General features: G+C 41.8%; 1 protein-coding gene across 7 annotated transcripts; it reads right to left on the reverse strand.

Annotated features, from left to right (window-relative positions):
* Positions 1 to 54,020: 54,020 nt before the first annotated feature.
* LOC118376592 (cullin-2) lies at positions 54,021 to 96,573 on the reverse strand. 7 transcript variants are annotated; one of them, XM_035763314.2, is made up of 22 exons: positions 96,354 to 96,573; positions 94,918 to 95,056; positions 93,664 to 93,766; positions 93,371 to 93,465; positions 91,362 to 91,467; positions 81,615 to 81,697; positions 80,264 to 80,360; positions 73,471 to 73,581; positions 71,593 to 71,779; positions 64,088 to 64,212; positions 63,727 to 63,834; positions 63,398 to 63,457; positions 63,071 to 63,199; positions 62,711 to 62,797; positions 62,147 to 62,299; positions 60,037 to 60,114; positions 59,806 to 59,872; positions 59,045 to 59,139; positions 58,294 to 58,470; positions 58,104 to 58,205; positions 57,871 to 57,987; positions 54,021 to 54,730 (listed from the first exon to the last, which is right to left on the reverse strand). In XM_035763314.2, the coding sequence occupies exons 2-22, from the start codon at positions 95,034 to 95,036 to the stop codon at positions 54,599 to 54,601; spliced, it is 2,331 nt and encodes a 776-aa protein (XP_035619207.1). In that variant the 5' UTR covers positions 95,037 to 95,056; positions 96,354 to 96,573; the 3' UTR covers positions 54,021 to 54,598. The 7 variants fall into 7 exon arrangements, with proteins under 7 accessions (XP_035619207.1, XP_035619210.1, XP_035619212.1 ...); XM_035763317.2 differs by having other exon boundaries at positions 71,617 to 71,779; positions 96,262 to 96,573; XM_035763319.2 differs by having other exon boundaries at positions 58,363 to 58,470; positions 71,617 to 71,779; positions 96,262 to 96,572.
* Positions 96,574 to 144,179: the final 47,606 nt, after the last annotated feature.

Here is a 144,179-nt window from a genome sequence, read left to right on the forward strand (position 1 = left end):
TGATGATTGAGTTGGAGGCGTGCGTGGCCACACAGTCGTGGGTGAACAGGGAGTACAGGAGAGGGCTCAGAACGCACCCTTGTGGGGCCCCAGTGTTGAGGATCAGCGGGGTGGAGATGTTGTTGCCTACCCTCACCACCTGGGGGCGGCCCATCGGGAAGTCCAGTACCCAGTTGCACAGGGCGGGGTCGAGACCCAAGTGTATTCTTTTTGTAATCCGTGATTGACTGTAGACCCTGCCGTTGAATTGAGATTCTACTTTGTCTCTATACTGACGCTTAGCTTGTTTAGGCAGGTTACCTTCGCTTCCTTGGGCACAGGGACTATGGTGGTCTGGTTGAAACATGTACGTACTTTCACTGTGGGGATGACATTGTTGATGCACTTATTGATGAAGCTGGTGACTGAAGTGGTATACTCCTCAATGCCATTTGATGAATCCGGGAACATATTCCAGTCTGCGCTTGCAAAACAGTCTGGTACCGTAGCATCTGCTTCACCTGACCACTTCCGTATTGAGCGAGTCACTGGTACTTCCTGCTTTAGTTTTTTCCTGTAAGCAGGAACCGGTAGGATAGAATGATCAGATTTGCCAAATGGAGGGCGGTGGAGAGCTTTGTATGCATCTCTGTTTGTGGAGTAAAAGTGGTCTGGAGTTTTTTTTCTTGCACATGTGACATGCTGGTGGAAATGAGGTAAAAACCGATTTAAATATGCCTGCATTAAAGTCCCCGGACACTGGGAGCACCGCTTCTGGATGAGCATTTTCTTGTTTGCTTATGTCCTTATAGAGTTGGTTGTGTGCAGTGTAAGGGAAGAGGAAGAGTTATCCGTATGGCCAACAAGAGTACTCGCTCCTACCGGTGAGCCTGGTCTTTTAGGGGACAGGTGGATACGAAATGGGCAGTAGTACTACAATACAGGCAACACTTAGTGTGAATCCTATGTAGCCATTCGGCTGGAGACAGCCTAGCTCTGCCTAGTTGCATCGGCAGCCTTCGGAGACTTTCTGAGGAACTCGGGTAGCCTCGGGTTCTCTCGACAACGAAGCCATCGGGGACATCCCGGAGGCGAGGTTGGAATCCTTGGGCAGACGAGAGAAATCAAATCTCTTCTCCTTCCTTCGTTTCCGTAGTTGCCCATCAATCCGAATTGTCAAGGCAGTGAGCGAGTCGAGATCCATCGGTAGTTCCTAGGGCTGGAAGCTCTTCCTTTACTTCCTCCAATACTCTGTGCAGGAACATGCTGAACAGCGCTTCTGGGTTCCAGGCACTCTCAGCTGCCAACGTGCAGAAATCCACTGCATAGTCTGCCACACTGCTGGAGTCTTGTCGAAGCTGGAGTAACTTCTGGGCAGCCTCTCTCCCGGACAATGGAGCATCGAAAACTTTCTTTACACCACAAACTCCTCCAGACTGAAGCATACAGCCGACTGATGTTCCCATACTGCCGTAGCCCAGACGAGAGCACTCCTGGACATCAGCGTGATGAGGTACCCTATCTTAGAGAGGAAGGAGGGCTGCAGCTCGATGACCGAGAAACGCCCGACTGGTGCCCGACTCTCCATCGAAGCGGCGCCACCGGGTTACTGATGGGTTGGGATCTTACAGTCGTGGTAGGCTGCCTAACAGGCAACCTGCGGAATTGCTCCAGCAATGTGTTGAATGCTCGGTCATAGCGTTCGGCCAAGGTCTATAACCCTTCCATAAGACAATGAAGCAACTCCTCGTGCCTTCTGATGGTGGCTCCTTGGGAGGAGATGGCGTTGCAGAGCTGGTCCAGGTCTGCTGGGTCAGTCATGGCCAATTCGTACTATCACGTTTTAGGGAAGACCCAGATGCAGACAGTGTTTAAGTAACAAAAGTTTATTACTAGAACAGGGGCAGGTAAAACGTGTCATGTCAAGGGCAGGCAGAGGTCAGTAAATCCATATCAGAGTCCAAAGGTACCGAACGGCAGGCAGGCTCAGAGTCAGGGCAGGCAAAATGGTAAAAACTGAAAAACTAGAAAACAGGAACTAGAAACAGACAGGAGCAAAGGGGGAAATGCTGGTAGGCTTTGACAGACAAAACAAACTGGCAACGGACAAACAGAGAACACAGGTATAAGTACACTGGGGATATTGGGGAAGATGGGCGACACCTGGAGGGGGGTGGAGACAAGCACAAAGACAGGTGAAACAGAAACAGGGTGTGACAAGATTTGTATAATGCTAGTGGAATCACTCCACATCTTGAGCAAGTTACAAAAAACAGAAACACAGATTGTTCTCTTGGACCAGAAATAGTTTAACAGAGCCATTATAACAGACAACTGTGTATGTGTGTCTGTGTGTCTCTGTGTGCATTCCTATTGCTGCGCGTGGCTGGCAAGCCCACCTGGATATGATATTGGCCCCCATTATGGGGTCAGGAAGTGAGGCAGAGGCATTGTGTTTCAGTAGGCAATAAGCCTAGTGTCCCAGTCACTTCCATCAGCCACTCCCTCTCAGCGACCAGACGGCACAGACCAACAGCCCTGGAGGAGAGGGGGAGAAGGGAGGAAGCAGATGGAACATTCCACTGAGGAATGTGGGAGGGGGGGGACCAAGATCTGATTCTGCCTCCAGTTACAGTACGGGAGGGAGGAGGCTGGTACTGTAGCTTCAATATACATGCCCAAGGCACACCCTAGTCACTCAGTGTGAATAGTTGGTCTGGTTGTGAGTAAATGTGGTCCATTTAGCTCAGTTTGTAAAGCATGGTGCTTGTAATGCCAGGGTAGTGGATTTGATTCCTGGGACCACCCATACTCATGACTGTAAGTCACTTTGGATAAAAGCATCTGCTAAATGGCATATATTATTATATTATGAAGGTGAATAAGATCCAGCTCAGGTTGAGTGACTGATGCGTGCCTGGCTTGCTGCTCCAGAGTTTGGCCTGATTTGTAGTGGAGGGTGGCAAGGACTGTAAGTCAACTCCTTCCTCCGGTTAGAGTTTCACAGTCTCTCTTTTTTACTACATCCATCTATTTGACAAATTGAAATTACATTTACATTTGAGTCATTTAGCGGACACTCTTATTCAGAGCTACTTAGGAGTAATTAGGGTTAATTGCCTTGCTCAGGGGCACATCAACAGATATTTGCTCAAGGGCACAGACAGTTTCTTGTCGACTCTGGGATTCAAACCAGCAACCTTTTGGTTACGGTCCCAACGCTAGTCTTACCTGCCGCCCCATTACAAGGTAAACAAGGCAACAGTAAACATGTCTTCCCCCACGAATAATGCAGCTCCCCCTTGGGCAAATCAGTGTAATTTTGTAAATGCCGGATTTCTTTGGCAAGATGCATCATTCACCAAAGTTGCTTAAAAATTATGCCAGTGGTGTCTTAGATACCGTGTCCAAAATACCACCCTATTCCCTATAGAGCCCATAGGGTCCTGCTCAAAAGTAGCTCACTACATAGGGAATAGGGTGCCATTTGGAATGCACCCTCTGAGTATTTATAGCAGGACTAGAGGAAGATAATTCAGCCAGACTGCTCACTCTGTTGGAAAAAGCAAGATACACAGGACATTTATCAGGACTTTGTTGTGATGGTATTGATTGCTGTTTTTCGTGTGTGTGTCTGTGTTAGTTTGTGTATTACATTATATGTGTGTGTGGTGTGTGTATGTGAGTCATGCATGCATGTGTGTGTTTGTGTGTGCATTCTGAATTGAAGATTTGGGGGTGGGGGAAATGTGGGGCCTATCTTGGCAGTTCTTCATTTTTCACACACACACACGTTTAGCTGGGGACATGCTCAAGGTGAGGTGTTAATGCAAGAAGAGCCATGCTGTAATTTTTTTCCATCTGTCTATCTGTCAGGTGAGGAGCAAGAAGGGGGAACCCATCTGGGCCCAGGCATCTCACACACACACACACACACACACACACACACACACACACACACACACACACACACACACACACACACACACACACACACATACACACACACACATGGCACAGGGGGACTGATGTGCATGAATGGAACACTGACTCAAATCCCCGGACAGACACAAACAGCTCTGCTCTCTCATCACTGGAGTAAACAAGCTAAAGCTATTGCTCAAATACTACCCTGACTAATTTACATAAACACAGAATAGGAACAATGACTAAATAATAGATGAGGCTCTGTTTCAAAGGCCAGGTGTTATTAAGTAAAGATATTTAAAACAGAGTCTGAATACAGAGTCTGTCTTTTGTTGTGCCTCTCTCTCTCAAAGACACTGTCTCTCATTTTATGGCAGGCCGAAATCTAGGGTGTTGCCAACCAAAAGTTGTCTCTTCTCATCAGACAGGTCTTGGAACCCTTCAATGATAGCTTCAAATTTGGGGAAACTAAACTCTCTAATTACTTAATATTTTTTACATTTTGTCAGGATATGCAGCTCTACCTCAGGTTCTGCGGTGTTGCAGCGACTGCACAGCCTTTCCGCTACAGGAAGCGAAGTCAATGGCAAGGCTTTTCTAAGGTTTTTGATCAGTAACCATGGCTAAATAGTTGGTGTACAATTTAGGGCCAGATAGCATTGCATTTTGTTTTGTGCTTGTTTCCCAATAGCTGATGTATCTTTTTTGACTGTGCTTTAATTTGGTTTATTCTGATTGATTGGATGTTCTGGTCCTGAGGCTTCAGTGTTTTAGTAGAACAGGTTTGTGAACTCTGCATTAGGACCAGCTGGATGAGGGGGCTCTTTTCTTTGCTCAGCTCTTGGCATTGCAGGGCTTGGTAATGATATGCATGTATTTTTTTTATATGAATGGATATTGGCCTAATTCTGCCTTGCATGCATTGTTTGTAGTTTTCCTCTGGGCATGTAGGACAATCTTACAGAACTCTGCATGCATGGTTTTAGGGTGTTTGTCCCATTGTCTGAAATGTCATCTCCACCACTCTCTCTCTCACACACACAAATGACTTCACCACCTCTCATCTTCCTTTCATCCCAACCCCTCCAAGCCACTGGTTTAGTGGCAATCAATGCAGTGTACATTGACCTTTAAAAAAGTAAACAGTCTGCATAATTTCTGAGCCAAATACCCTGAGCCAAATAACCTGAGCCAAAATGTCTGAGGCAGAGATGGCACATCTATCACTCCAGTGTTTAATTGCTAAATTGTAATTATTTCGCCACTATGGCCTATTTTTTGCCTTACCTCCCTAATCTTACATTTGCACACACTGTATATAGACTTTTCTATTGTGTAATTGACGCTGTTTGATTATCCCATGTGTAACTCTGTGTTGTGTCGCACTGCTTTGCTCTATCTTGGCCAGGTCGCAGTTGTAAATGAGAACGTGTTCTCAACTAGCTTACCTGGTCAAATAACGGTAAAAAAAAGGGATTGAGATGGCGAGAGGGAGTGGGAGAGAGGCAGCTTTCGGTGGGGTATAATGAGGTCTTTGGTAGAGCGCAGCAGACAGTACAGTATGTTTAACCTAAACTAAACACAAGTTCAGTACTGGTCTATATGAGGGAAGGTAGCATTCTAACACTCAGGTGGAGATAAATAGATCCTACAAGAGATAAGACGACCCCACAATCATTACAGGCACCCTAGTTCCATAAACTAGCTGTAAATTGGAGGGCCGTGGAAAATAGTAGCTATGCAGATTATATGAATTGATAATTTTGTATCTCCGGTATGGTGTGGCTCTACAATGCACTTAAGCCCAAGCACCTGATACGAGTGGCTCTTATCACAGTTCTCTGTGCTGCTTCAACAGAACACTTCAGAGTTCCAAACCAAACCAATTGGCCCATCTAGAGATAACAGCTGGAGTATGCAAACAGCTGACACAGGTATTTAACGCATCATAATGGCCTCAGAGGGAGACCGAAAATGAGAGAGAGAAACACAACATTGGACACTTTATGGAACACAAAGCCTTCACTATCTCATCCTGGAATATGCAAGGCAGGAACCTGGACTTCACCAAAGAAATCAGAAATACAGGCAATGTCATCCTACAAGAAACCTGGTATAGAGGAGACGGACCCACTGGTTGCCCTCCAGGTTACAGAGGGCTGGTAGTCCCATCCACCAATCTACCAGGTGTGAAACAGGGAAGGGACACATGGGTATGCTAATGTGGTATAGAGCAGACCTAACTCACTATTAAATTAGTCAAAACAGGAACATTTGGCTGGAAATTAAAAAGAAAATGATCTCAACAGAGAACAATGTACTGCTTTTAACTACCTATATCCCCCCCACTAAACAGAGTACACAGTGGCCCTAAAAACCTGACCACTGTGACTGACCCAAATTTAAGGAAAGCTTTGACTATGTACAGACTCAGTGAGAATAAACTTGCAATTGAGAAAGGCCGCTGTAGGCAGACCTGGCTCTCAAGAGAAGACTGCTATCTGCACACTGCCCACAAAATGAGGTGGAAACTGAGCTGCACTTCCTAACCTCCTGCCAAATGTATGGCCATATTAGAGACACATATTTCCCTCAGATTACACAGATCCACAAACAAATTTGAAAACAGAAGAGGAAGTTAGAGACCACCTGCTCCTTTGTATGCTTCGGTTTTCTTGTGTTGAAGGAGAGGCAGACCAAAACGCAGCATGGTTATTACTCATGGTTCTTTAATAAAGAAACTACACATGAATAGAGTAACAAAACCAAGAAATGTGGAAAAACCAAACCAGCCCTATCTGGAGCAAACACAGAGACAGGAACAATCACCCACAAACCCCTACACCAAACCGGCTACCTAAATATGGTTCCCAATCAGAGACAATGACTAACACCTGCCTCTGATTGAGAACCATATCAGGCCAAACACAGAAACAGACAAACTAGACACACAACATAGAATGCCCACTCAGATCACACCCTGACCAAACAAAACATAGAAACATACAAAGCAAACTATGGTCAGGGTGTGACACAGTGACTCTGAGTTGCATTAGCAGCGCACATGCACCGCCCACATGAGGATCTGTCTTTTTCAGCAATCTATTTCCTTTGTTTGAGGGATGAAAAATCCACTTGTCACTTAAATCTTGCTGAATTGATTGCTTTAATTTTACTCCGGCGAGTCTTCAATACTCTTGCTTATACCTAAAAAACACCTATTTTTACCGTTAACTTTACGACCGTGGAAATGTTTGTAATGACCTGCCAAACACACGGCAGTAATGTCTGAAATAGACTCAATGGAATACATTATATTTTCATTGTATCTATAAGGACACAAAAAAATACCACAAAATATGTTGACTAAAAGGCAAAATATCTACTTAATTTCATATTGATAAAAAAAATCCTTGCACTAGGCTACCCAAGTGGCAAAGCTCTTTTGTTTGTCCTGTGTTGTTAGATGATAATCACTCCAACATTCACGACTTAAACAGAATATAAGGCTATGGAATAACACCTGTCCAAATCCAATTAAACAGTTAAGGATATACACTAAGTGTAAAAAACATTAGGAACACCTGCTCTTTCCATGACATAGACTGACCAGGTGAATTCAGGTGAAAGCTATGATCCCTCATTGACATCACATGTGTATATAAAGGTGAGGAGGCAGGTTAAAGAAGGATTTTTAAGCCTTGAGACAATTGAGACATGGATTGTGTACGTGTGCCATTCAAAGCAGTGGATTTAGGTATAGGCGACATGGGCAGCCGCCCAGGGTGGCATCTTGCTGGGAGAGGCATGGGGCGCCCGCACAAAAAAAAATTGGAATGGTGACATTTGCGCGATTGGTTTTCTATCGCTAATTTGCACTCATTTGCATGACACCCTGTGGGACTAGTTTGTAAGCTAGGCAGGCTACTACCTGGGAAGGTCTCCCACTCAGAAGTACGAGATGGGGAGGGGTGCGGGGATAGGTTGACCTCAGGTTTCCACACAAAGCCCGAGTTAGGGGGAGTGGTGCATTCAAATAGTGCACCCATAACGTTGTACAGTACTAATGCAATTAGTACAATCAATCACACTACAAAACGCTACCATATAACCACAAATCATTCAGAATAGGATATCCAGCCAACTTCAAATAAAAAAGAATTGGTCACATACACATACGGTTAGCAGATGTTATTATGAGTTCTAGCGTAATGCTTGTGCTTCTAGTTCCGACAGTCCAGCAATATCTAGCAAGTAATCTAACAATTCCACGACAACTACCTAATACACACAATCCTAGTAAAGGAATGGAATAAGAATATATACATATAAACATATGGATGAGTAATAACCGAGTGGCATAGGCAAGATGCAATAGATGGTATAAAATACAGTATTCAGTATTCAATACAGTATTTATCCCCCTTGGTGTTTTTCCTATTTTGTTGCATTACAACCTTATATTTATATGGACTTTAATTTGGATTTCATGTAATGGACATATACAAAATAGTCAAAATAAGTGAAATACAAAAATAAGTTAAATAAAAAAATTACTTGTTTCAAAAAATTTAAAAAATGTCAAAAAGAAAAGTTATTAGTACATATGTATTCACCCCATTTGCTATGAAGCCCCTAAATAAGATCTGGTGCAACCAATTACCTTCAGAAGTCACATAATTAGTTAAATAATGTCCACCTGTGTGTAATCTACTTGTCACGTGAACTCAGTATATCTCAGTATACACCTGTTCTGAAAGGCCCCAGAGTCTGTAACACCACTAAGAAAGGGGCACCACCAAGCAAGCGGCAAACAGGTCAGGGACAAACAGGTGAGGGACAAAGTTGTGGAGAAGTACACATCAGGGTTGGGTTATAAAAAAATATCAGAAACTTTGAAAATACCACAGAGTACCATTAAATCCAATTAATAAAACATAGAAAGAATATGGCACCACAACAAACCTGCCAAGAGAGGGCTGCCCACCAAAACTCATGGACCAGGCGAGGAGGGCATTAATCAGAGAGGCAACAAAGAGACCAAAGATAACACTGAAGGAACTGCAAAGCTCCAAAGAGCTGCAATGCTCCAAAGCGGAGATTGGAGTATTTGTCCATTGGACCACTTTAAGCGGTACACTCCACTTAGCTGGGTTTTACGGAAGAGTGGCAGAAAAAGCAATTGCATAAAGAAAGAAATTAGCAAACACAATTGTTGTTTGCCAAAAGCCATGTGGGAAACTCCCCAAAGAAATGGAAGAAGGTACTCTGGTCAGGTACTCTGGTCAGGTAAAATTGAGCTATTTGGCCATCAAGGAAAACACTATGTCTGGTGCGTACCCATCACCGGGACTGGGAAACTGGTCAGAATTGAAGGAATGATCGATGGCACTAAATACAGGAAAATTCTTGAGGGAAATATTTTGTCTTCCAGAGATTTGAGACTGGGACTGAGGTTCACCTTCCAGGAGGACAATGGCCCTAAGCATACTGCTAAAGCAACACTCGAGTGGTTTAAGGGGAAACATTTACATGTATTGGAATGGCCTAGTCAAATCCCAGACCTCAATCCAATTGACAATCTCTGGTATGACAAAGATTACTGTACACCAGCAGAACCCATCCAACTTGAAGGAGCTAGAGCAATTTTGCCTTGAAGAATGGGCAAAAAATCCCAGTCACTAGATGTGCCAAGCTTATAGAGACATACCCCAAGAGAGTTGCAGCTGTAATGGAAGCAAAAGCTGTATCTACAAAGTATTGACTTTGGGTGGTTGAATAGTTATGCATGCTCAAGTTTTGAGTTTTTTGTCTTCTTTTTTTGTTTGTTTTACAATAAAACAATATTTCAATCGTTAATGTGGTAGGCATGTTGTGTAAATCAAATAATACAACCCCCCCCAATACTTTCACAAGCAACTGTATGGGATGAGTAATGCAAGACATGTAGACATTGCGCAACTTTTTCAACGCCTTGTAGTCCACGCCCCAACGAATTGAGGCTGTTCTGAGGGAAAAAGGGGGTGCAAATCAATATTAGGAAGGTGTTCCTAATGTTTTTTACACTCAATGTATAATACTACTTGTTCTTTGGACCACTTTACAGCCATGTTTACGTCCCAATAATCTCTCTTTTCTCCCAAAGTGTGCTCTTTTTCACTTCCCTTAATTGTTTGAAAGGAAATGACTAGTATATGTACCCTCCCCCCAGCACAAGCCTACACCAATCCAATGTTTTTAGATGGTGAAATAGAGTAGCGAACTAATTCACACTAAAGAAGGAAGGGGATACTGCATTATTGGGACACAACACAATGATTCAGTAACGGGAGCTAGACCAACCTGTAAAAACATGATGAGTATGCATTTGGTGTCCTTCTTACATTCTCCACAGACAGGCCTTTTAAGAGGTGGGCTATGTTTCAAAGACCACAGTCCAGATATCCGCTACTAATTGAGCCTGACACGTGGCTCATATATCCTCCACACCTCCCTTCCTTCCCTCCTGAGTGGTACAAGCATTTGTTTCCTCTGTGGCCACACAGTGTGGACATGAGACACACAGAGGTTCAGGACCTATGATGGAACATCTTATATTGGTGCTTTTCTATTTATACATTTCTGTGTTCTCTGTTTGTGCTTTTCTAAAAACAAATGTCTGTGTTCATGCAAGTGAATGATTGAACAAATCCTCACTATCAGTGTCTGCAATTTGACAGTACACCCAGAACCTTGTTCAGAGAAAGGGATATCTCAGTTTCAAGGTCTCGGCTTAGAGACCCATTATTGGTTGGTCACAAGAACGAAGCATACATTAATGATTCATTAATTATGAATAAGCAAAATCATGCAAATACGACTTGTCTGCAGTATATATGAGAACTAAACAGGACTGCCCCGTTAGAGCTCCTGACAGACAGGGTGCATCAAATTTGTTTGAACCTCTTCCGCACGCTGACAATAAACAATTATTAATTTAAGATTGAGTGTCCTCTGTAAGAATTTCCACAATAATTTGGCTCCATTCAACCCCTCCCATCTATCTCTTAACACCATCCATTTTTTTCAACTGTGCTGTGATGCTTCACAAAACTACTGAACCTTTATATTCTCATAGTTTCTACAGATTGTAAATTAAAGAAAAACATTTTTACTAATCACACAGGATTGCTATCTGCACCATTAGTTCTAGGTAAATGTTACAATTCTTCAGCCATTCCTGGACCTGTGACCAAAAATGAGCTACTTACAGACAGTACCAAAATAAATCATATAATGACTCTACCTCCTTGCAGCAGAGCTGGGAAGATTGTATCCCCCATATATTTAAATATATATAAATGTATATATATTAAAACATTCTATTGTTTGCAAGAATTTTGTATAATAATTGAAATGGAAAAATTTGAAGTTTTGAATCTGGCGTGTAAATTCATACACCATGTGCCATGGAATCGGTACATAGAAAATCTCTTCCCAAGTCTTTTGCAATTTATATGGCACAGCTGTCAATTCTTTGGTCCTTAAATGAAACTGCTATATATATTTTTTTATCACAATGTTCTTTAACCATTTTTGGTCTTTAATGCAGGGTAGACAGACAAGTTCCTTACTTTTTCCCTCTTCCACTTCCCTCTTCCATTTTTGTGGTAATCCTGCAATTAGTTGGTTGTAATTTTCGCTAGAGCAGACATTTCCATATGCCTGTGTTAGCTGCATATGTGATATAACTCCACCAGTGTTATTTATGATACCATTTACATAGATTATACCTTTCTTTCAAAAATGTTATCCATTTTTTTTAGCAGTATATTAGTATATTTGAGTTTAACTACAATATTTATTGTATTATATGTTCTGTCTTTTCAGGTGGATTAAACTGAAATTGCAACGCAACTTTCTAAGGCTTGTTTAAAAAATATTACGATATTTTGGAGATTATTTTGTTTTCAAAAACCCGAAAGTGAGCAATTGTAATCTGAATAAAGGGAGAAAAGCCATTCGTGAACATGGGGTGAGACATTCTCACTAATTTACTAGAGAACCATTTCAGATTTAAGTATAACTTTTGTATGACTGATGCCTTTAGTGAGAGGTCTAATGCTCTAATCTTTAATATTTTCTGCCCTCCGAAATCATATTCATTCTGTGTCTGTGTCTGCGGGTATGCAGAGGAGGAGGCGTCAATTGGTATTGGTATGTTATGCGGCTCACATTTACCATCCTCCTCCCTTATCTCTTCAATTAATATCCCATAGGCCTCTACTTTATAGACAAGGTATGTGAATGAAAAACATTATCAAAACAGTTTTTTTCATTCACATTTATCACAAAAACCAAGGTATGAATACTGTTGTATGCGTGTTTTGTTAATCATCTGGATAATTAAAATGTTTTGGATTCACGGACTTCACCCTCCCTACACTTCTGATGAATATAACAGGAAACCTGTTTGATCACCATGCACTGCAAAATCCTTCTGCCTATGGATACGGAGAACATCAACAGGCCAGAGGATATATACATTGGACTTGGGGCTCTGCTGGGAGTTTAAAATCATAATAAACACTGACAACTAAAATATTGGGTTATTGTTATTATTGAAAACAAACACTCACTTAATAGGGCTGACTGACCTCTGACCTCTGTTCTGACTTCCTGGTGAGGCCTGATCACCCTCACTAGCAAGACTGGAGATATTGGGAGAAATTTAAAGGGGCTATGTAGACTCTAATAATTAGAATACGTTTATAATTTATCAATAATGCCATGTGTGATCCGGACCATGAGAAGGACAGAGAGAAAGCACTGCTCCTGAATAAAGGATACAATTCTTTCCGTATGGTGTTATCAAGCATCGTAATTCTAATTTGATTTGTTATTCTAATTTGTTTATTTTTTATTTAAAAGGCAGTGTTGTTTTTTGGATGCATGAATCACAATTTTATTTTAATTTAACCTTTTTTAACTAGGCAAGTCAGTTAACCTTTCGGAACCCCTCGACAACATTCCACTGAAAAGGTAGCGAGCGAAATTCCCAAATATTTTTTTGAAATATGTAACCTTCACACATAACAAGTCCAAAACAGAAAATGAAAGATAAACATCTTGTTAATCTACCCATCATGTCCAATTTAAAAAATGCTTTACAGCGAAAGCACAACATATGATTATGTTAGGTCATAGCCAAGTCAAAGAAAACACACAGACATTTTTCCAGCCAAAGATAGAAGTCACAAAAAAGATAGAAGTCACAAAAAGCATAAATATAGATCATATATGTATTTATATTTATAGATCATACTAACCTTTGATGATCTTAATCAGATGACACTCATAGGACATCATGTTACACAATCCATGTATGTTTTGTTCGATAATGTGCATATTTATTTCCAAGAATCTCAGTTTACATTGGCACGTTACGTGCAGTAATGTTGTGATTCCAAAACATCCGGTGATTTTGCAGAAATACTCATAATAAACATTGATAAAAGATACAACTGTTATTAACATAATTAAAGATAGACTTCTCCTTAATGCAACCGCTGTGTCAGATTTTTAAAAAACTTTAAGGAAATAGCATAATCTGAGAACGGCACTCAGAGCCAAATCCAGCCAGAGAAATATCCGCCATTTTGGAGTCAAAAGAAGTTAGAAATAACACCATAAATATTCACTTACCTTTGATTATCTTCATCAGAAGGCACTCCCAGGAATCCCAGTTCGACAATAAATTACTGATTTGTTTCATAAAGTTCCATAAAGTCCATCATTTATGTCCAAATAGCCACTTGTTGTTTGCGTGTTCAGCCCAGTAATCCATCTTCATGAGGCGCAGGCACTTCGTCCAGACACAAACTCGAAAAGTTCCATTACAGTCCTTTAGAAACATGTCAAACGTTGTATGGAATCAATCTTTTGGATGTTTTTAACATAAACATCAATAATGTTGCAACTGGAGAATTCCTATGTCTGAAGAAAAGCACTGGAACGAGAGGCAACTCTGTCGGGAACGCGCGTCACGAGCCTGAGACACTCTGCCAGACCACTGACTCAAACAGGTCTCATGAGCCCCTCCTTTATAGTAGAATTCTCATTCAAGTTTCTAAAGACGGTTGACATCTAGTGGAAGCCGTAGGAAGTGCAACTTCATACATATCCCACTATGTATTCGGTAGGCCAAGCTTTGAAAACCTACAAACCTCAGTTAACCCACTTCCTGGTTGGATATTTCTCAGGTTTTCGCCTGCCATATGAATTATGTTATACTCACAGACATCATTCAAACAGTTTTAGAAACTTCAGAGTGTTTTCTATCCAATCCTAATAATAATATGTATATATTAGCATCTGGGACAGAGTAGGAGGCAGTTCATATGCTATTCATCCAAAAGTGAAAATGCTGCCCCCTATCCCAAAAGAGTTAAGAACATTTTTTTTTCATTGACGGCCAAGGAACAGGGGTTTAACTGCCTTGTTCAGGGGCAGAATGACAGATTTTTACCTTGTCAGCTCGGGGATTTGATCCAATCCAAGTCCAATGCCCTGACCACTAGGCTCTTAAACAATGCCGAAATTATAATTATTTTTCTGACACTGGTCATAGACCCATACAAGATTACTTTGAATATAGCCAAAGGGAGCGTGATAATATCATTATTTCGGAGTCCCTTTTTGACATGCCGGGAGGTAATTCTGACCTCTCGAAAGAACTGTTACATTTATCTAAGCACCAGACGAGAACCCATCTACATATAGTCACTCTTAGTGATTATGTGCGTCAAGGCATTATTCCATGGGGACTCAGGTGGCAAAAAGAACCATCATTGGGACAGCGCACAGATGATTACTGTGAACGCTGGTGTGCCATCCTGAATAAATTCTCTATTGATTTAATGACATTAATTGTTGACCATTTGAAAAAGGATTTTATTGAAATGGATAACATGATTAAAGACAAACGCACAGCTCTACAAACAACTGTTAATGATGATGGCATATTCAATGAACTGATGAAAACTAACCAAGCGCTCCAGGACAAGTTGTCTACAGAAATAAAGGAACTTAAAATCAAGAAATTCAACCAAGACAAAAAAGACAAGGCCGATGGTAAAGTCTACTTCTGGAGAAACCCTGTCAGAAGAGGTCCTGCTCCCCCTCTCCATGATAGACGCAGGACGGATGCCGCTTACTTCTATCCACCCTTGTCTGATCAACGCTCAACAACCAGAGCCTCTTCGGCTTCCAGCGGTAGTTTTTTATTCAACGAGAGACTAGACGGACGGAAGGGCAGAGAAGGCGTGCATCGACGAGATGCCGCACCCGACGGGGTAAGAAGAAACGAATATCAGAGGCAGAGGAGACCGTTCACACGGTCCCAGAACCCACGGGACTGAGTGTCTTTAATTTATCAAGCAAGATATTGAGCCCTGCCCATGTCTCTTTGCTTAATAAAGGGTTCTCTTTTGTGCCTACAACTCAGTGTAACGATTTTGATGTTAAAGGTAGACATGTTTAAGTTTTTCAGAAGCATCCGTTTAAGGGAATACTTTAGCTCCCCTACTTCTGACACTTCTATTAAACCAGTAGGTTGCTCTCCTGCACATACTCCGACTCCTTTTAGAAGCAAGAGTTATTTTATACCTCCAGCCAATCGCAATCACTCTATCGAGACATATTGCAGACTTGTGGAAAATTATGTTGGACTTCTCCTTAAGAATAAACAGGGATCCAAATCTTTCCATAATTTACCCAAGAATGAAAAACAAGCTTTGCTTGATTTACAATCTGATACGTCAGTCCTTATTCGTCCTGCTGATAAGGGTGGGTCGGTTGTACTCATTTTTTTTTATTTTATTTCACCTTTATTTAACCAGGTAGGCTAGTTGAGAACAAGTTCTCATTTGCAACTGCGACCTGGCCAAGATAAAGCATAGCAGTGTGAACAGACAACACAGAGTTACACATGGAGTAAACAATTAACAAGTCAATAACACAGTAGAAAAAAAGGGGAGTCTATATACAATGTGTGCAAAAGGCATGAGGAGGTAGGCAAATAATTACAATTTTGCAGATTAACACTGGAGTGATAAATGATCAGATGGTCATGTACAGGTAGAGATATTGGTGTGCAAAAGAGCAGAAAAGTAAATAAATAAAAACAGTAGATAGGACAGCTCATAGATAGGACAGCTTATGTACATGAGTGTCATAGACAGCTGCTTGACAACACCTTTTACAAGAAACTCAGAAGTGACCCCACTTCCCAATTTCAGAATACTATCTTGTCTGTCCTAGATGGGTATTTAAGTTCTGGTCAGATAACCAAAAAAGAACATGCTTTTATGGCTATTCAACACCCTAAAATTGCCACTTTCTATACTTTGCCGAAATTACACAAGAATGTTACACAACCTCCAGGGCGCCCTATTGTAGCGGGCATTGATGCAGTAACGGCCCCTCTATCTACTTTTGTTGACTTTTTTATTAGACCACTCGCAGAACAGCTACCCTCCTTTGTAAAGGACACCAGCAGTATGATCTCTATCATTGAATCTCTTGATCCTCTCCCTGAGAATACCTTGTTAGTTACATTTGATGTTGAGTCATTATACACTAATATTCCACACGAGGGCGGTAATTGAAGCTATGGAACATTTTCTTCTGCAACGTGACCCTAATGAACTACCTTCCAGTGCATGCATTGTAACATTGTCTGAAATAGTACTCACGCATAACTATTTCATGTTTCTAAATTATTTCTTTATTCAGACTAAAGGGGCTGCTATGGGATCCCCCATGGCTCCTAACTATGCTAATTTGTATGTGGGTTACATGGAGAAACAGTCTATTTTCAATCCTCTCAAAAATGTTTTCTTGCCTCACATCATTATTTGGAAACGGTATATTGATGATATTTTTGTTCTATGGAGGGGTGATGCAAAACAGCTCCAGGCGTTCCATGCTTTTCTTAACTCCTGTTCTGAGCATCTGAGATTTACTATGCAATCTGATACACGTCAAATCAGTTTTCTTGATCTTCTGATCTTGTGTGAAGATAATGTTCTATACACTGATCTTTACAGGAAACCTACTGATCGTAACAGTTTGTTGAGGGCTGATAGTTGTCACCCACTTCCCTTAAAAAAATAGTTTGCCCTACAGCCAATTCTGTCGAATCAAAAGAATTTGCAAAAAACAGTCCGATTTTGACAGAAATATGGCTGAGACGCAAAGAAAGTTCAAGGAGAGGGGCTACAAGAATGATCAGATTAATAATGCCATTGAGAAAATTCAAAACAAAACAAGACATGACCTTTTTCAAGGTCAGTCTCGCAAAAAGACGAATTCTTGCGTTTTAACTACCCGCTATTCAAAGTGAAGGGAATTGTTCACAAACATTGGCACATCCTAAAATCCGATGATAGTCTCGGTAATGTGTTTTCGGACCTTCCCTTGGTCATATTCTCGCGGGGCAGAAATCTCAGAGACCAATTGGTAAACTCTGATTTACCACCCAAAGATATTCCTGAACAACGTCTATTTGCGCCCCTACTGGATGGAAATGACAAATGTAATGGCTGTGCTCAATGCAATGGCACTTATAAATGTAGATCCTTCAAACACCCACAAACAGGGAAATCGATCCCAATAAAAGGTGTTATTACGTGCTCCACTAAGGCAGTTATTTATCTTATAACTTGTCCTTGTGGTAAAAATGATGTAGGTTAAACAAAGCGCAAATTAAAAGTACGTATCTCAGAGCATCGTAGCACCATTAGGTGTAAAAACTTTACTTATCCAGTGGCGGCTCACGTCTTGGAGGCAGGCCACTCGATTTCGTCTCTGCGTTATATTGGCATCGAACATGTCACCCTCCCTAGGAGAGGGGGTGACCTTGATAATTTATTGTTAAAACGAGAGGCTGCCTGGATCTTTGATTTAAAGACCCTTGCGCCCTTCGGTCTCAACGTAGACTTTGATCTGAAGCCATTCTTGTGATTATTGTGACTTTGCCATTGTAATTGTGTGTAAACTTGTATAGTCAAATTAATCTATGATCGTATGCTATCCATTTGTTTGTATGCTGTTCTTTTTATGACATTTTAATATTTGATTATTAACCAATGATATTAGGCCACTCCTGGCCATGATTACAGACACCTGTGTCTTTTGACACTATATAAACGAGTCATCCCGTAGTGTTTGTGACTATACCCTGATGAAGACAGCTTGGCTGTCGAAAAGTTGGTATTAAATTTTTGCATCTGAGCTCCAAGTGTGTGAGGCTTTCTTTTATTTTCAACTGACCACTAGGCTACCTGCTGCACGATGTGAGTCATGTGTCCTAAGGGGGAATTCCCTCCTCCACATCCACCTCCTCACCCCCCAGTGGTCTGTCCTGTTGAAGACACCAACCCTCCTCCACCTCCTCCCCCTCCACCTCCTCACCCTCCAGTGGTCCCCTGGGGCCCTTTGGTAAATACAAAAATTTATTTTCTTCATATGCCCGCCTGTAAAAGGAAAAAATATATGTTGGTAATGGTTGACAGTTACTCCAAATGGATTGATGTTTTCCCCACATCAATTAATATACAGTATGTATATTGCTTTTGTTTTTTACCCCATTCATTTTTATCTTGCTTCAATAACAAATTTCACCACATTGGGTCTGCTGGATGGTTAGGATTTATCCCTAAGAATTAGCCCTCTAACTTCCTGACCTGTAACTCTGCAGTGAGATCGCCAAGATGATAGAAAAGTATAAGCCAATTTGCAGAAAAAATGGTTTCAACTGTGTGTTGTTATTTTCTTTGACATTTGCTTTAGACATCTGTATTAAGAATGTTGGCAGTCGTAATAATTTGTTAGGATTTCCTGAATAAGAAATGCCCTAAACTAAACTGCTGTTCTGGTCTGTCCTCGCTCGACGTTATGGCGAAGGTGACCACAGATGGTGTCTAGATGCATGGAAGGGATTAATTAACCAAGAACAGTGTGAACCTCAACATCCCCTTTAACTCGCCTAAGTAATGGTGACAATGGCATTCAGCATAGTCCTTCACCACTTTTACCGTGAGACCTGAGTCCGAGCCAGCAACCTGTACACAGCATCCAGTTGAAGCTATCAACTGCCTTTTCTCTCGTGCCTTTTCTCTCAGGAGTGCGACATGATTCCACATGGAGTGAGCATGGAGAGAGATCCAATCCAAGCTTCTCTCATGCTGCTGGTGTACTGGTAGGACATAATGGATTGTAAAGGACACTGGAGACTCAGGTGAGAGACAATGTCAAGGGCCATCCACTTTGAACATGTGCCATTGGGAGGACCAACTGAAACCCTATCTGAAGAAGAACAGGGAGGGAGTGGTCAACCGTGCGTGTAATTGATTTAGGCTTATCCAAAATTGTTTATTTGGGGTATCAGGTTGATTGTGGAGGTCTGCACACTCCACAATTTATAGTAATTTAGATTAAGTATGCATTGAGATACCAATCTGTCATTACCACAAGTGATGAGAATAGTTAACGCTAGAAATATAAAATGAAAATACTGCATGTCAATTTAAATGTACATTCTGCCAGTGTCGATGTGTGCTAAGTTGAGGGTCTTAAATTAACGTGGTAGAAACCAACGTGAAGCACAAAGGACTGTCATTCATTCGTCGCCCCAGACCCCCGGACTGTTGCCATGCCAAGCGACACCTGGTTAGGTCCCCGGCACAATGGCATCATGGTAGTGTAATTTAAGGTGGGAGCTTTGACAGGGGTCAGAGCACCCCACGGAACACAGAACACTAGATGTGTATGTGTGTGTGTGTCTGGATAGAGATTAAATGAGATGTAATTCAAGAACTCAGCAGTCTAACTAATGAGAATGAAAGAACATTTTATTATTATTTTTGAAATTTTATGACATGTAATAATGTTATTAGTCACTAGAATAACAAGGAGTAAAAAGTATTCCCAGAACTGAAAATGTTACTGTATCAGGTGTCCCGGGCCTTTATATTTCCATAAGTGGGCCGCGAGGAGAGCTTGAAATAACCAAGTTGATGTATGATTGTATTTTCATTGGAACAAAAGCTATCTCCTGGAAGACGCACATGTGCACACACACACACACACACACACACACACACACACACACACACACACACACACACACACACACACACACACACACACACACACACACACACACACACACACACACACACACACACACACACACACACACACACACTAAAGCGTAAGTATGCTATGATTAATTTAATTGTCATCATCCACCCATATAGCAAAATTTAGGAGTGATCTGCTCGTTCTGGGACTTTTCCTGTGGTCCTATTAGCACAGACAACATAATCCCCACTGTAATCATACAACGCTGTAAGTATGCATTAAAAACAACACCCCCTGAGTCTGAAAAGACACACTGGCTGATCGAGCTTTAGCCTAAAAGAAATACACACCAACACACTCTAGTATTGTATTGTATAATGTCGTTACGCACACAAACAAACACACTTGCACACACACACTAGTAATGTATAATGTCATATGCACTAATGTGACATTTCCCTCTCTATTGTAGCTCTCTAAATATACCTGTAAATAGCTAAGGCAACAATAGCTGACTGCAGAGAGCCGGTTAATGAATTAAATTAGTCAAGGCTTGGCGATTAAGAGAGGTGAAAATAACCATTGTCACATAAGAGATAGCAGGGCTGTCTATCTACAGGCTCGAATCAACTATCTGTATCAGTCAGCCAGTCAGGGTAGAGCAGGGCAGAGTTGTGTGTGGCTCTCTCTACCCATCACTCCAGCCAGGCCCAGCACAGTCAGTCAGACAGAGAGAGAGAGAGGAAGGAGCATGAGGTGCGTGTGAGGATAAAGGTTTGAGAATATCTATGTGTGTGGTAGTTATTGTGTTGGCTGTGAATGTGGATCTGGACAAAGCATCTTCACCATGTCTTCTCAACATGAACAATGAAAAGTGGGGAAACAAAAAGGCATTGATTCCTAATTGTCTTTATAGCACTTAAAACCTGTTAGAAATAGGGGGCAGTATTTCCCCTTTGGATGAATTGCGTGCCCATAGTGAACTGCATCAAAATCTGTCCTAAATTGCTAATATATGCATATTATTATTAATATTGGATAGAAAACACTCTGAAGTTTCTAAAACCGTTTGAATTATGTCTGTGAGTGCAACAGAACTCACAGGGCAGGCAATCTTCCAAACTAGTTTTGAAATCCTGAAAGTTGGGGCAACTTTGACATCATCACCCCCTCCCTTCCCAACAAGTTATGGATCTGGAAACACTTCCTATGTCTTCCACTAGATGTTCTCATTCAGTAGAAAGTGTAATGGAGCATTTGCTATGAACTTTGACCTAATGGGAAGGAAAGTAGTAAGTGTCGCAAAAGATTTCCATGTGCTTCGGCTGTTCCAATCAGCCCTAGATGAACATGAATGGCCCGGTTGGAATGCTATTCGATCTGTATGATCATAACATCCTGAAGATTGATTCTGCACTTAGTTTGACCAGTTTCGTCGACCTGTAATATGTTATTTGGAAGTTTTGATGCAAAGGTATCCTAGACCAGAAGTAATTTTTTGGGCATTTGAGCTGAAAGTGGTAGCAAATGCTGCTACTTGGACACTAGAATTTAACATTATGAAACAAAACGATTTATTGTTGAACTAGGACTCCTTGCACTACATTCTGATGGAAGATCATCAAAGGTAAGGGAATATTTATGTTGTAATTTTGTATTTCTGTTGACTCCAACATAGCGGAGAAATATTGTTACGTCTGAGCGCCGTCTCAGATTATTGCAATGTTAGGCTTTTTCCGTAACGTAAAAAAAAATGTGACACAGCGGTTGCATTAAGAACCAGTGTATATTTTTTATTATATGTAGAACATGTATCTTTAGTCATCTGGCGTAGCTTTCTATAATTCCTCCGGACATTTTGGAGAATTTTCTGAACATGTCGTCAATGTAAACCGAGATTTATGGATATAAAATGCATATTATCGAACAAAACATAAATGTACTGTGTAACATGTGATATGACTGTCATCTGATGAAGATTTTCAAGGTTAGTGAATTATTATTTTTTTAATCCTGCTTTTGTCAATTTATATTTTGCTGGCCTCGTTTTTTCTTTGTTTTGGTGGTGGTCTAACATAAATATATGCTGTGTTTTCGCCTTAAAACATTTAAAAAATCTGACACGCTGGGTAGATGAACAAGGTGTTTATCTTTCATTTGAGGTATTGGACTTGTTAATGTGTGGAGGTTAAATATTTCTAAGAATTTTTTTGCATTCCCTGCACCACCGTTTCAGCTGAACGGGGGGGGGGGGGTGGAGTTCCCGTGGGGGAACCCCTCGCCTCAACAGGTTCACTTAACCTATTTTAGTTTGTTAAAGCTAAACTTAAGAGCACTATGTTCTAATGATGACAGCAGGATCACAGTGTTCAATTACTAATCCCAGACCGAGGGCAGCAACATGGATTATTTCGGTAATTTCTGGGGATGGTTCTCTTCAGCCAGACAACTCTCCCAACTAATTACAACTGCCTGTAGCCCAGGCCCAGAGGCAAGGATATGCATATTCTTAGTATCATTTGAAAGGACACACTCTGAATTTTGTGGACATGTGAATTGAATGAAGGAGAATATAACACAACAGAACTGGTAGAAGAAAATACAAGGAAATAAACAAACATGTTCTGTTTTTTATTGTTGCTGCATCATCTTTCAAATGACCAAGAACAGCCAAACATACAGATAGGATGCTGGGGATGATTTGAATGAAGAACATAAGATGGCAACAATAGCTGAGCAAGTTTTGGACAGATAACTTCAAAAATGAGTGAGCTACATGACATTGAGCAAGAAGTCACCCAGGTGTCCCACACAAATGTACCCAAATGTACCCAAGTGGCCGAATTGGTACAGTGATACATTTTGAAGGAAAGAACTATAAACAAAATACATAAATGCTATTCTAACACACCCCCCCAAAAAAATATATATACAAAAATATATATAAAAAATTAATAATAATAATAAAACAAACAATTAACAAGGGTAACTATTTACATATTTTCTATTTACAATATTGTAAAGACCCTCAGTCCTCTACACAATATTGTGCTGCTGGTGCCACGGCCCATAGCAGTCTCTTTCTGCTGTAAAGCAAAGGCTTACTGAACAGGTGGTGCAGGTGATGGGGCATTTCCTGTGACAAAGGGCACAACAGCGTCACCCTACTGTGCACTTTTTGCCCTGAGGCAAATTCATGCCTGCAGAGATGAATCTCGGCAGGTGAACACCACTGGTTGAAGCAGAAGGGACAGAAGGTGCTGCAGTGGACTTGCTGTAGCTAGCACGCTCCTAGATGAGCAGCTCCCTGAAGGCTAGCTGTGAGATGGGGGGCTGTCCACAGCTCTTGACCATTTCCTTCTGGAGGATGAAGGAATTCACCACAGCAATGTCAATGAAATGATAGAAACATGTCTTGTACAATTTCATGGTCTTGTGGAGAACATTGTTGTATCCTATCAGCGCATCTGACAGGTCCACACTTCCCATGCTCTTGTTGTAGTCCTTCACACAGCTGGAATGGGGAAATTTGTGGTCCATGCCACGGCACCGTCCTTCACAAGCCTGATGACGTGATCTCCACTGAAGGACTTGTGGATACTGGAGCACATGACCACCTCTCTGGTATCTATCCACTTCACAAAGAGCAGGTCATCTTCACGGATCCAATGCATGGTACCCCGCGCAGCCCGCTTTGGCATGTCGTTCACCGTTGTCTTTGCCCACACATCCCGCTTCCTCAGCTCTGTTACCAGGGGAGGGCTTGAGTAGAAGTTGTCCACAAACAGTTTGTAGCCCTTCCCCAGCAGTTGAAAATCCAATAACTCCATAACGGAATCATAACTCAGTCCATTACCGGTAGCAAAACTGTTTTTCCCCTCATAAACAAATTAATTGCAAGTGTAGGCACACACAGAATCAGCCAAAACAAACAGTTTGTAAACCCCATTTAGTTGGTTTATTGCGCATGTATTGTTTGAGGCTGATTCTGCACTTTGAGGCTATCATCCTCTCATCGATGGACAGGTTCTGGGCGGGCTGAAAATAGGTCTTGCAGGCCTCAACGATGTTGGAGTAGAGAGGTTTGATTTCGCACAGCCTATCAAACCTTGGTGTGCCTCTCTTCTTGTCATTCTCCCCATCAACGTCTGGGTCACTGATGTGAAGCGCCCGTGAGATAGTCAGAAACCTTTTACAAGACATGGCAGTCATGGGGAAAGGCAGTTGATAGAGAGCTGACGTTTTCCAGTAGTCCCTTAGAGTTTTCAACTTCACCAGCCCCATGTAAATGACCATTGAAAAGTAGCAGAAAAGGTCTGACATGGAAATGGTCTTCCATGCCTCTATCTTTCCTGCCTGCTTCTTAGCTACGTACTTATTGGTGTTCAACACCAGGGAATCAACAACTGACGAGGTGAAAAACAGTTGAAAAAGTTGAAGGGGGCTGTACTTTGCAGTCATGTCTAGTTGAGGTCCTGGCTGCCGTTTGGGTCTAAAAACTGGTGGATTTGGTTGCACATCATCTTCTAACACAGAGTGCCAACGACCCTCTGTCACTCTGTCTGCAGGTTGCTCTCTTCCCCACCTCCACCTCTTTGTCACTGACTTCATATCTCTAGATGGCCAGGTAGGTGTGGAGCCAGAGACAGCGGGGGTCTGGCTGGATGAACCAGCTTCAGAGGGAGATGGACACCCAGACATTGGCGGCTCATAATCAGAATCACTGCCACTGTGATAGGTTTTAAAAAATCAGTAACAATACTTTCACGTATGAGCCCTGTATCAACACGTAAAATAAACAGATAAATATAGAGTATAGGGAACATAATCACTATGGTGAAGTGGTCAAGGGCCGTTCCATTCCATGTTTATGTAAAATAAATGTTAAAAATATATCACACACACACACAGTATAGCCGATGTGCACTTTACACATTTCATTACAGATTATATTTTTATATTATTGCAAATAAAATAAGAAAATCTTTCAAAAAATCTCAAATTAATAATATTTGATATTATTAATTTCAAACAATGACATTAGCATTTGGGTTAAATCTGTATACCTCGACTTTGTTTTAGCTTTTCCTGATTTATTTGCCATATTTTAAATATATAAACTTTTTGAAAATGCTATTGAATATTTATTGCTATGCGTAACACACGTCAAGTAAGATTTGCAATGGCGAATGAACCTCTTTTACGCAAGAGTTTATGACAACGTATCTTCAAACGTATAACCATTACATATTGGTGTTTACCTCTGCTCATTGGCTATCTTCCAAGCTAGATTTGAAGATGATCAGTGGTCATTGGTCCAAAATACAGTCAATCAACGATAGACCAGTCCTACCATTGGTGCGCAATGATGTCATTGATTGGTGTCTTCAAATCGGTTTGTTTCGGTCACTACGTCCCGGGAAAATAACCATCAAGTATGGTTGTGTTAGTAACAACCAGAGGATTGCAATGAAACCAACCATGACTGGATAAACTTTTGTTTAGTGTGTGTAATTACCACGAACGCATCATCCATAGTTGAATGAGACGGAAATCACGACGCAAGCGGTTTACAAATGTTTTGTGGTAGGCTATAAAAATGAATTTTATCAAACAAAACGAACATTCACTGTGTAGTTAGGACACTTGGCATTGCCACCAGAGGAAGATCTTCAATGGTAAGCAATTTATTTTATTGTTATTTCTGACTTTCATGACGCTAATGCTTGGTTGGAAAATGCTAGTAATACTTGTGTGTGCGTGGCGCCATCCTCAGAAAATAGCATGTTTGCTTTCGCAGTAATGGCTTTTTGAAATCTGACACAGCTGCAGGATTAATAAGACGTTCATCTTTTAAATGATATAAGATACATGTATTTACAAGAATGTTTACTATAACAAATGATGTATTTAGAATGTTAGCTCTCTGCAGTTTCACCGGATGTTGACCTGGTGGGACGTTAGCGTCTCACCTACCCTAGAGAGGTTAAGGATTAGCCCCTTTTTTTCAATTTCCGCCTAAAATGACATACCCAAATCTAACTGCCTGTAGCTCTGGCCCTGATGCAAGGATATACATATTATTGGTACCATTTCAAAGGAAACACTTTGAAGTTTATGGAAATGTGAAAGGAATGTAGTATAATATAACACAATAGATCTGGTAAAAGATAAAACAAAGAAAAAAACAACCTTTCATTTGTAATTTTTTTGTACCATCATCTTTGAAATGTATTATTCCAGCCCAGTTGCAATTTAGATTTTGGTCACTAGATGGCATCACTGTATGTGCAAAGTTTTAGACTGATCCAGTGAACCATTGCATTTCTATTCAAAATGTTGTATCAAGACTGCCCAAATGTGCCTAAATGTTTATTAATAACTTTTCATGTTCAAAATTGTGCACTCTTCTCAAACAATAGCATTGTATTAGTTCACTGTAATAGCTACTGTAAATTGGACAGTACAGTTAAGATTAACAAGAATTTAAGCTTTCTGCTACCAGATGTCTATGTCCTGGGTCTTGTTACTTACAACATCATGCTAATCGCATTAGCCTACGTTAGCTCAACCGTCCCGTGGAAGGGACACCGATCCCAAATAAGTTTTAAGAAGCAGGATGACCCAACTCTGCCCTTTCTTCTATGCCAAACTGACATTGTATACGTACAGACGTGTTAAGCTGGAACATTGGTACATTGTGGAGGGGAAACCTGTCTGTTCAATAGACTGTTCAATCTGATATGATCCAGTTGAAAAACTATAGGGACCAGTCGATGGATGTTTTCGTTACATATCCAATGGGAGCGACCTTTTCAATGAGACGCCTGAGTAAACAATAAGAATAGAACCAAACAAACAATTGACTGAGAGTAGGCCTACTGTAAGTGTCGGGAGAGAGTTAGGCCAAGATAATAAATGACTGCCTCTGAACATGAGCCACAGTTCAAAAACATTTGGGATGGACAGTAATAACTCATGTGGTTTGGGCTCCCCTAACACACACAGTATCTCTCTCGCTCTCCACCTCTCTTTTACTCTCTCACTCCCTCAGGTTACAGATGACCCTTCAAATGTATTACTGACAGACTGCAACATGGGAGTTCAGATGTTAAAACAGCCCATGAATCAGCTACATTACCAGGTAATGTATTGCTTCAGGTTTAAGTTACAGTGGTTAACCTTTACCATAGGCCCCTTTTACAGGGTGAGAAAAGTCCTTTCCACACACACCTGTTTAACATCTCTGCCATGTGTGTTCAAAGGCTCCTAATACTGCACAGGGACCATATACCTCAGGAGAGTGGATCAAGTACATTTCTGTGGTTAAGTTAACTTTTCCTTAACTGTAAACACACTTTAAGGTCCTATTTGTTCACAGTTAGTCTATAGAGTCCAATACTTTTTATTTTTTGTCCTAGGGTCAAATGTTATTGAATATTTTGAAGCCAATCACATGTCACTCTACTGATAAAAATCCTCAACCTAGTAATAACCAGTCTCCATCCACTATCCTTTGTCTCTATCCCGTTCCCTCCTTTCTCTATGTATTGAGCTGTTGATGGGCCAGAACCAGACAGACAAAGATTACTTGTATTGATAGTCCCATCAGCTGACCACTCCTGAGCCCTGCTCCTTACTTAAAAGTCCTCAGTGCTGATGAGGAGATTAATCAATCAATACTACCCCATACTAGTCATACATTGGCCAATCAGCACCACAGGCAGGAAAGAGGAAATGTAGCATAGTGCACTATGGGGCCAGCGGAGGCCAGGAGGGCCCATCCCCCAGTCTGTCTCCTCTCTACAGAAGGCCTCTCAGCGTCTCCACTCCTGTAGGCCTGGCCTCTCATGGCTGATTGCATCAGGGTTGTTATCAGTGGACTACTCATCTCCTCACCACCCACCCGCTGAGAGGGAGATGGCCACTGCCTCTCCTCTTATCTACTCCCCTCTCTCTTCGCCCCTTCTCTCCTTGCCTCCTCTAATCTCATCTCTGCCTAGTCCAAACAAATGTAATTTGGAGTTGCAGTTGGGACTGATAAAAACTGGACAAAGGGGTCATTTGATATTGTCCTCCTGCCCACCCCATGTCCCCCCCCCTCCTCCATCAAACCCAGACAGAGACATCCAATACATTTCTCTCTCGCCTTTCGTTAATCAGAGAGGAGAGGGAAGAGGGACAATGCCCCCGGAGAAGAAGGCTGATGTTTTACGTGTCTCCAACCGATTGTGTTTTTTGTTTGTTTATTTGCAACTTATTTTTTAACTCGTTTTGTACATAAGGTTAGTGCTCCCGTGTCTTATGACCAAAAATAACTTGTGCACATCAGGACTGCGATTACTCACCACGGACTGGCAGAATCCTGTTTTTGTTTGGGCTAGGGGGCAGCATTTTTACTTTTGGATGAAAAGCATGCCCAGAGTAAACTACCTCCTACTCAGTCCCAGATGCTAATATATGCATATTATTAGTAGTGTTCAATAGAAAACAATCTGAAGTTTCAAAAACTGTTTAAATTATGTCTGTTAGTATAACAGAACCCATATGGCAGGCAAAAACCTGAGAAAAAATCCAAACAGGAAGTGGGAAATCTGAGGTTTGTAGTTTTTCAACTCAGCTCCTATTGAAGATACAGTGGGATATTGGTTATGTTGCCTAAGGCTTCCATTAGATGTCGACCATCTTTAGAACGTTGTTTGATGCTTCTACTATGAAGGGGGGCTGAATGAGAGGGGAATGAGTCAGAGGTATGCCAGCAGTCACCAGCTCAGTCAACCGCATTCACGTGAGAGGTAGCTCCCGTTCCATTGCTTTTCTACAGACAATGGAATTCTCCGGTTGGAACATTATTGAACATTTATGATAAAAACATCCTAAAGATTGATTCTATACATCGTTTGATAGCTTTCTACAACCAGAAATACAACTTTTTGGAATTTTCGTCCGACCTTCCCGCTGGAAGTTGTACGCACGTTTCGATTTGTTTACCAAACGCCCTAACAAAAGGAGGTATATGGACATAAATTATGAACTTTATCAAACAAATCAAACATGTATTGTGGAACTGGGATTCCTGGGAGTGCATTCGGATGAAGATCATCAAAGGTAAGTGACTATTTATAATGCTATTTCTGACTAATGTTGACTGCGCAACATGGCGGATATTTATTTTGGCGGGTTTGGGCTCTGAGCTCCGTACTCAGATTATTGCATGGTATGCTTTTTCGGTAAAGTTGTTTTTTAAATCTGACAGAGCGGTTGCATTAAGGAGAAGTTTCTATGCATAACAGTAGTATTTTCATCAACATTTATAATGAGTATTTCTGTAAATTGCGCGAAGAGGAGGCGGAGACAAAGGGGCCAGAGGACGGCTGCCTTCTGACAATTGGTAGGCGATCAAATAAACCTACACTTCCTTCCATTCTGCTAGCAAACGTGCAATCTTTGAGGAATAAAATAGATAACCTACACGGAAGATTAAACTACCAACGGGAAATTCAAAACTGTAATATCTTCATGGAGTCGTGGCTGATCGGCGACACTATCAACATACTGGTTGTGGCTGGTTATACGCTGTACCGGCAGAATAGAACAGCGGCATCTGGTAAGACAAGGGGCGGCAGACTATGTATTTTTGTAAATAACAGCTGGTGCACGAAATCTAAGGACGTTTTGAGCTATTGCTCGCCTGAGGTAGAGTATCTCATGATAAGCTGCAGACCACACTATCTACCTAGCAAATTTTCATCTGTAGGCTGGCACTAAGACAGCATTGAATGAGCTGTATTCTGCCAAAAGCAAACAAGAAAACGTCACCCAAAGGCGGCGCTCCTAGTAGCCAGGGACTTTAATGCAGGGAAACTTAAATTGGTTTTACCAAATTTCAATCAGCATATTAAATGTGCAACCAGAGGGGAAAAAACTCCACATATACTCCACACACAGAGACGCATACAAAGCTCTCCCTCACCCTCCATTTGGCAAAGCTGACCATAATTATGTCCTCCTGTTTCCTGCTTACAAGCAAAAACTAAAGCAGGAAGCACCACTGACTAGATCAATAAAAAAAGTGTTCAGATGAAGCAGACGCTAAGCTACTGGAATATGTTCCGAGATTCCTAAGATGGCATTGAGGAGTACACCACATCAGTCATTGGCTTCATCAATAAGTGCATCAATGGCGTCATCCCAACAGTGATCGTACGTAAATACCCCACCAGAAGCCATGGATTACAGTCAACATCCGCACTGAGCAAAAGCTAGAGCTGACGCTTTTAAGAAGCGGGACTCTAACCCATAACTTTTAAGAAATCCTGCTATGCCCACTGACAAACCATCAAACAGGCAAAGCGTAAATACAGGACTAAGGTCGAATCGTACTGCACCGGCTCTTCCGCTCGTCGGATGTGGCAAGGCTTGCAAACCATTACAGACTACAAAGGACAGAACAGCCTAGAGCTGCCCAGTGACACAAGCTTACCAAACGAGCTAAACTACTTTACACTGAAACATGCATGAGAGCACCAGCTGTTCTGGAAGACTGTGTGATCACGCTCTCAACAGCCGATGTGAGTAAGACCTTTAAACAGGTCAACATTCACAAGGCCGCAGGGCCAGACGGATTACCAGGACGTGTACTGCGAGCATGTACTGACCAACTGGCAAGAGTCTTCACTGACATTTTCAACCTCTCCCTGTCCTAGTCAGTAATACCAACAGGTTTTAAGCAGACCACCATAGGGTCTGTGTCCAAGAACACTAAGGTAACCTGCCTAAATTATTACCTACTCTTAGCACTCACGTCTTCAGCCATGAAGTGCTTTGAAAGGCTGGTCAACATCAACATCATTATCCCAGAAACACTAGACACACTCCAATTTGCATACCGCCCCAGCAGATCCACAGATGATGCAATCTATATTGCACTCCACATTGTGAGTGTGTGAGTGTGTGTCTGTGTGTGTGTGTGTGTGTGTGTGTATGTGTGTGTGTGTGTGTGTGTGTGTGTGTGTGTGTGTGTGTGTGTGTGTGTGTGTGTGTGTGTGTGTGTGTGTGTGTGTGTGTGTGTGTGTGTGTGTGTGTGTGTGTGTGTGTGTGTGTGTGTGTGTGTGTGTGTGTGTGTGTGTGTGTGTGTACCCGCCCGCATGTGAGAGAGAGAGAGAGATGGAGAGTGGGAGAGGAGGATTAATTCAATAAAACCAGCTCCAAAATTAAAGGTGTTGAATTAGTCAGTGAGAGGTGCCCCCCTCTGGGCCGTCTCTTAATGATAAGATCATGGGTCCTGTGCCACAAGAGGGCCTGTCCGTATGGAGCGCTGCCAGCACAGAGCAGTCCAGGAGACACATGCCTGGCTCAGTCAGCACTATAACAATAAAGACTCAGTCAGCACTATAACAATAAACACACAAAGACTTAGCAGACACTCATAAACGCACACACCTTCCAGTACTGCATGATTAATGAAAGGAGTTAGAGATGGCGACTGGGGGGGTCTCACCTCTGTCTACTCCCCTGGCACTCGAGCTCATAATAAGCGAGTGAGTGAGTGAGTGAGTGAGTGAGTGAGTGAGTGAGTGAGTGAGTGAGTGAGTGAGTGAGTGAGTGAGTATGTTTACGAGTGCGTGTGTGTCCCGTGTGCGTGTGTGTGTATAAAGGGGATGACTCTTTCTCATCGGTCTTCAAGTAAACTTGAGGTATCAGCATATCCACTGATTACAGGTTAGGAGCATGGCAAGCATGACGGATGGTGTCTCATTGTTTAGATAATGTACTAGCTGTAACCAATGTATTACAGTATCTCATACCAACACATAATAGATCATTCAAATATTTACTATATTTACTAAATGACTTTTCCACTTATGAAATGTCAACAAATCTTAGCAACCTATTGAACCTAACAAATTGTGTATTAAAAAAGAGAGACCACAATGCATACCTGTCACACAGTCATGAATAATGTTGTTTAAAAATCACATCAGAGCAAAAACAATGGATCTGATCGTCCAGACAGAAGGCACATATGGGAGGATCGGGTTTGTATCAGGATTAAGATCCACATATGGACGTGGTATATATTGGAAATTAAAAGAGCAGATTCCAGGTGTTTTTTGTTGTTGCTGTTTACACAATAGAGAAAATATCAGATATTAGATATGCCAATAATTGGCAAAATATCTGAATTGAGCTACCTGTGTAAACTAGGTTTGGACGATGTCAACCTTTTCTGGAGTGGCCAGTGAAGAGTGAAGATCTGAATCACATCCAAATCTTATGGCGTGAGCTGAAAACAGCAGTTGTTGGCGGTCACCCCTCAAACATTTAAGAATTAGATCATTTTGCTGCTGAAAAGTGTGCCAAATAGTTAGTACAAAGGTGCAGCAAACTCATTGATGGTTACAAGAAGCATTTGTCTGTAGTTATCTTTGCCAAAGGCTGTGCAACCAAATACTAGCTCTGGGGTGCCAAAGATTTTGTCCATGCCATTTGTCTTAGTTTTATGAATGAAAATTGTAAACTCCACAAGGTGTGGAGATCTAACGTATTTTTCAATTTCAACTTATTTTAGAAGAAATGGGGTGCCAAAATATTTGGCCGCAACTGTATAACATAGGCTAGTTATTGAAATAGGCTATAGCAAATCGGAATAGGTAGATTACTTGGAATGACACTCGTGTGCTGCACTGTCGTGCGCTGCCCGACTCCGTTTACTGCGCAGCACCAGTCAAGTTCAAATAGGCTGATCCATCGTCACATCACAATGTCGTCACCATCGACGATGGCTGTCAATCAACGTCAATCGATGATACTATCGTAATATAGTCCAACCCTAGCGTAAACACAGACTTTGTGTGACTTATAACACCAGCTGACTGGCTGACTGCTGAGACCTGATAGAGAACATGAAGAGTCTGGGTCAGTCTGAACACGAGACAATCTACCATTCATCTTTACTCATCTACGAAACCATAGCTTACACATGCACGCACGCACGCACGCACGCACACACACACACACACAAAAACACTTCAAAACTAGAAGTATATAGTGATACTGCCCACAACATTCCACCAACATCCTCCCCACATAGGCCTAACTGCACCCTAGCCAAATAACCCAGATCTGATATCCATCCTACACTAGATAAATGACATGACAGTACTATAAGGCAGGAAGAACCCTTTCCCTCCCAGTGACCCAAAGTGAATTTCATTAGATTGCTCAATCTGCTATGTGTACAGAGGAAAACATTGGACCATGCAGAACTGTGGCTCAGTCTGCCTGGGGTGGGATGGTAATTACTGTTAATTGGTTTAACATGGGAGGAAGAGGTTGAGGGGGGAGGGAGCACATACAGCAGCACAGATACTCTCTCTCTCTTCTCTCTTCTCCCTCTTATTCTTCTCTTCCCTCTCTTCCACGGTTTGATCTGATAGAGAGCTGTGATAATCCTCTATCTGGGTTCTCACTGCAGAGTGGGAGAGGCATGCAGATTGGCTGTGTGTCCTAGTAAACACACACACACACACACACACACTCCAGCGACGGGGGGGAGTTACTCATCCAGATAACAATGCAGGACTGAGAGGACCCAGGCCATTTATGCACATTTGATGCGTAATGAGCTTCTTATCAGTGCGTGGGCAGAGAAATTAGGTGTAAAGTATACCCCATTCAGCACTGTGCTGCTAATGCCCGGACCATGAACTCATCTACCGGACTCATCTAATCTCATACCCAATACAACATACACTGCCCATAGCCAGAGACAGAGAGAGAGAGAGAAAGAGACAAAGAGAGAAAATAAGAGAGAGAGTTAAAAGGGAGAGAGGAGAAAGAAAACATAAAGTGGCATTTCACACCCCGATGGAGAGGAGGATAGATTCAGGAAGTTATCAACACAGAGGTCAGAGAAGACCTGACATTATTACCACTGTTTGGCTGGTGCACACACACACACAAACACATACACATACACACTTTTCTGATGCCTGTGAGAATAGCAATGCTGAGTAGAAGCACTTACGGGGCAGATCATAAAGACGTGTCCTATTTGACTTTATGACTACAGTCCTTCACTATGAGCAACCTCCTGTAAAATCTACCCTCACTAAAGCACCCTCCAATAAACCCTCCATTCTGTAACAAGACAAAGACTGAGTACCACAATATAGCACACTACGTTTAACCAAGGCCCATAGAGCTCTGGTCAAAAGTAGTAGTGCACTATAGGTAATATAGGGTGACATTTGGAACGAAAGCCAAAGTGGCAAAGCTCAACCACGCTGGGTATAAAACGTCTGCTTTCTCCTCTGTTGATTAGTATTTGGCCATTCATGTTACACGCAAGAGAAAAAAAACGTAAAAAGCCAATCCTTTCATTTAGGCGTTGAGGGGCGGTGAAGAGTGTTTGACGCTGCAGCCTGGAAGATGAAATCACAGCCATAAACCAACGCAGTAAATATCCTCACTTGTCAGTGGCCACTGCAGCCAGCCGGGTAGTATTATCATAGTGGGAACAGTGATGAATACTAGAGAGAGAAATGTTTTGCTACACTGGCTGAGTAACTGGAGACTACCAGAACACAGACACACAAATGCTCTCTCACACACACACACATACTGAACACACACGCACACCCCTTCCACAAGAACCAGAGATGGTGACTTATAGAGGGTTATGAACCCCTCTGGGCTGTGGTCAGTTAGAGAGCAGCTAGAATAAAGACAGGGACTGAGACTACAGTACAGTATTATTGTAAAAGATAAAGTTTAATATTATGTTAGAGACATTGCATCACCATCAGACCTGCAGGGTTCACAGGCATTAATGGGTGTTTAAGAGAGAGGAGAGAGGGAGAAAGAGAGAGGTGGAGGAAAAGAGTGGTAGAGAGAAGGAGAAAGAGAAGGAGAGAGCGAGAGAGAGAGAGAGAGAGAGAGAGAGAGAGAGAGAGAGAGAGAGAGAGAGAGAGAGAGAGAGAGAGAGAGAGAGAATATAGAGACACAGACCAACTAAGGTTACCAAAACATTTCCGCAGCATTAATGGTCCCCAAGAACACACTGGCCTCAATCATTCTTAAATGGAAGAAGTTTGGAAACACCAAGACTCTTCGTAGAGCTGGCTGCCTGACCAAACTGAGCAATCGGGGGACAAGGGCCTCACTCAAGGAGGTGACCAAGAACCAGATTGTCACTCTGAAAGAGCTCCAGGGTTCCTCTGTGGAGATGGGACTCTCCCACTCCACCAATCAGGCCTTTATTGTACAGTGGCCAGACGGAAGCCACTCCTCAGTAAAAGGCACATGAAAGCCCGCTTGGAGTTTGTCAAAAGACAATGAAACAAGATTATTTGGCCTGAATGCCAAGCATCACGTCTGGAGGAAACCTGGCCACATCTCTATGGTGAAGCATGGTGGTGACAGCATCATGTTGTGGGGACTTTTTTAGCGGCAGGGACTGGGAGACTAGTCAGGATCAAGGGAAAGATAAACTGAGCAAAGTACAGAGAGATCTTGATGAAAACCTGCTCCAGAGGGCACAGGACCTCAGACTGGGGCAAATGTTCACCTTCCAATAAAACAATTACCCTAAGCACACAGCCAAGACAACTCAATAGAGGCTTTGGGACAAGCCTCTGAATGTCCTTGTGTGGCCCAGCCAGAGCCCGGACTTGACCCCGATCGAACATCTCTGGAAGGACCTGAAAATAGCTGTGGAGCGACACTCATCATCCAAACTGACAGAACTTGAGAGGATCTGCAGAGAAGAATAGGAGAAACTTACCAAATACAAGCTTGTAGCGTCACACTCAAGAAGACACGAGGCTGTAATCGCTGCCAAAAGGTGCTTCAACAAAGTACTGCATAAAGGGTCTGAATACTTATGTAAATGTGATTTTTGTATTTTATTTGTACTTTCTGAGAACCTGTTTTTGCGTTGTCATTATAGGGTATTGTGTGGAGATTGATAAGGAAAAATATTTAATACATTTTAGAATAAGGCTTTAACGTAACAAAATATGGAAAAAGTCAAGGAGTCTGAATACTTTCCGAATGCATTGTATATCGGATCACCATTAATGGTTTAACATTAAATGCAGAGGGTGAATGGGCAAGGTGAAATATTTAAGTACCTTTGAACAGGGTATGGTAGTGGGTGCCATGCACACAGGTTTGTGTCAACAACTGCAACACTGCTGGGTTTTTCACACTCAACAGTTTCCCATGTGTATAAATACTGGTCCACCACCATTTGACACAACTGCCAACTTGACACAACTGTGGGAAGCATTGGAGTCAACATTGGCCAGCATCCCTGTGGAACACTTTCGACCCCTCGTAGAGTCCATTGCCCGACAAATTGAGGCTGTTTTGATGGCAAAGGGGTACTTCTTTATTAGTGCTGCGATTCTATTGCGATTATTGTGATTCTATATGTATTGCGATTTGATACTGCGTTTTTATTAAGATTTGAAGTTTCCAAACATATTGCTCACTACATGTCTACTGCAGAGAGACGAGAGGGCATGTTGGCTCACTATTTAAAAAGGACATGGAGAAGCCAGAGTTTGGAAGAAATATACAGAAGTTTTGTCTCAAATCGATACTTGGAGTCAAAGTATCGATCTGTGTGTGCTTTTGTGCTTGTTTGCGCGCGCGTGTGTGTGTGTGTGTGTGTGTGTGTGTGTGTGTGTGTGTGTGTGTGTGTGTGTGTGTGTGTGTGTGTGTGTGTGTGTGTGTGTGTGTGTGTGTGTGTGTGTGTGTGTGTGTGTGGTGATGTACACTATATACTCTGCTCTCTACTCCACTATACCCATCAGTATATTGGATGGACATTGGAACCAGATGGATCCACACATGCCAATGTACACAAGTGCATTAACATGATACACGATTGGGGGCAGGAATGTTAATATGAACAGACCACCACATTCACACACACACACACACACACTCTCTCAAAAACACCCCAGCATACAGGTAGGCATAATGCCCATCTGAGTTTGGTGTGTGTATGTTTGATCAGCGAGAGTTTGGTTTGGTGTTTGGATGAGTCATTGCCACGGCCTCTTACATTTTCACAGATCAATAGTAACACCACAGTGCCCCCTTCTGCTGCTGTAGAGTATAATCTCTGTAGGACAGTGTGGGGTCCAAAATTATTGACAGCCTTGATAAAGATGAGCAAAAATGACTGTATAAAATAAATAATTAAAATACTAAACTATATTGTATGCTACATTTTGGGGGGAAATTATACAATTTTATACTAATGCTTTTGCTCAGAGAAATGCTTTTTGTTTAACGAGTAATACTATTTGATTTGAAAATATATTTTCCTAAAATTATTGACACCCCTGTTTTCAATACCTTTCAATACATCTCTTTGCGAGGATAACAACACTGAACTTTATTTCAAAATGTTTTAAGAGTTGGAGAACACATTCGGAGGGATCTTACACCATTCCTCCATACAGAATCCTTCCAGATATTCTTTGTCTGCGATTATGGACTTCCCTCTTCAATTCAAACCACATATTTTCAATGGGTTTCAAGTCCAGAGACTGGGATGGCCATTGCAAAATGTTGATTTTGTGGCCAAAAAAACATTACGTTTTGGATTTTATGTGTGCTTGTGTTTAGTTATTGTCTTGTTGGAAGATCCACATTTCAGCCTTCTGGTAGAGGCAACCAGGTTTTTGCCTAAAATGGCTAAATGGTTCAAAATTGGTCAAATGTACTGGGTAAAGACCATGATGCCATTGACCTTAACAAGGGTCCCATCACCAGAGGAAGCAAAACAGCCCCATAACAACAAAGATTCACCACCATATTTTACAGTAGTTATGGGGTTCTTTTCTGCTCATGTATTCTCATTTCAATGCCAAACTCACCACTGGTGTGCGTGGCCAAAGAGCTCTATTTTCATGTCATCCAACAAATGTAAACACCTGGACTGGAACTGGTTCTTTGGTTAGATGAGATGAAAATAGAGCTCTTTGGCCACATACATCATTGCAGGGCTATAACTTAGGGTTAGAACCGACGTGAGCAACTATAAGCTTTCTCCTGGCTAGTAGCCATGAACAGAGAGACAGGCAGAGAGGGATTGAGAGAGAGACGCCACAAACCAACATGTAAGATAGTGAAAAGTGCCTCTCCAAAGCTCATGTAGTTCATTGCATGTGCTAATTTCACGCAGGAGGCAGCCATGATGATACTTTATTTTTGATAATAGTATAGAGTGGAGATTGATTCATTTCAGTTCGACCTTTCATGACTACTTATTTTTAATTAAAACAGCTTTTAAAGTTGCACTTTAAAGTTGCACTATGCAGAAATTGCAGAAATTGCTCTGACATTTCCTGGTTGCTAAAAATATAATAGTTTGCCAAGTTTCTGTTTATGTGACAAAACAAGGAAGTATAGTGTAGAGAGTCATTGTACATCCGTTGCTAACATGCTGTGAAATATATTTACCATAAATAATATTTTTTCTCCAGCTGTTTGAAGCTGGTGCACAAAACCGAAAGTGAAAGAAGCAAAAAGAAAACTTAAGAACAGGAAGCATAGAAATAGCATACATAGAACAGATCTACCGCCTCTTAGACTTTCTTTCAATGACAATTTTATAAATATAACACACATTTCTATGTGAATTTGGTCAGGTCTCCCAGAAAGTTTAATATTGCGGCTTTAACTGTGTATGTTGCTGGTTATTATAACAGTATAATATTACATTAAGTTTCAAACCATACAATATGTAGAGCAGCAGTAGTAACAACCTGACATAGGGGACGTGGGAAAATACTAGTAAATAGCATAGAAAGAGCACAAAATTGTTGTTTAGTTGAATATATCCACATTAACAGTCAAATTGGTATTCAGTACAGTATGAACGGCCATGGCCCTAAGACTGATTGTACTGTACCAGAGTAAAGCCATCTGCATGCTTTCCAGTCAAAACAGTTTTTGTGATATTTTTGTTTGTTTTGGTCATCGGCAAGCGTTTGTTCGGGAGTTTGTGCAAACACGTTTTTTTTCCTGGGGACTTTAGTGGCCGAAGTCTACACCTCCTCATCTGTGATTGGTCAACGCTAGGGATTCTGCAATAAAGTGTTTGTTGTCATTCAATGACAGACTACTAGTTTTTATGCATATTTTTAACGTGAGAAATATTGCACCAAACATCTTAGTTATTTATAAAATTGCATGACTAAGACCTCCTCGGCAAAAATGTCAGATATCTTGATTTATCTTGATTGATGACTATTTTGAGGAAGCGTTACTGTATGTTGTTTTGTACGGTGTCTCAAGAGGGACAAACAGTAATATTGCAGATTTTTTTTTATGTTCACTTCGACTAGCCACATTCTGCTAGGAGCAAACCTAGCCTATTCACGTAGACGCCTTAAGTGCCCCTCTGCAAGACCCCCAGCCTTGTAAATTAGGTTTGTCTTTATCCTTTTCAGTAGAACATGAACATTTAAAACCTTTCTTTTATATTATCCTGGGGCATGCACCCAGACCCCCCAGTAGCATCAATGTAGGCATCATTTGGCTAATTAAATGTAGTCATGAAACGTGTTAACTAAATCAGTGTAATTGACGTAGGCTACATTTCCAGTCTAATCATTTTTGATCTGTTGTAATATGTCAATTGAACATTCAGTTTCTGTTTCCTATTTTTATTAGTTGTTCCTAATAGTTTGTTACTTAATGTATCTTTTTTTCTTAGTTGTTCCTAATAGGTTGTTACCTAATTTATCTTTTTTCTTATTTGTATTATTTGTTCCTAATAGGTTGTTAATTCATTTATATTTTTTCTTATTTGTTTTAATTGATCCTAATAGGTTGTTACTTCATTTATCGTTTTTCTTATTTGTTTAAGTTGTTCCTAATAGGTTTCTACTTCAATTATCTTTTTTCTTATTTTTATTAGTTGTTCCTAATAGGTTGTTACTTCATTTATCTTTTTTCTTATTTGTGTCAGTGGTTCCTAATAGGTTGTTACTTCATTTATCTTTTTTCTTATTTGTGTCAGTGGTTCCTAATAGGTTGTTACTTCATTTATATTTTTTCTCATTTGTGTTAATTGTTCCTAATAGTTTGCCTCATCATTGGGGCAGGAGTAGTGAATGGAGACAATGATCATTTCCCATGTCATCAAGCCGGCTTCACACCGGAACAACGTCAGATCAGCTGGTCTGGTAGTTCATTCCACTGCCGTTTTCCATGCATCCACAGTGATTTTAACTCAGAGCTCCATGTAATCTCCCGCTAGTAGCAATAAACTCATTGACTCAACAAAGAACCTTTCACACCATGGCAGTTTCTATTGAAAAGCAGCCCATCTTTCCTCATGGGTAGCCAAGCCAATATCAGAGGTGAATGTGAGAATCACCCTCTACTTCCAGGTAGCCTGCAGCAGGTGTCCCTGTCGTTTCCTATCCTGTTTGTTCACTGCAGCCACACACACACTAGATGTTCCAGCGGGTAACGCTGTACACCCCTCCCCTGAATCACACCTCCACAACAGTTGTGATCAGAGACAACATACACCAGAGACTGAACTACTATATTACTGGGCCACAGTACTGCGCTGCAATTAATTTAATTTCTGGGCTGGTTGGTGTGTGTGTGTGTGTGTGTGTGTGTGTGTGTGTGTGTGTGTGTGTGTGTGTGTGTGTGTGTGTGTGTGTGTGTGTGTGTGTGTGTGTGTGTGTGTGTGTGTGTGTGTGTGTGTGTGTGTGTGTGTGTGTGTGTGTGTGTGTGTGTGTGTGTGTGTGTGTGTGTGTGTGTGTGTGTGTGTGTCTTTAATTGTGTATGTTTTTGTTGCATAATGACTTGTGCAATAACCCCTATATAATGACACCATTCAGAGAAGAGAAGTGCAACGGTCCGGGGAATGAGAATTCCCCATAGGACCTCCATTATGGACCTATTGTCTGTAAACAGGTTAGGAAACACAAGCACTTCTCTATGACCGACTCAGCATAGCTGCAGTCCAACTCTAACCCACAGGATGGATCATCATCACAGATGAAGGTCACTAGAGGTCAAAACATAGTTATTTCTGCTGATAGCTCAGTATAAACCTCCCTGCTGATTGGTGGGTAGACGGAAAAACACAGAAAACAAATACAAGAGGGGAGAAGTGCTCCCTGTCTGCATACTTCAATACTTCATACCTGCTTTATGCGTCACTGAGCCCACCAGCCGTTAATATGAATATAAACAGCCAAGCTTGGCACTCCTCTCTGTGCTAACAAAACTTCCCCACAGTGCTGTTCCGGGGGTTTAATGTATGTAACTTCACAAGCGTTAAATAAGGCTGGGAGGGGAGAGGGCGTCATAGCTCACAGACAGGAGCCATGTTTCTTCACAGAGACACACACATGTTCTCAAAGACACACAGCCTGCTCAGTCACACACACACATTCCCAGACCCTCGCCAGCAGAGGCCGCCTGTCAAAGACTGTTTAGCGCTGTGGGCGGCATCACTTGCTCAGAAGGGCGAGGGGCTTTGTTATTCAAATCAACCCTTAGCGCCAGAGATAGGAAAAAGAAGCATAAAAAATGGCTGTGCTTACAACGCAAACCTCCGTTTCTCTTTCACTCTGCTCTGTTATTCCTATATTCCAACACTGCACCTGTCTCTCTCAATTTTCTCGTTCTTGCATACTCTCTCTGTGAAATCCGAACACAAACTAATTACTGAACATAAAAGCAGTGCAAAACACGGTGACACAGACTGTTAGGTTTGATCTAAAGGAAGTGTGATATTGTGACAGAGGAGAGCAAACAAGTGAGCGAGAACTGAAATGGGGAAAACAAAGGAATTACTAACACTGGCTGTGCCATATATTTAAATTAAATAAACATATAAAATAAATATTCAATATACATATAATCATGAAATGGTACGAAATTGTAAAAGGTCACTCTGACATACTCATTCTAGAGGACACAGAGAACACACACGCACTCCATGGGGTATACAGAGAGGAAGTAAGAGACATCACCAGAGGATGTGAGGGGTGAAGTTAACGCATCTGTGTCAAGGCACCATCACCATCCCTCCAGAGAGTGGTAATGTCACAAATGATTCCCTGGTTCTGGGCCTCGCTTGTGGGTCACTGCCCTGCCAAATGCCCCTAGGGTCTAGAAGTGGACTGGCACCACTATGAAACATGATCCAGCTGGTACAGTACAAAGAGAGTGGGATGGGGGAAAGAGGAGGAGGAGGAGAGGGCAGCTGTGTGTTTTACTTCCTTCCTGACATGCTAGCTAGCTAGCTACAGTATCTCCCCCCCCCCCCTTGTATGGTGGTTAAGGAGTTAAGGATTGCTCAGTCTATTACCTGCTCAAAGTCAGAGGAAAGATGATGGCTGTCTAAAGTGTGGTACCACTAACTCAAGCATTCTATACCACTGTAAAGTAGCTTGTGTTGAACAGAGAAGGGCCTGCTGTGCTGTGCTGTACGTGTGTGATGGCTCTGGTACTGTGGCATTTTGGGACTCCCAGACCTAATAAAGGGGATGGAATAAAGGATAGGTGTGTCTGTCTCTCTGTATGAGGGTACACAGGAGAGAGTGAGACACAGAGAGAGACACACACACAAAGGGATAGAGAGAGAGAGAGAGAGAGAGAGAGAGAGAGAGAGAGAGAGAGAGAGAGAGAGAGAGAGAGAGAGAGAGAGAGAGAGAGAGAGAGAGAGAGAGAGAGAGAGAGAGAGAGACACACAAAGAGAGAGAGAGCGCGAGAGAGAGAGCGCGAGAGAGAGACAGACGGACGGACAGAGATGTATCCCCCCCGTGTCAGCTCAAAAGCTCTTAGATCAAATGACGGGACTGTAAGAAGTGAGCCGACTCTAAATCTTCCTCATAAGCCTTACAGCACCCTCCATGCTGTGTGGCAGTATAAAAAGAGAGAAGAGACTATGGGGAAATTGGGCCATTATAGCTGCATATGCAACTGTGTGTGATTACTGTGCAGCAGAGCCACCACACATGAACTGTGTGTCATTACAACAATAAGCTCATTTAGACATAAACCCCCAGAATGATGTACAGTCACAACAACATTCCCTCTGTAACAGTGGGGGTAATTAAACATTGAACTTCAAACAATAGCACAATAACACATACTCTCCCTGTGGGAGCTGGAGTAGACAATTCATGTGAATTACCATTCACATGAGGGATTTCAATATACAGAGTGCCCTGATGCAATGTTGTACTCACTTTCTGGTAGATTTCAAGTTGGAAGTTTACATACACTTAGGTTGGAGTCATTAAAACTTGTTTTTCAACCACACCACCAATTTCTTGTTAACAAACTATAGTTTTGGCAAGTGGGTTAGGGCATCTACTTTGAGCATGACACAAGTAATTTTTCCAACCATTATTTACAGACAGATTATTTCACTTATAATTCACTGTATCACAATCCCAAGAAGTTAACATACACTAAGTTGACTGTGCCTTTAAACAGCTTGGAAAATCCCAGAAAATTATGTCAATTGGTGGTGTACCTGTGGATATATGTCATGACCTACCTTCAAACTCAGTGTCTCTTTGCTTGACATCATGGGAAAATCAAAATAAATCAGCCAAGACCTCAGAAAAAAAATTGTAGACCTACACAAGTCTAGTTCATCCTTGGGAGCAATTTCCAAATGCCTGAAGGTACCATGTTCATCTGTACAAACAATAGTACGCAAGTATAAAAACCATGGGACTACGCAGCCATCATACTGCTCAGGAAGAACGCGTTCTGTCTACTAGAGAAATATTGATAATAGATCTTATTAGATCATAAACTCTTAATAGCAGTAATATCAATTGAATGTAAATTGGAATATCTATTTTAATGTTCAGATTTTAATATTCAAGTGTTTGCCAAGAGGATATGCTCTTATGTATGGCACTTCTGTTCAACAATGTTATATTATACCCTGATGAAGAAAGAATGACAAATTAATTAATTATTTTAATTTTATTGATCATTATTAAAGTAGGTGACAACACAAACTGGAAATTGTTACTTGACACCGTATTTATTTCTAACATTTGACGAGACAATTTTATTTGAGTTATTTCTCTAACTTCTCCCCCCTCTCTATCCTTTATCGTACATCACTGGTATCATGATGGAGAAATATGTCCCCCTGAGGGAGAAAGATGAGCACATTGATGCCTCTAACCTGGACAGTCTCCAAAGAATCACCACATTAAACTTGAAAGTGTCAATGGAGCGGAGTTTGTTTCACAAGAAAAAATATTTAGCATCTTCATAGTGGTAGGCATGTTGTGTAAATGATACAAGCCCCCCCAAAAAATCTATTTTAACAAAATAGGAAAAATGCCAAGGGGTGAATACTTTCGCAAGTCACTGTTTGAAAATAATGATGTAAAAACAAAATGGCTATAGATCCTTCATTTTAAATCCCCCATGTGTATGTGGCAATCACAGATTACACCTTTTAATAGAGATTAATACTCTATTTTCCATTGAGCAAAACAAACATTTCAACAGCAGCTTGGTTGACCTGTATGTGCCCACTACGTACACTGCTTGGCCATGGATAAGCAGTCTGGCAAGAACATAATCTTCTACTGCAGACACATCTCAACATCAACTGTTCAGAGTAGACTGTGTGAATCAGGCCTTCATGCTGAATTTCTGCAAAGAAACCACTACTAATAAACCACTACTAAAGGACACCAATAAGAAGAAGAATTTCCCACCATAAAGCATGGAGGAGGAGGTGTTATGCTGTGGGGGTGCTTTGCTGGTGACACTGTCTGTGATACATTTAGAATGCAAGGCACACTTAACCAGCATTCTGCAGCTATACACCATCCCATCTGGTTTGGGTTTAGTGGGACTGTCATTTTTCCACAGGACAATGACCCAACACACGTCCATGTTGTGTAAGGGCTATTTTACCAAGATGGAGAGTGATGGAGTGCTGCATTAGATGACCTGGCCTCCAAAATCACCTGACCTCAACCAAATTGAGTTTGGTTTGGGATGAGTTGGACCACAGAGTGAAGTGCTCAGCATATGTGGGAAATCAAGACTGTTGGAAAAGCATTCCCGGTGAAGCTGGTTGAGAAAATGCCAAGAGTGTGCAAATCTGTCATCAAGGCAAAGGGTGGCTATTTGAAGAATCTCAAATATAAAATATTTTGATTTAACACTTTTTTTTGTGTAAAAGTTGTGTAAAAATGTGTTAATTTCCACAGATTAGAAAACATGTGTATTATCAACATCAAATCGAATCAAATTGTATTTGTCACATGCGCTGAATACAACAGGTTACAGTGAAATGCTTACTTACAAGCCCTTAACCAAAAATGCAGTTTTAAGATAGAGTAAAAAAAAGAAAGTAATACAATAAAATAACAATAATGAGGCTATATACAGGTGGTACCAGTACTAAGTCAGTGTGCAGGGGTACAGGTTTCTCAAGGTAATTTGTACATGTAGGTTGGGGATAGGTGACTATGCATAGATAATAAACAGAGACTAGAAGCAGTGTCAAAACAAAGGGGGGATGCAAATTATACAGGTGGCCATTTAATTGTTCAGCGGTCTTATGGCTTAGGGATAGAAGCTGTTAAGGAGCACTTTGGACCTAGACTTGGTGCTCCGGTACCGCTTGCCATGCGGTAGCAGATTAAACAGTCTGACTTGGGTGACTGGAGTCTTTGACAATTTTTAGGGGCTTCCTCTGAAACCGCCTAGTATATAGGTCCTGGATGGCAGGAAGATTGGCCCCAGGAATGTACTAGGCTGTATGCTCTACCCTCTGTAGCGCCTTACAGTCGGGAGGCCGAGCAGTTACCATATCAGGCAGTGATGCAACCAGCTGTAGAACTTTTTGATGATCTGGTAACCCAGATCTAGGAAGCTAAAATTGTCTCTTTCCTAAATTAGTAATTGATGGAGATAGGGATTTGGACTTAATTCTCCTGTACTGGCCAATGACTATAACAGTGATTCTGATCCAACCATTAAGTCATAGATTGTTGTGCCCTGGGCTTAGAGGATGTACATTACTGAACAACATACTAGCTAATGTTTCCCAAATAAAATGTTATTTGTCAGATACACATGGTTAGCATATGTTAATGTGAGTGTAGCGAAATGCTTGTGCTTCTAGTTCCGACCATGCAGTAATATTTAACAAGTACTCTAACAATTGCACACCTACCGTATACACACACAAGTGGAAAGGAATGAATAAGAATATGTACATAAAAATATATGGATGAGCGATGGCCGAACGGCATAGGCAAGATGCCGTAGATGGTATAGGGTACAGTACATACATATGAGATGAGTAATGTAGAGTATGTAAACATTAAAGCGGCTAGTGATACATTTACTACATCCAATTTTTAATTATTGCATCCAATTTTGAATTATTAAAGTGGCTAGAGATGAGTCAGTATGTTGGCAGCAGCCACTCAACATTTGTGAGTGTTTTTGGTGACAATCCAAATTTCTTCAGCCTCCTGAGGTTGAAGAGGCACCGCTGCGCCTTCTTCACCACATTGTCTGTGTGGGTGGACCATTTCAGTTTGTCCGTGATGTGTATGCATAGGAACTTAAAACTTTCCACCTTCTCCACTACTGTCCCTTCGATGTGGATAGGGGGCTGCTCCCTCTGCTGTTTCCTGAAGTCCAGGATCATCTCTTTTGATTTGTTGACATTGAGTGTGAGGTTATTTTCCTGACACCACACTCTGAGGGCCCTCACCTCCTCCCTGTAGGCCGTCTCGTTGTTGTTGGTAATCAAGCTTACCACTGTAGTGTCGTCTGCAAACTTGATGATTGAGTTGGAGGCGTGCATGGCCACGCAGTCATGGGTGAACAGGAAGCACAGGAGAGGGTTGTGGGGCCCCAGTATTGAGGATCAGCGGGGTGGAGATGTTGTTTCCTACCCTCACCACCTGGGAGCGGCCTGTCAGGAAGTCCAGGACCCAGTTTCACAGGGCGGGGTCGAGACCCAGGGTCTCGAGCTTAATGACGAGTTCGGAGGGTACTATGGTGTTAAATACTGAGCTGTAGACAATGAACCGCATTCTTACATAGGTATTCCTCTTGTCCAGATGGGAAAGGGCAGTGTGCAGTGTGATTGCGTCGTCTGTGGACCTATTGGGGCGGTAAGCAAATTGGAGTGGGTCTAGGGTGTCAGGTAGGGTGGAGGTGATATGTCCAAAAAACAAACCAGCCAACTGGTCTGCTCTGAGGACGTGGCTAGGGATGCCGTATTGTCCTCAAAGCGAGCAAAGAAGTTGTTTAGTTTGTCTGGGAGCAAGACATCGTGGTCCGCGACGTGGCTGGTTTTCTTTTGTAGTCCGTGATTGACTGTAGACCCTGCCACATACCTCTCGTGTCTGAGCCGTTGTATTGCGACTCTACTTTGTCTCTATACTGACGCTTAGCTTGTTTGATTGCCTTGCGGAGGGAATAGCTACACTGTTTGTATTCGTCATGTTTCTGGGCGCCTTGCCCTGATTAAAAGCAGTGGTTTGCGCTTTCAGTTTTGCGTGAATCCTGCCATCAATCCACGGTTTCTGGTTGGGGAAGGTTTTAATAGTCACTGTGGGTACAACATCACCGATGCACTTGCTAATAAACTCCCTCACCGAATCAGCATATTCATCAATGTTATTGATGAAACGTGGAATCCGATTGGTCGGACCAGCGTTGAACAGACCTGAGCACGGGCGTTTCCTGTTTTAGTTTCTGTCTATAGGCTGGGAGCAACAAAATTGAGTCGTGGAATTGAAGTTAGGCTAGCTAGCAAGTATTTTAGCCCAGTAGCCTAGGACAACAACAAATAAAAGCGTGCACTTTATGATAGAGTGATAGTCCGTTTCATCAACATGAAAGAAAGGAGGGTGGCATTGGCGTTTCTCTACAAGTAGGGTGAGTCAACAGGTTTTCTACTTGCACGAACGCAAAAGCACAGGCGTACAAACAGAAATCAGAACCATGGACAGCCACATCATATTTAGCTTATGTTGATTGTACTAAATTGTTTTTGGTATCTTTTAGTTGTCACTGTATTAGAATAGGCAGAGGTGATTTGTTGATGTTGAAGTTGAAATGGTGCTGGAATAGTTGAGGCTGCTCCTGTTTTCTTTGTGACTTGTGGTAAATGTGGTTCTAAATCAATAGTTGTTTAGTGGTCTAAAAATGTCAGAAAAAATGTATTTGTCTGTTACATGCAACTGGCTTCCCAGTGATTTTACCCACGCACCGCTACTGCAGCACACGGGGCATGCATACCGGCTAGGCCTATATCATATTAGATCTAATATATTAACTTAGTTTAAGACCCAGGCTGAGGCTGTGGCAAGGCTCTTCTCATGAAGCAATTTGAGGCAATTTGAAGCACCAACCTTGGAGCGACTTTGAGGCAGAGGGAGGGGAGGAATTACACAGAGAAGGTTTCAGAGAACCATTGAAGTGGAAGATGAGACAGAGAGAGTGCTTCATGGTGTATGGCCACTTGAGACCTACCAGTAACTTAAATGCCTAATTGGCATGCAAAAATGGTTGCTCGCTGGTTGCTTTACACATGTGGAAAAAGGTCAGGTGTAGTAAAGAATAGTGACAAATCAATGGGCCTGTGGTATGTATCAGTCCAATATCTGTCCCATATGCCCATAGTAGGCGACGGGGCCTGTTATCTTAGCGGGTCCTGGAAAGCCCTGGGGCCCCCGGGAGTGGGGGGTAACGGAGGAGGGGAGGTAAACGGGGAGCCCCATCCCAGCAGGGGGCCTGGCTATGTCGCCTCTGTTTAGGTCCCCCTGGGCAGTGCCTGACCTAAATCAGCCTCTCGGTGTTGCAGGGCTGGCCCAGGGAGTCCACGCTGGCAGCTATTAGGGCCGTTTGGCAAAATGTTTAGACACTAGAGATAGACTAGCCCTGACAGCTGTCAACAAAGACAAACATCCTAGCATGACACAGAGAGAGAGCAGTGGGGGAGTGTGCACAGGGAAGTGTGTGGGGATGGGGCTATGCGTGTGTGTGTGCGTGTGAGTGTGAGTGTGTGTGCATGTAAATGTATGGGTGTGTGTTTTCATCAGTAGTGTCGAATTCCAGGTCTGGTTTAAAGCACTAGTTATACAGGCACGTTGTCAGGAATCATTTGGTGAAATGGCAAAGTCGACGCAGGCTGTCATGCTAGGCACATCATAAACACCTATGTGCCCAAATCTACTGAGTGCCCCTTGAAAGGAAAGCCCAGTAACTTGGCCTGATTTTAAAACAACCAACTCTCCTGGCAGAACAGTGTATTTTAGCTGAAAGAAGAATGGATATCACATAGTCCCTCAGAGGGGAAGTTTTGTCCATGTCTGAAGACACCATTGAATGGGGGCTAGTTAGTGTATTCTAAATAGATGTGTGTGTGTGTACAAATCAAACTAACAGCCTAAGTATGACACCCATGAGTTTTACCAGTCAATTTGCCAGGGTTAGAGGTTCCAAGCCTGTTCTATTCATTATATGTCTATTTGTGCTGCTGCAGGGAGGGGAGAGTTGCCAAGGCAACCAAAGACTTGTTTACTTGTTTCAGCAAGGAGCAACAAAGTTTAACCACTTAAGAGTCCGTTACCACAAAAAGAGACTCAACCACAAGAATGCCCGGCTGTCCCGTCTTCAATCAGCTGTTCAGTATTCATCCATAACTTTTGGTCACTGTTTCACGGTAATAGTGTAATCCTTAGCAGACACACACACTCTCCCTCAGTGTCCCAGTGCTCCATATTCTTCTTCCTCCGGCTTCTATTCATCCCTCTTTCTGTCTCAGGATCTGTCAATCCCAGTGGATTTTCTCCCCGGATAAAGAGGAGCTTTTGCATGATGGTGAACAAGACAGTTGTCTACCCCTCCTTCTCTCACCCTCTCTCCCCCCCTCCACACATGAAGGGAGGGATGGAGCAAGGGAGGCAGGCATGGGGATTGGAGACTTAGACAGCAAGAGAGAGAAAATAGCCCCTTCTACTTTCTCTCAGTGAGTCTCCAATCCCCCCATCTTTTCTTCCTTTGGCTCTGTTGGAACTTTACTTTCATTAATCTGATGTCTGTTATTTATTGAATCAACTAACCATGTTTAATTGTTACCCGATTAAATTAATCATGTAACAATAAACTCATTAGGAATTTGGGGCACCACGAGAGTGGGTGTTTAAAGAGTTACCAACTCCCGAATTAAACTTTGCCTATCACATCCACCAAACAGGCAATGTATAAATCATAACCTCGTATCATATCATCACTCCGAACAGTCGTAACCTCCTGCATCTGCAAAACCCCAGCCTTACTTCAGTACTACATTCAGTACTACACAAATTTATTTAATTATTGATTTACTAGCTAACTAAATGATAACACAGGATAAACATACACACTTAATACATTAGGAAAAGGTCCCTTTCACAGTAATCATATACTTTGCACATGAACGACCAACCGTTTTGAAAAACAAATCAATAAAATATTTACCTTAAAAATGCCTTTGTTCGCTGTGGATCTCTTTTGGAAATAGCCCTCCTTAGGAAGGGTGTTCCGACTTTTCAGCAGCACGCTTGTAAGGCCCTTGTAAGGCCCAAAAGTTGTTTCTCTGTTGTTCTCCTCTCATCTGCTCCTGAAGCTTCTTGGAAGATAGGCTAACCAGTCGTGTCGATGGTTCCAGTGGGGTGATGAGAGTAGCGTACTACGGTGATTTGACAGAGCAGTAGAATGATCCCACTTAAATTCACTTTCGAAGAGATTTTACTTTGGGCAGCTAATCAGCCGTAAATTATTGATTGACATTATTCTCTCAACCTCGTGTTGAGATTCAGAGTTCAAACCACATTAGAAGTGAGCTGCAGCTCCCCATCTTTCCTGGTCTAAATGTTCATTTCTTTACCAATCCTTTCATGCACTCTGGTCGAAAGGGCCGGTTCCATCAGGCTGACGCTCTCTCTGACCTCACTCGGGGCGTGGCTACTTACTGTTCAAAGTTTATAGGAGACAATGATCCTCTTATGGCTCCTAAAATCCATTCATATTTTAACAAAAAAACTTTCATAATTCATCCACAATGTAAAGGATGGGGACTTCTTACATGTAGTGTACAGTTGAAGTCGGAGGTTTACATACACTTAGGTTGGAGTCATTAAAACTAGTTTTTCTACCACTCAACAAATTTCTTGATAACAAACTATAGTTTTGGCAAGTCGGTTAGGACATCTACTTTGTGTATGACACAAGTCTTTATTCCAACAATTGTTTACAGACAGATTATTTCACTTAAAATTCACTGAATCACAATTCCAGTGGGTCAAGTTCACATACACTAAGTTGACTGTGCCTTTAAACAGCTTGGAAACGTTCATAAAATTATGTCATGGCTTTAGAAGCTTCCGATAAGCAGACCTACACAAGTCTGGTTCATCCTTGGGAACAATTTCCAAACGCCTGAAGATACCACGTTCATCTGTACAAACAATAGTACGCAAGTATAAACACCATGGGACCACGCAGCCGTCATACCGCTCAGGAAGGAGACGCGTTCTGTCTTCTAGAGATTAACGTACTTTGGTGCGAAAAGTGCAAATCAATCCCAGAACAGCAGCAAAGGACCTTGTGAAGATGCTGGAGGAAACAGCTACAAAAGTATCTATATCCACAGTAAAACGAGTCCTATATCAACATAACCTGAAAGGCCGCTCAGCTAGGAAGAAGCCACTGCTCCAAAACCTCCATAAAAAAGCCAGACCTCTGGTCTGATGAAACAAAAATAGAACTGTTTGGCCATAATTACCTCGTTATGTTTGGAGGAAAAAGGGGGAGGTTTACAAGCCAAAGAACACCATCCCAACCGGAAAGCACGGGGATGGCAGCACCATGTTGTGGGGGTGCTTTGCTGCAGGAGGGACTGGTGCACTTCACAAAATAGATGGCAGCATGAGGGAGCAAAATTACGTGAATATATTGAAGCAACATCTCAAGACATCAGTCAGGAAGTTAAAGCTTGGTCGCAAATGGGTCTTCCAAATGGACAATGACCCCAAGCATACATCCAAAGTTGTGGCAAAATGGCTTAAGGACAAAGTCAAGGTATTAGAGTGGCCATCACAAACCCTGACCTCAATTCTATAGAATGTTTGTGGGCAGAACTGAAAAAGTGTGTGCGAGCAAAGAGGCCTTTACAAACCTGACTCAGTTACACCATCTCTGTCAGAAGGAACGGGCCAAAATTCTTATTGTGGGAAGCTTGTGGAAGGCTACCCAAAATGTTTGACCCAAGTGAAACAATTTAAAGGCAATGCTACCAAATACTAATGGAGTGTATGTAAACTTCTGACCCACTGGGAATGGGATGAAAGAAATAAAAGCTGAAATAAATAATTCTCTCTACTATTATTCTGACGTTTCAAATTCTTAAAATAAAGTGGTGATCCTAACTGACCTAAAACTGGGAATTTTCACAAGGATCAAATGTCAGGAATTGTGAAAACTAAGTTTAAATGTATTTGGCTAAGGTGTGTATAAACTTCTGACTTCAACTGTATGTGTCATGACAGTGTTATAACCATTTTATGACAGGTTGTCAGCTATTATGACATATGAACGTGTCACACTAGGTGTCAAATAAAGTGTTACCTAAATTGTTTAAGCTCCTGTAAATAGTTCACCTCTCCTGCAGTATGCAGTATTCAGTGAGCTCCAAAAGTATTGGGACAGAGAAACTGTTGTTGTTGTTTTGGCTCTGTACTCCTTCACTTTGGATGAACAACAGAGAGGTATGGCAAAATGACAATATACTGTACATTATTTACCATTGATATATATTCGGCACACAATTATCTGAAACGCAACCAAAATAAACAGCAAATGCATCCAACAAATGTTCAGAGTCACAAGCTTGATGTAGTTACTACTCTAATACACACTGTTATTTCATTTGTGTGCTTACTTGCTTATGGGATGTCATGCAATAGATCTGTTGTTCTCAGACCAGTGTATCGGCAGATGTTATCCACACATGTTTCATGTGGTCTCCCAGGTCTTGCCTCATTATAAGTTTTTATTTTATTTAACTAGGCAAGTCAGTTAAGAACAAATTCTTATTTACAATGACGGCCTACCATGGCCAAACCAGGACGACGCTGGGCCAATTGTGTGCCGCCCTATGGGACTCCTAATCAAAGCCGGACATGATAGGGCCTGGATTCGAACCAGGGAATTTAGTGATGCCTCTTGCACTGACATGCAGTGCCTTAGACAGCTGCACCACTCTGGAGCCCATTAGAAGGTACCCAAAGTATGACTGCTTGTGCCTTGCTCAGGATGGTTGAAACAGTGACCAGCAAATCTCAGCCTCCTGGCCCTATGTGTATCAAGCATCTCACAGTAGGAGTGCTCAACTAGGATCAGTTTAGTATTTTAGATCATAATGAGTAGGATTTAATGGACAGGAGTTACCTGATCCTAGCATTCCTTCTACAAGGAAGGTGAATGCACCAATTTGTAAGTCGCTCTGGATAAGAGCGTCTGCTAAATGACTTAAATGTAAATGTAAATGTACAATATGCTTGACACATTACGCCCGTTGATCTTCTCACTGATCCTGGGCAGTTTTGTACAGCTCCTGGTTGGTATAAGGTGTTGTAACCAGTGGACCCTGGCCTTGTCTTATGCATGAACAAACAGGCAGTCAACATCATTGGAATACAAGAATGCAGCATTGTAAGTTACATAACAACATGTAACTCCATAATTATTCATAACAATGGGTCCTCTTGCACCCCACCTAGAGGTAGGCTTTTGTAATGAAAATAGACATTACAATCATCCCCTAAGTTTCTCATCACACTGACACTAGCGAGCAACATGAGCGAGGCCTGGAAGCAGAGGCTACACTAACACATACACAATCCTTTAAAATATTTCCCAAAATCCCTCAGTGTTTTTATTTATTTATTTGACAAGCAGCAGGACCATGTTTGTCACCTCAATTTGTTTGTTCTTTACATTTGAAAGTAGATACAATTATCAGTATACCGGTTTTATTACAATATTGTTTTCTAACTTCGATACATAAAAAAAGAAAACTGTAAATGTGAGAAAAGAAAGCATGGTTTTCCACGTCTAGTCTCCAACATTTCCGTCAATGTCACAGCTCACTCGCTCTTTTTCCATTCTTCTTTGTTTTCGGTTAAGTCAACAAAAAATGTATTATCAGCTTTGCACACGGATAGCAAAAGGCATTTTCATTGACGCAACGGTGCGTGGCACTGGTGATGTAAACAGCAGAAAATCAGAAGGGGGGTCAGAAGGTGTCGTGTTTCGGTGGCTGTCTGGGGTGACTTGTTATGTTTGTTTCCAAGATGGAGGCACATAGTCCTGCTTCATCCCTCCCTCCCTACGGGAGCACGTGAGACAGCAACAGCCCAAAAATATATGAAAAAGAATGGTCTCTGTCGTTCTTTGCTTAACCTGCGGTTGGTTGGGGTAGGGGGCCTTATACGCCATTATTCCTCCATTATGCCACATAGCTGTACTCGTCTGCAGAGCTCTGGCTCCGCTCAATGTACTGCTTGTCAATGAGCACCTCAATGCACTTCTTGATCATGCTGATACTGGGGTTAAATCTGGCTTTGGACTGGTTGATGACCTGAGGGAAGAAATGGACAGACAGAAAGAGAGAAATTAACTGCCCGTGCTACTCCGTTGTTGGTAGAATCGCGAATAATGATGATTAAGAGGTATAAATATCATACCCCCTCAAAAATGCTAACCTCCCGTTATTGGTAATGGTGAGAAGTTAGCATGTCTTGGGGGTATGATCTTTGTGCCACTGTAACTTTCTCACAATTCCTGATTATCCGTAATCATGGTAGCATCCACATTACTGTATAAGTGTCCAGAAACATTTTCTTTTTATATTTACAAAAAGTGACTTTATATTTATTAAGGATCCCCATTAGCTGATATCAAAGCAGGAGCTACTCTTCCTGGGTTCAGCTACATTTAGGAAAGTACATACAATAGAGAAAGAAAAGAAAGTGTTATTACATGACATTTCATAACGCTTTTCACAACACATTGTGTGCCCTCAGGCCACTAATCTACTACCACATACACTACATGACCAAAGGTATGTGGACACCTGCTCATCGAACATCTCATTGCAAAATACTTGGCATTAATATGGAGTTGGTCTCCCCTTTGCCGCTATAACAGCCTCCACTCTTCTAGGAAGGCTTTCCACTAGATGTTGAAACATTGCTGCGGGAACTTTCTTCCATTCAGCCACAAGAGATCTTAGGCTTGTGTGAGGCAGCTAAGCCATGGAAACCTATTTCATGAAGCTCCCGACGAACAGTTGACGTTGCTTCCAGAGGCAGTTTGAAACGCGGTAGTGAGTGTTGCAACCGAGGACAGACGATTTTTACGGGCTTCAGGACTCGCCGGTCCAGTTTTGTGAGCTACCACGTAGCGAGTGAGCTGTTGTTGCTCCTAGACATTTCCACTTCACAATAACAGCACTTACAGTTGACCAGGGCAGCTCTAGCAGGGCAGAAATTAGTTTAACTGACTTGTTGGAAAGGTGGCATCCTATGACGGTGTCACTTTGAAAGTCACTGAACTCTTCTGTAAGGCCATTCTACTGACAATATTTGTCTATGGTGATTGCATGTCTGTGTGCTCGATTCTATACTCCTATCAGCAACATGTGTGGCTGAAATAGCCGAATCCACTAACTTGAAGGTGTGTCCACATACTTTTGTATATACAGTGTATCTACAATACAAAATCCATGTGTACGTGCATGTGTATGTGCCTGTGTGTGTGTCTTTTCACCTTCCCCCTGTTCCATGAGGTGAATATTTATCTATTTTTTAAAAATCTGATTATACTGCTTGCACCTGAGGTGGAATAGAGTTCCATGTATCCATGGCTCTATGCAGTACTGTGTGCCTCCCATAGTCTGTTCTGGACTTGGGGATTGTGAAGAGACCTCTGGTGGCATTTCTTGTGAGATATGCATGGGTGTCTGAGCTGTGTGCTAGTAGTTTAAACAGACAGCGCGGTGCATTCAGCATGTCAACACTTTATTACAAAAACAAGTAATGATGAAGTCAATCTCTCCTCTACTTTGAGCCGTGAGAGATTGACATATTCATGTTAGCTCTCTGTGTACATTTAAGGGTCAGCCGTGCTGCCCTGTTTCTGTGCCAATTGCAATTTTCGTAAGTCCCTCTTTGTGGCACCTGACCACATAACTGGACAGTAGTCTATGTGTGGAAAAAACTAGGGCATGTAGGACCTGCCTTGTTGATAGTGTTGTTAAGGCAGCAGAGCTGTGCTTTATTATCTCCCCATCTTAGCTACTGTTGGGTCAACATGTTTTGAGCATGACAATTTACAATTCAGGGTTACTCCAAGCAGTTTAGTCACCACAACTTGCTCAATTTCCACATTATTCATTAGAAGGTTTAGTGAATGATTTGTCCAAAAATACAATGCTTTTAGTTTTTGAAATATTTAGGACTAACCTATTTCTTGTCACCCATTCTGAAACTGCAGCTCTTTGTTAACTGTTGCAATGATTTCACTTGCTGTAGTAGCTGACGTGTATAGTGTTGAGTCATCCACATACATAGAGACACTGGCTTTACTCAAAGCATGTCATTAGTAAAGATTGCAAGAAGTAAAGGAGCCTTGACAGCTGCCCTGTGGAATGCCTGATTCTACCTGGATTATGTTGGAGAGGCTTCCATTAAAGAACCCTCTGTGTTCTGTTAGACAGGAAGCTCTCCTCATTTCTATTGGGCACAACATAATCCGAAACACAACCAAAACAAAACAAACTGCAAATACATCCAACAAGTTTGTACAGTCACAAGCTTGATGTAGCTATTGTGTGCTAGGAATATGGGACCAAACACTACACTTTTGACTACTTTAATACACAAGTGAATTTGTCCAAATACTTATGACACCTTCAAAATGGGGGGACTAGATATATAGTGCTTTAATTTCTAAACGATAAAACAGATATGAACGGAAATACCCTTAAATACAAGGTGACATTCTGTACCGTCACCTCATATGAAACATTTGATCTCAAATCCAAAATGTTGGAGTATATGTAGGGGAGTATATGTGGTGGGAGGGTTCGCCACTAATCTAGTCCTAATTTTCTGCATTAACAGAAATAACAAATATTGAACCATTAAAGTACAGAGTGGGAAAATGAAATAGTGGTTGGAGGTGTGTTGTGTTGTTGGGGAGACAGGATATATGTGAGTGAGTGAGATAGATGATGACAGCAGAAAGAAAGATGTTGCAGCCTTCTCCTAGTCCCCAGGCATGTTCGAAGATCATTCCAGAGGGGAGACACTCATTCCTGACATCACTCTGTTCTGTCCTGGCCTCGGAGATCTCCCCATCAAGGAAGGAATTTACCTCCCTGACACAACACACCAGAACATCAACACAGGAGGAAGAGAGCCAGGGGCTAGACTAGAGACCTGAACCAGGGAGGATGTAGTCCGATTGGTCAGGTGATAGCTCTGTCCTCAGGAAAACCCTTGGATCTCTCCATTCCCTTGTTTCAACCGGTCTCTCAGGACTAGCAGGTATTGTATCTGAACATTAACTTGCCTGTACCATTCACACACATTGCTTCAACCTGTAGCCTTGATATCTCTCCCTCTCAGCACCATGTATATGTATAGTACAGACCTGGGGTGAAATAGTTTGCTATTTCTACATGGGTTTGTGGAATATGACAGGAGTTGAACTCACCTCCTGTATGAGGGCGTTGTGTCTGAGCACTTTGCGTGCCTTCATGATTCTCACTATAGCAGCTTGTAAATACATTTTGCGGTCCTCGTCCACTGCACTCCTCGTCTGCTCCATCTCCTGCAAGGTCGAAGAAACACACACACGTTTAAACAGAGGCAGACACTTTCAGAGAATAGGTGTTTGCATTGTTGGATGGATACAGTCTGAGCTCTCAGTGTAGTAGGGTAATGTACCTGTGGTGTGTCTTTCTGCATTGACGTTGTGATCTTGAACTTTGTTCTTTTACTGGTGAAACTCATATTTAGTGAAAATGTGGACTCTGTGTCGATTTCCTCCTGAAGACAAGAAAATAGTTACATACATAGTATCCACCATGAGAAATAATAAAAATGCCAAGATGAGCTACTTTTAAATCCATCTAACCACTAAAGAAGACACTGCTGACTCTGGGTCTCCGGGTGATTCTGTGGCTGCTGATATCTGACCCCTGACCTTTTGAGAGTCGTGGTTAAGCATCTTGACGTCCAGCAGAGACTTGATGGTCTTCTGAAGCTCCTTCTCGTTCATCTGGGTGGAGTCTTGGAGCTCCTTGTAGCCCACCTGTTTGGATATGATACAGACCTTGTTCAGTGCTTAGGGCACAGTTATTGAACTAGTTCAGTGCTTAGGGCACAGTTATTGAACTAGTTCAGTGCTTGGGCACAGTTATTGAACTAGTTCAGTGATTAGGGCACAGTTATTGAACTAGTTCAGTGATTAGGGCACAGTTATTGAGCTAGTTCAGTGCTTAGGGCACAGTTATTGAGCTAGTTCAGTGCCTAGGGCACAGTTATTGAGCTAGTTCAGTGCTTAGGGCACAGTTATTGAGTTAGTTCAGTGCTTAGGGCAGTTATTGACAAGTTCAGTGCCTAGGGCACGGTTATTGAGCTAGTTCAGTGCTTATGGCACAGTTATTGAACTAGTTCAGTGCTTAGGGCACAGTTATTGAGTTAGTTCAGTGCTTAGGGCAGTTATTGACAAGTTTAGTGCCTAGGGCACGGTTATTGAGCTAGTTCAGTGCTTAGGGCAAAGTTAACACAGTCCTTTTCCACCTGTTAGGATATTGGGGTAGTTAGTGCTTAAGGTACAGTTAAGACAGTCCATTTCCACTAAACATGTTGGTTTCGTAACACACCGTCTCACTGTTGTTGAAGGCCAGCAGCACCGCCATCTGGTAGGTGGTCACCATGGCAACATAGGGCTTGGAGAGATAGTTCATCTTCACCTCACCTAAAGAGAGAAGGGAGCCAATCATCATCATCACCACAACACCAATGCTGTACCACCAATGCTGTATTCGCCACACCACCTATCGATAACAGGTTTGTATTTGTATATAAAACAAACTGCTCTCAAGTGTAAGCAAAACCATGAAGAAATCAGACTAAAGTAATCCCCAATCCTAATGTGTTCACTGGGTATTCTTGTAAACGCACACAGGGATTTAGTTCCAATGTGTTAACTGCAGTGTCAGTGTCAGGATTGCACCTGAAGTATGTATGCTGTTGTGAACTTTGGGGGAGTTATCACAGGGAGTTTGAGGGAGGTACCCCACGCTGTGGGATTTCATGGATTGTGCAGTAGTAGTGCCAGGTGCAGCTCAGTGTTAGTTAGAATCAGAGCCTCTCCACTAACATGTAATAGTGACACTATGATTTGGGATAAAACACTTCAGAGCATACAGACATAATCCATTTTAGACGATTTAATAATCATCCCGTTACTTCTGTCGAGTTATGGATGTGATTTCAGCTAGTAGCAAGTGGGCCTTCATATAGTAGCAGTTTCACTGAAAAATAAAGTACTGCTGCTGACAAAAAATTCCACATAATTTGCACTGGGTTTTCTATACTACGATCACCTGCCGTGTGTGTGTGTGCGAGCACGCATACATACCTGTGCAGAGATAGTGCAGCCAAGTCAACTTCCTCCCACTGAAGTGCTGATTATAGAACAACTCAAACTGTAGAGAAAAACATAATCATGTTAGAATTACATAAGATTAAGGTATGCAGTTTTGTTGAATAGCTATGTGTCATCTTGGGGCAATCACAGAAATAAGGTTTTATTTCTATGGGCATGCTCTCTCCAAACAACAACATCTAATTCTCCTGAACCACTACACACCATCTGTACACTCTTCTCCAGCTCCTGTGGGATGGCAAAGGTGGAGGAAGAGATGTGTGTGAGGGGCCAGGCTCCTGCCTGCAACGAGACAACACACACGGTGAGACATCTCCACCACCATTGTCATTGAGGTAATCACAGCAAACCTGCCTGAAGGTGCCTAACCTTCAAACTACCCAATTACCCGATTTCCTGCACATCAAGTAATGTCTATCTATTAATATGGCTGAGCTATCAACCTGCTTAACCTGCACATAAAGTAATGTCTATCTATTAATATGGCTGAGCTATCAACCTGCATAACCTGCACATAAAGTAATGTCTATCTATTAATATAGGTGAGCTATCAACCTGCACATAAAGTCATGTATATCTATTAATATGGCTGAGCTATCAACCTGCTTAACCTGCACATAAAGTAATGTCTATCTATTAATATGGCTGAGCTATCAACCTGCATAACCTGCACATAAAGTAATGTCTATCTATTAATATGGCTGAGCTATCAACCTGCACATAAAGTAATGTCTATCTATTAATATGGCTGAGCTATCAACCTGCATAACCTGCACATAAAGTAATGTCTATCTATTAATATGGCTGAGCTATCAACCTGCTTAACCTGCACATAAAGTAATGTCTATCTATTAATATGGCTGAGCTATCAACCTGTATAACCTGCACATAAAGTAATGTCTATCTATTAATATGGCTGAGCCATCAACCTGCTATCAATATTAATATGGGTGACGACTGCACATTTGCACATGATTGCTCCTATTTTATGAGTAACTGATATCTTTGCTGTCCATCATATACACTACCATTCAAAAGTTTGGGGTCACTTAGAAATGTCCTTGTTTCTGAAAGAAAAGTAAATTTGCTGTCCATTAAAATAACATCAAATTGATCAGAAATACAGTGTAGACATTGTTAATGTTGTAAATGACTATTGTAGTTGGAAACGGCTGATATTTAATGGAATATCTACAGAGGCCCGTTATCAGCAACCATCACTCCTGTGTTCCAATGGCACGCTGTGCTAGCTAATTCAAGTTTATTATTTTAAAAAGCTAATTGAACATTTGAAAACCCTTTTGCTATTATGTTAGCACAGCTGAAAACTGCCTCACAAGTCCTCAACTGGCAGCTTCATTAAATAGTACCCACTAAAAACCAGTCTCAATGTCAACAGTGAAGAGGTGACTCCAGGATGCTGGCCTTCTAGGCAGTTGCAAAGAAAAAGCCATATCTCAGACTGGCCAATAAAAATAAAAGATTAAAGATGGGGAACACAGACACTGGACAGAGGAACTCTGCCTAGAAGGCCAGCATCCCAGAGTCGCCTCTTCACTGTTGACGTTGAGACGGGTAATATTTAATGAAGTTGCCAGTTGAGGACTTCTGAGTTTTGAGGCATCTGTTTCTCAAACTAGACACCCTAATGTTACTTGTCCTCTTGCTCAGTTGTGCACCAGGGTCTCCCACTCCTCTTTCTATTCTGATTAGAGACAGTTGTTTGGTGAAGGGAGTAGTACACAGGGTTGTACGAGATCTTCAGTTTCTTGGCAATTTCTCGCATGGAATAGCCTTCATTTCTCAGAACAAGAATAGACTGACGAGTATCAGAAGAAAGGTCTTTGTTTCTGGCCATTTTGAGCCTGTAATCGAACCCACAGATGCTGATGTTCCAGATACTCAACTAGTCTAAAGAAGGACAGTTTTATTGCTTCTTTAATCAGCACTACAGTTGCATTTGGGTTTTCTAATGATCAATTATCCTTTTAAAATAATAAACTTGGATTAGCTAACACAACGTGTCATTGGAACACAGGAGTGATGGTTGTTGATAATGGGCCTCTGTATGCCTATGTAGATATTCCATTAAAAATCAGCCGTTTCCAGCTACAATAGTCATTTAAAACTTTAACATTGTCTACACTGTATTTCTGATCAATTTGATGTTATTTTAATGGACAAAAAATGTATATGTCTATGTCATGTTGTATGGTTGTTATTGTTTTAATGTTGTTTCTTACCCTAACTGCACTATACACATTTGAAGACAATAAATATATGAATTGATGTGAGACTTCTAAACTCCTCTCACCTGTAATACATAGATCTGGAAGCTGATTCCCAGGTCAACCGGTGATTCCTGGGTCTTGATGAAGTTGTTGAATTTGTTATTCAGGTCTGCGCTGACGCTCATGTCTGTGTACATTCTGTGGAGCTTGCTCGTGAACTCGTAGCCGCATGCTTGCTGTAGTGGGGGAGAGAATGTGTGTGTGTGTATGTATGTATGAATGAATGAATGAAAGACATGCACCAGTACAAACACTATAATAAACAAGTCCATCATTACGGCCAAATATCACACATGCATTAGAGTACAGTGGAGTCACACATTTAGAAGACATTTAGAAGCACATGCTGTAGGGCGTCGTTTGAAAGTTATGTGGAATACTAGATTAAAAGGAAAGACTGACAGTTTAGAGTGATGCTCAATTATGGCATAAATAAATGGCATTGATAGCGTCTTATCCAGAGGGTGTACCAAGAAACAAGAGATATGCTCCTGCCATATGGGCCATTCTGGTTTAGAAAATGCTTACTTTAGGCATAAGAGACCTTGAAATTGCACCTGCTAAAGTTGAAAGGAGTCTTACTTCACCTTTAGTTTGTTGATCATGGCTTCCTCTGAGTCCATGGACAAGGACAGCCCATGTATTAACCTCTTTGCTAACATTCTTGCATAAAACTGTACAAAAGAGAAAGAAGCGACAGAGTGGGAGAGAGAGTGAAAGAGAGAGGGGGGCAAGAGAGTGAGTCATCAACATGGTTAAGAAGAAAACATAAGACATCAATTCAACATCTCAGTCTCCAAAAACTTGTAATTTTTTTTTAGATAATGCTCTTTAGCGAATTCCAAATTCAGTCTGGAAGGAATAAAAAAGTGGCCATACTAGCTGTCAATATCGCTGGTCATTTGAGATAATGAGAGTAATAACGCAAATGCCGGTCAATCGGCTACCTTTTGAAAAACGTCCTTGTCGTCTATGTACTTGAACACGGTGATGAAGCTAGTCAGCTTGTCCTCCACCTCATTCTCTGTCATTCCCTTTGCAGACTTCTTCAGCAGATTGTCACAATACTTAGCGAGCTACATGGGTAAAGGGAAAAACAACACAAGGTCAGACACATGGTCCTCAAAACAAATGTTGAAAAAACCCACAGATAAAGTAGTAGATCTAGACGAACTGCTGTGTACAGGGTTTTTACTTAGTTTATCACTATGGCCTTATCTGATACCCTCACACATTTCCTAACCTCAGGTGTCATGAATAAGTCCCACACTCACCAGTTCAGGTGCTTTGCAGATGGATTTGGGCTCCCTGTAGTTAACCACTGAAGTCAAAGCCTGGGGAGGATCAAACAAACCAGTAATTTCTCCTCCCATCAGTTTCAGTACATCCACAGCTTAAGACATCAACTAATAAATACAGTTAAAAGTTATGTTTTAATTTATGAAAATCCTTAGGAACAATCTTGTGAGAAACAATATGGAGCCACATTCCATAGTGAACAAACACCAATCACTGGCGCCCCCTACTGGCTTGACCTGTCCCTAGTGTCCACATTCTGATTTCCCCTCTAAGCCTGCCAGCCAGGGAGTCACAACATTAATACCTTATCAAGTGCGCTCATGAAGTGCTGATCCCCATTCAGCACTGTGTTAATGAGCTGAACAAATTTACTGTGAACCTCTAACACGGACTCCACAAACAGGGTTGGCATCTGAGGAGGTAACAACACAACAGGAGAATTAGTAGTGAGTTGTGAATATTATCTTTGTGATAATGGTAATGTGATAACGCATAGGCCTACTGATAATACATACTAATAATGCACAGCGACAATGTAGTGTTTGAAGTCCAAAAACAATACATTTAGACAAAAGGATTACCAGGGTGCTGCTGTACATTTACAATGATGACAATCAGATAACGTACAATGACAACGTATAGTGATACACAAAGACGTGGCGTACGTTTTCCTGAGAGAGGTTACTGGTGGCCCGGAGGCCCTCGTCATGGATATGGATCTGGAGCTCTTGGATCATGTGGGGTAAGCCACTGGACACGGCTCTCAGCAGGGTGTACATGTTAGCCATGTCTGTAGGGGGTAGCAAGAGGGAGAAAGAGGGGAGGGGAGAGCGAGACCAGAAGGAAGGCAGAGACAGACGGCGCCAGGGGAGAGTCAGTCATAGAGACAGGGTTCGTACAGACAGACCAATTCGAGGACTTTCAAGTACATTTTCAAGCACTAATATTTATTTTCAAGGGCCATCAATTTGTAATACTTCCAAACATATAGGCGTTTTATTCATCACTACCTCAGTCATACCCAATAACACGTCTTTCAATACTTAATTACTACATACTTAAGTGGTACGTCAAGTAGTGATGACGTAATTTGAGAAGTGATGAGCAGTTTTGGGACGTGCCTACTGGTGAACACATTTCCTATTCGCATTACTACACAATTCCAGCTCAATGACCGTATTGTATTACTATAGGGAATTTGGGAATCTACTACTTAATAGCTACTAAATAGTGTAGTAACTATGCAATTGTGTTCATTTTAAGTAATTTTGTTTTATTAATATCACAATATGCTTAACTCTTTCTTGAACTACACTGTTGGTTAAGGGCTTGGAAGCAAGCATTTCATGGTAAGGTCTACCTACACATGTTGTATATGTGACAAATAAAGTTTGACTTGATTTTAAAAACTGTAGCCACAATAATCTTTGAAGTCACAACAACCTGTTTCTGGTGAATTCAAATTCATGAATGGAGCTATGGATCAGTCAGTGAGATCAACATGATTGTGTAAAACAAACTCAATGACAATAAAACAACCTTTAATTTTAGGTTACAGACCAAACTGTTTCATGTTGAACCATTTTCAACAACAATCTCAAAAATGTCCATGTCAATAAAGTTAATTTAATATGAGAGAGAGATGGATTTAGATGCATTATTGAAATGGTATATAACAGATGGCAGTCTGAACAATATATTAGAGGGATGAGAATACGGAATGTGTTTAGCTAATAGTGATAATGGTTGAAATAAAGACTTTGAAAGCAAATGATAGATGAAGGTGAGAAAACTAGCTACCTTTTGTCTAATTAAGCAATAAGGCTTGAGGAGGTCTGGTATATGGCCGATTTATCACTGCTAAGGGCTGTTCGGCACAACATATCGCGGCCCTTAGCCATATATCACAAACCATCGAGGCGCCTTATTGCTATTATAAACTGGTTACCCATGTAATTAGAGCAGTAAAAAATACATGCTTTGTCATATACCCGTGGTATACGATCTGATATACAACGGCTTTCAGCCCATCAGCATTCATGGCTCAAACCACCCAGTTAATAATAAAAAACACATCCATGGGCATAGCACACATGTAACATAGTGTGTACACCACAAAGATCAACATCACAGCTCACCTGATACATCATTCAGAGTGGTAGACAGGACCTTTGTCTCTCTGAAAACATTCCATTTAATTTCAACAACAATCTAAAACATTTCAATGTCAATAAAGTTAATTGAATTACACTGAACAACAAAAAAATGCAGCAATTTCAAAGATTTTACTGAGGTTCAGTTCATATAAGGAAATCAGTAAATTAATGAATGAGGCGCTAATCTATGGATATCACATGACTGGGAATACAGATATGCATATGTTGGTCACAGATACCTTTAAAAAAAAGTTAGGGGTGTGGATTAGAAAATCAGTCATTATCTGGTGTGACCACCATTTGCCTCATGCAGAACAGCACATCTCCTTCGCGTAGAGTTGATCAGGCTGTTGATTGTGGCCTGTGGAATGTTGTCCCACTCCTCTTCAACGGCTTCAAGTTGCTGGATATTGGCGGGAACTGGAACACGCAGTCGTACACGTCCAGAGCATCCCATACATCCTCAATGTCTGGCGAGTATGCAGGCCATGGAGGAAGTGGAACATTTTCAGCTTACGGGAAGTGTGTACCGATCCTTGCGACATAGGGCCGTGCATTATCATGCTGAAACGTAAGGTGATGGCGGCGGACGAATGGCACGACAATGGGCCTCAGGATCACGTCAAGGTATCGCTGTACATTGAAATTGCCATTGATAAAATGCAATTGTGTTCGTTGTCTGTAGCTTATGCCTGCCTATACCATAACCCCACCACCACCACGGGACACTCTGTTCACAACGTTGACATCAGAAAACTGCTCGCCCACACAACCTCATACATGTGATCTGAGGTTGTGAGGCCGGTTAGACATACTGCCAAATTCTCTATAACGACGGAGGTGGCTTAAGGTAGAGAAATTAATATTACTTTCTCTGGCAACAGCTCTGGTGGGCATTCCTGCAGTCAGCATGCCAAATGCAAGCTCCCTCAAAACTTGAGACATCTGTGGCATTATCTTGTGTGATAAAACTGCACATTTTAGCAGCCTTTTATTGCCCCCAGCACAAGGTACACCTGTGTAATGATCATGTTGTTTAATCAGCTTCTTGATATGCCACACCTGTCAGGTCGATGGATTATTTTAGCAAAGGAGAAATGCTCACTCACAGGGATGTAAACAAATTTGTGCACAACATTTGAGAGAAATACTTTTTTTGTGCGTATGGAAATGTTCTTGAATCTTTTATTTCATCTCATGAAACATGGGACCAACACTTTACATTGCGTTTATATTTTTGTTCAGTGTATATTGAAGAGAGTGAGTGAGTGAGTTAGTGTGAGTGATGTGCTCACAACAGTCCAAGCTCAGCCTTTTTATCTTCTATTGATCTTCTGAAGCTGTTGAACGTGATACTGCATTCTCTGGACATTGAGGTCTGCCTCTGCAAGATTTCCATGTACTTTTCCAGGAATCTGTTTTTATTTGAGGTCCTCACTGTCTACCAATTGTATTTTCTCTGCCCTCCTGTGGTCATGCTGTGCATCCAGGTAGTCTTGATATTTCTGCCTTGCAGACTTGCAGGAGGATATCCTTGGTGCGTTATGTTGACTTTCTTCATTCCTACTGCATTCTCTACAGCATCATTCACCGGTCTCTGTGCTGTGTAGGGCTGCTCCTTTTTGTTTACAACAGTGAGAGCGGAGTTGACTGAATACGCCCTGTCTAATGAGGCCTGTCAGTGGGAGAGCAGAAGGACAATTTGAATTGCTTGCCACAGGTCTCTATAGTTCTCCTTACCCTTCAGACGCTCTAAAAAGGTGCTCAGAGCAGTCCTCGGCGGATCCTATTCACTAATCGGAGTGATGTTTCAAAACTTCCTGCGATATGAAGCACTCCAACTGCCACTGGGCATGCTTCAATTTAATTACATTGCTTGAGAAGACTTTTGAATTTGTACTCACAAGCTGCAGGATTCCTTGCCATCTGTTGTGGGTCAAGACAAACAGCCTGTCTCACAAAACTGGAGTGATGGGGTTTTGAGCATCAACTTCCTCAAGGAGGTACTTCTTTTTGTCACTCAAACTCAGAAATCCTCCTCTCACTCACTTTGCTAGCCGCTTTTTTTTTTTAGCACCTTACATTTTGAAAACCAAATGTCATCTTTGGAAGGGACCCACAGCATCATCCTCTGTCAGTGTATTTTGAGAGTTTCAGGGGGGTTGTAAATGTGTCTGTCACCTCTTTTCAGGACTCTGCTCATGACATTAGTCAATAGGTCTGCCCAGTCTGCTGCCAGGAATGGGAATGTATGTACCCTTGAATGCGTTTGGCTACAAATATGAAAAGAATATGTTTTGCTGGGTGAAGTTTACCTGCTATTGCTTGCTTTACAGTTGTGAATGTAATGCATGTCGGTGTTCTGTAGGATTTTATTAGGTTTGGCAAACCCTCTAAGGCTTTAGTTACAACCTCTGTTTTTTTGTACCTATAGGTGTCCACAAAACTTTTTAGGGAAAACTGAGGAGCCTGTGGTTGTCACAAAATCATCTCGTCTTGCAGGGACGTCGTGCGTCAGTCTATAGAAAGTACTTAAAGTGCCCTCTATGTCCCTATCTATGGAGCCAAATACATTCTGAAACGCATTGTGGATACTGTGCAAGGAACATGTTCCAATGTCAATTAGCTCTCGGTTTGTGGCTTGTGCAAGGACATCAGAAGTGAATTCTCTGTAAAAACTTGTGGTTAACATTTGGTCCATCCATCGACATTTGTAGGAAGCGAGACATGTTAGGTTTATCTGTCAACTCTGTAGTGAGAGAGACAGTCCTTAGCTGTACCATGTCCCATGAATGATGAGTCCAGGTAGTGTATGGTAACCTTGTTGGTTATGGGGTCTAAAAACCTTACGTGGACATAAATTTGCTTGAGCTTCAGTTATTTGTCAAAAAGCAGCACATAACCATTATTCTTCTGCAACTTGTCCAGGAGATGGTGTCAAAAGTAAGGTGTAAGACCATGATTGATCATGTAGGCTATCTTCTCCCAACAGACATATGACTTGGCTATAGCATTGTCTGGAAAAACATCAAGGGGAAATTGTTGCATTTTCCTCTGCACTTTGGCAGGATAAAACAGTTAGAGTTTAATAGCAGTGACAGGAGAAAACTGAGGCCTCGCATGGTGTACAAGTTTAATAAATGTCAACAACTTCAGAGGAATTCCAGACTAACTCGTCATTAGCAGCGGATAAGATCCACAAAGGTGGGAATTACCCCAGAGCATCCGTAAATTGCTCTGACCCTGGAGCTAGCAAGTGAAGGCTCCCCTGAGCCATCCCGAGTACAGTTTGCAAGACCAATACATCATGACTACAGTTTTTCACAGGAGGCATGGCTGGAGTGGAGGGTGTTCAAAGAATTAAAGAAGCTACTCACCACCGCACCCGTCTTGGGCTATCCACTCGAATAGCGGTGACCTCCTCCTTGATACAGACGTACTGAAACTTCGGCATTCGAGCAATCTTGTCCCAAATGCAGGACGGCGAGGAACCCGTACTAGTGTATGGGAGCTGGAGGCAGTCCTCCACAGAGCAAAACTATTGTACCACACAGAGGGAGCTACTAGCAGCAGTGGAGTTCATTACACACTTCCGTCAATACCTGCTCGGAAGACCCTTCATTGTGCGCACCGACCACAGCAGCCTTCAGTGGCTCATAAGGATGAAGGAACCAGAAGGTCAACTGGCGAGGTAGCTCGAGAAGCTTGGGGAGTATAACTTCAAGGTCATTTTTCATCCAGGACGGTCTTGGCATGCCCATGATTGAGTGGCAAGCAAGCCACCAGGTCGATGGCTCTGTTACTTCTCTTCCAAGGAGCTCGGAACATATTAATTTCCAGGCCTCCAGAGCGCGAAACACGTGAGGGGGGATTATGTAGGTAGTCTGCCTAAAAATTCATTTTCAAGACCAATACATTTTTCAAATATTTTTCATATTAACACTTCATTTTCTGTTCTCCTCTCATTTTAACTTTGGAATACAAGATATTTTCTCGAGTGCCAAATTCAAGTACTTCAAGCACCTTGCGCGAAACCTGTGGAGATCTTTAGTCAGTCACAGATGGAGGTTCTCTGTTCACTTTGAAATCTGATAGCTACAGTGCATTCAGGAAGTACTCAGACCCCTTGACTTTTTCCACATTTTGTTACCTTAAAGCCTTATTCTAAAATGTGTTTTTTCCCCTCAAATCTACACACAATACCCCATAATGACAAAGAATAAACAGGTTTTGGGATTTTTTTTGCAGATTTATAAAAACAAATATAAAAAAATACATGAAATATCACATATAAGTATTCAGACCCTTTAGTCAGTAAATTGTTGAAGCACCTTTGGCAGCGATCACAGCCTCGAGTAATCTTGGGTAGGACGCTACAAGCACACCCGAATTTGGGGAGTTTCTTCCATTCTTTGCAGATCCTGTCAAGCTCTGTTGGGTTGGATGGGGAGTGTCGCTGCACAGATATTTTCAGGTCTTTCAAAAGATATTTGATCGGGTTCAAGTCCGGGCTCTGGCTGGACCACTCAATGACAGTCAGAGACTTGTTCCAAAGCCTCTCCTTTGTTGTCTTGGCTGCGTGCTTAGGATGGTTGTCTTGTTGGAAGGCGAACCTTAGCCCCAGTCTGAGGTCCTGAGCGCACTGGAGCAGATTTTCATAATTGATCTCTCTGTACTTTGCTCTATTCATCTTTCCCTCGATCCTGACTAGACTTCCAGTCCCTGCCTCTGAAAAACATCCCCACAGCATGATGCTGCACCGTAGGGATGGTGCCAGGTTTCCTCCAGTCGTGACGCATGGCTTTCAGGCCAAAGAGTTCAATCTTTATTTCATCAGACCAGAGAATCTTGTTTCTTATGGTCTGAGAGTCTTTTAGGTGCAAACTCCAAGCAAGCTGTCATGTGCCTTTTACTCAGGAGTGGCCTCCGTCTGGCCACTCCACCATAAAGGCCTGTGCTGCAGAGAAGGTTGTTCTTCTGGAAGGTTCTCCCATCTCAACAGAGGAACTCTGGAGCTCTGTCAGACAGACCTTTGGGTTCTTGGTCACCTCCCTGACCAAGGCCCTTCTCCACCGATTACTCATAAACATGATGCACCTGAGCTGAATTTCGAGGCTCATAGCAAAGGGTCTGAATACCATTATTTATTTTGAATACATTTGCAAAAATGTCTAAAAACCTGTTTTCGCTTTGTCATTAAGGGGTATTGTGTGTAGACTGATGAGGAAAAACACATATTTCAACAATTTTAGAATAAGACGTAACAAAATGTGTAAAAAGTCAATGGGTCTGAATACTTTCCAAATGCACTGTATATCCAATGGCCAGTAACATATGGGAGTCAGTCAATGAACCATATGGGATTCAGCCAGCTCAAGTTATATTTGATTTAACCTTTATTTAACTAGGCAACTAGTCAGTTAAGAACAAATTCTTATTTACAATGACGGCTTACCCCAGCCAAACCCTCCCCTAACCCGGATGACGTTGGACTAGTAACCGGAAGGTTGCAAGTTCAAACCCCTGAGCTAACAAGGTACAAATCTGTCGTTCTGCCCCTGAACAGGCAGTTAACCCACTGTTCCTAGGCCGTCATTGAAAATAAGAATTTGTTCTTAACTGACTTGCCTAGTTAAATAAAGGTAAAATAAACGTAAAAAAATACAAAAATGACATTGGGCCAATTGTGCGCAACCCTATGGGACTCCCGATCACAGCCAGTTGAGATACAGCCCGGGATCAAACCCAGGTCTGTAGTGACGCCTCAGGCAAAATGCAGTGCCTTAAACGGCTGCGCCACTCAGGATCCCACTCCACTCAGGATCTCAAATACAGCCTGCTTGATCGCCAATGTAAGGATGACCTGTGCTTAATTAAGACCGCCTCTAAGCCAGCCCCTGGCACCCTGATCATCTAACTTACTGATTGAGCATCTAAATACAGAATTACCATCTAACTAGAGTAACAGATGTTCTAAGCCAGCCCCTGTATCTATTAGTAACAAACAAACTGACCGTCACTCCTGTAACCAGACTGACCGTCTCTCTTCTCCTGGCGGATGATATTCTGACACTCCCCGTGGAGAAACTGCAGGTGGTCTGCCACCATCCTCTGCTGGCATTCATGGATGACTTTGGCGTATGAGCTGGGGTGCAGGTACTTCCGACATCGCACCTCCTCATCTTTCAACCTTCCTAAAACCTAAGTGGAGCCAGGGAAGAAAGAGAACACATTGGATTCATTGATTTGTTTAACATGGTTAATTATGCAAATGTCAAAGTCGCTAAATGGCCTAACCCCAATAGGGCTGAAAGCCAATAACCCACTACAATCTACCCTGCAGCACTGTCTACTTAATGCAATGATAGGGAGGTGAACAGAAAGCACCAGGGTTGGGGTCAATTCCATTTCAATTCCAGTCATTTCAGGAGGTACACTGAAATTCCAATTCACTTCAATGCCTTTCAATGAGGAGAATGTGGAATTGAAATTTGGTTTACTTTCTGAATTAAATGAATTTGACCGCAAACCTGGAAAGATCTATACTGGGATAAGTGACTGTGTGGGGGGAAAAATACCACATCATAAAATCAGCGCTAATGCCGCCAGCAAGCATATCCCATATACAGAGATTTCAGTCACCACCACACAGCACAACAACAGATGGACAGATGCTCCTATACACTATAGACTGGCCACCCACCATGCCTTTTGAAGCCAGTGTTGTGGTTATACTTGTTAAATGGCGATCACTCTTATCAATCTTATCATTGTCAACGATTTACAGGTCCACTTGTGAACAGAGTCTGAGTCCCAAATGGAACCCTACTCCCTATATAGTGCACGACTTTTGACCAGACTACAGCCCATTAGGAAATAGGGTGCCATTGTAACGGATGTGAAACGGCTAGCTTAGTTAGCGGTGCGTGCTAAAAAGCGTTTCAATCAGTGACGTCACTTGCTCTGAGACCTTGAAGTAGTGGTTTCCCTTGCTCTGCTCTTTTGTGGAGCGATGGGTAACGATGCTTCGTGGGTGACTGTTGTTGATGTGTGCAGAGGGTCCCTGTTTCGCGCCCGGGTATGGGCGAGAGGACGGTCTAAAGTTATACTGTTACACCATCGCAGACGCACCTGAAGGCAACCATGATGTGAGCTAGCTAATGTAGGGGACTGTCTGTTACCTTTCTGCACTATAGTCAGTCAGACAGAAATACACAGACTCAACTCTTAAGTCAGCACATCCACAAGACCGCCCACACCATCTCAACACTGTCTGGCGTAAGGGCAGGGGTGGAGGGCTTCCACTCGGGCCCCGCAACTAAGGAGCCTTAAGATGGATGATTTAACCCCTTCATTGGAATTATAACACATTTTCATAAACACACACACCTGACGGTGCCACAGCTGGTAGCGAGTCTCCTCGGAGAGTCACTGAGGCCTCCAATAGTATAACACCAACAACACGATAAATGCACAGCAACAATACTCGAAACCAATTAGCAGCCATGGCAAATCACATGAACTAAATCAATATTTTCTAAAAGCCTCAACGGATTGCCTCGAGCATCTTTCTGATGTAACATATGCATTCCTTAGGGTCACAACAGGCTCTAAGGCCCTTGGATTATATGCACAAAAAGTCAAAGAAATAACATTAGGAGGGTTGAAACGGGAGTAATTTGATTTCTAAATGACCAGGGTGTAGCTTATTATGCTCAGCCCACAGAGAGCAGCAGGTAACAAGGGAGGGGAGTGAACAGCAATACATGTCCTGTCCAGCAGCCATCTTACCTTTTCCATAAAGGCTACTGTGAGCAGTTAGACCATAGAGATCCTGTATTTTATATAGCTATATGGATCTCTATGAGTTGGGCTACCTAAAGCCATCTTACCTTTTCCATATACTGTGAGCAGTTGGACTCTTGCAGTAAATTGGAAGCTTCCTGTTTGTAATACTCTCCCGTTTTCGTCAGAAATGGCCCTTCGAAGATTTCCTGATAAAACTGAAACACAATAAAAGAGTGTGAGCTGCATAGCGAGTTTAGAGAACACACAGAGTGCACAAACTGTACACACATGCATAGGCATGGACATGGCTACAGTAAACCAGGGGTCACCAACCAGTCGATCATGATCTACTGGTCAATCTCCAAACATTTCAATAAAAAAAAACACAGAAAAAGCCTTGTGCTCCTACTTTCTCAATTTGTCTTGCGCTGTTGGCAGTTGCGTGCGGGTAGGCAAAGTGTTCCCATTTTGAAAGATTTAATGTGTTAGGTACAAACTCCGCCTACCCGGATGGCACGGAGAGCATATCAAGTGCACCTATAGGCCTACCGCTGGCCAATCGGATAGTTTAGATTATCGTGTCTCCCTGCAGCTTCCTCAAATTCACACCAAAGTTGATTTTGTGAGATTTCAAAAGGTTCAAAACCATGACTAGAGAAAGACTGTCAACGAATACAGCAAAGAGATGCTGTTTTTACGAGTGAGTTTATGTTCAAGTTTTTATCCAACAATATGCCATGAAATGCGCTTTTCCTTTCTTCCATTCACACTACAACGAGAACTGCAGCTAATAGAGGAACATGAATTTGTGCATGAGGCAATGAGACTCCAGTTTTGCCATCAGCTGAAACTAGTGGTCTCCTTTTTGGTCAGTCTCAGCGGAGGGAGGGAGAACAGAGGAATGGTGAGAGACTGCTCTCCACATCCCTCCACTGAGACTGACCATCAGATGCAAACACCATCATCCCAGTAAAAACAAAACATGTATTTCAATGTATGCTCCCTCAGCTGTGCCTCACAAGCAATACAACAATTGATCAATTCATTACCGGCGAGATCAAAAACCTCAAGTGTTTTTTGTTTTTTTTCAATTGTCTGAGAAGAACATTGCCTGGGCAATTCAAGCATAGCCAACATGCGGTGATAATGTATTGGACCTATAGCCTAGGCTACTACACAAACCATCAAACACATCCTCTGACCAGGTATCTCCACTCAAGCCATGAACTGAGTCTCTCAGAATATCACTTTCATGGATACCATTTAACATCTGTGTCCAGTATGAAAGAAGTTAAAGGTAGTTTTGTGAGCTAACGTTAACTAGCGTGGAATGTTGTGCCACTCCTCTTCACTGGCTGTGCGAAGTTTCTGGAAATCAGCGGGAACTGGAACACACTGCTATATACGTTGATCCAGAGCATCTCAAACGTGCTCAATGGGTGACATGTCTGGCGAGTATGCAGGCAATGGAAGAACTGAGACGTTTTCATCTTCCAGGAATTGTGTCCAGATCCTTGTGAAATGGGACCATGCATTATAATGCTGAAACATGAGGTGATGGCGGCAGATGAATGGCAGGACAATGGGCCTCAGAATCTTGTCACGATATCTCTGTGCATTGAAATTGACATTGATTAAATGCAATTGTGGTCGTTGTCCGTAGCTTATACCTGCCCATACCATAAACCAACAGACACCATGGGGCACTCTGTTCACAACGTTGACATCAGAAAACCGCTCGCCCACACAGCGTCATACACGACTGCCCGGTACAGTTGAAACCAGAATTAATCTGTGAAGTGCAAACCTCTCCAGCGGCAATCGAAGGTCAGCATTCCCCAAATTAATTTGGTTACGACGCCAAACTGAAGTCAGGTCAAGATGCTGGTGAGGACCACGAGCACGCAGATTAGCTTCCCTGAGACGGTTTCTGAGTTTGTAGCGTAATTCTAAGATTGTGCAAACCCACAGTTTCATCAGCTGTCCGGGTGGCTGGTCTCAGACGATCCCTCAGATGAAGTCAGATGTGGAGGTCCTGGGCTGGTGTGACTACACACCGTCTGCGGTTTTGAGGCCGGCTTGATATACTGCCAAATTCTCTAAAACGACGTTGGAGGCGGTTTATGGTAGAGAAAGGAACATTAAATCCTATGGCAATCATTCTGGTGGACATTCCTGCTGTCAGCATGTTAATTGCACGCTCCCTCAAAACTTCCATGGCATCCATGGCATTGTGTTGTGTGACAAAACTGCACATTTGACAGTGGCCTTTTATTGTCCCCAGCACAAGGTGCACCTGTGTAATGGTCATGCTGCTTAATCAGCTTCTTGACATCCCACTAACAGCGATGTAAACACATTTCTGCAAAAACTTTTAGAAAATACACTTTTTGTGCTTATGGAGAATGTCTGGGATCTTTTATTTCAGCTCATGAAACCAAAACTTTACTTGTTGTGTTTATATATTTTTTAGTGTACATTACCATTGAAGTTATTGCATCACAATACCAGGCAGCCATTGCGAGAGCACCCAGGAGTTTACTAGCCTGGTTGCCATCTCTATTCAGCTATTACATTCCACTCGTCACTCCTGTCATTTGCCAAAGAAATAGGCCTTTCGGCAATCTTCAAATATGAACATTCTATCATTAATGAGCTCGAGATCAGAGGATTTGATCCTGATTCAATAACCCTCACAGCTATCATCCAATCACAATGTTTATGCAAATTAGACTGATCAGAAATCAACTTAATACATTTGATTGGAAAAATTAGGCATTCTGGAGCAATTCATTTCATTGTAAACAAACATTGGGTGCGGATGATTCACATTTATTGTTTTTTGAACACCAGCCAATGTGATCACATCACAACAGAGAAGCTTTCGCCATTCAAACTTCCCCGTCAGTTCATTATAAACACTGTAGCCTATTTTATATATAGACAAAAACAAACAATATAGACAAAAACAAATAACAATTAAATATATATTAATGATTATTTTCCCCATTAAAAACACTCTTACATATCTGCCTAGGTTGGAACTGTTGCTGTTAAAATACAATAAATCATCTTCATTCTGAACTGGAATAAACTGATTTATCACATCCCACAGATGTAGACTAGAAAACACACACACACAGTCCTAATGAGAGCATGTCTATATTCTGGGCTCTGTTTTTGACAGTGCAACACTGAGGTCATGAACAGCCTTGAAAATGTTTCAATACTTGTTTTTTAAGTATGTCAAAGTTGAGAACCCTGACTCGCATAGGTATGTGGTGCCAAATTGGACCAGAATATCTACTGCTTTCTCAGTCAGGCAGGAGACCGCTTCCTGCTGTAGATGAGCAACCCAGAACTTTGTGAGTGTGTTTGCCTCAAAAAGCATCTTGCTTCAATCAGGCTATACCAGTTCAGTTCAAACGTATTATACCAGTTCAACAAAACGTATTATTGTATTTTAACAGTTCCAACCTAGACTTGTTTTCAACAATCATTTCTACAGTAAGATGTACAGTAGGTCTGGTCATTTTTCATCTTCATCTGTACTGTTGCTAGGGTTGCACTATCAGTAGCTAGCTTGCTTTGGCGAATGTTAGCTATTAGCTGTGTACAAGGCCAGGGGATTGTTTGAAAGAGATACTGACATTTACTACTATGAGAGTTAGTTAGTACTTCCTTATTTCCGCTTATCATCAACTGTTATAAAATGACAACAATGCCTTGCTAGCTGACTAACTCACTGTCGAAGCACTGTTTCCTGAAGCATTCTGCCCTGTTCTGAAAGAACTCCCTGGGTTTACCATCATGCTGTGGATGTTTGGTCAGGACGTGTCATTTTATTAATTTGTTTGTTATGAGAGACTCATTACTTCCCCGTACAAAACACATTGTGGGCGCTCCTCGTTATAAGTTTATATGAAAGAGAGATAAACTCATCGCTGTATATGCGTTTCATGACAATTGAGCTCAGTCAGAACTTGTGGCTAGCATGAGTCCATTTCATGACAGCGGTGAGTGATGGCGAGTGGGAATAACAAGACAGTGGCTTGAATGACAGCGCTGCATTGTGTGTGTGTTGCGGAGCGATCTTCAAGAAAACTGCAGAAAAAAAGATCAGGTAAACCGCAAAGCAAACTAAGCAGAGACGGCTGCTAAGCAGAGACGGCTACTGAGAGCACTGAACAGAGAGAGCGCAGATGCACTTGGCCATATCAATTCCAGTAATTAATTAAATAATAATAAATATACTCTGACATGTTGTGACCCACTTTGGGTAGCGACCCGTACTTTAAGAAAGGCTGTATTAAAGTAACGATGGACTGTAATTTCTCTTTGCTTATTTGAGCTGTTCTTTCCATAATATGGACTTGATCTTTTACCAAATAGGGCATATACCACACCGACCTTGTCACAACACAACTGATTGGCTAAAACGCATTAAGAAGGAAAGAAACTCCACAAACTTTTAAGAAGGCACATTGAAATGTTAATTGAAATCCATTCCAGGTGACTACCTCATGAAGCTGGTTGATATAATGCCAAGTGTGTGCAAAGCTGTCATCAAGGCAAAGAGTGGCTACTTTGAAGAATCTCAAATATAAAATGATTTTGATTTGTCTAACACTTTTTTTGCTTACTACTACATGATTCCATGTGTTATTGTTATTTCATAGTTTTGATGTCTTCACCATTATTCTACAGTGTAGACAATAGTAAAAATAAAGAAAAACCCTTGAATGAGTAGGTGTGTCCAACATTTTTAACTGTTACTATATATATATATATATATATATATATATATATATATATATATATATATATACTGGCTAGGCCACTCCAGGACCTTGAAATGCTTCTTACGAAGCCACTCCTTCGTTGCCCGGGCGGTGTGTCCTTGCTGATGGAAGGAGGTTTTTCACTCAAAATCTCACGATACATGGCCCCATTCATTCTTTCCTTTACACGGATAAGTCATCCTGGTCCCTTTGCAGAAAAACAGCCCCAAAGCATGATGTTTCCACCCCCATGCTTCACAGTAGGTATGGTGTTCTTTGGATGCAACTCAGCATTCTTTGTCCTTCAAACATGACGAGTTGAGTTTTTACCATTCTCCCAATCTTCTTTTGGATCATCCAAATGCTCTCTAGCAAACTTCAGACGGGCCTGGTCATGTACTGGCTTAAGCAAGGATTTGAGTCCCTGGCGGCATAGTGTGTTACTGATGGTAGGCTTTGTTACTTTGGTCCCAGCTCTCTGCAGGTCATTCACTAGGTCCCCCCGTGTGGTTCTGGGATTTTTGCTCACCGTTCTTGTGATCATTTTTACCCCACGGGGTGAGATCTTGCGTGGAGCCCCAGATCGAGGGAGATTATCAGTGGTCTTGTATGTCTTCCATTTCCTAATAATTGCTCCCACAGTTGATTTCTTCAAACCAAGCTGCTTACCTATTGCAGATTCAGTCTTCCCAGCCTGTTGCAGGACAACAATTTTGTTTCTTGTGTTCTTTGACAGCTCTTTGGTCTTGGCCATAGTGGAGTTTGGAGTGTGACTGTTTGAGGACAGGTGTCTTTTATACTAATAACAAATTCAAACAGGTGCCAATAATACAGGTAACAAGTGGAGGACAGAGGAGCCTCAAAGAAGAAATCTTTCTTGTTTGTAGGTGACCAAATACTTATTTTCCACCATAATTTGCAAATAAATTCATTAAAAATCCTACAATGTAATTTTCCGGATTTTTTGGTCTGGTACAAGCAACTTCATAGTTGAAGTGTACCTATGATGAAAATTACAGGCCTCTCATCTTTTTAAGTGGGAGAACTTGCACAATTGGTGGCTGACTAAATACTTTTTTGCCCCACTGTATATACATACATACATTAGGCCTGGCTTGCAGTCGGCGTTCCAATTCATCCCAAAGGTGTTCGACGGGGTTAAGGTCAAAAACACCTGCTCTTTTAATGACAGACTGACCAGGTGAAAGCTAAGATCCCTTATTGATGTCACTTGTTAAATCCACTTCAATCACTGTAGATGAAGGGCAGAAGATAGGATAAAGAAGGATATTTAAACCTTGAGGCAATTGAGAATGTGTGGCATTCAGAGGGTGAATGGGCAGGACAAATTATTTAAGTGCCTTTGAACGGGGTATGATATTTGGTGCAAGGTGCAACAGTATGTGTGCTGCAGCGTTTTTCACGCTCAACAGTTTGGATTCAAATAATGCAGCTCAAGCTTTATTTTTTCATCTGTCAGGAAGAATTACAACAAGTACTGCAGAGATGGCAAAATAGCCTCAGGGACTGTTCTTAACCACTGCCTTTTCATACGCTTTTCAGCACCTGTGACCTCACCCAGGTGGGTGCTACATGTTCTGCAATGGAGGGCCAGTACCTACAGAGGAGCGGGTCCTATGGAGGAACTGACCGTCGGGGAAGCAGATGTGGTGCATTGGTGAAGCAACGTCTTTTTTTCTCTCTGCTTGTACCATCAACGATCAACTATAAAACTACACAGCGTATGAGATCAGAACTAGATGAAGCATACGACACAATTAAACAGACCAATAACAGCAATAAAACAAACATACCAAAACAAGAGAAACCTATATTCAGCAAGGTGAATCATTTTGATTCTGAACATTACATATAGAAATATAATGAAGAGGACTCGAATCACAACAGACAATCTGTTTTACCAACGCTCTGCAGAAGTTACCAATCTTAACTCCCAGCCTTTCATCTGAAGCCAAATGGAGACATTCAACCTCCATCTCTACCATCTCAATTTAAAAGGTGCTGTTTGTTTTGCTTCCTATGCACTTTTAGATTATTTTCTGAAAAAGTTAAATAAATTATTATTATTAGATTCCAACAGAGCACAGCTGCTTACCTTCAGAGGAAACTTTTTCTTGTACTGTTCAACATGAACAAAGGAGTTGATAACCCCATGGATTACTTTCTGATTTGGATCTTCGCCACACCGGTCACTGGAAGAGAAGAACACAAGCTCTATTAGTGATACTATTTCTGTTGAGCATTAACCTGTGCCTAGCTAGAGAATGTAAATAAAAAGAGTAAAAGGTGACTTGTGGTTTTAAATGACATATCAAAGCAGCCTAACAGTAACCCTGAACTGTATTAGCCTGCTATAACACAGTAATAGGTACTGTCAGAACAGAGCGAATGTTCATCCTTTACCTTCACAGAAACAAACCCAGAGACCAAGTCATTATGACAATCACAAGCCGCTAAATGGACATTTTAGACCTACAGTGCATTCAGTCCTGAGCGCTCTGGAGCAGGTTTTCATCAAGGATTTCTCTGTACTTTGCTCCATTCATCTTTTCCTCAAGCCTGACGAGTCTCCCAGTCCCTGCCGCTGAAAAACAACCCCACAGCATGATGATGCCACCACCATGCTTCACTGTAGGGATAGTGCCAGGTTTCCTCCAGGTGTGACTCTTCGCAATCAGGCTAGGTCTGAGAGTCTTTAGGCAAAGTCCAAGCAGGCTGTCATGTGCCTTTAACTAAGGAGTGGCTTCCGTCTGAACACTCTACCACAAAGGCCTGATTGGCAGGGATGGTTATCCTTCTGAAAGGTTCTCCCATCTCCACAGAGGAACTCTGGAGCTCGGGTTCTTGGTCACCTCCCTAACTAAAGCCCTTCTCCAATTGCTCCGTTTGGCCGGGCGGCCAGCTCTAGGAAGAGGCTTGGTGGTTCTTCCATTTAAGAATGATGGAGGGCACTGTTTTCTTAGGGACCTTGAATGCTGCAGACATTTTTTTGTACCCTTCCCCAGATCTGTGCTTCGACACAATCCTGTCTCGGAGCATTCTAAAAAAAACAGTTTTGGCTTTGTCATTATGGGGTACAGATTGATGCGGGATTTAAAAAAAAATCTATTTAGAATAAGGCTGCAACTATGATTGCAAAATTCCAGAAACTTTCAATAAATTCCTTTGTTTTTCCAGATATCCTGGTTAGAGGAATCCAGATTTCCTGCTCATTCGTACCTGATTCCGGGAATCCTCCAACCAGGGATTTCGGGAAAAGCAGGGAATTAATTGAAAGTTCCCGGAATTTTGCAAACCTAGCTGCAACGTAACAAAATTTGGAAAAATTCAAGGGCTCTGCATACTTATCGAATGCACTGTACTTCAAGCATGTCTTCTCCCAGGCTAGCCCTGCTGAATCCTACTGTACATAAACCATGAACCATGAATATAAACCATGAACCAACTTTTTGATTTCGTTCAGCAGCATCCGGATCAGGACAGCTTGCAGTGGCTCGATCATCAGCTTCCTCCACATGTCAAGTGCAAGCTGAAATGACAAAGTGGGGAGAATTGTATGAGCACATTGTCATGACTCTCCTGTGAGGATCCAAAGGATCAGGTTACAGTGTATCAGCTCTACAGAACTATCTCTCGCCCGCAGAGAGAGGAGGGATGGATGTGGGGATTTTATGGAGGGATCACACCTCACACCCATCAAATTGTAAGGCAGCAGATGATTTATTTCTTCTCTAGCATGGACAATTGGAATTTCTTTGTGTGCCTTATGAAGAATTTACAGCCCAAAACTAGAACATTAAACCATGGACACGGGGACACTATATTTCATCCTCCAAATGCTGGTAATAATGAGAGGTGGAATATGGAAAATGTATATATCTATTTTGTGATGTCATTAAAAGTTAAATGAAAATGTTATGGCAAACACTAAGTTGAAGCGTTTTCATAATGTGTATATGATGTTTACATTCTTTAAGTTGTGTAGAAAATATAAAATATCCAGATTAAAGAGAATGTTTTTGTGATGATTAGACAGTGATTGAAGATGTCTATCAATATCATAGTATATTGTGATACCTTGTCTCGTAACTACAGTGGTTGCTCCTTTAAAAGATGTGTCACCTGCTGCACATTCTGTGACACGTTATCAAATTGTCAGACAAGTTAGTGTTAGTTTGACCACCAGAGGGCATCTTTGAGAAGCATTTGATAGTCTTCCATATTGGCATTACCAGAGAATTTAAAACCTTTTTTGTAATAGCATAGTATATGGGATTGATTTTAAGAAATTTGGCTTAATTCATTTGATTAATATTATGGTGTTTCTATTCCGAGAAAAACAAAAAATGAAACCCTCAGGGTTTCCGTTAGGATGGAATGGAAAATATGGCATTGTACAATGTAACGGTCGGGAGTAGGCTACAGCATAAGAGGATTGGAGGATTTTAAATTGCTTGCCTTCATTAGACAACTTTGTTCCAATATTTCTGTAAATCAGTGACATTTATTCCCATAGTAATTTGTTATGGAACCATAACTAAATCAACATCTGCATTTTGAAAGAGTATTTTTGTCATTAATTTATTAACGAAAGCATAATGATGCTGATGAAGAAATACAGTACTGTACAGTACATTCTTTTACATTTGGATAATAAAGCATTTAAAGCATTTTGAAGATAAGCCACCTGCATTTGTTTATTAGGCTACTGTGCAGTCTGACAAGTAAACTTGGCCTACAGTACATACAGTATAATACATGGGAAAGTGCTTAAATCCTTACATAAGGGAGAGCAGGCCATGTTTGTACTACAAAATGCAGGGAGGCCGGGGTTCAATTCCCTGGCGGGAGGAAGGAGTAGGCTGTCCTTGTAAATAATAATTTGTTCTAAACCGATTCCATATGTGTTATTTCATTGCTGTGATGTCTTCACTATTATTCTACAATGTAGAAAATAGTAAAAATATAGAAAAATCCTGGAATGAGTATGTGTGTCCAAACATTTGACTGGTACTTGCTTAATGATTTTGATTAATATTATGATGTTTATATTCCATAAAAAATGAAAAACCCTCTGGGTTTCTGTTCGTATGGAACGGACAATATGACGCTGTACAACGTGACGGTGGCAGTACAGTACTGGGCTATTTAGCTAAAAAATCCCTGTGTTGTGCGGGCAGGGCACACAGGAGACCGGGGTTCAATTCCCCGACGTTGAGGAAGGAGTAGGCAGTCCTTGTAAATAAAAATTTGTTCTTAACTGACTTGCCTAGTTAAATTCAATCTGGAGTGCCTGGGTCATAAATTTAGAGCATTTGTAAATTCAGACCGCACACTGGACACTCGGGCCAAGGAGTATGGTTGATTTGAGCGCTCTGGCCTTACAACGGCAGTCAAGCACCTAAGCTAACGTTGGGTAGCTTGCTAGCTACTTCCAGACACAAATGAGACCAGTCTAACCATTTTACTAGCCCTAGCAGAGCTGGTTAGGCAGTTTTTGTGTTAACCTGAGAGTTGGTGACTAACTAACACAAAACAATTTTTGTGTCTTTTTGTGGTGAGCAAAACTTTTTTATTTTCAATCAAAAATAATTGTTTTGAAAGCAACTTTTTTACTTTGAATAAAAAAAAGATTTTCTGATTTAATTTTGGTATCAAACACCTTCCATTTTGTCCATTTTTTGAGTGTCAGTTTGGCTACAACCAATACTGTTCAACCTTACTTTCCAACACAAAGGAAGTCATAGCGGACACCTACGAAGGACTGTGTGATGATGGCATCTCAGGTAAGCAGCACTGGGCGTTCTTCTTGTCACGCCCTGGCCTTATCTTTGTTTTCTTTATTATTTTGGTTAGGTCAGGTTGTGACATGGGGGATTTATGTATTTTGTCTTGTCTATGGGTTTTTGAAGAATTATGGGGTTGTTCTAGGTGTTTATGTAAGTCTATGGTTGCCTGGATTGGTTCTCAATCAGAGGCAGGTGTTTATCGTTGTCTCTGATTGGGAACCATATTTAGGCAGCCATATTCTTTGGGTATTTTGTGGGTGATTATTTCCTGTGTCTGTGCCACACGGGACTGTTTCGTTGCCAGTTCACTTTGTTATTTTGTATACGCGTTCATGTTCAGTTTTTCACATTAAAAACCATGGACACATACCACGCTGCATATTGGTCCGATCCTTGTTTCACCTCTTCAGAGGAAGAGTAGGAAATCTGCCGAGACACTGTCCAACTTCTACATAGCTAGTAGTTAGCACCTACGATTCAGTGTCGGTCATTTGTTTCATAGTCGATATATATAATCATATTTCATGACAGTGTAACGGTTAGCTTTTTTTTTTACAGAAGGATGAAAGAACACAATAGAAGAACACAATGAAGAACACAATGACTGTCAGGGAATGCTATTCTGATATGTCAGATGAAGAGTTAGACCAGAAAGTCAGGGACATTAACTTCTTTGGGGTAGGGGGCAGTATTGGGAATTTTGGATGGAAAACGTGCCCAAATTAAGCTGCTTGCTATTCAGCCGTAAAAGCAAGAATATGCATATAATTAGTAGATTTGGATAGAAAACACTCTGAAGTTTCTAAAACTGTTTGAATGATGTCTGTGAGTATAATAGAACTCACTTGGCAGGCAGAAACCTGAGAAACAATCCAACCAAGAAGTGGGAAATTTGAGGTTTGTAGTTTCAACTCAGCCCCTATTGAAGATACAGTGGGATATTAGTTATGTTTATCTTCCTAAGGCTTCCACTAGATGTCAACAGTATTTAGAAACTGTTTTGAGGATTCTACTCTAAAGGAGGGGCTCATTAGAGCTCTTTGAGTGAGTGGTCTGGCAGAGTGCCACAGCCTCGGTCTGGCACGCTCACGTGAAAGGTAGCTACGTTCCACTTCATTTGTACAGACAAAGGAATTGTCCTGTTGGAACATTATTGAAGACATATGTTAAAAACACCCTAAAGATTGATTCTAAACATTGTTTGACAAGTTGCTACGGACTGTAACAGAACTTTTTAAAACTTTTCGTCTGAAACTAGTGAACGCGCTTGGTGAGTTTAGATTGTGTACTAAACGCGCCAACAAAAGGAGCTATTTTGACATAAATGATGGACATTATCGAACAGAACAAGCATTTATTGTGGACCAGGAATTCATGGGAGTGCATTCTGACGAAGACAACACTATTTACCAATAGCATTCATCTATATTTTTTTGTAGATGTCTATTTACCACCACAAACTGATACTGGCACTACGACCGCACTCAACGAGCTGTATAAGGCCATAAGCAAATAAGAAAATGCTCATCCAGGGGAGGCGCTCCTAGTGGACGGGGACTTTAATGCAGTTAAACTTACATCTCTACCAGCATGTTACATGTGCAAACAAATGAAGACAAACTCAAGCTCTCGATCGCCCTCCATTTGGCAAATCTGGGCATAACTCTAACCTCCTGATTCCTGCTACGCTACAGGACTGTTTTGCTAAAACAGACTGTAAAATGTTTCTGGATTCTTCCGATGGCATTGAAGAGTACACCACATCAGTCACAGGCTTCATCAATAAGTGCATCGATGACGTCATTGCAAATTGGGGGATTTTCACACCTACAGTAGCCGGGCTGTGAAGAGTCTATTGTCCTAATAGGAAACATTGTTTGCATGATGGGATATACACCAGATACAGTACTACAGTGAAAAACAAGAGTTTAAAAACCTGTTTTCAAAATGCCTCCAGCTGTCCATCACTACTGTAAATAAAAACACAGCATCTTTTTTACATTCTTTATTGGAACCACAATGTCACAAATAAGTTGTATCTACCTTTCCAATTACTTTTAGAGTTTGGGATTTACAAATGTGCGCTTTTCATGTCATTTTTAGTAAGTAATATGCTCCAGTCCAGTTACAGCTTGTTCTGATCAAGTATAAACAAAAAAATAAGTGTATTTTGGGGGATAAGTGTATTTTTGGGGTGTGTGTGTGTGCAGGACAAAGGAATAGCAATTCTTACACTATTGTTCAGGAGGAATGGAAAATTGCTTGTCTATTCACAAACCATGTGCCATTGCAAAATCTCTATATGGTTCTTCGCCAATAATTACATTTAGAGGATTGGAGGATTCTAAATTGTTTGTTTAAAAAAAAGAACGATATTTTGAGGATGATTACGTTTTCAAGGACATCCCGGCTGGACAATTCCTCCCCTAACCAGGACGACACTGGGCCAATTGTGCGTCGCCTCATGGGTCTCCTGGTCGCAGCCAGCACGGGTATTGAACCAGCATCTGTAGCAAAAATGCAGTGTCTTAGACCGCTGCGTCAATCGGGAGGCCCCATCCACAAAGTTTTTAACGCGGCTCAATTGATTTGCACAAAGTGTCAAAATACAGAGAGGTGCTGGCAAGAGTCTATTGTTCTGCTAATAGCCCATAATGTCTTGACATGAGCACGAGATGGTGGTAATCCAGATAATCCAGTTCAGGATAACCAAAACATTTCTTTATTAAAGACGATCAGGCCGCCATTGAAAATAAGAATGTGTTCTTAACTGACTTGCCTGGTTAAAAAAAGGTAAAAAAATTAAAAATAAAAATTTTAAAAAGGAATGTTGGTACTTATATATTTAGAGGCTATATGACTGCACCATCAACATGATTATTTAGCAGACATCACTTGCTTATATTCAGTCAAAACATATATTTTAAGAATATCATGGAATATAATTGAACATTTTAATTTATTTTCCTTCGTAAGTAATACTGATGAGTAGTAACAAAAAAAGTGCATTTTTCCAGGTGTGCACATGCAGTACAGAGGAATAGCAATTCTTACACTATTGTCATAAATTCAATGACCTTCTTCATCCTCATCATTCAGTTCATTGAAATTCAATTTTGAAGTTGTGCATAATTATCAGTTTCTATTTGGTTTATGTCGCCCATTCATTGTCAGGTAGAGACACAGTAGCGCCTTGGGACCCAAAAGCATGATCAGTGCTCTAACTCCCCCTTGCGCTGGTCTGGAGCAATGAAGCAGTGAAGCAGGGTACCGTACTAAACCACAAATTACCTCTAAATCCCACAGCATAATCTCAAAACTTTTAGTTGAGCAACCACTGTACACTGTTCTCTCTGCTAGTGCACGGCAAGCGGTACCGGAGCGCCAAGTCTAGGTCCAAAAGGTTTCTTAACAGCTTCTAGCCGCAAGCCATAATAAGAGTCCTGAACAGTTGATAAAATTGCATTGTCCCACTACTGCTACTCCTGTTTATTATCCATGCATAGTCACTTTACCTCTACCTACACGCACATATTACCTCAATTACCTCCACTAACTGGTGCCCCCGCACATTGACTCTGTACCGGTACCCCCTGTATATAGGCTCGCTACTGTCATTTTAATGTTGGGCTTTAATATATTTTTTTCATTTATACATTTTTTACTTGAGTTTATTTGAGTAAATACTTTAACACTTATATTTCTTAAAATTGCATTGTTGGTTAAGGGCTGTTGTATTTGGCGCATGTGACAAATACAATTTGATTTGAAACTGATATATTGTGACATTTGTACTGGATAACTGAGATTGTTTTTTATTTTATGTTTTTTATTTTATTTTTATTTCACCTTTATTTAACCAGGTAGGCAAGTTGAGAACAAGTTCTCATTTACAATTGCGACCTGGCCAAGATAAAGCAAAGCAGTTCGACAGATACAACGACACAGAGTTACACATGGAGTAAAACAAACATACAGTCAATAATACAGTATAAACAAGTCTATATACAATGTGAGCAAATGAGGTGAGAAGGGAGGTAAAGGCAAAAAAGGCCATGGTGGCAAAGTAAATACAATATAGCAAGTAAAACACTGGAATGGTAGTTTTGCAATGGAAGAATGTGCAAAGTAGAAATAAAAATAATGGGGTGCAAAGGAGAAAAATAAATAAATTAATTAAATACAGTTGGGAAAGAGGTAGTTGTTTGGGCTAAATTATAGGTGGGCTATGTACAGGTGCATAAATCTGTGAGCTGCTCTGACAGTTGGTGCTTAAAGCTAGTGAGAGAGATAAGTGTTTCCAGTTTCAGAGATTTTTGTAGTTCGTTCCAGTCATTGGCAGCAGAGAACTGGAAGGAGAGGCGGCCAAAGAAATAATTGGTTTTGGTGACTAGAGAGATATACCTGCTGGAGCGTGTGCTACAGGTGAGAGATGCTATGGTGACCAGCGAGCTGATATAAGGGGGGACTTTACCTAGCAGGGTCTTGTAGATGACATGGAGCCAGTGGGTTTGGCGACGAGTATGAGCCAGCCAACGAGAGCGTACAGGTCGCAATGGTGGGTAGTATATGGGGCTTTGGTGACTAAACGGATTGCACTGTGATAGACTGCATCCAATTTGTTGAGTAGGGTATTGGAGGCTATTTTGTAAATGACATCGCCAAAGTCGAGGATTGGTAGGATGGTCAGGTTTACAAGGGTATGTTTGGCAGCATGAGTGCTTTGTTGCGAAATAGGAAGCCAATTCTAGATTTAACTTTGGATTGGACGTGTTTGATATGGGTCTGGAAGGAGAGTTTACAGTCGAACCAGACACCTAAGTATTTGTAGTTGTCCACGTATTCTAAGTCAGAGCCGTCCAGAGCAGTGATGTTGGACAGGCGGGTAGGTGCAGGTAGCGATCGGTTGAAGAGTATGCATTTAGTTTTACTTGTATTTAAGAGCAATTGGAGGCCACGGAAGGAGAGTTGTATGGCATTGAAGCTTGCCTGGAGGGTTGTTAACATAGTGTCCAAAGACGGGCCAGAAGTATACAGAATGGTGTCGTCTGCGTAGAGGTGGATCAGAGACTCACCAGCAGCAAGAGCGACCTCATTGATGTATACAGAGAAGAGAGTCGGTCCAAGAATTGAACCCTGTGGCACTCCCATAGAGACTGCCAGAGGTCCGGACAGCAGATTTGACACACTGAACTCTATCAGAGAAGTAGTTGGTGAACCAGGCGAGGCAATCATTTGAGAAACCAAGGCTGTCGAGTCTGCCGATGAGGATGTGGTGATTGACAGAGTCGAAAGCCTTGGCCAGATCAATGAATACGGCTGCACAGTAATGTTTCTTATCGATGGCGGTTAAGATATCGTTTAGGACCTTGAGCGTGGCTGAGGTGCACCCATGACCAGCTCTGAAACCAGATTGCATAGCAGAGAAGGTATGGTGAGATTCGAAATGGTCAGTAATCTGTTTGTTGACTTGGCATTCGAAGACCTTAGAGAGGCATGGTAGGATAGATATAGGTCTGTAGCAGTTTGGGTCAAGAGTGTGTCCCCCTTTGAAGAGGGGGATGACCGCAGCTGCTTTCCAATCTTTGGGAATCTCAGATGACACGAAAGAGAGGTTGAACAGGCTAGTAATAGGGGTGGCAACAATTTTGGCAGATAATTTTAGAAAGAAAGGGTCCAGATTGTCTAGCCCGGCTGATTTGTAGGGGTCCAGATTTTGCAGCTCTTTCAGAACATCAGCTAAACGGATTTGGGAGAAGGAGAAATGGGGAAGGCTTGGGCGAGTTGCTGTTGGGGGTGCAGTGCTGTTGACCGGGGTAGGAGTAGCCAGGTGGAAAGCATGGCCAGCCGTAGAAAAATGCTTATTGAAATTCTCAATTATGGTGGATTTATCAGTGGTGACAGTGTTTCCTATCTTCAGCACAGTGGGCAGCTGGGAGGAGGTGTTCTTATTCTCCATGGACTTTACAGTGTCCCAGAACTTTTTTGAGTTAGTGTTGCATGAAGCAAATTTCTGCATGAAAAAGCTAGCCTTGGCTTTTCTAACTGCCTGTGTATAATGGTTTCTCGCTTCCCTGAACAGCTGCATATCACGGGGGCTGTTCGATGCTAATCCAGAACACCATAGGATGTTTTTGTGTTGGTTAAGGGCAGTCAGGTCTGGGGAGAACCAAGGGCTATATCTGTTCCTGGTTCTAAATTTCTTGAATGGGGCATGTTTATTTAAGATGGTTAGGAAGGCATTTTTTTACATATCCAGGCATCCTCTACTGACGGGATGAGATCAATATCCTTCCAGGATACCCCGGCCAGGTCGATTAGAAAGGCCTGCTCGCTGAAGTGTTTCAGGGAGCGTTTTACAGTGATGAGTGGAGGTCGTTTGACCGCTGACCCATTACGGATGCAGGCAATGAGGCAGTGATCGCTGAGATCTTGGTTGAAGACAGCAGAGGTGTATTTAGAGGGGAAGTTGGTTAGGATGGTATCTATGAGGGTGCCCGTGTTTAAGGCTTTGGGGAGGTACCTGGTAGGTTCATTGATAATTTGTGTGAGATTGAGGGCATCAAGTTTAGATTGTAGGATGGCTCGGGTGTAAGCATGTTCCAGTTTAGGTCGCTTAGCAGCACGAGCTCTGAAGATAGATGGGGGGCAATCAGTTCACATATGGTGTCCAGAGCACAGCTGGGGGCAGAGGGTGGTCTATAGCAGGCGGCAACGGTGAAAGACTTGTTTTTAGAGTGGTGGATTTTTAAAAGTAGAAGTTCAAATTGTTTGGGTACAGACCTGGATAGTAGGACAGAACTCTGCAGGCTATCTTTGCAGTAGATTGCAACACCGCCCCCTTTGGCAGTTCTATCTTGTCTGAAAATGTTGTAGTTTGAAATTAAAATGTCAGAATTTTTGGTGGTCTTCCTAAGCCAGGATTCAGACACAGCTAGAACATCCGGGTTGGCAGTGTGCTAAAGCAGTGAATAGAACAAACTTAGGGAGGAGGCTTCTAATGTTAACATGCATGAAACCAAGGCTATTACGGTTACAGAAGTTGTCAAAAGAGAGCGCCTGGGGAATAGGAGTGGAGCTAGGCACTGCAGGGCCTGGATTCACCTCTACATCGCCAGAGGAACATACGAGGAGAAGAATAAGGGTGCGGCTAAAAGCAATAAGAATTGGTCGTCTAGAACGTCTGGAACAGAGAGTAAAAGGAGGTTTCTGGGGGCGATAAAATAGCATCAAGGTATAATTTACAGACAAAGGTATGGTAGGATGTGAATACAGTGAAGGTAAACCTAGGTATTGAGTGATTACGAGAGAGATATTGTTTCTAGAAACATCATTGAAACCAGGAGATGTCATTGCATAATAGGTTGGATAAGGGTAAGTAATGAGATATGATTGGAGACTTACCTCTCCTATCTCCATAAGTGGTTCGTTCATGTCAACCCCTCCATAGCCATACTGCAAGTCTGCCTCTGTCAGTTTGTTCTTCTTGATGAACTGTGTGTTGAGGTACCTATATTAGAGAGAAGGGAGAGAAAGAGCATTACACAACATAATATTAAAATAACAACAGGTCTGTTATTAATCTAGCGTTGTCCCAAAGTATTGGTAAGACTAGCTAGCTATGGGCAACCCATAACACAATACAGATTCACTAGTGTGTGAATGGCCAAGATCCCAGGGCCAATCAGACCACAGAGAGAGAACGCAGACAGATACAGTCAGGCAGACAGACAGGCTAGCTCTGAAGGCTGTCATCAGACTGATCTGACCCGGGCTCTATCTACATTCTACATGACAAGTTGTTTTCACAGCTGTGCTGTCTATTTGGCATTAGCAGGACAGACAGTGATGAGAAGAGATATGAACTCAAGTTCATATATACAAAATCCTGGGACGACAACATGCCAAATTACTCTTAAAAAATGGTTGAAAGGAGCTTCTTGTAAGAAATGCTGATTATCCAAAGCTGTCACTGTGGTGTGAGTTAATTTCCCAAACCATCTGCCAATGTGACATATGAAATATCTGTAAATATCTAAAAGCGGCAGTGTTCTTTACACATGGTGCCAATCTCAGACTATATCAGAAATTAGAATTGGCTGAGGGATAAGCGCCAGCTACTCAATAGCAGTACATTTGGATCGGTTTGGGATCCCCTCATATATTAAACATTTGAACCGGGACCGATGCGTATCGGTGAATCGTTACATCCCTCTAAAACACCTCAACTTTTGACTACTGATGCATCCTCCAGTGTCGAACTGCATGTAACTGTGTTGACAGTCATTGATCTACAAGTCATTTTGTCTCATCAAACTGCCCGCTGTGCCCAGCTTCACGAGTTAGGCAGCTTGTTCCTGATCTTGCACATCTGTGCGGCACATTCAGCATTCAAATGCAGCGTAGCCTAGTGGTTAGAGCGTTGGACTAGTAACCGGAAGGTTGCGAGTTCAAACCCCCGAGCTGACAAGGTACAAATCTGTCGTTCTGCCCCTGAACAGGCAGTTAACCCACTGTTCCCAGGCCGTCATTGAAAATAAGAATATGTTCTTAACTGACTTGCCTGGTTAAATAAAGGTAAAATTAAAATGGCTTGCTAAAATTACACTGTATTAGTTGAGTGGCAACCTAAGTCATTTGCATATATGCGCTATTGAAAATGTTGTTTTACTGGAACAAAAGTAAGCTATTGGAGACAACTCTCCTCTGGCTATACTTGCTCAAAGGGGCTTGCAATAGATTTTTATTTGTTTGTTCTGGTTCACCATCAGCAATAGTTTTGGTAGTTTTGCTTTAAACAAACAGTGTATTTGGTATTTTTTTATATATATATAGGTAAAGTTGATAATTTCATATGGAGGACAGCAATAACTTTTGTGAGGCGCACTGCATGCCCAAAACAAGAGGAAAAGAAAAGACACTCAGGAAAAACTTAAAACCATTTGATTTTGAGATGGGGGTAAAATCCTAAATTGTGCTATGTATTCATTGGTTATGGCATAGTTAGATTGTAAATGATAAATATTGAAACATTACTAGCTCAAATACAATCTGCAAAAATGACAAGTTAATTAGTGGGTGATAGTGATTTCAGAACCAAAGTGGGGGGACAATACAATAAACAAAAGCTAGCTTGCCCCCCACCGCCCCAATCTGATAGTCGTGTGGTAGATGCCTCTCTCTTATGGCTAAGCTCAGGTGCCGACAAAGTGCGCGCACGGACGCACACACAAGTCAGCTCAGACAGATCCAGCTTGGAGAGGCCCAGCTCATGAGCTATATCAGCAGCAGACTTTTAGTTAGAATGGAAAATTCATGTATAAATGTTAGCGCATCGAATCTCTCTCTAATCAAACCAAATTAATACTTATCGAATCACCGAGACAGAAAAAGATGCACATCCCTAACATTACCTGTACAAGCAATCCATGTAATCTGCTCCCTTGCTGTACTCCTCCCAGTATCTGTGGTACATCACTAAAACCTTCTCCTCAGACTCCAGAACTTTCTGAAATTACAGATTAGAGACCCAATATCAGTTTATTACCTTGGCACTTCATTGACAAGCAGACAACAAATACAACTATTAGGCTATCCGAAGCTGAGCAATGGGAAATTAGTCAATTGTGTGAAAATGGCATTATGAACTAACATTCAGTAGATAACAGATCTAATATATTTTCCCCAAATGATGAAACGTATTTACCTTGTACAACTGTCTGACATGGTTCTCCAAGAATACCTTGGTCTCTGTGTACAATCTTTCACCCAAAGGCTCTGGGTATGCAACACACAAGGCATAGATGTCACTGATTTTAGAGTAAAGGAGTCCAACACATTCATCTGTAACACTGAGGGAAAAAATCATGCAGACAATTTATTTTCTACTGGAAAATCATTAAGTGAACTTGAGAATTTCCTAAAGTTAAACCTTAAAGGGATACTTTGGGATATGTACTTCCAGAGTCAGATTAACTTGTGGATACCATGTTTAGGTCTCTGTGTCCAGTATGAAGGAACTTGGAGGACATTTTGCAAGCCGATGCTAACTAATGTTAAAACTACCTCTAACATTCTTTATACTGTGCAATGGCTGGAAGTCTATGGGTATGTGCTTAATTATGCAGAAATAGGTTTGTGGTCCACCATATTAAAGCAAATTTGGAGTCTCCCTCCTCCTACAACTCTGGAAACCATGCAGTTTATTAGGCTACGGATTAAATCAATTATGGTGAACTTCACAGGGTAGTGAAAGTGCACGGTGATCTTGCTCCTTCTATCCAATAAATACCAAGGGTCTCATTCTGGTGACATGATTGATTATTGACTGCAGTTTGACAAATACTCTCGCTCTTATCCATAATAATCTAATGTAGACTAGAGACCCCGAACAGCCTACCGGCACTGTATCTGTGAGCTGTTGGTTAGAGTGCAGGTGCCAAGACCAGAGTAGGTACATTTGCTATTTAAGGCAAATGTTTGTGACAAAACTATCGGCTGAGTTTAAAATGCGATGGAAACACATTGAACTTTAGATTTTTATTTGGTATATGAAAATGTAACCGAAAAAGTACATTTTTGTGTGCACTACATCATCATGCAATGATTTTTTTCCGCAACAAGTCCATTTGGTGGAAACATACCACTGGTGGGAAAATGCACATATTTTATTTATGGGGATTCTAGAACATTCACATTAAAATCTGTCAGCAATTGGATGGAAACCTAGTTAAAGACATAAAAATGGTATCCACAAGTTAATCTGACTCTGGGGAAGATAAAGTAGATAAAGGGCCTCATTGCCCAAAACCTGAAGTATCCCTTTAATGGCTTGACTATGTAAGCACAGATCCGTGGCATTTTAGCCTATTAAATCAATGACAAACTAAACCACAAAACACAAAAAGTTCAGAAACTCATAAAAACTATTTTTCTAAAGAGCTGAAACAAGGTAGGATACGAAAATCTGTCGTTCCATGTGGCCCTCTCCACATAATCAAGCATCACCACAGCCTTGATTGTCGTCAGTAGCTTGTTCCATGTTTCATCAAAGTCCACCACCCGCGGCTTCAAGGACATCGTACGGCTTCTTCTTCAGGCTGATGTAAAAGAGGTAAAAACAGCATGGTTATTGGTGTAATTGGACAGTACTGGAATATTGGAGCAAAGTGTTTAGAATTATAAATGCAAATTATTCATGTATGGATGTTGAATCAAGTAACTGTTAATACACTATGCCAAATGTAATCAATCCAACTACAATTAGGAATGCTCTTTCCTTTTCAGGTTTGATAAACTGTTACATAATGTCTCAATAATTAAACAATACTTGGGCATACAGATTTAAAAATACAGATTATTAAAACAAATCATCATCATTTACTGATCTGCCTGTAGCATGACTCTAACTCTGATTATAAATTCGCAATTACAATCTCAAACACGATGTTGTGATAACAAGGTTATGACTTATTCATTTGTCAAGTGACAGTTTCAGATGGGTTCATAACCTAACTAAAAGACATCTCAAAATGTAAAAATGTGCAGGGGATGATAAATACTACTGTATCTCCTACTCAATATAGTGAAAGCACAAGTTATCACGATCATGTGAGATTGAACGTTACTCCTAAATTAAATACAATTACACCTCAACATACAAACAATCCTGTTAATAGCTAGCTAGAAGGTTATAAAATGGAATGTTCCACCCTTGTTCACGGGCGATTGTTAGCAACCTAACGTAGCTTAAGTTAGTTGACAGTGTAAACAATCCAATCGCCAAAATATTAGTCATGCTACCCAAATCAAATATAGCTAGTTAGCGATTTGCTAACAATATACAGTCATTCGTTACATTAACGTTAAGTTGAACTGTCACAGGTAACAGGGTGAGTCTAATGCCAACGTTAGATATCCTGCAAGATTTATACAAGAAGGCCTGGCTAGCTGTCTAGCTACTGTAGCTAGTTAGCAACTATCAATTTCATTCGTCATTCAAACAAGCAAGCTAAAGTTAGATAGCTTGTCAGTTTTGGAGAATATTGCAGCATGCTGCATACATATTTACCTTACTCACTGAAGTCACGAACAGTCATATTTTTCTCGAACAATGTTACACATTTACTAACTAACCATGCTAGGATGAGGAAGAAGCAACAACATAGCAAGGTAATAGTAGTAGCTAGCTTTGAGATCCAGTTAGCTAGAGCTAGGCACTTACTTCTAGCTAGTAGCGACCGATTTGGGGTAGCTAGGTAAACACGTTTACAACGTCAAATGGAGATTTTCTGTATATACATACCTCTAATAAATATATATACGTGTTATTAAAAAGTCAAGTTTCTCCGCTGTCACAAGCTTGATCTCTCACTTACAGCACTTCCATTTCCATACCTTATGGAATATACCATTGTATCAGCTGTAGGTGTACTGTAATGGAGTCGTTAAGGATGTAGTAGTCATGAGCATTCAGTATACTCATATTCGACAAATTACATTTGTACCGTGCACAATTAAAATATTAATAACCAACAAAAGTCACAATTACAGACGGCGTCGATTCAAAGACTTATCAGAACAACATTGTAAAGAAAGACCCCTATTTTGTAATGGTGTCGGCGAAAACTACGGGTACCCGTTTGGGAGCTATGGTAGAGCAAAGAGTCCTTTATGAAAACTAGAACGTAAACGTTTCCTTCGTCCATATAAATACAAAGTGTGATGTAGAAATACTAAGAGATATGCAGTATTATTCGTGTGATTGGAACGGTTAAGAAACAGTGTACTTAAAAAGTAGTGTATCATTCAAGTGGACTTGATTATTGACTGTTACATTTACATTTACATTTAAGTCATTTAGCAGGCGCTCTTATCCAGAGCGACTTACAAATTGGTGCATACACCTTGTGACATCCAGTGGAACAGCCACTTGCATCTAAATCTTTTTTTTGGGGGAGAAGGGGGGTGAGAAGGATTACTTACCCTTACTTACCCTATCCTAGGTACTCCTTGAAGAGGTGGGGTTTCAGGTGTCTCCGGAAGGTGGTGATTGACTCCGCTGTCCTGGCGTCGTGAGGAGTTTGTTCCACCATTGGGGGCCAGAGCAGCGAACAGTTTTGACTGGGCTGAGCGGGAACTGTACTTCCTCAGTGGTAGGGAGGCGAGCAGGCCAGAGGTGGATGAACGCAGTGCCCTTGTTTGGGTGTAGGGCCTGATCAGAGCCTGGAGGTACTGAGGTGCCGTTCCCCTCACAGCTCCGTAGGCAAGCACCATGGTCTTGTAGCGGATGCGAGCTTCAACTGGAAGCCAGTGGAGAGAGCGGAGGAGCGGGGTGACGTGAGAGAACTTGGGAAGGTTGAACACCAGACGGGCTGCGGCGTTCTGGATGAGTTGTAGGGGTTTAATGGCACAGGCAGGGAGCCCAGCCAACAGCGAGTTGCAGTAATCAAGACGGGAGATGACAAGTGCCTGGATTAGGACCTGCGCCGCTTCCTGTGTGAGGCAGGGTCGTACTCTGCGGATGTTGTAGAGCATGAACCTACAGGAACGGGACACCGCCTTGATGTTAGTTGAGAACGTCAGGGTGTTGTCCAGGATCACGCCAAGGTTCTTAGCGCTCTGGGAGGAGGACACAATGGAGTTGTCAACCGTGATGGCGAGATCATGGAACGGGCAGTCCTTCCCGGGAGGAAGAGGAGCTCCGTCTTGCTGAGGTTCAGCTTGAGGTGGTGATCCGTCATCCACACTGATATGTCTGCCAGACATGCAGAGATGCGATTCGCCACCTGGTCATCAGAAGGGGGAAAGGAGAAGATTAATTGTGTGTCGTCTGCATAGCAATGATAGGAGAGACCATGTGAGGTTATGACAGAGCCAAGTGACTTGGTGTATAGCGAGAATAAGAGAGGGCCTAGAACAGAGCCCTGGGGGACACCAGTGGTGAGAGCGCGTGGTGAGGAGACAGATTCTCGCCACGCCACCTGGTAGGAGCGACCTGTCAGGTAGGACGCAATCAAGCGTGGGCCGCGATGCCCAACTCGGAGAGGGTGGAGAGGAGGATCTGATGGTTCACAGTATCGAAGGCAGCCGATAGGTCTAGAAGGATGAGAGCAGAGGAGAGAGAGTTAGCTTTAGCAGTGCGGAGCGCCTCCGTGATACAGAGAAGAGCAGTCTCAGTTGAATGACTAGTCTTGAAACCTGACTGATTTGGATCAAGAAGGTCATTCTGAGAGAGATAGCGGTAGAGCTGGCCAAGGACGGCACGCTCAAGAGTTTTGGAGAGAAAATAGAGAAGGGATACTGGTCTGTAGTTGTTGACATCGGAGGGATCGAGTGTAGGTTTTTTCAGAAGGGTGCAACTCTCGCTCTCTTGAAGACGGGAGGGACGAGCCAGCGGTCAGGGATGAGTTGATGAGCGAGGTGAGGTAAGGGAGAAGGTCTCCGGAAATGGTCTGGAGAAGAGAGGAGGGGATAGGGTCAAGCGGGCAGGTTGTTGGGCGGCCGGCCGTCACAAGACGCGAGATTTCATCTGGAGAGAGAGGGAGAAAGAGGTCAGAGCATAGGGTAGGGCAGTGTGAGCAGAACCAGCGGTGTCGTTTGACTTAGCAAACGAGGATCGGATGTCGTCGACCTTCTTTTCAAAATGGTTGACGAAGTCATCTGCAGAGAGGGGGAGGGGGGAGGATTCAGGAGGGAGGAGAAGGTGGCAAAGAGCTTCCTAGGGTTAGAGGCAGATGCTTGGAATTTAGAATGGTAGAAAGTGGCTTTAGCAGCAGAGACAGAGGAGGAAAATGTAGAGAGGAGGGAGTGAAAGGATGCCAGGTCCGCAGGGAGGCGAGTTTTCCTCCATTTCCGCTCGGCTGCCCGGAGCCCTGTTCTGTTACACTGTAAATTTATTTACAATGCTATTAATATTACAGTACCAGTCAAAAGTTTGGACACACCTACTCATTTAAAGGTTTTTCTTTTTATTTACTATTTTCGAAATTGTAGAATAATAGTGAAGACACCAAATCGATGAAATAGCACATATGGAATCATGTAGTAAGCCATTTGAATGCACAGAGATACCGTGACAAGATCCTGAGGCCCATTGTAGTGCCGTTCATCCGCCGCCATCACCTCATGTTTCACCATGATAATGCACGGCCCCATGTCACAAGAATCTGTACACAATTCCTGGAAGCAGAAAACATACCAGTTCTTCCATGGCCTGCATACTCACCAGACATGTCACCCATTGAGCATGTTTGAGATGCTCTGGATTTATGTGTACGACAGCTTGTTCCAGTTCCCGCCAATATCCAGCAACATCGCAGAGCTATTGAAGAGGAGTGGGACAACATTCCACAGGCCACAATCAGGCAAAGGAGATGTGTCGTACTGCATGAGGCCAATGGTGGTCACACCAAATACTGACTGTTTTTTTATGCACTTAAATACTGTGATATGCAACCTGGAATAAAAATGTAAGAGGACCAGTGCTATATACAGTGGGGAGAACAAGTATTTGATAGGCTGACGATTCTGCAGGTTTTTCTACTTACAAAGCATGTAGAGGTCTGTAATGTTTTATCGTAGGTACACTTCAACTGTGAGAGACGGAATCTAAAACAAAAATCCAGAAAATCACATTGTATGATTTTTAAGTAATTAATTAGCATTTTATTGCATGACAAAAATATTTGATACATCAGAAAATCAGAACTTAATATTTGGTACAGAAACCTATGTTTGCAATTACAGAGATCATATGTTTCCTGTAATTCATGACCAGGTTTGCACACACTGCAGCAGGGATTTTGGCCCACTCCTCCATACAGACCTTCTCTAGATCCTTCAGGTTTCGGGGCTGTCGCTGGGCAATACGGACTTTCAGCTCCCTCCAAAGATTTTCTATTGGGTTCAGGTCTGGAGACCAGTACCTTGAGATGCTTCTTACGGAGCCACTCCTTAGTTGCCCTGTCTGTGTGTTTCGGGTCGATGTCATGCTGGAAGACCCAGCCAAGACCCATCTTCAATGCTCTTACTGAGGGAAGGAGGTTGTTGGCCAAGATCTCACAATACATGGCCCCATCCATCCTCCCCTCAATGCGGTGCAGTCGTCCTGTCCCCTTTGCAGAAAAGCATCCCCAAAGAATGATGTTTCCACCTCCATGCTTCACAGTTGGGATGGTGTTCTTGGGGTTGTACTCATCCTTCTTCTTCCTCCAAACACAGCGAGTGGAGTTTAGACCAAAAAGCTCTATTTTTGCCTGATCAGACCACATGACCTTCTCCCATTCCTCCTCTGGATCATCCAGATGGTCATTGACAAACTTCAGATGGGCCTGGACATGCGCTGTCTTGAGCAGGGGGACCTTGTGTGCGCTGCAGGATTTTAATCCATGACGGCGTTGTGTGTTACTAATGGTTTTCTTTCAGACTGTGGTTCCAGCTCTCTTCAGGTCATTGACTAGGTCCTGCCATGTAGTTCTGGGCTGATCCCTCACCTTCCTCATGATCATTGATGCCCCACGAGGTGAGATCTTGCATGGAGCCCCAGAACGAGGGTGATTGACCGTCATATTGAACTTCTTCCATTTTCTAATAATTGCACCAACAGTTGTTACCTTCTCACCAAGCTGCTTGCCTATTGTCCTGTAGCCCATCCCAGCCTTGTGCAGGTGTACAATTTAATCCCTGATGTCCTTACACAGCTCTCTGGTCTTGGCCATTGTGGAGAGGTTGGAGTCTGTTTGATTGAGTGTGTGGACAGGTGTCTTTTATACAGGTAACAAGTTCAAACAGGTGCAGTTAATACAGGTAATGAGTGGAGAACAGGAGGGCTTCTTAAAGAAAAACTAACAGGTCTGTGAGAGCCGGAATTCTACCTGGTTGGTAGGTGATCAAATACTTATGTCATGCAATAAAATGCAAATTATTTACTTAAAAATCATGCAATGTGATTTTCTGGATTTTAGTTTTAGATTCCGTCTCTCACAGTTGAAGTGTACCTATGATAAAAAAATTACAGACCTCTACCTCTACATGCTTTGTAAGTAGGAAACCCTGCTAAATCGGCAGTGTATCAAATACTTGTTCTCCCCACTGTAGGGAAATACACATCTCACATCTGTGCCTTTTGCAAGCTACATTTGGCTACATTGTATTTTTCTTCCTCTTCAACACGTACTGGTGAGCAACAATATAATTTTACTTCTCCAAGACAACCATGAACTCTTCAAGTTCAGTTCTAAGCCCCAGAGATATTTGAAGGATGATTGAATTTACATTTAACTAGGCAAGTCAGTTAATAGAACAAATTCTTATTTTACAATGACGGCCTACCGTTGAACAGTGGGTAAACTGCCTTGTTCAGGGGTAGAACGACAGATTTTTACCTTGTCAGCTCGGGGATTTGATCCAGCAACCTTTCCAACGATCCAACCACTAGGTTACCTGCCGCCCCACAATAGCCTATGCAATGGTGTTGGCGACTAGGTTTCACATCCAGCCAGTTTGTTCCTGAGCTTGTAGCTAGCTAGCTGGCAGGCTAAACAGAATTAGCCTATTATCAAATAGCCTATAGCTGCACAATTCAGAGTGGTACACAATGTAGACTACACAACACATTTAACACGTGGTTAGCGGGATAATTCATTAATTTACAATGTAATCATTTTGATCTGATTACAGTGGTAAAATTACCAATGTCTATGATAATAGACCTACCTACTCTTACATTTTATTGATATTTTCTATTCATTTTTTATTTGTATTTTACCTTTATTTAACCAGGCAAGTCAGTTAAGAACAAATTCTTATTTTCACCAGGGTCAGCATATCTAGGCTCCAAGTTAACTCTGATAGCAGTCTTGACTTCCCTTACTGCGGGTTCATCTTCATCAGATGTCACCATTGATTTCAGGACCATTGTTTTCATAGGCAGGACCATGGAAACTGATGGAATGCTCTCAGTGCATATCAGTGTTGTGACTGTTTTGGGAGATTTGCACACTTTGATAACTTCCTCTGCTAGTCTTGTGTCATTTTCAGACAAAGTCACGATATCTTTGACATTCTTCCTCACAGCTTGATCTCAGTGTAGAATACACCACAACTTTCAGCTCAAGGTCTCTCTCTCTCTCTCTCTCTCTCTCTTCTCTCTCTTTGCCAATAAAGGGCTTTATTGGCATGGGAAACATTTGTTAACATTGCCACAGCAAGTGAGGTAGATAATATCCAAAAGTGAAATAAAAAATCAAAATGAACAGTAAACATTACACATACAGAAGTTTCAAAACAATAAAGACATTACAAATGTCATACTATATATATATACAGTGTTGTAACAATGTACAAATGGTTAAAGTACACAAGGGAAAATAAATAAGTATAAATATGGGTTGTATTTACAATGGTGTTCTTCACTGGTTGCCCTTTTCTTGTGGCAACAGGTCACAAATCTTGCTGCTGTGATGGCACACTGTGGAATAGCACCCAGTAGATATGGGAGTTTATCAAAATTGAATTTTTTTTTCGAATTCCTTGTGGATCTGTGTAATCTGAGGGAAATATGTCTCTCTAATATGGTCATACATTGGGCAGGAGGTTAGGAAGTGCAGCTCAGTTTCCACCTCATTTTGTGTGCAGTGTGCACATAGGCAGACCTGGCTTTCAAGAGAAGACAGACTATGGCGGCCTTTCTCAATAGCAAGGCTATGCTCACTGAGTCTGTACATAGGTGATTGGTTTTTCTGTAGGTGATGGCTTTGTTATGGAAGGTTTGGGGATCGCTCCCTTTTAGGTGGTTGTAGAATTTAATGGCTCTTTTCTGGATTTGGATAATTAGTGGGTATCGGCCTTATTCTGCTCTGCATGCATTATTTGGTGTTCTACGTTGTACACGGAGGATATTTTTGCAGAATTCCGCATGCAGTCTCAATTTGGTGTTTGTCCCATTTTGTGAAGTCTTGGTTGATGAGTGGACCCCAGACCTCACAACCATAAAGTGTAATGGGCTCTATGACTGATTCAAGTATTGTTAGCCAGATCCTAATTGGTATGTTGAATTTTATGTTCCTTTTGATGCCATAGAATACCCTTCTTGCCTTGTCTCTCAGATCGTTCACAGCTTTGTGGAAGTTACCTGTGGCGCTGATGTTTAGGCCAAGGTATTTATAGTTTTTTGTGTATTCTATGGCAATGGTGTCTAGATGGAATTTGTATTCATGGTCCTGGCGACTGGCCCTTTTGTGGAACACCATTACTTTGGTCTTACTGAGATTTACTGTCAGGGCCCAGGTCTGGCAGAATCTGTGCAGAATATCTAGGTGCTGCTGTAGGCCCTCCTTGGTTGGTGACAATAAGCACCAGATCATCAGCAAACAGTAGACATTTGACTTCAGATTCTAGTAGGGTGTGGCCGGGTGCTGCAGACTTTTCTAGTGCCTGTGCCAATTCGTTGATATATATGTTGAAGAGGGTGGAGCTTAAGCTGCATCCCTGTCTCACCGGACGGCCCTGTGGGAAGAAATGTGTGTTTTTTGCCAACTTTAACCGCATACTTGTTGTTTGTGTACATGGATTTTATAATGTCGTATGTTTTACCCCCAACACCACTTTCCATCAATTTGTATAGCAGACTCTCATGCCATATTGAGTCGAAGGCTTTTTTGAAATCAACAAAGCATGAGAAGACTTTGACTTTGTTTTGGTTTGTTTGGTTGTTAATTAGGGTGTGCAGGGTGAATACATGGTCTGTTGTATGGTCATTTGGTAAAAAGCCAATTTGACATTTGCTCAGTACATTGTTTTCATTGAGGAAATGTACGAGTTTGCTGTTAATGATAATGCAGAGGATTTTCCCAAGGTTACTGTTGACGTATATCCCACGGTAGTTATTGGGGTCAAATTTGTCTCCACTTTCGTGGATTGGGGTGATCAGTCCTTGGTTCCAAATATTGGGGAAGATGCCCGAGCTAAGGATGATGTTAAAGAGTTTTAGTATAGCCAATTGGAATTTGTTGTATGTATATTTGATCATTTCATTAGGGATACCATCAACACCACATGCCTTTTTGGGTTGGAGGGTCTTTATTTTGTTCTGTAACTCATTCAAGGTAATTGGAGAATTCAGTGGGTTCTGGTAGTCTTTAATAGTTGATTCTAAGATTTGTATTTGATCATGTATATGTTTTTGCTCTTTATTCTTTGTTATAGAGTCCCAAAAAAATGGAGAAGTGGTTTACCCATACATCTTGATTTTGGATAGATAATTCTTCGTGTTGTTGTTTGTTTAGTGTTTTCCAATTTTCCCTGAAGTGGTTAGAGTCTATGGATTCTTCAATTACATTGAGCTGATTTCTGAATGTTCTTTTTTTTCCGTAGTGTATTTCTGTATTGTTTTAGTGATACATCATAGTGAAGGCGTAGACTCAGGTTTTCCGGGTCTCTATGTTTTTGGTTGGACAGGTTTCTCAATTTCTTTCTTATTTTTTTGCATTCTTCACCAAACCATTTGTCAATGTTGTCCATTTTCTTCGGTTTTCTATTTGAGATTTTTAGATTTGATAGGGAAGCTGAGAGGTCAAATATACTGTTAAGATTTTCTGGTGCCAAGTTTACACCTTCACTATTACAGTGGAACGTTTTACCCAGGAAATTTGTCTAAAAGGGATTGAATTTGTTGTTGCCTAATTGTTTTTGGTAGGTTTCCAAACTGCATTCCTTCCATCTGTAGCATTTCTTAATGTTGCTCAGTTCATTTGGCTTTGATGCATCATGATTGAGTATTGCTCTGTTCAAGTAGACTGTGATTTTGCTGTGATTTTGCTGTGGTCTGATAGGGGTGTCAGTGGGCTGACTGTGAAAAATCTGAGAGATTCTGGGTTGAGGTCAGTGATAAAGTAGTCTACAGTACTACTGCCAAGAGATGAGTTATAGGTGTACCTACCATAGGAGTCCCCTCGAAGCCTACCATTAACTACGTACATACCCAGCGTGCGACAGAGCTGCAGGAGTTGTGACCTGTTTTTGCTGATTATGTTGTTATAGTTGTGCCTAGGGGGCATATGGGGGAGGGAATGCTGTCCTGTGCAGGCAGGTGTTTGTCCCCCTGTTTGCTGAGGGTGTCAAGTTCTTGTCCGGTTCTGGTATTTAGGTCGCCACAGACTAGTACATGTCCCTGGGCCTGGAAATGATTGATTGCTCCCTCCAGGATGGAGAAGCTGTCATCGTTAAAGTATGGGGATTCTAGTGGGGGGGATATAGGTAGCACACAAGAGGACATTTTTCTCTGTTAAGATAATTTCCTTTTGAATTTCTAGCCAAATGTAAAATGTTCCTGTTTTGATTCATTTAATGGATCTTGGGTCTGCTCTATACCAAATTAGCATACCCCCTGAGTCCCTTCCCTGTTTCACACCTGGTAGTTTGGTGGATGGGACTACCAGCTCTCTGTAACCTAGAGGGTAACCAGTGGGTCCATCTCCTCTATACCAGGTTTCTTGCAGGATGACAATGTCTGTATTTACGATTTCTTTGATGAAGTCCAGGTTCCTGCTCTTTGGGCCAAAGGCAGATGACCTCAGGCCTTGGATATTCCAGGATGATATAGTGAAGGCTTTGTGTTCCATAAAGTGTCCAATGTTGTTGGTCGTGTGGTTTGGCCTCAGGCCAGTAAGTGTGAGCAGAGCCTGCTGAGCATCTGGTACATGCCATTGGCTTGGGCTAGTGTAAGAGTGGGGGTTGGGCCTGTTTGCCTGCTCACTGCCTGGGCGTATGTGTGACTTCCATGTTGAGGCCCCATTTGCGGGGGTGGGGTGCATGGGGTGGGCAGGAGGGGCATAGGTCTGATCTGAGGGGGCCTAAATGGGGTGTGGGGATGGTTGACGTGGGGGGGTGTTGATTGGTTGGGGTGGGGGTGTGGATGTGGTTGGGGGTGATGTGGTCTAGATGTAAGTCCTCTTGGGGTGGGTCCTCTATGTGTAGGTCCAGGGGGTGTCCCGCAGGTCTGCGAGGGTGTCTCGCTGGTCTGGGCGGGGTGCCTATTGATCTGTTGCTCCTGTGTGAAGTGTTGAGGACACATCTGAGAGCAATGTCCTTTAGAGTCCGGGCAAAGGTGGGCACTGCTGCCTTGTAGAGGTGGACCTGGTCATAGAGTGTTCAAGTCCAGGGTGGAGTGGTGGCCCAGGAAAACATTTGGTTTTGAGGCACAGTCACGGGAAATACTTGCGTTTACCTGCTGTATTGTGGCAGGGTGGAAATCTTTTCGGGGTAGCAGGGTGGAGATAACCACTTGTGCGTTGGGGAAAGTAGAAGAAGCTTTTTCAATCACTCCCTTCAGTGCTGTGGCAACCCTTTCCTGCTGTGCTCTCAGGTCATTTGTGCCTGTGTGTATTATTATGTACCTAGGTGAACCTAGTTCGTACTCAGACAGAAGGTCTAGGGCGGGCTGGGTGTTTGGACACCCTTTTCCCAAACACACTGTGTTTGGGAAAAGCTTTTATTCTTGTATATATTTCCCATTTGAGTCCATAAGGAGAACATTCCTCTCAACCTCTCCTCCAGCAGTCTGATCCTCTCCTCTAGTGCTCTGTTCTTCTCCGGCTCCTGCTCTTTCTCCTGTTGAAGTTGTCTCACCACTGTCCAGAGTGCAGATATGCATTCCGGGTCTGGTTAAGAGAGTGTTGTTGTGCTGGACTGTTGTCTGGGTCTGTGCTGACTGGAGTGTGCTGACCTGCTGTTCCAGCTCCACCTGCCTTACCTCCAGCTGGGTAAATGTATCCTTCATTTCAATGAGAGGGTAGTACTCTGTGCTGGGAGGTTGATTTTCTGCTGGGGGTGGCTCGTCTGTGGGGTTATATAATGAAGAGGTCTGGCCTGACCCGCTCGGGGTGTGGGTATCTTTCTCAAGGGAGAGCTTCTCCTGCTGGGCAAATTTTTTGATGAGGTGAAAGTCCAACTGAAACTGTTTGGGGTTGCCCTGTACCATTACTGTTCCAGACTTATAGAGATTTATATTAGCTGACTCAGAGTCCTCATTGTCTAATATCCTGAGTTTCCACCCCTCGTTAACACCCCTTTCTTAAAAAAGGGGTTGTATGCTAAGATAGCACTGTGCCATGCCAGGGGATGGTTTGTGTGGAAGATAAGGTTGCTGTTGTTCCCATTTTTGTAATAGTCAGCAAAAAGTGTCTCTTGATTTTCCATAAGGAGCTTTATTTTGTCATCTTTTCTTGCCTTATCATTCTTTACATACACAGTGTACTGTATTTGAATTACCTCTGAACAGCAGGAGGCAGCTTCTAAGGCCTCTCCATTTGGTTGGAGTAGACTGTTTGACCCTCCTGCCATTGTTGTGCTAAAATGTTTTGGCACCTCTCACTTGACACGTCAGTGCTAAATGAAGCTGTATCAAGCTTGCCGGAATTATGTTAGCAATCAGTCCTTATAAAGTAATGTTGTGTATTTCTCTTCTTGGCTTTTGGAAATAAAATATAGTTTTAGACTAAACATGACTCACTCAGTTCCAGGTTGGATGGTGTTTTCAGGTTTCTGTTGTTTTCCAGAGAATTTGCTGTATATAATAATAATCCTTGGTAGTTGTAAACCTTCCAGGTGATTCCGTAATTCCGTCCAAAATCAGGTTGTAGGTTTTGAGTTTTGATTTGCAGTGAAGGCTATATTGTAGAGGGTAGCATCCTGTATATGTTCCTGACACAAAATCTAAGTTTATCTAACTCTAAATCTATATTTTTTTAAGAAAATGCTGAAAAATGCAGGAGCTCATCTAGCCTGTTCTCTCTCTCGTCGTAAATTCCTGGCAGAGACTCTCTCCCCCTTGCCATGCAGAAAGAGAGACACAGGGAGAACAAAGTATTTCACAGGGCGAACTCCTAAATCCCCAAAATGTGAATTTGAAACAAAATGTCCACCTGTGAGAGGGTGGGAATGGTCCGTGGACGGGTATGACAAGTGTGTTTCATTTGGTGACCTCAGAGAGGACAGGAAACACATATAACTAACTATACAGTGGGGCAAAGAAGTATTTAGTCAGCCACCAATTGTGCAAGTTCTCCCACTTAAAAAGATGAGAGAGGCCTGCAATTTTCATCATAGGTACACTTCAACTATGACAGACAAAATGAGAAAGAAAAAAATCCAGAAAATCACATTGTAGGATTTTTAATTAATTTATTTGCAAATTATAGTTGAAAATAAGTATTTGGTCACCTACAAACAAGCAAGATTTCTGGCTCTCACAGACCTGTAACTTCTTCTTTAAGAGGCTCCTTTGTCCTCAACTCGTTATCTGTATTAATGGCACCTGTTTGCGTCTGCTAAATGACTTAAATGTAAATGTAAATAAAAGACACCTGTCCACAACCTCAAACAGTCACACTCCAAACTTCACTATGGCCAAGAACAAAGAGCTGTCAAAGGACACCAGAAACAAAATTGTAGACCTGCACTGAATCTGCAATAGATAAACAACTTGGTTTGAAGAAATCAACTGTGGGAGCAATTATTAGGAAATGGAAGACATACAAGACCACTGATAATCTCCCTCGATCTGGGGCTCCATGCAAGATCTCACCCCGTGGGGTCAAAATGATCACAAGAACGGTGAGCAAAAATCCCAGAACCACACGGGGGGGACCTAGTGAATGAACAGCAGAGAGCTGGGACCAAAGCAACCAAGCCTACCATCAGTAACATACTACACCGCCAGGGACTCAAATCATGCAGTGCCAGACGTGTCCCCCTGCTTAAGCCAGTACATGTCAAAGGCCCGTCTGAAGTTTGCTAGAGAGCATTTGGATGATCCAGAAGAAGATTGGGAGAATGTCATATGGTCAGATGAAACCAAAATATAACTTTTTGGTAAAAACTCAACTCATCGTGTTTGGAGGTCAAAGGATGCTGAGTTGCATCCAAAGAACACCATACCTACTGTGAAGCATGGGGGTGGAAACATCATGCTTTGGGGCTTTTTTTCTGCAAAGGGACCAGGACGACTGATCCGTGTAAAGGAAAGAATGAATGGGGCCATGTATCGTGAGATTTTGAGTGAAAACCTCCTTCCATCAGCAAGGGCATTGAAGATGAAATGTGGCTGGGTCTTTCAGCATGACAATGATCCCAAACACACCACCCGGGCAACGAATGAGTGGCTTCGTAAGAAGCATTTCAAGGTCCTGGAGTGGCCTAGCCAGTCTCCAGATCTCAACCCCATAGAAAATCTTTGGAGGGAGTTGAAAGTCTGTGTTGCCCAGCAACAGCCCCAAAACATCACTGCTCTAGAGGAGATCTGCATGGAGGAATGGGCCAAAATACCAGCAACAGTGTGTGAAAATTGTGAAGACTTACAGAAAACGTTTGACCTCTGTCATTGCCAACAAATGGTATGTAACAAAGTATTGAGATAAACTTTTGTTATTGACCAAATACTTATTTTACACCATAATTTGCAAATAAATTCATTAAAAATCCTACAATGTGATTTTCTGGAATTTTCCTTCTCATTTTGTCTGTCATAGTTGAAGTGTAATTATGATGAAAATCACAGGCCTCTCTCATATTTTTAAGTGGGAGAACTTGCACAATTGGTGGCTGACTAAATACTTGTTTTGCCCTACTGTATCTCTGAATGTGTACATTTCTCAATTAGGAGGTGTGTATCTAATTATTGTATAAAATGATTGAGTAAAGATGAAACTATTTGTGAAATGATGTAATGTGATGTTTAACCTTTATTGTGAGAGAACTGTATTCCTTTTAAAGTTTAACTAAACCATTGGCCCACCCCAGTGAGCACAGACATGATCTGGCATCATAGAACTGCATTTTCTATTGTTACAAATAAAATCCCCTCCTGAGGAAATCCACTTTAGACCACGCGTACCTCGGTGGACACAGAGGGCACAGGTTTGAGTTTAGACCAAGCAAACCCACAGCGTGAGCTGTGATTTCGAATAGTTATTGAATTCTTATCCGTACCACATGGACCATTGGCTATACGGCTGGAAATGGCTAAACTCTGAGACTATCAATCCCTACAGAAGAGCAACTCTTAGATACTAGTTACTAGTCTGCAGCTAGAAATTATGTCAACTTGGGATGCGAAGACTGACAACCGCCGAAACTTCTATTCTATAAGAACATTTCTGAATGGTACTCTGAAGTATCCATTCTAACCACGAAAGACTTTGATTTTCAGGGAAGCAGAGAGAGAGAGACGCCGATGAACTGACTCTCTGCAGACGGACCAGATTCCAACAGAAATCACGACGACACACTGGGCGTAAATATATATTGATTGCAATTATTCCCAAATGAGGGAGTGTTCATGTGCAAAGGATTAGCATTTCAGTTAATATAATTATCATCTGTGTAGTGATTCCTTTTGTCTTTCCCGCATGTTCTCAGTCCACACCCTTTGTCAACCAATCTGTCATATTGGCTTAGCCCACTAGGGAACCTCCCCACTCATTTCCTTGTAACCATATCAACTGTTTGTTTGTTTATGCATTTCTGTGATTATTTAGTTAGTTAGTAAATAAATGAGTAATCCAATTGGTGTATGGATGATTCATAGTAATGGATGATTCATAGTAATGGATGATTCATAATCTGTAGCTATCTGTTGTTAAAGCAACAGACCGCGTATCTGACAACTCACTCTGAAGTTGTTCTTTTGTTTTTTGTATAAGGCAGGTATTAATGTCTCGGCAAAATGTGTATGGAAAGAAATAGTGAAGCAAAAGAATTCAGCCAAGACCCCAGAATTTTTTTGTAGACCTCCACAAGTCTGGTTCATCCTTGGGAGCAATTTCCAAATACCTGAATGTACAACGTTCATCTGTAAAAACAATAGTACACAAGTACAAACACCGTGGGACCACCCAGGCGTCATTACCGCTCAGGAAGGAGACGCTTTCTGTCTCCTAGAGATGAACGTACTTTTATTGCGAAAAGTGCAAATCAATCCCAGAACAACAGCAAAGGACCTTGTGAAGATGCTGTAGGAAACAGGTACAAAACTATCTATATCCACAGTAAAACAAGCCCTATATCGACATAACCTGAAAGGCCGCTCAGCAAGGAAGAAGCCACTGCTCCAAAACCGCCATAAAAAAAGATAGACTACGGTTTGCTACTGTACATGGGGACAAAGATCGTACTTTTTGGAGAAATGTCCTCTGGTCTGATGAAACAAAAATAGAACTGTTTGGCCATAATTACCATCGTTATGTTTGGAGGAAAAAGGGGGAGGCTTGCAAGCCGAAGAGCACCATCCCAACCGTGAATCATGGGTGTGGCAGCATCATGTTGTGGGGCTGCTTTGCTGCAGGAGGGACTGGTGCACTTCACAAAATAGATGGCATCATGAGGGATATTGCAGCAACTTCTCAAGACATCAGGCAGGAAGTTAAAGCCTGGTCGCAAATGGGTCTTCCAAAGGGACAATGACCCCAAGCATACTTCCAAAGTTGTGGCTTAAGGACAACAAAGTCAAGGTATTGGAGTGGCCATCACAAAGCCCTGAACTCAACCCTATAGAAAATTTGTGGGCAGGTCTGAAAAAGCATGTGCGAACAAGGAGGCCTTCAAACCTGACTCGGTTACACCAACTCCGTCAGGAGGAGTGGGACAGAATTCACCCAACTTATTATGGGTAGCTTGTGAATGCTACCCTGAAACGTTTGACCCAAGTTAACCAATTTAAAGGCAGTTCTACTAAATACTAATTGAGTGTATGTAAACTTCTGACCCACTGGGAATGTGATGAAAGAAATAAAAGAATATCAACAAAATGACTTGTGCTGCACTGTCAGAACTAAAAGCACAAGCATTTCGCTACACTCACAATAACATCTGCTAACCATGTGTACTGTATGTGAACAATAAAATTTGATTTGATTTGTTATGTGTTGGTCCCATGTATCAAATCAAATATCCCAGAAATGTTCCATACGCACAAAGAGCTTATTTGTCTCAAATATTGCGCACAAATTTGCAGTGGTGTAAAGTACTTTTAATTGACTTACTTAAATTTTTTAGGGGGGTGATCTGTACTTTACTTTAATATTTATATTTTTGGCAGCTTTAACTTTTTCTTCATTACATTTCTAAAGACAATTATGTACTTTTTACTCGATACATTTTCCCTTACACCCAAAAGTACGTGTTACATTTTGAGAGGAAAATGGTCCAATTCACACACTCTTATCAAGAGAACATCCCCGGTCATCTCTACTGCCTCTGATCTGGCGGACTCACTAAACAATTTTTTTGTTTGTAAATTATGTCTGAGTGGTGGAGTGTCCCCATGGCTCTCTGTACATTTAAAAAAATGTAATTGTGCCTAATAATTGTGCTTAATTGTGCTTAATAATGTAAGGAACTTTAAATTATTTATACTTTTACTTTTGATACTTTAGTACATTTTAGCAAATCCATTTACTTTTGATACTTAAGTATATTTAAAACTTTTACTCAAGTAGTATTGTACTGGGTGACTTTCACTTCTACTTGAGTCATTTTATATCAAGGTATCTTGGGAAGGCAGGTGGCGCCCCGTAACTTTGCCATATACACAGGGTACCAGTACCAAGTCGATGTGCAGGGGTATGTCGTAGTTGAGGAAGATACAGTATGTACATATAACTAGGAATAAAGTAACAGATAAACTGCTGCTACTGTTTATTTGGTGATGAAACAAAAAGGGTCAATGCAGACAGTTCGGGTAGCTATTTGGTTAACTATTTAACTAACTATTTAGCGGTCTTATTGCATGGGGGTAGAAGCTGTTTAGGGTCCGATTGCTTCCAGACTTGGTGCATTGGTACCGCTTGCCGAGAGAACAGAGAGAACAATCTATGACTTGGGTGGCTGGAGTATGACAATTTTAGGGCCTTCCTCTGACACCGCCTGGTATAGTGGTCCTGGATCGCAGAGAGCTCCGCCCCAGTGATGCACTGGGCTGTACGAACTACCCTCTGTAGTGCCTTGCGGTCAGATGCCAAGCAGTTGCCAAAACAAGTGGTGATTCAGCTAGTAAAGATGCTCTCAATGGTGCAGCTGTATAACTATTTGAGCATCTGAGGACTCATGCCAAATATTTTCAGCCTCCTGAGGGGGAAGGGGGTTGTCGTACCCTCTTTATAACTGTGTCGGTGTGTGTGGACCATGATAGATCTTTACTGATGTGGACACCGAGGAACTTGAAGCTCTCGACACGCTCCACTATAGCCCCGTTAATGTGAATGGGGACATGCTTGGCCCTCCCGTCCATTTCCTGTAGTCCATGATCAGCTCCTTTGTCTTGCTGACGTTGAGGGAGAGGTTAAGGGAAATCGACCAGTTATATAGACACATAGATTTAGGTGGGATCTAATTTGGCTATGGGGATAATCTTTGTGTAAGGGGATAGCTCTTGATTTGCCATTGTCTCCTCTTATGGTCCCTTTGAAGGTGACAACAAAGTTAGCTCCTTCCCCCTGGATTTTCTAATAGCACTGTAATGTGAGTGAACTGAGCTGAGCGCCATAGGGCAATAAGTTCAACTCCCCTCTGGTGAGATGCTTTGTGTCATATGATCTGGTCTTCATCTCGGGTACATGTTGCAGATAACTGATTTCTGTGACAGACATTCAATTCCTTTAGTCTTCATATACTTATTGCTGAATTTTGTGAAATATGATGCACAACTATATATATCTTTTTTTGTATTAGCAAGAAACAGATTCAATTTCCTCTCTTTTATTGGTGTCCTGATATGCTGGGTTAGGTGAAATGTGCCTTTCAATGCAATAAGAAAAGACTGTGAAGTGACTACTGCAGATTATATTAGTTCACTACAAATTACTACTTATTACTGTGTTAGAACTACTTCATTGTACAGCCACATTCTTTCTACAATTTATTTGTCATATTTTTGTTTTATTTTCAGATCACAGCAATTTGATATCTAAAACGTCTCTTAATACTTTATTTATGATGATAAATAAAGTTTATATGAATGCTTTGTAATGATTTATTTCAACAAAGGTCATATTGATAAGGGGAAATCTAAATAAATCATCAACATTTGTTTGTAACTCCATTAAACTCAAATCCACAAAAAGTGTGCAATTTGTCAACAGTACTGCTCATACAGTGAATCTATGGTTCTGCTTCCCTCAATGAACATGTCCAGTTATATGAATCTGAATGCATGGATCACTAAAAGTAATTAACTTGTCTGTTGGCTGAGGACTAGAAATGAACCGTTTCTCTTCATGAACACTATTTTCCCACTGCAGGGTCATTGTTGTCATACTGACATATCATCTTTGTCACACAAACATAACAGTTCTGCCTCTGCTGACACCTGTCCTTTAGTTACAGAGGTACTGTATGGACAAACTGTTTCATTGAACTGACGGACCACTTGTCAAGTTTAAATGGCTTAATTGAATCAGAGAGGGTACTTTGAAGACATGGGTGTGGACGGTGGTAGAGTCAGGAGTGGGAGAAGCCTGTCATATAGTATTTTTACAAAGGACCATCTTCCTAAACCCTAAAACAACTTTAACCCCAGGCCCAACTGTTACAGTTTCTGTGACCTTTATATCCCCCCTAATTCTTAAATCTGACAGAAGGCAGATTCGCTGAGTTCTTTATTTCTCAACATCTGTGTTATTAAATGGCCTATTGGGAATATAAGCATAAAACCAGTATAGGGGTCCTTCCATTTACCTGAGTAGATCACAGAGCCTTAAAAGGGCAATCAGCAGTTGTACATCCATTTTTTGACTTAATAAATGAATGACATGTACCCATTGATTCTTGAGCTTAATTCATCTGTTGTAACCACATCCTAACCTAAAATATAAGCTTGTTTAACTCCAACAAAATACATGTAAACAAACATGGTTAAAACTATAATGTTGATATCATGGATGGCCAGTCATTGCATCCATCCATCTATGAATTTGAGAGTGGTTACATTTCTTAAGCCCCATCCCTCAGTTTTTTACCTAAACAGGGGGGTATGCTTTGTTATTATTTAAATTGCTGATTGCCACTGTCAGGCCATGCTTTATCACATGGATGTAGTCATACACTCATGAGACTGTGGAGTACTGCATTCAAAATCTGAATACTATACACAGCTGTGGGGTCTATGTATTATGTTGTCAATTCTGTAGTTTTCAGTGTAGATGTAAGAGATATCCAATTAAGTATTGAGAATTCAACAAAGCTGGGGTATAGTCACAGATAATTGTGTTTGGATATTAATCCAGTGCTTTATTACATTTGTGTCTCTTTACTCTTGTGATTTTCTCAATTCACAACATGTTGATTGAGGTTGGTGACATATAGGCCAATTATAGCAAAGAGACCGTAAGTGGCTTTAGATAAAAGCATCTTTTAAATGGGATATATTATTATTATATTAGAATGTTTAAAAACGGACAACAGGTGTTTGGTCTCCGCTTAGACCACTAGGAAACTAGCAAAGAGCGAGCAGATGACTATCAGCATCACTTAAACTGTGATAGGGTATATTACTGCTGAACATATTGATTTAAAGAGAGATAGGGTCTGTCTGTTTTCCCTCCACCAATTGGACCCTCAACTCGCTGGCCATTATAGAGCACTACTTTTGACCAGTGCCGCACAGGCCCTGGTCAAAAGTAGTGTACTATATATGGAATAGGGTGCCATTCGGGAAAGAACCCATATCCACAGACTAAATCTGGAGTTGGGGTACTCACAGATCCAGAATTCCAAGGCTGAAAGGGTAGAAATATGATTATTGCATCTGTTCAGAACTTTATTATTTTCAAATCACTATTGAGACCCTCTCGGTGGTGTGGTTGGGTTCCAAAGTGACACATGCTTCCCTTATGGCTTCATTTGTGCTCAGAGGCAGCAGAGCATAGCCCCTGTCTGAGGGGATACAGAAAGCATTTTGATACCCAGATACGCAAACACTGAAGACATTTTTATGTAGCCTACTTTTGGCTCTAAATGGTAATATGCATTAAACAATATTGAAGCAAGGTAACTCCTTCTCAAATTGCACATGTTGACCTACAACTAGACTTACATTCAATACAACGTTTATTTACATTACCTTGTGGTTGTTTTTGCTGTGTTATGTTGCGATGCAAGTCAATTATGTAAGAAACAGTGTATTTAACCCTCCCATTATCCAAGAAAAATGAATGATTTAAGCAGCAAATTGGTGGAGTTTAGATTGCGTGGTATTGTGTTTGTGTTGGAGCCAGGTCTTTGTCATGTGAAGGAGCTTTCACATTCAGCAGACACACTAATCTAATAACGATGCGAACAACAACACAGATTTACACATGGAATAAACAAGTGTACAGTCAATAGCACAATAGAAAAAAAGAAAGCCTATATACAGTGTGTGCAAATGGTGTAGGTAGGCAATAAAGGTAGGCAATAAATAGACCATAGTAGTGAAGTAATTACAATTTAGCAGATTAACACTGGAGTGATAAATGAGCAGATGATGCAAGTAGAGATCCTGGTGTGCAAAAGAGCAGAAAAGTAACTGTGTCGGGTCACAGATCTGGGGAAGGGTACCAACACATTCCGCAGCTTTGAAGGTCCCCAAGAACACATTCTTAAATAGAAGAAGTTTGAACCACCAATACGCTTCCTAGAGCTGGCCTCCTAGCCAAACTGAGCAATGGGGGAGAAGGGAGGTGACCAAGAACCTGATGGGTACTCTAACAAAGCTCCAGAGTTCCTCTGTGAAGATGGGAGAACCTTCCAGAAGGACAACCATCTCTGCAGCACTCCACCAATCAGGCTTTTATGGTAGACTGGTCAGACGGAAGCCACTAGTGAGTAAAAGGAACATGACAGCCCGCTTGGAGTTTGCCAAAAGGCCCCTAAAGTCTCTCAGACCATGAGAAATAAGATTCTCTGGTCTGATGAAACCAAGATTGAACTCTTTGGCCTGAATGCCAAGCATTTACATTTGGAGGAAACCTGGATGTTTTTCAGTGGCAGGGACTGGGAGACTAGTCAAGATCGAGGGAAAGATGATCGGAGCAAAGTACAGAGAGATCCTTGATGAAAACCTGCTTTAGAGTGCTCAGGACCTCAGACTGGGCGAAGGTTTTACCTTCCAACAGGACAATGACACTAAGCACACAGCGAAGACAGCCCAGTAGTGGCTTCGGGACAAGCCTCTGAAGTCCTTGAGTGGCCCAGCCAGAGCCCGGTCTTGAACCCGATCAAACATCTCTGGAGCGACCTGAAAATAGCTGTGCAGCGACGCTCCCTATGCAACCTGACAGAGCTTGAGAGGATCTTCAGAGAAGAATGGGAGAAACTCCCCAAATACAGTTGTGCCAATCTTGTAGCGTTATACACAAGAAGACTAGAGGCTGTAATCGCTGCCAAAGTTTCTTCAACAAAATACTGAGTAAAGGGTCTGAATAGTTATATAAATGTGGTAGTGTTTGATGTCACATGATCTGTAACGAATCCAATAATTCAACTCATGAATTATGGACAAACATAATATATAATAATAATAATAATAATAATAATATATATAATAATATGTTTTGATTCAACTCATAGACCTATTATATTGAATGTAGTCTACCTATTCTGTGTGTGTAAAATTTCCTCGGCTGAGAGAGTACAGTGGCTTGTGAAAAGTATTCACCCCCTTAGCATTTTTCCTATTTTGCTGCCTTACAACCTGGAATTAAAATGGATTTTGGGGGGGCTTGTATCAAAATATGTTTTCTTGTGAAACAAACAAGAAATACGACAACAAAACTGAAAACTTGAGCGTGCATAACTACTCCCCCCCAAGGTCTATAACTTCTAGAGCCAGAAATTACAGCTGCAAGACTCTTGGTGTTTGTCTCTATGAGCTTGGCACATCTAACCACAGGAACTTTTGCCCATTCTTCAAGTCATACCACAGATTCTCAATTGGATTGAGGTCTGGTCTTTGACTATGCCATTCCAAGACATTTAAATGTTTCCCCTTAAACCACTTGAGTGTTGCTTTAGCAGTATGCTTAGGCTCATTGTCCTGCTGGAAGGTGAACCTCCGTCCCATTCACCAAATCTCTAGAAAACTGAAAAAGGTTTCCCTCAATAATTTCCCAGCATTTAGCACCATCCATCATTGCTTCAATTCTGACCAGTTTCTCAGTCCCTGCCGGTGGTCTCGGGGTGATGAGAGGTGTTGGGTTTGCTCCAGACATAGTGTTTTCCTTGATGGCCAAGAAGCTACATTTTAGTCTCATCTGACCAGAGTACCTTCTTCCATATGTTTTAGGAGTCTCCCGCATGCCTTTTGGAGAACTGTTAAGGGATTTTTTATCAATAATGACTAATTATGTATACATTTCAATCAGGACTGACTAATCAGAATACTATTATGTTACTGTATAGATGTATGAATTTTATTTTAATCCGAGTACTGAATATAATGTGTGTAATTATAATCAAGAATTAGAACAATGACTGTCTGTTCCTTGGTAGAAACGAATGAACTTATCGTCAGACTGGCTAGAATGCTTATCTACACAGGGAGGCTTTGGCTTGGTCATAAATTATCTATACTGGTGGGGGTCGATGTAGGAAGGCTTGAGAACTATACTGCCATTGTACTGGAGTGGAGGAGGGACGGGACAGTTTGAAACCTAATGACGTCATTTTCAGTTTATAACCTGTTGTAAATTGTATCATGTTCAGTACTCTCGAGAATAAATGCTAGTGCTTGATTTTGAGACTGGTCTCCTCCCATTTTATGCAAATAAGTTTCTTAATTAAAAATCCTTAGAAATGGGCTGAGTGTATTAATTGAATTGGGTAATAAACATATAGGAATTTAATTCCTCTAACATGAACACCAAACGTTTTTTTCTGGCCACTCATCCATAAAGCCCAGCTCTGTGGAGTGTATGGCATAAAGTGATACTCGAATCTTCGCTTTGGAGCTTTGCAGCTCCTTCAGGGTTATCTTTGGTCTCTTTGTTGCCTTTCTGATTAATGCCCTCTTTGCCTGGTCTGAGAGTTTTGGTGGCTGGCGCTCTCTTGGCAGGTTTGTTGTGGTGCTATAGTCTTTCCATTTTTTAATAATGGATTTAATGGTGCTCCGTGGGATGTTCTAAGTTTCGTATATTTTTTTTAACCCAACCCTGATATGTACTTCTCCACAACTTTGTCCCTGACCTGTTTGGAGAGCTCCTTGGTCTTCATGGTGCCGCTTGCTTGGTGGTGCCCCTTGCTAAGTGGTGTTGCAGACTCTGGGACCTTTCAGAACAGGTGTATCATGAGATCATGTGACAGATCATGTGACACTTAGATTGCACACAGGTGTACTTTATTTAACAAATTATGTGACTTCTGAAGGTAATTGGTTGCACCAGATCTTATTTAGGGGCTTCATAGCAATGGGTGTGACTACATATGCACGCACCACTTTTCTGTGTTTCATTTTGTATGATTTTTTTAAACATGTTATGTTTTTAAATTTCACTTCACCAATTTGGACTATTTTGTGTATGTCCATTACATGAAATCCAAATAAAAATCTATTTAAGTTACAGGTTGTAATGCAACAAAATACGCCAAGGGGGATGAATACTTTTGCAAGGCACTGTGGAACTGGCATTCCTGGGAGTGCATTCTGATGAAGATCATCAAAGTTAAGTGAATATTTATAACACTGCCTGCCCTGCCGGCAGCTGGGCCCGCGGTTTGTGGAGCTATTCAAAGTCCTGAGGAGAGTGAACAAGGATTGTTACAGTTTACAGCTTCCCCAAGATTACCTTATTAGCTCCTCGTTTCATGTGTATCTCCTCAGGCCGGTGGTGGCTGGTCCACTCCAGGAGTCTGAGGTGCGGGAGGTTCCTCTGGACATCAAGAGGGCCCCGGTGTATGCAGTCCGATCCATTCTGGACTCGAGGCGTTGGGCGAGGGGCCTTCAGTACCTCGTGGAGTGGGAGGGGTACAGTCCAGAAGAGAGATGCTGGGGAGGACATGTTGGACCCTTCGATGCTGCGGGAGTTCCACCGTCTCCATCTGAATCGCCCTGCGCCTTGCCCTCCGGGTCGTCTCCGAGGCCAGTGTCGCACTGCTGGAGCTGCGCATCAAGGGGAGGTACTGTCACAACTTCCGCCGGAGTCGGTCCCTCTCCTTGTTCGGCGGTTGACATCACCGGCCTTTTAGCCATCGCCGTCGCCAGGCTGCAGGTTTATTTTGAGTACCTCAGCTAAAGTTGTAAAAATAGAATCCCAGTAATTCTGTAGTTTAGAGCATTGAATGAATGAGGTCAAATGGTGAGACATGACATCTATCACACTCATAATTTACATTTGAATATTTGTATGACAATTTTTATTTGCAAACCTTAAATTGTATGAGACCAAGATGAGCACAAGATGTAGTAGAGCGTACTCTATCAATCGCCCCATCCCACCACTCCGGTGTAAATTCAACACCCATTTTTCATTCCCAACCAGATTTAATTTTGTTGGTGTAGATCACCCTGTCGTCTCAGATTTAGAAATTATGCTTTACAGCGAAAACAATACAAGCGTTTGTGTGAGTCTATCGATATTATAGCAAAACATTATGTACACCTAGCGGCAGGTAACTTGGTCACGAAAATCAGAAAAGCAATCAAATAAATCGTTTACCTTTGATGAGCTTCGGATGTTTTCACTAACGAGATTCCCAGTTAGACAGCAAATGTTCCTTTTGTTCCATAAAGATATTTTTTAGATCCAAATACATCCGTTAGTTTGATGCGTTATGCCTAGGAATTCACCGGAAATAGCGGTCATGACAACGCAGACAAAAATTCCAAATGATATCCATAATATCGACAGAAAAATGGAAAATGTTTTTTATAAACCAGCCTCAAGTTTACTCGACTTTCAAATATCTATTCGATAATATATCAACCGAGACAGTTAGTTTTTCACTAGGACCTGGGAGGAAAAATGGCTACCTCTCTGTTTTGCGCAAAAATCACACTGAGAGCCAACACCAGACCACTTACGCAATGTGAACGTTTACACTCATTCTTCAAAATAAATGCCTGAAACTATGTCTAAAGGCTGTAGACACCTTAGGGAAGCCACTGAAAAAGGAATCTGGTTGATATCCCTTTTAATGGGCAATAGGGATGCATAGAAAGACAGAGGTTTCAAAATAAGAGTCACTTCCTGATTGTATTTTTCTCAGGATTTCGCCTGAGATATCAGTTCTGTTATACTCACAGACAATATTTTTACAGTTTTGGAAACCTTAGCGTGTTTTCTATCCTAAGCTGTCAATTATATGCATATTCTAGCATTTGGTCCTGAGAAATAGGCAGTTTACTTTGGGAACGTTATTTTTCCAAAAATAAAAATAGTGCCCCCTAGCTTCAAGAGGTTAATTCATTAAGGTTAGTGTTCTGATACTTCTAGCTTGGAGTTGTATTTTTATGATAACATAGCTACAGTATTTCACCTTTTAATGTGTATAGTATTGCTTACCAGGTGTGTCCAATCAATTGTGTAACCACTCCCTCTTCCAATTAAGGCTAATTGAAAAGCTGTTCAAAAGAGGACATTGTATTCCTTTTTTTTGTACTCCCTGACGAAGGCCATGCAGCCAAAACATGTCAATTTTAAAAACTTTGTTTCTATTGAACATGCCATACTAATAAAGGCATTTTAATCAATTATATGAAGAGTGCCTTGGTCCTCTTTTCCTTTTGATGACCAATTTACCCCTTTTACCAAAGAGCACCTTCTATCTACCAAAATGTACTATTGTGTACCTTAGTAGCGCTTCCCTTCCTCCTCTTTCTAGTAGTTAAAGACTGACTCTGGGTACTTTTCCTCCCCAGATAATTGTGGTAACAGCCTGATTGATTGACTTTTAAAAAACACTTTGGTAAAACCAATGGGAAAGATTAACCTGTTCAGGATACCACGGTTTACTGCCCCTTCTGGAGGATTTGGGTACCCATATAAAACATGATACATTTTTGTCAAAAGTTGCTAATATATGCAAATAAAAAATATTATCGAATAGAAAACACTCTAAAGCTTTTAAAACCGTTTAAATTATGTCTCTATGTATAGCAGAACTCTCAAAATCTGCATTTTCCCAAAATATCTCTTCTCATCTGAAAAGTTGGGTCACCTTTGACCTCATCGCAAACACCCTTTCCAAACAGTCACAGCACCCGGAACAGTCTCCACGTGTTCAGCGTGATCTCAGCTTTCAATGGGACTTCTCATTGTGAGAATCGCCCGCTCGCGAGAGTTTGAGCACACGGTAAGCTCTCAGTCACTCAAAAAAACCTGTGCGCAATGGTCAAGTCCTCTCTCTTTTCCAAGATCGATTGAACAGTGCTTGTGTTTCTGTTTGTTCTCAAAATTGCTGTACACCTTTATAACATGTTAAAGCTTGATTATGAAGTTAGTTTGACAAGTTTACTCGACATATTATATATTCTTTCGAAGTTTTGGTGCGCAACCACTTCAATTTTGACTACATTTTTACCAAAATCAGGCTATTTTGAGAACCGAAAGACGCAGACTTGAAAACTGAACGCTAATTTGGTGAGTATAATCCCTTACAGGTCGTTTGATGGAAGAATAACAAAGGTAAGGGAATATTTAATGTATTCATTTTGGGTTTCTGTCGACTCCAAGATAGAGGAGTCATTATGCTACTGTGGGAGCGCCGACTCCATATTATAGTCTAGTGAACGCAAAATGTAACGTTAAAATTAAATGTAACAATGCAATTGCATTTAGAAGAAGTGTATCTTGCTATACATATGTAAAACATGCATATTTAGTCAAAGTTTATGATGTGTATTCCTTGTTAGCTGACGTTATCTGCCGGGGCTATCGTCATTTCTCAGGACATTTGGGTAGCATTTTTTGAACGATGCATCATTGTAAACAGAGATTTATGGATATATATAGCATATTATTGAAAAAAATGAATGTACTGTGTAACATGTTATATTACTGTCATCTGATGAAGATTTCAAAAGGTTAGTGAAATGATTTTTCTTTTAATCCTGCGTTTGTTGATTGCATATTTTTTCCTACTTGGCTATGCTAATGAGCTATGTCTGCGGTGGTGGTTTGACATAAATATGTGCTATGTTTTCGCCGTAAAACATTTTAGAAATCTGACTTGCTGGCTAGATAAACAACTTGTTTATCTTTCATTTGAGCTATTTTACTTGTTAATGTGTGGAGGTTAAATATTTTTAGGAATATTTTTGCGCATTGTGCGTTATGGTAATGAGCTTGAGCTGTAGTCACGCTACCAGCAGAGGAATAAAACTCCCGAGCTGGTTAAAGGAATTTGGGTAAACTGTTCATCTTTACAGCATTAATCCTTCCTATAAGTGATAGTGGTAAGCTACCTCATCTCTGAAAATCAGTTTTCATTTGGGCAAGGAGGGGAGCAAAGTTTGCAGAGAAAAGAGCATGTAATGAATGAGTTACGTTCACTCCAAGGTATATGAAACCAGAGCGGCTAGGCTGAAAGGGCAAGTCTGTCTGCTGGACCTGTAGCGCTGCTGTATTGATTGGGAAGCACACCCTTTTCTGGAGATTCAGCTTGTAACTGGAGAAGGAGCCAAAGTTCTCTAGAATAGAAAGGATAGAAGGTAAACAGGTTACAGGGTTATTTACGTAGAGTAACAAATCATCTGCATATAATGATAACCTATGTTCAACTCCTTCCCGTGTTACACCTTGAAAAAGAGGAGGATGCCCGCAAAGCTACTTAAAGGGTCTCGAAGGCTACGGCAAATAGTAAAGGGGACAGTGGGCAGCCTTGGCGTGTCCCACATTCCAGGGCAAAATAATCAGAACGGGTGTCATTGGTACCGACACTGGCCTGGGGAGAAGTATACAAAGATGGATCCATGAGCTAAATTTGTCCCCAAATCCAATTTTTGTAAGAACAGCAAATAGGTACTCCCACTCAATTATTTCGAATGCATCTAGGCAGATTTACACCTCAGGAAAGTTGGAGAATTGTTTAGAATAAATCATGTTAAACAGCGTACGAATGTTAAAACATGAATATCTATCCTTTATAAAGCTGGTTTGTTCCTGTGATATGAGTCCTGGTAAGACTACTTCCAGACTCCTCGCTATCACCTTCACCAGGACCTTTACATCCACATTAAGGAGACTTAGGGGCCTAAATGAAGAACAGAAAGTGGGGTCTTTCCCCTTCTTCAGTAGAAGCGCTATTGAAGCCTGTGTTAGGGTAGGTGGCAACGAGCCACGTTCAAGTGATTCATTATACATTGATGAAAGTAAAAGGGCCAACTTGGTATAGAATTTGTTAAAGAACTCAGTTGGAAATGCATCAGGCCCTGGAGCCTTGCTGCTCTGCATTGACTTGATAGACTGAATAACTTCATCAAGGTTGAGAGGGGAATCAAGGTCATCTGCAGTTTCAACTGTGGGAGTCTCCAGTTCACCCAAAAATGTAGTCATATTGGCAGTATGTGGTGGAAATTCAGACAGGGAGGAAGAGAAAGATTTGAAGGTGCCATTGATCCCCGTAGTGTAAAAATCAAGCTATGAGTGGAATCTTTAATTTGGGGAATCAGATGGGTAGCAGCACTGCGTTTTAATTGATGTGCGAGCAGACGACTTGCCCTGTCACCATGCTCATAGTCCAGGGATCTGTACACCCATTCTAAACCATAAAATCTGAGAAGGACTTTGACATAGTTCTGGGGTTGAAGTTGTCTAAAGCCAGGCTAATAACACAATTCAGATCCCTGCCAAATTTTCAAAATATGAGTGTTCAGAGAAGGGATTTCCCCAGCAACCGATTGGCAAATTCAACATCATCAAAATTGGGAGCATATACATTGACCAATACTGCAGGTGTGTGCCAAATGGTGCCAGTTATGATTAAATATACCCCATTACTGTCTGAAATAACATTAGTAGTAGAGAAGTGTATTCTTTTACTAACCAAAATTGCAACCCCTCTGACTTTGGAGTTAAAGACTGAATGGACACCTGTTTTGTAGCCTTGAGTGATCTTTAATGCGTAAATGGGTTTCTTGTAAAAATACCACATCTGCTTTTAGCTTTTTCAAATGAGAGACACTAAACCTCTTGACAGGATTGTTCATTTCCTTAGTATTCCAATATAACAACTTTAAAGGATTAGGCCTACCTATAGTACTATTATTAGTGTTGTTAGCCATCTAAAATATTGAAATGAAAAAGGTTTATATTTTTGTTCAGTGTATATTGTGACATGTCCATAGAAGTGACTTTCCTGCCTAATATAGACCAAGCATTTGCAAAGCTTTCAGAGAAAACTAATGAAAAAAAGCAAAGAAAAAAATTATACAAAAATAGGACCGAAAAAGGTCACTCCCCCTCCCACCCAAACCCAAAGTCTCCTTCCCCAGCAAATGGAGACAGCAGGTTGAAGTTTGCGCAGCTTCAGTGCATACAAACAGAAAAACTTCCTTTCCTAACACGGAGAGGCTCCAAGGCACCAGTTGTGAAATATATTTGAAAACAGTAAAGTAGGTCAACAGATAACCAAAACAAACACCCCATAACAGTGAAAAGGAACTGTCGTGACTCAGGGAGTCTTCAATCAGTGCAATACGTACAATGTGTCTTAAAGATGGCCAAATAAGTGTCCCATAGTATGTTACCCTGTTACAAAAAAGAAAAGAGGCTGAGTGTCTGTACATGGACGAATGATCAATAGGGCGTAAAGTGGTGAAAAGTCCTTCAGTAAGTATCTAGAAGGAAAGAAAGAAAAAAATAAGAGGAAAGCTCTGCAAAAGCCTGGAATTGTAGCCATCTAGCCAATTAAAAAGGACCTCTCAAATATGTTGCTTAAATGACAACCTCACGTATTAGTCATTTTTATCAGAGTTCAATAACGTTAGTGTTTCTGCCGAGTAGAAAAGGAATAGCAACAGGGAGAGAAGAAAAAAATGCCCTGCAGTAAAAGTCAAACATACCTTCGACTTAGAGGCTAGGCTATGCATGCTACCTGACAAAATATTAGGTAATAGATCCAAGATATGGCTCAGAAGTGACTGTCAAACCAACGCTGGGCGTCCTCGTGGGAGTCGAATTGTAGATCCCTCCCCGGTGTGTTCATTGTGCAGAGGAGCAGGGAAGCGGAGTGAGAATTTCACTTTCTTCTCATGAAGTTTGCGTTTCACATCGAGGAATTTAGCTATTTTCTGGGCGACATTCGAGCTGAGGTCAGGAAAGATGAACACCTTGCGTCCGCAGAAGTGTAGCTGGTCCCTGCCCTGCCTCTGGAGGATGTGCTCCTTGTCACGGTAGTAGTCAAAACGGATGATAAACACTCTAGGCTTGGAGTTGTCATCTTTGCCTGCTGGGGAGGGGCAAATGTGGTGCGACCTATCCAGCTTCAGGGGTGATGGAAAGATGGCCGGACTCAGCACATCCGCAAAGAATTCTGACATGAACTTAACTGAGTTCCCTCCTTCACGTTTCTCTGGTATTCCAACAACACGAAGATTGCAACGGTGAGAACGGGATTCCAGGTCATCGGTATTGTCAATCAGCTTTTGGTTTTCGGAGCTCAGACGGGCGACAGTTTTCTCAAGTGCTACGATGCAGTCACTGTATTCACACAGGTCATGTTCAAAGCCGTCAATTCGGCGGCCTTGTTCATCCGCAGCGGCTCGTACACCATCTAGGACGGTGGAGAAGGGGGCCAGAGCAGCATCGATGGCAGTTTGAGCTGAGTGGCAATGGTAGCTGTAATTTCCGAGACCAGAACCGTACGGAGGTTCTGAAGATCTATGGGGAGTGTGACCGCATGAGGCTCTGGAACAGTTGGACTGGAGTCGGCACCATTATTACCATTCACGTTTGCCATCGCGGTTCAAACGTTACAGGTCTTCTGCTCCTCTGGTCATGTGACATTTTATTCAAAAAGGTAACTGACTAACTCATCAATCAAATATGATATGTAAGAATGTGGAATGAAAAGTATAATTTTGGAAAAATTAACTAATAGCCTCATCCACAAGCTTCTTCTCCATTCATATGCTAAACTGGAACTCCAGAGAACACTTTTAACACCTGTGAACACTGAAATAACATTAGTAGTAGAGAAGTGGAGAAGTGTATTGAAAAAACTGTGTTTATGTACCAAGGTTTGCCTAAAGCCCGGCCCACTCTGGGTACATGGGCTCCGGCGATAAGCAACGTACCCTGATTGGCCATGCCACTTGGGGGTACTGTTGTCACAATTAGCCTGTGATCGGCTAGCACCCAGCGTTGGACCGCACACATGAAAAATAGACCCAGGGAAAATACTTTATCCTGCCGACCAGTAATAGGTACTGGCGACAAAGTGCATTGTAACCTAGCTGGGAATGGGACAACTCTGAAAAACTGAACCCGTCTGTTGTAACAGACAGGTGCGATTCGTCTGATTCCCATGAATTAAAAGTGTTGAGTTCAGTCAAGGCTGCTAAGGGGAGAATTGAGCAATGGAATGGCATCAAACACATGAAAACAATGTGTTTGATGTATATGATACCATTCCACTTATTCCGCTCCAGCCATTACCACGAGCCCTCCCTCCCCAATTAAGGTGCCACCAACCTCCTGTGGTTGAGCTGGAGACAAGCAGCTCATCTGGGGCCTCATATGAACCACAGAGACTGTGTGTGGGATAAAAGGGTGGTCATATCCAACCCTGCTCGCTCCCTCGACTCCGCTACCAACAACTAATCACCTTGGAGCTCATAACCTGTATCACTAGATTAGACACTACATCGGGACTAGTGAGCTACAGGCAGAAATCAGCAATGTATCTCAGTAATGAGCCAGCTATGGGTAGGGAAGACCCCTTGTGAGCAGTGACCCAAATATACCCCTTGAACCTTATGAACACAGTGGAACACAGGGTAATAGAGGGGACCAAATTAAACATAGACAAGCTTCCAACATACGTTGTGCTTCCGTGAGACTGTAAAGCCTGCATGAAGCCTAGCCCCTTTACAGACACAGGGGGCTCTGGCAAAAAGCTGACATAGTACCCCGTTTGCCAAAGTAATGTTTTTGCGGAGAGGCACACTGGTCACTTAGACCTGTGCCAAGACCCTTCGCTCCGGGGGTTCCCCAGCCAAGTGCTCAGGGGGCTGTATCTTCATCGGCGATGCATGCAAACCCCGTTTCCTTCACTCTCTCCAACTCTAGCAACTGAAAATAGAATTACCAAGCAACTTATAGTCAACAAAGCTACCCCAGCAACTCCACCGTGGGGAGGCAGGAATAGCTAGTAATAGCTATGCAGCGCTCGTTTAGCTGGCCATCGTTTTCTCTATCGTTTACTTAGCCATCTTACTCATTGCAGCAGCAAATTGAAGAATAACTAATTATTTGTGATTAGAACACTTATGAGTACAACCTTCAGCACACAATGCACAGGGGGTGAGCATGCTCTACCACTATGGGACAGTTTAGTTGGAGCAAGACAAAACACTCTCATTTTCCAATTGTTTGTTTTAGTAGCGTGAATCGTTCACATTGAGATGAAGATAGAAATAATTGAAGGAATGAATACGGCTTTGTCAGGCGTGATTGAAAATTCTTCAACCGAAGTCGCAAGAATGCAACTCCCCATAGTATGTTGTACCAAAGTTGACTGACTGAAAGGAAACAGTTAGGGTTTAATGGCTGTGATAAGAGAAAACTGATGGACATTGTAGATATTGCACAATTACTAACCTGCATGAAAGAGTGAAAAGAAGGAAGCCTGTACAGCCTGTTGTGTTTTGGGGCAAATCCAACACAACACCTCACTGAGTACCACTCTTCATATTTTCAAGCATGGTGGTGGCCGCATCATGTTATGGGTATGCTTGTCACTGGACTAGTTAGTTTAAAAAATGTTTTTAAAAAAGAGCTAAGCACAGGCAAAATCCTAGAGGAAAACGTAGTTCAGTCTGTTTTCCAACAGACACTGGGAGACAAATTCACCTTTCAGCAGGGCAATAATCTAAAACACAAGGCCAATTCTACACTGGAGTTGCTTACCAAGACGACATTGAATGTTTCTTCAGTGGTCTAGTTACAGTTTTGACTTCAATGACATGAAAATGGATGTCTAGCAACAACCAACTTGACAGAGCTTGAAATAAATGTTAAAGAATAATGTGCAAATATTGTACAATCCAGGTATGCAAAGCTCTTAAAGACTTACACAGAAACTCACAGCTGTAATCGCTGCCAACATTGATTCTAACATTGTTGACTCAGGGGTTTGAATACTTAAAGGGTTTGAATACTTACTGTATGTAAATGAGAAATATCTCTTTATTTCATTTTCAAAAAATGTGTAAACATTTTTTTTTTTAAATGCACTTTGTCATTATGGGGTATTGTGTGTAGATGGGTGAGAGAAAACATATTTTTAATGAGTTTTGAATTCAGTCTCACACCAAAAAAATTGAATAAGTCAAGGGGTATGAATACTTTCTGAAGGCACTGTAGGGTAGTGTAAAAAGTAGTGCACTACATAGGGAATTGGGTGCCATTTGTAACGCACCGGTAGAGACATGGAGTTCAAAGTGGACCCACTTTCGTGGGTAAATGTTTTTTCTTTCAATTCAGAACCTTTCAATAGGTATCTACATTTACAACATCAGGTACAACATCAGGATGATAAAAAGAGGTTTGACCATTACGTTAGCTAGTAGTCTAGTTGCAGTAGAGCAGTATTCAGCTGGAGGAGTTGCTCAGTCTGTCACCAGCCAAGCAGCTATGTGAACAACAGACACCATATTTTACATGATCCAGCTGTAGTGACCATCAGTTGTGTTCCTAAAGGAAACACGCAAAGTAGTTGTTACACTTTGAATGCTTAGCAGGACAGGAAAAAGGTCCAATTCACACACTTATCGAGAGAACATCCCTGGTCATCCCTATTGCCTCTGATCTGGCGGACTCACTAAACACAAATGCTTTGTTTGTAAATGATGTCGGAGTGTTGGAGTGTGCCCCTGGCTATCTGTAAATTAAAAAACAAGAAAATGGTGCCCTCTGGTTTGCTTAATATAGTGAATTTAAAATGATTTATACTTTTACTTTCAATACTTAAGTACATTTTAGCAATTGCATGTCCTTTTGATACTTAAGCATATTTAAGACCAAATATTTTTAGACTGTTACTCGAGTAGTATTTTACTGGATTACTTTCACAATTACTTGAGCAATGTTCTATTAGGATGTCTTTACTTTTACGGAAATATGACATCTGGGTACGTTTTCCACCTTTGGTGACCATCTGAGTGACTATCTAAACCTTAGCTCTTATCAGCACTGCTAGAAAACATCTCCAAAACATAAAGAAGTATGAGAAAGTAAGACATTGTGAAGTGATAAACACACTGCTGCCAACTGTTGTTCATTTTCTAACAGTGCAGGCTACTGTCTTGCACCTTCTTCTTGCCATTCCTCAGTTGAACTTGTTGAAGAAGGTTATTCATGCATCTGTGTGATTATCCACATAAAAATACTATACTGTAGTAGTATTACTATATTTATATACTATAGTGATCACTGTAGTGTTTTCACACAGTGTTTATGCACTGTAGTGTTTTTGTGGATATAAATGTTGTATACTGTAGTATTTGCTATAGTGTTTTTTTAGAAATGGTAGTATACTGTAGTATTTACTGTAGTATTTTTGCTGACATTACTGCAGTATACTGTAGTATTTACTATAGTGTTTTTGTTTTATGATCTTTTGCTTTATGATCTTTTTGGAGCTTTCTCCTTGAGGAAACCTACTGGACAAATACTAAACCAGAAAATTGCCCATAACCTGCAAGTAGGACTGGGGTCTGAATGGCTAGTTTCAAACCTTCTGCTCTTTTCTATAACCTGTAGGGAACACAATACACACTGACATTACAAAACATTAAGCATCCTTCTTGAACCTGTCTCCTCCCATTCATCTACACTGATTGAAGTGGATTTAACAAGTGACATCAATAAGGGATTATAGCTTTCAACTGGATTCACCTTCTCATTCTGTCATTGAAAGAGGTGTTCCCACTGAGTGTACAAAACACGCTCTTTCCATGACATATATTGACCAGGTGAAAGCTATGATCTCTTATTGATATCACTTGTTAAATTCCCTTCAATCAGTGCAAATGAAAGGGAGAGACAGGACAAATAAGGATTTTTGAGACTTAATACAATTGAGACATGTATTGTTTATGTGTGCCATTCAAAGGGGTGGCAGGTAGCCAGGTGGTTAGAGCATTGGGCCCGTAACTGAAAGGTTGCTGGATCGAATTCCAGGGATGACAAGGTCAAATTCTCTCTTTCTTTCTGTCTCTCGGAGGACCTGAGCCCAAGGACCGTGCCCCAGGACGACTTGCTGTCCCCAGTCCACCTGACTGTGCTGCTCCTCCAGTTTCAACTGTTCTGCCTTATTATTCGACCATGCTGGTCATTTATGAACATTTGAACATCTTGGCCATGTTCTGTTATAATCTCCACCCGGCACAGCCAGAAGAGGACTGGCCACCCCACATAGCCTGGTTCCTCTCTAGGTTTCTTCCTAGGTTTTGGCCTTTCTAGGGAGTTTTTCCTAGCCACCGTGCTTCTACGCCTGCATTGCTTGCTGTTTGGGGTTTTAGGCTGGGTTTCTGTACAGCACTTTGAGATATCAGCTGATGTACGAAGGGCTATATAAATACATTTGATTTGATTTGATTTGATCTGTCATTCTGCCCCCTGAACAAGGCAGTTAACCCACTGTTCCTCTGTAGGCCGTCATTATAAAGAAGAATTTGTTCTTAACTGACTTGCCTAGTTAAAAAAATGTAAAGGGTGAACGGGCAAGACAAAATATTTAAGTGCCTTTGAACAGGGTATGGTAGTACCTGGCAGGCACATCGGTTTGTGTCAAGAACTGCAGTGCTGCAGGGTTTTTCATGCACAGCAGTTTCCCATGTGGATCAAGAGTGGTCCACCACTCAAAGGACATCCAGCCAACTTGACACAACTGTGGGAAGCATTGGAGTCAACAAAGGGCTTTCGACACCTTGTAGAGACCATGCCCTGACGAATTGAGGCTGTTTTGAGGGCAAAATGAGGAGTGTAATTCAATATTAGGAAGGTGCTCTTAATGTTTAGTACACTCACTATATAGTGTATACTTGGCATGTAGGTTTGCCACTCATGTATGGCACAAATCAGGGTATGGGGGAGGGGAATGGGCAGGCCATATGCAAATTATTTATTAGCATATCAATGCAATGTGTTAGCTACAGTTAGCACTACTACCACAATGCTATAGTTAGCACTACTCGATGAGGGATATTACAGTGTGGAGTAAAGTATTCTACAGTATACTACAACATTCTATAGTAAGCACTACACAATTGAGGGATACTACAGTATGTGGTATAGTATTCTACAGTATACTACAGTTTACCACAGTTTACTAAAGAAGAGTACTATAGTATTCTATAGTAAACTGTAGTTTTTTTTTATGTGGTTTAAGCTGTTTTTGATATATCGTTTCATGTAAATGCTCTCATACGCGGTGGTTTAGGAAAACATATGAGAAACATGCTTATACAGGTCTCCAGGGGGCACTGCTGACCAACTGCTAAATTTGTGTTGACTACCAGGGCTATTATTCCTTATTGCCTGCAAACCTGTCTTGTTTTGGTGATGAAGATCATTGTGGACTTGATAATGAATTGACAGATAAAAATATCATAGAACTTAATTATACCATTCATACTTTAGTGTAGATGTCATTCTACCTGTAGTGAATGTCATGCTATGTAAGATTTTACATTGCGTGAGACATATTTCACGTTCGGTAAGGTTCTTAAAATTAATTATTGTGGGCAGAATGGTTCATTTCAATGTCGCTGCTTAAGGAAACAATACGGAGAAATTGAGGAGGAAAGATCTAAACAACGTTCAATGGGCAGCAGCAGAGGCTGTTCCCCAGCTCTGCTCACCACACACACACACACACACACACACACACACACACACACACACACACACACACACAACACACACACACCAAATTTTATTGGTTACATGCACGTGTTTAGCAGATGTTATTGTGGGTGTAGCGAAATGCTTGTGTTTTTAGCTCCAACAGTGCAGTAGTATCTAACAAGTAATATCTAACAATTTCACAACAATACACAACAATACACACAATACACACCAATCTAAAGTAAGAAAATATAAATATTTGGACGAGCAATGTCAGAGAGGCCTAGACTAAGATACAGTAGAATAGAATACAGTATATACAGTACATATTGTATGAGATGAGTAATGCAAAATATATAAACATTATTAAAGTGACTAGTGTTCCATTATTAAAGTGGTCAGTGATTTCAAGTCTATGTATATAGGGAAGCAGCCTTTAATGGATGTTTGTGAGGCATGTCACTTCTCCCCTCTCTTTACATAGCCCACCACTGGATGGATCCAAAATGAATTACCATTGGAGAACATGTGACTCACCACCTGGATTCAGTCTTATGTAGCAAAATGTGAAATGGCTTTTTTTTTTACATAGGATAAAAGTAGAGATTCAGAGCAACAAAATTGTATATCATACACTGAATTTGAGGAACAATGGGAAAGTAATTCTGCTTTGAAAGTTGTTCAACATGTAAACTCACTTTTGAAAAAATCATCTTTGAATGTTTTGGTATCTAGTGAAGAGCTCTTCTTTGTCTACACCCATTCAGCATCGTTCACACCCTCCTAAGCTGTAACAACGTGTGTGTAGGTGGTAGGGAAGTCAGGCGCAGGATAATCGAACTTGGTATAAAATGGAGTCGTTTAATAAACTTAACAAAACTTCAAAACCAAAATACAACATAAATAAAAGTGGGTACAAGAACCCGAGCTAACAGTCATAGCTGATTCAGGAGGGGGTTTAGCTGATTCATTGCTGATTCAGGAGGGGGTTTAGCTAGCTAGGAAAACAATGAACCTATCTAGGTAAACAATGTTTAAAATCACACACACGTCACATAACGTTAGCTAATGAGCCAGCCAGCTAACATTAGCTAGTTAAGATCGGGTGGCTCTTCCTAATGTAAACACACTGTCACTTGAGCTGCAAGCAATGTAATATCTCACTTGTGCAGTGTAATATTAAAATACACCGCTGTTCGCAGGCAGAATAATGGTTGAACCCATTCACTTCAGAAAAGGGTGTGATGTTAATAAGGTTTCCTTTCATTATGTCTTGTCGAATTCATAAAAATATATATACACTGCCATATACACTGCCATTGTAGTAAGGGGATTTTGCAAATATGGGCCTTTTTGGGTCGCATGGTTAGATTTTTTTTTTTATATTTTTCATATCCATTAAGTGGAGACTAAAATAACCTTAAACTTTTTTTTTCAGCTTTCAAAATGTTTGTTTTTTTATTTTCTAAAGCATTCCATGTCTGGATTTCACTGTTTTTGTCCTGTCTCACACCCAAACTTTTTACATTCTTCTATGTATTACACTTACAAAAGTTTTGATAATGACAAAATATTTAATTTACCGGTTAACCTGTTAAGCTTACCCCCTACTAACATTCTGTTAAAAATCTCGCAACATTTCAGCGCCCTGCTACTCATGCCAGGAATATAGTATATGCATGTGATTAGTATGTGTGGATAGAAAACACTCAGACGTTTATAAAACTGGTTAAATCACGGCTGTGGCTTTAACGTAACGTGCGTTTCATTGAAAAGTGCAGGAAAATCTGATCACTGAAAGTGGAAAAATATATCCATCCGCCGCTTCAACCCATTGTTATGGGCGAAAGACATTAAATATGGCTGAGGTTGCAGTACCTACAGCTTCCACACGATGTCAACAGTCTTGTCATTTGCCTAGGATTTGTTTCTTGGTCAAACGAACAAGAGACAGCCCATTTCTTCCGGTCTCCGACCGGATATTTTGGTTGAGAAATAGACGGACAGTATTTCAAGATGGATCCCTATAGAAAACACTACGTCTCGTGATTAATTTGATCGCTTATTAACATTTACTAATACCTAAAGTTGCATTACAAAAGTATTTCGAAGTGTTTTGTGAAAGTTTATCGTCGACTTTTTGAATTTAAAAAAATGACGTTACGTTATGAAACGCTATTTTTTTTCATTTATCACACAGTCTACATAGAACGATATCTAGGCTATATATGGACCGATTTAATCGAAAAAAAGACCCAATAGTGATTATTGGACATCTAGGAGTGCCAACAAAGAAGATGCTCAAAGGTAATGAATGTTTTATATTTTATTGTGCGGTTTGTGTAGCGCCGAGAGAATATTTTTATTGTACGTCATTACCAAATAGGCTATAATTTCATACAATTATGTTTGATTTTTGAAATGATGTTTAATTATTTTTAGGATACATTGTATGCTAGCTGTTCAACAGGAGTTAGCATGCTAGAATCCCTGCTATTTATGACCAAAGACTGTAAAAATGTAATTCCCAACACACGTCATTACCACCACATAATGAACTGTGATGGTAAGGACATAATGTGGTGGTAATGACTAAATGTATTAGTTCATACATTTCTACTTACCTTAAGACCTGAAAAGACAAGCAAATGACATATATGATCATGGTTAAATTGAAATTGAACACTTATTTGCTAAGACCATTAAATGTTGTATTATGTTAGGATGATTGACTGATTTTGATGTCTATTTATGTGTCACGACTTCGGCCTCTCCTTGTTCGGGCAGTGCTTGGCGGTCGACGTCACCGGTCTTCTAGCCATCATTGATCCATTTTTCATTTTCCATTGGTTTTGTCTTGTCTTCCGACACACCTGTTTTCAATCCCATTCAATAGCTGTTGTGCATTTAACCCTCCGTTTCCCCTCATGTCTTTGTCAGAGATTGTTTTTTTGTCAGTGTAGTTTTATGTTGTATAGGTGCACGACGGGTCGTCGTACCCATGTTTGTTTATGTCTGTACATTTTAGTGTTATGGAGCATGTTACGTTGACATTTATTAAAAGACTCCATTTACACTCCATTTTGACTCTCCTGCGCCTGACTTCCCTGGTCAGGCCAGGGTGTGACATGGGTTTATTTATGTGATGTGTTTAGTCGTGTAGTCTTGTTTTTTTTTGTAGGTATTGGGATTGTGGTATAGTGGGGTTTTCTAGAAAAGTCTATGGTTGCCTGAAGTGGTTCTCAATCAGAGGCAGGTGTTTATCGTTGTCTCTGATTGGGAACCATATTTAGGCAGCCATATTCTTTGAGTGTTTCGTGGGTGATTGTTCCTGTCTCTGTGTTTGTTGCACCAGATAGGCTCAGTCACTTTGGTTTTTCTTTTTTCCTTGTTTTGGAAGAGAAGAGAAGAGAATGAGCTAAATACATCAACACGGTCGGTCCCGGGGATTGGGCTGGCCAACACGATTTGCTTGGAAGGAAAAGGAGTTGGAGCGTTTAGGACGGGAAACTTTTGGAAGGATAATATTGATGGGGATTCTAAAGCTGACGGTGAAGGACGTGTTTTGTTTCCAAGGCAACTCGTTGGAGGGAGCATACGACGTGGCACTATATACAGAGGAGAAACACAATCATATCCTGAGAAGGGCAAGAGCAGTGGGAGGTGAGAGGCCGATGAGCCACTATGAAATAACAAGCCTGGCGAAGAACAACTTTAGGGTTGTAACTTTCAACATTTTACAACCCATACGTTAAGGACGAAGAGGTGAGGGCCTTTCTGGGGAGATACATGGATAACGTCTCCTCAGCAAGGCACCTCAAAGACTCCCTTGGGTTTTGGAATGGGAGGAGAGGCTTCCAGGCCCTCCTCAGAGAAGACCCAAAGGGACATGGTGGCTACCTCCATCCTCCTGCTATGTTCTCCCTAGGGGCTGACAGGGGGACGTTGTTTTATGCACGTCAGCCCCCAGTTTGCAGGCGCTGTATGGCCTACGGACACATATTCGCCTCGTGCAGCACAAGAAAATGCAGATATTGTGGATCTGAGGAACACGAGGCGAGGGATTGTGACAAGCCTAAGGCGTGCCACGGGTGTGGCTCGTCAGCACACCTGTGGCGGCGGTGCCCGGCTCGTCAGAGGTCATATGCGTCTGCGGCTGGGGGGGGAGCAGGAGCGGGGGATGGGGGAAGAAGAGGAGGGGAAGGAAGCACACCTCATGACCAGAGTAGAGGTCCAGAGGGGAAGGCCGCAAGGAAGGAGGAGGAGGAAGAAGCGACGGTTGGAAGAGAGAAGGAAATGGAAGGCACGGGAGTAGGAGAACCAGGAAAAGCGGCGGAAGAAGGCAACCGAGTGGAGGAGCATGAGAGAGAAGAAAGCGAGGGAGGAGTGGTGGAGAAGGAGACGGTGGAAGAGCAAGTGGAATGGGGGGAAAGTGCCCTGGTGGAAGAGATGAGGGGTATGGTGGAGGAGCTGGCGGGGGGAGGGTGGTATCTCTCCACTGCCGCCATCACCAAAGAAGAGAATGAAGAGGAGGGTGCGATTGGCCGACAGTGAGAGGGAGGGGATGGCCAAGAGAGTGATGGGGGTGGGAGAAACCTCTGGGTTGCTGCTGGTTTCCCCAGGCCATCAACTTCTGTTGGGTGGGGACACACCTAACAAGACTCAGGACTGGGTACAGGAGGAGGTGGGGAGTTTTTTGTTTGGGGACTCAGCCTCCCTGATTTTTTTCCAAACCAGCTGCAGCACTGGGGAGGGGGAGGAGTGTGGGGGTAGACCCAGGGTGCAGGGCACCCCGAGCCAAACACTATTCCTGCATCCTGGGTTGGTGAGATGGAGGAAGAGGGGGGGATGTCGGGAGTACGGATGGTGTTCTCACCAGTAGATATGGAGCAGGGGAGCATCGGGTGAGTCTCCTGTTTTTGTTTTTTTTCTGTCTGGGTTTAGAATTTGAGTGTTATTACATGTTTTTATTTTATTTTTTCATGGGGTCTAATTGTACTTTTCTTAGTTTAAATGTAAGGGGTTTAAGGGATTTTGTTAAGAGGAGGGCATTTTTTAGTTATTTGGAGGGTGTGGCGTTTGATTTTTGTTTTTTACCGGAGGTTCACCTGAGGGATGGAGGGGATGTTAGTAGGTTTAAGAGGGAGTGGGACAAGGGGGAGTCGGTTTGGGGTATTGGGGGGGTGCACTCATCGGGGGTAGGGATTTTGTGTGGGCACATGGAGGTAAAAGTGGAGGATTCTTTTGTGGTAATGCAGGGGAGGGTTATAAGGGGTGGATGTCACAATACGGGATTGTAAATTTAGATTAGTGGTGGTGTACGGGCCACAGGTGGTGGCAGACAGGAGGGAGATGGTTGACTGTCTGACGCCCCTGTGTGTCACAAATAGGAAATTAGGAATAGGGGGGGATAGCAGTGCAGGCGCCATTGCCGGGCTAATGGCTTGCCATGGTCTGGTAGATGGTGGTCTGCACACTACTCCGAAAATGGCATTATATATATATATAATGACTATATTTTTGTACCCAGGTCTTTGGGTAAGTTGTCTGGGCGGCTGTTGCCTGTTTTCTTTTCGGATCACGACGGGGTGCTCCTGCAGGTGGGGTCGCCAGACTGCCTCTTTGGTAGGGGGTACTAGAAGTTAGCTCGGGATGTGCTGGAGGAGCAGGCTTTTGTTGACGGGTTTTATGGTTTCTTTTGGAGGCTTGAAGGCCTCCGGTCCATGTGCGAGGGGGTGTTAGTGGTGGGAATTAGTTAAGGTGAGGATTAGGGCTTTTATAATAGGGTATTGCAAGAGGAAAAAAAGGGAGGAGAGGAGGGAGGTGGATCGTATCCAAAGGTTAATTGAACTCGAGTACGAGGCAGGCAACCTCGGCGGGTCGTTTGAGTGGGAGAGATCCGCAACCCTAAAGGCGCAGCTCAGGGAGTTGCAGGAGCGGAAGGCTCGAGCTTTCCTGGAGCGTGCGCATAGTGGCTTTCTAGAACATAATGAGACTTGTTCTGCTATGTTCTTTAAGTCGGTTAGGGCCAGACAGAGTAGGAAGGTAATGCATGGCGTTAGGGAAGAAAATGGTAGTATAGTTAGAGAACCAGAGGATATGGTCAGGGTGACAACTGATCATTTCCAAGGTTTATTTAAGGAAAGGGAAATAGATGTAGAGCAGGGAAATGTGTTTTTAGAACACTTGTCCAGGCGGTTGCCGGAGGACATTAGAGAAGTGATGGAGGCCCAGATTTCACTAGAAGAGGTTGAGAGCACTCTTAGGAGGATGGGAAAAGGGAAGGTGCCTGGGATGGATGGGCTGCCGGCTGAGTTTTATCTCAAGTTTTGGGGTATACTTGGACCAGTGGTCCTCGAAGTCTTGAAGGCCATCCTTGAGACGGGGGTCCCGGGGAGATCAATGGCTGTTGGTGTGCTGTCACTTTTATATAAGAAGGGGGAAGTAACAGACCTTGGCAACTGGAGGCCGTTGACCATGCTGTGTGTAGATTACAAGCTACTTGCAAAGGTTTTAGCAGACCGGTTGCGCACAGCCCTCCCCTACGTCGTCCATGAGGATCAGACGTGCGGGGTAGAGGGCCGCTCTATTAGATGGAACCTACAGTTAATCAGGGACTCCATCGCTTGGGTTGAAGATAGAGGACTGCCTTTAATGGTAGCAGTGCTAGATCAGGCGAAAGCCTTTGATCGCGTGAATAGATCCTTTTTATTCAGTGTTAGGTAGATTAGGATTTGGGGAGAAGTTCATAGGATGGATTCGTACATTATATGTCGGAGCGGGGTGCCGAGTTAGTGTAAATAGTCACTTGGGTGACGTTTTTGACCTCTCGTCTGGGGTCAGGCAGGGGTGCCCACTCTCGGCTCTCCTCTTCGTTCTGTACATGGAGCCTCTGGGGGCTGCCATTAGGGCAGACACAGGGGTGGAAGGCTTGTTGATCCCTGGAAGTGGTGGGCTGCGTGTTAAGATGTCGCAGTACGCCGACGATACTTCCTTGCTGCTGTGCAAGGACTCGTGCCTGACAAGGTCCCTTGCCATCTTTGGGGATTTCACCCGAGCGTCGGGAGCAGTTCTGAACCATGCAAAGTCTTCCGTCAAGTTTTTCGGAAGATGGCACAGTAGAACGGATGTGCCTGGAGGGTTATCTCTCTGTGAGGGGGCCCTGAGGATTCTCGGGGTCCATTTTGAGACCTCCGGCTCAGCGACGCTAAACTGGAACATGCGTATCGCAGTGGTACAGAGGAAGCTAGCAATGTGGAAGGCTAGGTATTTGTATTTTATGGGCAAAGTCCTGGTCCTAAAGGTGGATGTGTTGCCGTCTCTTTTGTAATTTGGCGTACATCTACCCATTGCCGGCTTGTCTGAGGAGGCCTCTAGTGAGGCTTGTGTTTCAGTTCATGTGGAGTGGCAGGTGCGAGTGGATCGCCAGGGCACGCATGATCTGTCCCATCGGGGAGGGAGGTAGGGGGGTACCACATTTCCCCCTCAAGCTGGACACAATTTTTGTTTCTTTCTTGTTAACGGAGCTTGCTCATCCAGTGATACACCCGTCCGGTTACCTCCCGCGGGTGTTCTTCTCGTATCAGGCGAGAAGCGTAATGGTGTGGTCTAACACGGGTCCTCGGGCGGAACAGCTGCCATGCACTTTCGTCATGCGGCCAAGTGGTTGCGTGCACACCCTGAGGTTGAAGTTGCCCGAGATGGTTTAGATCACAGGCATCTGTACGAGGAGGTCAGAAAGGCAGGGAGTCCGGCGCCTGTAGTGGGCATCTCGGAAGTGGTCTGGGAGAGAGTGCAGGCGCGGGGTCTGGACAACAGGCTCAAGGACCTGAATTGGTTGAGCCTCCATAAGTGCTTGCCCTAATGCAGAGTGCCAACTATAAAGTTTGGTGGAGGAGGAGAATAATGGTCTGGGGCTGTTTTTCATAGTTTGTGCTAGGCCCATTAGTTCCAGTGAAGGGAAATCTTAACGCTACAGCATACAATGACATTCTAGATGATTCGGTGCTTCCAACTTTGTGGCAGGCCTTTTCCTGTTTCAGCATGACAATGCCCCCGTGCATAAAGCATGATCAATTGGGGCGGCAGCGTAGCCTAGTGGTTAGAGCTTTGGACTAGTAACCGGAAGGTTGTGAGTTCAAACCCCCAAGCTGACAAGGTACAAATCTGTCGTTCTGCCCCTGAACAGGCAGTTAACCCACCAGGCCGTCATTGAAAATAAGAATGTGTTCTTAACTGACTTGCCTGGTTAAATAAAGTTAAAATTAAAATAAAAAATTGGAACGAATGGTCTGTTCTATATCTTCAATAAAAATTAAATAAAAATTAAACATGAGACATTAAAATGTTTAATGGTATTTTTCATCAGTTTTATATTAAATGTAATTTCCACCACACTCTGTCGTTACCACAATGCTAACCCTATGAGCCAAAGGTGTATTAAATGACATTTGATATTAATGATTTTTCCAATATGTGAACCTTATATGCTTGTTCTTAAGATAATATTTGACATTGCTTTAGAAATTAAGATAAAAAATAGTTGTACTTTTACTCTGTATTTATTGGTTTATGTAGCTTCACATTAAGGGTATGGCATGTATCATTACTATTGCTCCTATTTCAAATATATATTGTGTTCTATCCAACCAGTGAACGTGTGGCTGTGACCATCCTGTTTACTGCAGGTATCCACCGATGTCAGCCACCGCATCTGCAGTGGGAGTTGGCAGAGACGGAAGAGGAAGCGGGACACTCCAGTTTTTTCCTGGTTCAAAGAAGGTTTATGAACGAATTATACCAGCCCTAGCTACTATTCCATTGGTTTCTATGGGAGACACAGGCCATACTTTAAAGTACTACTTAAGTCGTTTCATTGGGTATCTGTACTTAACTATTTATATTTGACAACTTAACTTTTTACTCCATACATTTTCCTTGACACCCAAAAGTACTCGTTATATTTTGAATGCTTAGCAGGACAGAAAAATTGTTCAATTCACACTTATCAAGAGAACATGCCTGGTCATCCCGACTGCCTCTGATCTGTCAGACTCACTTAACACAAATGCTTAGTTTATATATTATGTTGGAGTGTGCCCTTGGCTATCCGTAAATTTAAATTTTAAAAAATCATACCATCTGGTTTGTTTAATATAAGGAATTTGAAATGTATACTGTTAATTTTGATACTTAATTGTTAGGGACGTGGTCCCGTGGTGGGAACATCAATCAGCGGAAATGTTCAAGAGCGCCACCTATAGAGGTTGATAAAACTCAAACTTTCATTAAAATTAAAGCTACACTCGTTGTGAGTCTATCCACCAAGTCAGATTTGTAAAATGCTTTTCGGCGAAAGCATGAGAAGCTATTATCTGATACCATGCACCCTCAAAATACTGCAACGTCACCTAACACGACAGATTTTGCGTTAGCCGGCGCAAACCAAAACGCAGAAATAAAATATAAAACATTCATTACCTTTGACGAGCTTCTTTCTTGGCACTCCTAGATGTCCCATAAACATCATTTAGGGTATTTTTTCGAATTAAATCGGTCCATATATAGCCTAGATATCGATCTAAGAATACTGTGTGAACAATGGAAAAAAATTGCTTTTTCTAACGTAACGTCATTTTTTTAAAATTAAAAAAGTCGACGATAAACTTTCACAAAACACTTCGAAATACTTTTGTAATGCAACTTTAGGTATTAGTACACGTTAATAAGCGATAAAATTCATCAGGAGGCTATGTAAATTCTATAGATGTCCATCTCGAAAAAATGTCTTGGAGAGAGCTCGACCAAAACATCCGGTCAGAGACCGGAGGGAATCGGTTACCTTGATTCGGTTATACCAAGAATCAAAGCTGAATCAAATGACAAGACTCTAGACAACGTGTGGAAGCTGTAGGCACTGCAACCTCGGCCTAATTTAATTCGGTTCACTTTGAACAATTCCTTGAAGTCGCGCATGGATATTTATTTCCATTTTCAGTGATCAGATTTTCATGCACTTTTCGATGAAACGCACGTTCTGTTATAGTCACAGCCGTGATTTAACCAGTTTTAGAAACGTCTGAGTGTTTTCTATCCACACATACTAATCATATGCATATACTATATTCCTGGCATGAATAGCAGGGCGCTGAAATTTTGCGCGATTTTTAACAAAAAGCTGCGAAAGGCTGCTTTTAAGTATGTTTGCGCAATTACATTTACTTTTGACCAAATACTTTTAGGCTTTTACTCAAGTAGTATTTTACTGGGTGACTTTCACTTGAGTCATTTTTTATTAAGGTATCTTTACCTTTACTCAAGTATGACAATTGGGTACTTTTTTCCACCACTGGTGTGGACCATGAAATATCCTCAGTGATGTGGACACCGAGGAACTTGGAGCTCTCGACCCACTCCAATACAGTCCCGTATATGTGAATGGTGGCGTGCTTGGCCCTCTCACATGGGCGTTACTCTTGGCCAGGTGGAAAAGGTCAGTGTGGAGTGCAGTAGAGATTGTGTCCTCTGTGGATCTGTTGGAGCGGTATGCAAATTGGAGTGGTTCCAGGATATCTGGCATGATGGTGTTGATGTGAGCCATGACCAGTCTTTCAAAGCATTTCATGGCTACTTTTAGACAGGTTACCTTGGTTAGGGTTAGGGTTAGTTTTTTGGGGGGTCCGGGGTAAGCAATATGCCCTGTGCCGCCGACTCATTGAAGTAGAAATGTTCATACAAATCAAGGTTAGCGATTGCTGTTCTGATGTCCAGAAGCTCTTTTCGGTCATTGACAAGATACTGGAAACATTACGTACAAAAGTTAAATTAATATCAGCGCAAAAAAACTAACAAAATAGCAGAGTTGGTCAGGATCCTGTAAATCCACTGCTTTCTTTCGAAGTGCTGTTCTTATATGGAGCTGAAGTTAAAGAGGATATCAGGTGTAGGGATGCAAATTTCTGTAAATTTTGCTTCCGACTAAGCAACCCTCATTAACCGGTCCACAAACAGTAAAATGAGGTGACCAACATAAAACACTATGCATGCATACAAGGACCAGACATTTTTCAATAAGAGGTTAACATGCAAACATTCACCACCCATAAATGAAGCCAGCTAATAAAACATCATTTTCAAACATTGGTGTTTTCCCGCTAAATGGATTTAGGCCATTCTAAACAGCACA

The sequence above is a fragment of the Oncorhynchus keta genome, chromosome 4, assembly GCF_023373465.1.
Source record: "Oncorhynchus keta strain PuntledgeMale-10-30-2019 chromosome 4, Oket_V2, whole genome shotgun sequence".
NCBI lineage: Eukaryota > Metazoa > Chordata > Actinopteri > Salmoniformes > Salmonidae > Oncorhynchus > Oncorhynchus keta.

Coding starts and splice junctions, on each gene's coding strand:
- LOC118376592 (XM_035763314.2), bottom strand. CDS start 95,036: ATGTCCTTGAAGCCGCGGGTGGTGGACTTTGATGAAACATGGAACAAG. Junction 81,698..91,361: donor CACTTATGGAGATAGGAGAG/GTAAGTCTCCAA, acceptor TTGTCATTTCAG/CTTGCACTTGACATGTGGAG. Junction 63,835..64,087: donor GTAACCTCTCTCAGGAAAAC/GTACGCCACGTC, acceptor TTACCTCCTCAG/ATGCCAACCCTGTTTGTGGA.